Source organism: Dermacentor andersoni, chromosome 7 (assembly GCF_023375885.2).
Source record: "Dermacentor andersoni chromosome 7, qqDerAnde1_hic_scaffold, whole genome shotgun sequence".
Classification (NCBI taxonomy): Eukaryota; Metazoa; Arthropoda; class Arachnida; order Ixodida; family Ixodidae; genus Dermacentor; species Dermacentor andersoni.
The window spans coordinates 19,283,157-19,394,779 of NC_092820.1; the positions used below are offsets into that span (position 1 = coordinate 19,283,157).

The 111,623-nt window shown below is 45.3% G+C and overlaps 1 protein-coding gene across 1 annotated transcript; it reads right to left on the reverse strand.

The window, feature by feature from the left end:
* Positions 1–27,957: 27,957 nt before the first annotated feature.
* LOC126535531 (uncharacterized) lies at positions 27,958–101,046 on the reverse strand. The gene is made up of 5 exons (XM_050182344.3): positions 100,888–101,046; positions 86,847–87,073; positions 62,229–62,378; positions 40,832–40,992; positions 27,958–33,652 (listed from the first exon to the last, which is right to left on the reverse strand). The coding sequence occupies exons 2-5, from the start codon at positions 87,068–87,070 to the stop codon at positions 33,465–33,467; spliced, it is 723 nt and encodes a 240-aa protein (XP_050038301.1). The 5' UTR covers positions 87,071–87,073; positions 100,888–101,046; the 3' UTR covers positions 27,958–33,464.
* Between the last annotated feature and the right edge of the window lie 10,577 nt (positions 101,047–111,623).

The following is a 111,623-nucleotide window of genomic DNA, read 5'->3' on the forward strand; positions in this document are numbered from 1 at the left end:
CACCACGCACCACACCTGCGCAGTAGAGCAGTGAAGCCGCGCTGGATGCCGTAGCTACCGGCTGTGTCTGCTGTCGTCCGCCCTCAATACAACGATGCGGTAGTTGTGGCAGGAAAACACAGGAACGTGCACCGTGGCGTATAAGAACCGCATTGGGCATTGCAGAGGTAGGCCATTGCAACAGCTGCCACTCCAACAGAAATGGGGAAGGTGGGAAGACCACGCATTGTGCGCACGGCCGAAGAACTAGCCGAGTACGAGGAGAGACAGCCGAGACGGGACTACGGCAACGCGCCCCTGCCAAAGCGGAGAATGCGGCCGCTGACTTTGCCTACGAAGAACGTCAGCAAGAGCAGACGGCAGAGTCTCATCGTCGGCGTCGAGCGCAAGCTACCGATGAAGACCGCGCACTGGAGGCCGCTCGTAATCGTCAAGCTGGGTCGTTCGAGCAGGCGTCCAAGCGGCAGTAGCAGCTTCGCTGGCTTAGCCGCCACCATATGAATGGTGCGGCCCCAGTTTTTTTTTTTTTACTAACTACGAGGTCACTACTGTACCTCGTCAGGTCGTGGTATATTATGCCGTGATTGTGAAAGTTATGTGCAAAATTTAGGTGAACTTCAGCCTTTATGTTCGACTAACAGTTATGTGCGAGGTCGTAACGCATATATATGAAGCCTTATAGTAAAAGTACCGCGTGCACAATAAGTAGGGAGGTTGGTGGTTTGGGTCCCATAAGGAAAAAAAGTTTTGTCCACTTTTCTTCATGATTCCAAATTTCAGTTTAATATGGTATTTTCCACTAGGTCTTTCCTGGATTGATTGCGTTTTTGTTCCAGATAGTTGAACTAACATTTGTAAATGGCATGTTGTTTAGAAGTTTGGTGGCGCCATGCAACTGACCTATTTACTCGTTGCTCCGGGAAAAAGAAATTGTTACTAATGATGTTCTAGGTGCGTCATCATCTCACAAAATAGCACATTATTCTGATTTAAAAGCAAATGCTATTGCAGTCCTCATCCAGATATAAAGTGCTTATTTGCATCCAGCTGTGAAGCAGCAGCCCACTTGCTGAGGAAAAAGTACAGCTCTTCTTTTGAACTGGGCTGCATACTCTAAACTCTAATATGCACTTGCAGAGAGGACTGGTAAGGCAGCAGCCAGGACCGTTTTAACGGACATGAAGCAGCAAAACTGTGTCAGCTTCAAATCATTATTCTCCCTGAGGAACCATGCATGCTTTCGCATTATAACATGGGGATAAAGAAATAACGTAACTCGATAGCAAATCTGTATTACATTCAAATTCATGCTACCTTGTAGGGTGCACACCACGTTTTCGTTCTTTGAATGCGTGTTTGTGGCCTTGCCATGGGCTGCAAAATGTATTGGCATATTTTTGATCGAGAATGGCTAAACAGAGCACGCTTGCCTCAGGCTAAACCAAACGTTTCGACAAGGCGAGTTGTCTGGTCGAACAAAGGATGACTTAGGCTGCAGCCATTTGGCACCCTACACTCTTAAAAAAACTTTACACCCTTTGGGGTGTATTTTGTCCCACAACAATAATCGTGATGTGTCTTGCCAGCATTCCCATTCTTTAGCGCTGCGAGCACGGTACTTCCTAGTCACGAACGGCTTGCGTGTTATCACCTTAACACAGCATTTCCAACAGGAAAGTAGCGAGCTCCGAGTTCTCAAGAATGGAAACATAAGCAAGGCAGATGACGAATATTTTCGCGGGATAGGATAAGCCCCAAAGGGAATGTAAATTTTTAAGTGTAGTAAAAATGTTAGCAAGAGTTTCAGACGTCCTTAAGACGACTCGGGGCCTCTTGGTAAGCGCTGAAAACTTTTCCTTTTTTATTTTTACGCACAAGTGTTATACCCCTGTCTCACGGCAAATCTGATGTCATTTTCAAGCAATGACATTTGTTGCGATTAATGTCATTACACAGCGCGCTGTCACACGGCAAAAACTAGTCATTTGAATATTATGACAATGACGCTAGTATATAACAATATAATATATTTTATTAACTCTCTCAATGTTACATCAGCAACAAAGAAGAGAGGACGCAAGGCAAAAAGCTGCGTTGTTGCAGCTTGAGAGCCACCCTGCGCCCTCTGCCGGGGTGCATAGCCTAGCAGCTGATCACAACAGCAGTGAAAAAGCGCACTCACAAACCCAAAAGAAATACAGCCACAAAAATATCTGCATCTGGCATTTGCGTGAAGTTACGCCTCTACTATCACATGGACTTTATAGACAAAAACTACTCCACATATTCTATGCACAGGAAACTCATTTACAAACTGCCGAGATACAATGCAAGTAAACTGAAGGTACATGAAGCTATATGCATGTTCTAATCACGAACTATATCCATTCAAACATGGGAATAAGTATGGCTAATTTATGCCGTGAAGTCTCTTCAAGTATGATGTTGTTCTTTTGCAGAATATTGAGATAATGTGATAAATTATAGGTCAGTGACTGCTTACCGTATGTTGTGCGGCAGAAAGGCACACTCCATGGCATTTTGTTCCGTGTATTGTAGGATAGAATCGAACGAGCCAGGTTGAGACTTGATAAAAGGAACTCATTCTTAATGGAAACAGCGTTTTTATACATAGAGATCAACTTGAATGGGAATAACTCTGATATTGTCATGATATTAAAGCTTGCAAAGTAGGGGCCCGTATGAGTACACCACGGTACATTAGCTATTAATCTAATTGCTCGTTTTTGAGCAAGTAGAATTTTCATTAGTTCTGCTTGGTTGTTGTCCCCAAGACCATGAGACAATAAGTTACATGTGGCAATATAAATGCATTGAAAATTAATATTTTCATTTTAGGGTGAAGTGTGTGCCTCTGGTGAAATAGGATACCATTAATCCTGTTTATTTTAGCGCAGATATTCTCAATATCATCCCCATTCTCGTTCACCACCCTTCGGTGCCCCCACATACTGTTTGTTGAGGCGTGAACCCACTATGCACGTAAGAGCGTCACATGCGTCACAATATGTTTATCCCAATTAAGAGACTCGGTCAAAGCAACACCAAGACATTTCACAACTGGCACGACGTCAATTTTTTTTGTTTGCTAACCAAAGGTCGAGATTTGCCCGCACCGTTCTGTTTTTAGCTCGGAATAATATTGCTTTCGTCTTGGTAAAGTTTACTTTTAGGAAATTCTTAAAGGACCATTGACGCAGGAATTCTAAGAACTGATTGCCGAGTGCTAGTAGGTCAGTTTCTGTATTACTTGAGGCAAGCATTGTCAGGTCATCTGCATACGCTATTATGTGTACAGGAAGAGGAGCAGAAAATATATCATTAATGTAGATATTAAATAATAGCGGCGCCAGAATGCTGCCTTGGGGTACACCAGAGAGGATAGGTCGTGAGTTTGATATAGCGTGATTAAGGGAGACCATTTGTTTACAATATTTTAAATATGATTGAATTAAAGATAAGCTCGTTCCTCTAATGCCATAGTAAATGAGTTTATGTATCAGTAAATCATGATTAAGCAGGTCAAATGCTTTTGAAAAATCAACAAATATTCCGAGTACAAGGAGCTTTTCCTCAAACGCATTTATTATCTCTTTTTGCTTAATCAGTGCCATTTCAGTGGACCTTTGTTTTCTGAAACCGAGTTGACTGTCTAATAAAACTGAATGTTTAACTAGAAAACTATGCGTTCTCACGTAAATAATCTTTTCCAGACCTTTGGATAATATCGGAAGAATTGAAATAGGCCTGTAATTAGCCACATCCGAGGTAGCACCACCTTTGTGAATGACAGCCACTTTTGCTACCTGCATTTCGCTTGGAAAAACGCCAGATGCTAAAGCTAAGTTATAGATATGTATTAGCATTGGGGCTAGTTTGTCAACTACAAACTTGAAGGGTTTGACCTGAAAGCCATCTTTATCTTCAGCTCTGCTAGTAATAGTAAAAAAAAGACACGCAAAAGTAGTCTCAAACCCACTTTGGTGCAATAAATATTTTCCAGTATGCTAAATTTCACTGGAATATCTGATCGTCCCTTTCAAACCGTAGTGTTCGATTACTAAATTGTCGGCATTGCCACCGAAGCCGAGTCTAGCCAAGCCAAAGATAAGGCCAGCAACATGGCGAAAAGCACGATGGGCGTGTCCACTACACCTGCTAAAGTGGAACGGCAGTTGCATCTCATCGCCGTTCTGATGTGCATGCGGGCTAGTAAGATCCTCATTCTTGGCGCGTGCCAATGGAAAATACGCGCATGCTTTTACGTCAAGTCAGTCGAAGTGGCCGCGGCTGATGCAAACCAACACGACTGCTGCAGCCAAAGCTGAAGACAGCTGCCTAGTCACTGGACTGAGAGTAGGTTTCTGCAATTACGCACGTGATGGACTTCAATGTCGTTAAAGTAATAATTAGGTAATAACATTGGTCGAGTAATAGTTATATTTTGTTAAACAAAAAAGGAAGCATGTACTGTATGCAAAACACTGGTGCACTCGCGGTCTAGAGGATGCACATTCGGTTCCAAAACGAATGCGAATGAGTTTGGCGAACTCATTCGTTCGTAAATGTCTTTTTCGACGAATGTCATTATGTTTTACCGTGTGACAGCAAACAAATGGCATTATCAGCGAATGTCGTTTGTTATGGATGACATTGGATTTTGTGTTGACAGGGGTATTCAGTGCTGTTCAAATTTAGCGAAAACATATCGTGTACCTAGGCGCATTCAAGACCGCGTGCATTCGTGATATTCGAGAAACAAGAGATTAGCGCCACTGAGAATTGACACTATATCGTGCAACACGAAATCTTTACAAAAAGGGCTTTGTAAATACACTACCGACATACCTTGCACATGCCTTCTAGTGACAACACCAGAAAATAACGCACGCAAATTCTGAACATCTGCACCTGCCGCGATTGCCTCTTTATAATATCAAAATACATAGAAGCTGACTTATATAGATCTTGAAAACTTATTCGGGGAACCTAATACGCGAATAGATGTTGGAACTACAAACTCCATAACACTACAAATGTTCAAGAACTTATCCGCAGCAACTTACGTGGCGGGCTGCCAAGACGGGCTTTCTTTAAGGATGCGCAATTTCCGCACAAAAGGCACAGCGATAAATGACGGGAAGGTTTTTGTTTACAGTACTCAAGCAAAGAATGGGGGAAAGCATGTAGCAACAACACCTAGCTGTAAGGTTAACGCGTAGATTTACAGCACGTCAGAACAATCGTATATGCGTCCATTCCTTTCATCTAGATCTGCAGTTAGTCCTTCTTGCTTATTTTCGTTTCTATTCCCGAGAATCGTAGTGCGACTACGCTGCGCCAGCTGCTTGGCAGTCGTCGACTGCCAAGCGGCTGGCGGAGAGTTTGGAGAGGCTTCGCGCGCTCGCTCCTAGAGAACCATAAGTCGACGACACGACGTGCCATCATGAGGCAGAGCCAGTGAAGGCGGAGCTTAGCCCCGATCACTCGGCAAACGAGTTGAGGAGAATATGCATGACTACGGAGGAGGGTAACCTGTAATCGTCCGCAGCTCTCTTAATGTGATACGTTTCACACAAATTTTGGCGCGAATGATTAACTTTAGCTGTACCTTGCGCGTCTATAAGATTTGTCCGAACCGTTTCAGGGGCCCTTTAACATACAGGATATGAAATGTATTTCAATTCATCGAAGCGTCAGCGTGACTTAATGCTTTACCAGTGGTGCTGTACAGCAGCCAGAATTATCTTTGGCTTTTAAAGTGCTTAGCGAGGTTCAGTTTTCTTACTTTCACATACAAACAGTTGAACTCATAAACTGTTTCCGTTCCCGCGCGAATCTCCTGTAGTGTGCGGTACACTCAACGATACAATGAACGATGCATCGGCACGATGTAATGCTTCGCCATTAAAGCCATCCGAGCAGACACCTACCGTAAGGCACCGTAAATGCTACTCAACAATAGACCATATTCACACTATCAATCAGGTGACAGAGAAATGTGCGGAATATAACGAACCCTTATATATAGCTTTCATTGATTACGAAAAAGCGTTTGATTCTGTCGAAACCTCAGCAGTCATGGAGGCATTACGGAATCAGGGTGTAGACGAGCCGTATGTAAAAATCCTGAAAGATATCTATAGTGGCTCCACAGCCACCATAGTCCTCCATAAAGAAAGCAACAAAATCCCAATAAAGAAAGGCGTCAGACAGGCAGATACGATCTCTCCAATGCTATTCACAGCGTGTTTCCAGGAGGTATTCAGAGACCTGGACTGGGAAGAATTGTGGATAGAAGTTAATGGAGAATACCTTAGTAGCTTGCGATTCGCTGATGATATTGCCTTGCTTAGTAACTCAGGGGAACAATTGCAATGTATGCTCATTGACCTGGAGAGGCAAAGCAGAAGAGTGGGTCTAAAAATTAATCTGCAGAAAACTAAAGTAATGTTTAACAGTCTCAGAAGAGAACAGCAATTTACAATAGGCAGCGAGGCACTGGAAGTGGTAAGGGAGTACATCTATTTAGGGCAGTGTTAAGAATGGCTAGCTGCCGTGCAGGATTGCCACCCACTTACGACTATGAAGGCAACCTCCCGGCCCTGTTAAGAATGGCCAGCTGCAGTGCAAGATTGCCACCCGCTTACGACTATGAGGGCAACATACCGGGAGCTTCGCCGCCAACTTCTAGCCACAGCGTGACTAAATCGACTTTGTGACGGAATGAGTTCGGCGGGCCAACTATAATTCCCAAACTCGCCAACGCGCTACCCGGAACAGCTCCGAGTGCTACGGGGCCCCTCTGACGTCGGCTCCGGACATTGGAACGTGTGTGCCTTTGTGTGCGTAGGCCGTCCTGCGGGAGGCGGCTAGTTTGCGCCGAGGAAACGAACGTTCGCCGCCTTGTATGGCCGGAGGACCGAGTGTTTAAAAACTGCTGTTGTGCGGATGTTGGACACACTTCTCTTAAGCAGTCATGTTAGACTGATGTACTTTCTCAAACAGTCATGTTAGGCTGATATAAATATTGTAAATAAACCCATATTCCTCGTTCTCGATGAGAAGCAGTCCTCCCCTTCATCAACTTCCTCAGCGTGGATAAGTTGGACGACGGCATGGGCCAGCTACCTTCTAATTGATGTCGGACTCCAATCTTGACAACGGATCACGAGCGACGGGATTGAGCCCCCAATCCTGACAGCAGGTAGTGACGGCGGATCCGGATCATGAGACGGAAATAATCAGAAGAATAAAGTCGGCTGGGGTGCGTTTGGCAGGCATTCTCAGATCACGAAGAGCAGGTTGCCATTATCCCTCAAGAGAAAAGTGTATAACAGCTGTGTCTTACCAGTACTCACGTATGGGGCAGAAACCTGGAGGCTTACGAAAAGGGTTCTACTTAAATTGAGGACGACGCAACGAGGTATGGAAAGAAGAATGATAGGTGTAACGTTAAGGAATAAGAAAAGAGCAGACTGCGTGAGGGAACGAACGCGAGTTAATGACATCCTAGTTGAAATCAAGACAAAGAAATGGGCATGGGCAGGACGTGTAATGAGGAGGGAAGATAACCGATGGTCATTAAGGGTTACGAACTGGATTCCAAGGGAAGGGAAGCGTAGCAGGGGACGGAAGAAAGTGAGGTGGGCGGATGAGATGAAGTTTGCAGGGACAACATGGCCAAAATTAGTACATGACCGGGGTAGTTGGAGAAGTATGGGAGAGGCCTTTGCCCTGCAGTGGGCGTAACCAGACTGATGATGATGATAATGATGATGATGGTGATGATCAGACACCTGACTTCGAAACGTATCCCCCTGCGACTATCAGAATTTAACATGCTACCATCGCAAAAAAAAACGCAGCAAACTCACCTCGGACATGGCTTCCTCGCCACACATTCTGCAGATTCTGTGCTGCTAGCTTGGCTAGGGACAAACGGAGCACACAACGTTCTCCCTCGTAGTACCTATAGGCGAAGACAAATCTCAAGGTCCGAATGTCAATATATTTCCTTCTCGCAACCAGTGCTCCTCACGCATGCGCAGAAAGAGCGGTTAAATCCGGTTTTAATGTGCAGGTCACATAAAAACTGTTAACACAGTTGTGAGTGGCACTTCCTCCACTCCCAAATAAGCATGAGTGCACTTCGCTCGGATGCTCAGTCTTGGCTTGGCAGCCATTCAAAATGGAGCTCCAATTGAATGCTACCGCTAAGTGTGAAGTTCGTGCAGTTCTTAAATTTTTTTATGCAAAAGGCATTAAACCAGTTGAAATTAATCAGCGATTGACGGAGTGTATGGCCAGTCGTGCATGGATGTCAGGAACGTTTGCAAGTGGTGTAGAGAGTTTACTGCCGGTCGTACTGAAATTCACGACAAAAAAAGGAGCGGTAGGCCATCAGTTTCCGACAAGACAGTCGCGAAGGTTGAAGAAGTCGTGCATGAAGATCAGGGGGTCACTCTGGATACTCTCTGCACTTTGGTTCCTGAGGGTTCCAGAAGCACCATTCACAGGATTTTAGCGGGAACGTTACAATGGTGGGTACCGTGGCATTCCACTTTACACCTGAGACAAAACAGCCACGCGAGTGGTGGCATCCTTCTTTGCTTAAGCCGCGAAAATTCAAGCAAACACATTCAGTCGGTAAAGTGATCGCAACTGTGTTTTGGGAGTGGAAAGGAGCACTGTTGGTAGACTTCCTACTTGCTGGGATAGCAATCTGGGATGGCGCTGACGGGTACTGTGACACACAAAAAAATAACACAGAAGGGCAATTCAGAACGATACTGACATACTGAGAAACATATTGTTACAGAAGGATAAAAGAAGAGAGAGGAAGAAGATTGCGGGACTCTGGCTACTGCGCGCGTTGTTGGTGGTCAGCCATCTTAACTATTCTGACTCATTTTGTATATATATTGTAAATACACTCTTTCTATACTCCCAACATGTCCGTAACATATTGGTGGAGGTGCATGGTATAGAAATACGTATGGTCGCGACCCCACATTGCCATTTGACACCATATACTCCCATCTGTACCACCTGTTGCAACTGAGTACGCTCGTGAAGTCATCGATCGCGCTCTCATGGCAAGTCAAGTCGCCCGATCTGGTTTATTAGCCTCACAGCACATACAGAAACAGTGTTATGACAGGTGCCATCACGATGTTAACTTCGCGCCAGGTGCTTGGGTGCTCCTTTGGTTACCATGTCGTCGGGTTGGCCTCTCCCAGAAGCTTCTCTCTCGCTACACAGGTCCTTATGAAGTTCTACGTCAAGTTAACGACGTAAATTACGAGACTTTGCCGCTACAGTTTCATGCATCCTCAAGTCCGAGGCCTGCTGACGTCGTCCACGTTTCGCGGATGAAGCCATACTTCGCTCGCAATTCGTCGCCAACCATGCGCCGAGACAGCGCTTCACCAGCCGGTGGTTCTGTTACGGAAGGATAAAAGAAGAGAATGGAAGAAGAAGATCGCGGGACGCTGGCTGCTGCGTGTTGTTGGTGGCCAGCCATCTTAACTATGCTCTCATTTTTATATATATTGTAAATACAGCCGTTTTATACTCCCAACATCCCCGTAACAATACATACATCGATTCACATTGCTGAATGTAATTTCTAGTTGTGCAAAAAAAGTGCCTCTTTTTCATAAAGGAATGGTTGTCCTCGTTACTCTTTCATACAAGTGCTGCGTGCTTCAGAGATCAAGTATCATTTACAGTAAGCACATATTTACCAACTGCATTGTAAACTTTAGCTTGCACTGGACCTATTGTATACACTTGCAAAACACATTGACATTTTTATTTAATAATTTAATATTGTCTTAATGATAGAAATTACAGTTTCATTGCCTTAATTTTCTTTGCACTATGTGTTGCACTTGATTAACTTGAAATGATCTGGAGGAACCACTCACTTTTAAATTATTGGCACGAGATGCCTTCAAGACTTTTATTTCCCTCAATGATATTTATTTATTTATTTATTTATTTACTTAAAATACCTTACAGGCCCAAAGGGCATAAGATAAGGGGGTTTAGTTATTACAATGAAAGTACAAGCAAACTAGTAAGGAACAGGGTTACTAAGCAAGTGAATATCGAAACGTAATGCAACAAAGTAAATTGCAAAATATAAAACAAGGTTCCAATACAAGTGAACAAAAACAAAATGCAATACAACAAAATATGTTTGCGAAATAAACATTCAAAGAGCATTTGACTGCAAGTGAAGAAAATGCAACACATCACAAAATAAACAATATATGAACTTAAACAATTATTCCATGATGCAGTGATATAGCAAAAAATTCACCTCAAGCTTGTGACAAAAGTTATGTAGTATTAGGTATTATTGAGCACGTGCTGGTGGGTGAGTCGGTTATACATGATTACGAGTTAGGCGCCAAATAAAACGACGGACGAAGGAATACAACACGGGACAACCACGTAGGCGCACTAACAACTAGGCGTTTTATTTCTTGACACAGGAATAAATAGCTCCTGGCAAGAGTTAAACCAACACAAAAAACCGTGCCGTCATCTGCATCAAGCAACGAAAACACGATACAGAACAGCTTCCTAAGCGCCGCTCCCAAGATACGCCAGTTCCTTTGTAGATAGAGAAACTGAGGGTTCACTGATGCAAGCATCACCCCGCTTCTTGATCTCAAGCTCACCCAATGTGCCTTGTCAGTTTATCATCTGCTCTGCTCAAAACACAGGTTCTATCAAATTCTGGAGTGTACTTCTGAGCCTTACAATGAGCTCTAATGTGACATGAGAGCTTGTTTTCCATTGTATATCAATGTTCATACAATATGTCATTCAGAGATCTGCCCATTTGGCCACCATATGATGAACCACACGACAAGGCAACAGAATAAGCTACTTTCCTTACACAGCTAACATACCTCTGCCCATGTTTTTTTTGCGCACAGCTGTTTATTTTCATGCTGTCCTGCATTCACCTTGCCACACATCAAACCAAGAGAAGGCCCACATGCACAGCTTCACTGGTCATCCTTCTTCACAGAGTGGAAGGGCACTGATCTTTTTTTTCCCCTGGATGTCACACGATAGTTTGTTTAATATGCGTCCTGTGTGGCGCCTATGCCTTGCTACTGTTTCCCCTAGAAGAGAGATAGTGACGTAAAGAAGGAAAGGCCACTTCATTGCAGCGGTGATATGACGGGTGTGAGAAGCCCTCCATGTCCCACTATCATCCCAGCTTTTGTAGATTGAAGCGCTTCGCACACCACGACCGCCTTCTTATCATGTCCCTTTATCCCCTTATCCAGACTGAAAAATTTCGTCCAGTGCTACTTCTAGCTTGCGCACGCAACTTTTATGTCAAGATAGCCTAGGCGGCGCGTATTGAAAACCCCATTTTCTCTTTAGCGGCGCGATCACTTGTATCAAGTACAAGTGCTCCACATGTATAACGCATTATTTTCTAACAAACTGGTAGACATTCATGCCCTCCTTTTCAATGTTCTTTCTAACATGAATCTTTTTTTTTTGTTTTAGAACAGTATCAAACGTGGCTCCATAAATGAAAGCTATCCCCGATGAACTTTTAGTGACTGTACTTTGCGGTGATTTAAAGTGCTGGACAGAATGTATTTTGCATTATTCATCATTCAGTAATTTTGCCACACAATGTTTCACTCCTATATTCCCGTTTCACATGGTGAATTCGCGTTTGCAGAATCATACATGCAACAAACCATGTCAGCTGCGCGATTTTTCGAAACTCAGTGCGAATCCGCATTTCTGATAATCGCAAATGCTCAAACAGCAGCCAAAAATCAAGTATGCTCAATGTATGAGGGGCAGTGCTGAAGTTGAATGAACAAAGACATTGTACTCATTTTCCATTTCCCATCCTACGAGCAGTATACACTAACAATTTTTTTAAGTTTGTCCTGTTAATAATCGTATTATGTGTTACACAGCAGCTCCACTGGACTTTGCGATTGTCTACTGCAAGGTTGTCCCACACCAAGGCTTTCTTTCTTTTTTTGCAGGTTATCTGCATCCACTTTCTTGCGACACTGTCGTGAAAATGCATTCAAATAACAGAATACCGAGGATTGATGTGACCAAGCGCAGAGTCGTGTTTCGAAGGGGATTTTATTACTGGCAGCCAACTTCCGTTGCTTATCATGTGCTGAAGTGCATATTTCCGGCTCAAAGTGCTGCACAGGCGCCATGGGGGATCAAGTAAAGTGACCCCCTATCTTGAGTTTCTCCCCTGCCAATAATTTACTTGTAGCAGAGAGAGAGACACGATATCTTTTGTACAAGAAGGTGAACACGTTGCCTGCAATAGTATGGCTCTGGCCTGCTACTCCACCCATTCCATTTACTTACTGGCAAAGTGAAACTCATTGCTTTAGTTATAGCTACTGGGATAGTTCATATTGAAGACAGTGAGAAAGGTCGAAGAGTCAGCGGCAAGAGAGGCCCTCATAGCATTTCATATCAAGAAATGGGGAAATGTACGTAAGCGGTACATCACTTTCATTGTACGACAGGTAAATTGCTTTCCAGCATACTGTAGTGTAATGAACGATACCTATGTGCACCTCCAGCGTTATAACCAAAACAATAATTCCGAGGCTTAAAGCGCCAAAACCACTATATAGTTAAGAGGCACGCCATAGTGGCTGGCTCCAGATTACGTTTGACCACCTAGCTTTTTTTTTAATTCACTACAACGCCGGCAGCATATGGATATTTTTGCATTTTGCCTCTATCGAAATGCAGCCACCGTGCGTGGAATTCAATCCCACTGTCTCAAGCTTAGCAGCATCATGATGGATCAGTGTTCTAAAATAAGAAAAAAAAGACCTGCGCCGTGAAAGAAAATTCCGTTGGCAGTGGCACCTTGTTTGGATTAACTTTATTTTGTGTACACTTAGGCATGCATGTGCATGCACGCTTCTCGCTGTCTAATTTTTCCATCATACAGTGGTAAAGAAGCCAAATAACGGTAAAGATATTCACACAGCATCCAACACACAGGCTGCTCTGCCACAAGCACCACCTGCACAAAATATGTGTGCACAGCACCTTACACAGAACGTTTCGATTAGTTAGTCTCAAGTGTCCAATGTTAAAGGTCTAACACAGCTTTAAGAGTGTCCGGCACCTGATATATTTTCTTCCTTAAAGAGAATATTTAGTAATATCCCAGTGCTTGCTGTGTGCATCTTTCCGGTAGTTTTACAGGGTGTCTACCAACCGGGAAAATCGGGAATTCTCAGGGATTTTGAATAGTCTGGAAATACTCAGGGAAAACTCAGGGAAATTGTGCTTCTCTCGGGGAAAATTAGCTGTAATTTTATTGAAAAGGAATGAAAATCGCAGTAATGCTGGCTCGCGTAAAAGAGAGGGATCGTAATGAATCGTCTTCTGACGCCATGTCGTCGGCTGGAGGGGTTTACAGCCGGACGCCCGATGGCTCCACGGCACTATCACGTACCCAATAGAATCAACAGAGACATTTTAGCGTGTCGGCTATTCCGGCAAACCGGGGCGGTTTGGGCGGATTACCGGATGGTCGGGGGCGTAAACGCGAGCGGCCAGATTGGTGGCACCAGCTTGTGGTGAAAAGCTCAGCCAACTGAACACAGAGCCAATTACTATATATTCTTAGCTGGGGTGTAAGTTCTCGACAGCGGGGTAATTGTGAACACAAATACGCCGCTGCCGAAAATTTGCACCAGCAGCGAAGCAGAATAAAGTAGGTTACTGCAATTTTAGCTTTGTGTTTGCCCCTGATGGCAAAGACCGGTGCAACGCGCGGCTACCTAGACCAAGGAAGGAGGAAACAGACGCGCACAATGCGAACTAGCCCAAGCAACCACTTTAGTTACAAACGAACAGTTGCTATATTTTGGTGGAAACATCGCCGACCTGGTACATTCGATAGTCACGCTTATTAATATGATTAACAATATAAAAAATTTATTATCGCCCTTTAAGTAGCGGCGAGAGCATGCGAGCTGCGCTGTCACGCTCCGGCATATCTCCGGCTGCTCTCCCCTTCTGGTGGCGCCGCTGCGGTGGCCCGGAACACTAGGCGAGCTACGCCGTCTCCGCCGCATACGGCAGGCCGCACCTGTGCGCTTTCATCGAGCGGCCGTTAGGGTGCCTCGATGTCCTCCTCGCCCGCCGCTCCGTTCAGGGTGGAGACATTCTTTGACGGCGCCGGTGCCGCCAGAACCGGTTCGTTCTAGCCACCGCCGCCATGTTCATGCCCGCCGCGCGCGCTGCACGGTGCAGGTGCTATAGGACGTTGCTGCGACGAGTTCGCTGGGTGTTGTCGGCACAAAATGTCCGGCTGCTGCGTGCCGTTGTGCAGTAATCACTCAACTTGTTTGTGTCAGCCAATTCTTCCACACACCGTCAACGACTAGCTACGATGTCGATGGCGCACAGTACCTGATCGACCTGCTGTCGGCAGGTATGCAAGAAGAAGCGGCAGCCGATATTGAAGCTATCGACGACGCGGAGATCCCGTTTGTCGAAGAGCTAACATCAGCTGAGTGCGAGATTTTGTTTCATATCGGTGGGTTTCTTATCAAAGGGATCCTCAAACCTATTGACCACTGCGAGAAGTGCAAACCTGCATTGTTAGGCTCAAGCAGCAGTGAGCATGCGTACTTGACGTCCCTCAAGGAATACGTCTCTGAAGGCAGCAACTTTCATTACCCAAGCGATCCAGTCATGCTAGTTCTCAAATCTTGCGAGAAACATTTTAATGGTATCACCACCTGGACGGAAAGCGTTTTCACCATGAAATCTCCTTTGAAGGCTGTAACCGCATACTTGACAAATATGTTGCGGTGCGGCGTAACGGGCGCCTGTCAGGAACACAAAGAAACAGTGGAAAAGCTCTTTGTGTCAAACTACGCGCGACTGGGGCTGCGTGTGCACCTGCGTCAAGCCGCGGCAACGGGACTTGACGGGCATGCAAGCAAGACGTGTGCAGGAGTGAGCCTACAGTGAACACTGAAATTAAATTTTAATGCATATCGCCAGAATTAAAAAAACTTTCGTTTCATTTGTGTTACTCTTTTAATATAGTTTTCATTCATGTGTTCATTCTTACTTTGCTGTGCGTGCTGATTTTTCACCTTGTGTCTGTACAAGTTTTCAGCTTTTTTTTTCAACTTATCGAGCTGAGCAACAAGCTGACATTCTAATTTATTTTGTTCAAGTTAATTCAAGGCTTCTTTGTAGTTTCTGGTCGTTGGTCTGAGATCTACGAAAGACCTGTGACAATTGACGCCTCCTGACAGCTGACGTAATAAAAACCTGCATAGCGACACAAACGTCGTGACTGAAATCACGTATCTACTCGTCACTTATTGACCTCTTTTCTTTACCACCGGCATCTTCTTATGCAATAGGAATTTCCAGAGCTGCATACCAACATGCTCACAAGTAACACAGGTTCACGGCGTAACTGTTCGCGAAGAACAGAAATGCTGGCAGCATAGCAATTTTTGCATTCCTCTATGAACGCTTGTGTTAAACGCATCATTTCTCACTGTGAAACAAAGTTATTGCCGCGCAACTTAATTTCTGTATTTACAGTTCGTAAAAAAAACACGCCAGGCCGCTGCTCACTGGTTGCAACGCGTTTTACGAGGGTACTTCCAAACAACTGCTTTAAAACGACATTAAATAGAAACACGAAGTTGAGCTGGCATAAAAGAGGGGCCTTAGGGAATGCGCACATATTTTTTCGGTGCAATAATATTTCTTAATAGTAGAGAAATTCGTCATCGAAGTAATCGAACTAATAAAAAAAAAGCGCATTGCTTCCGTCAAACCGCTCATCCACAAGCGCGCCAAGAATGCGCCGCTCGCAGCGGGCAAGAACATGGCGGACGCCGTAGCAGACGACGCACTTGTCTCCACCCTGAACGGAGCGGCGGGCGAGGAGGACATCGAGGCACCCTAGCGGCCGTGCCTAGACGATCCCACACAGAATAGACTCCTGCAACGCCCGGAAGTGACGTCACTAAATGACAACGTCACATGCATGTGTATTTCCGGTTTTTCGAGGGCGCGTGGTTTGATTGCTTGTTCGCACGTTACATTCAGTACGCATCCCGTCAGCCGCGCTTGCGGGTCGTACTTTTCTGCTGCCGCTGGTCCCAAGGCCTGGTACTGCTGCACCCTGGCAAGCCTTTAACATGATCCTTTTATATGTGCGAAAGCTGCTTTGCAGGGTTATTTTATATTTGCTAACATTATTTATATCTATTCTAATAAGTATTTTGATGGTATTTTGATTGTGTTTGCTTGCCGATTTTGCTGTCCTTCTTCGCGACCGCTTGCTTTGTTCAACCCTAGCGCGGATTTCTTGGATTCAACATATATAGTGCTGACTAGAAGGTAGCCGCCTTTCGTTTGTGAAAAAGCTCAGATTTATTTTCTCGTAGTCTTTTTTTTCTTCTAGGTGTCATTTTAGATTGCACTGCTTGCAACATGACACGTGTTTTGGTTGCCGGCGACTAGATGGTGAAATACACGGACCAGTATTTCCCATCGCGTCGTAGTTTGTCAGTCAGTGTTGCCGCGCATAGAGGAGTAAGGATTGATCATTTGCTGTCAATGATTGCTGACAAGCTAGCTGGTTTTGATGTTGTTATTGTGCACGTTGGCACTAACAACACTTTTGACAGTGTCAGCGTGTGCATGGACAAGTATTGCCAGCTCGCTCAGGGGATCATTGAAAGAAATCCTATGGTGCATGTAGCTTTTTCTGCCATTCTTCCTCGGGGGCACAATCAGTACAGCTCATGGGAAGCTCAGTCCTCTTGGTTGCATGACCTTAATGATAACTACATAAAGATTAACACTGCCCTGATGCAGTACTGCCACGAGTACGGCTACACATTCCTGGGTGGTCTCGTGGACAACTGGTCTAGTTGCCTGAGCAGAGATGGCGTCCACCCGAGCCGCTTTGGTAACAAGGTGGTGGCAGTGCCAGGGGGCCTGCCCCCTGTTCATCCATCTGGAGAGAAGCCGCATCCAGCAGTCCTACAAGGAGACCCAGGCACCTTCATGGACCGGTTGGACTCGGCAGGACAGCATCCCTGCCATCTCCGAGGCCGACTTTCCCCCACTTGGTTTGCATATTTCTTCTCACGCAGCAAGCGGACCTTGCACAGCACCAGCTCCTGTCTGGAAAGTCAGCACTGCTCCCTTGCAGAGGCACGGCACCAACCAGCCTACCAGAACCCTTCAACGGTTATTTGATTTGACGTGGGCACAATTCAGCATCTAGAGCATCAACCCCAGCATCTCATCGTTCTTGACGACACCAGCTGGTGTCGACAATCCGTCAGGAACGCGTTTCTTGTGGTTGAAGCTTTAATGTGGGCAGGTTCACTTTGTATTATTCAATTTGAAAACCTGATCAATCTGCTTCTAAGTAGTAGCAAGTATTTCGGATATTCAACTGTGTTACAAAATTTGCTTGCCATCGTTCTGGTACTGCTTTAGCAACCAAAATCTGCACTGACATTGCCCCATTACCTTCCCATTGCCGCAAGTCTCTCGGCGAAGCCTGACCGCTACAGAGCACGTTCTCGGGTGGCGGATAGAGAAAACTCTTGTCATGAAGCTGCGCTAAGCAGCTTCGTGCAAAACAGGCACTTGTGCCCGCGGACCAACAGGCTAAGAAAATGCAAAACAGCAACACTCAGGTTGTCACAGTGACATGTTCATCTCAGAGTGCAAGTTGCAGATTCTGTTTAATCCTTTGTACTTCACCTGCGTTTTTTCCCCTCTCTTGTACAGGTCAACTAGATGTACCAGCTGCATGCATTCGCACTACCATCAAGTCATCAGGAGTGTCTGTACCTCTATCTAAATATTACACTATTGTTTAAGATGGAAAATCAGACTTGTATATTTTGCTGTAATGGTTCTTCCAATAAAAAACTAATTATACATATTTATTTTCTTGCAAAGCTGCCATTGTATATGTAACAGGCCAGTGCAGCATATAAGCTATAACTTTTTTACTTCTTTTTCCAGATGCATAACACTCACCTGCTATGAAACCAACTTGCAGTGCATAGTTCATACGAAACACAGAAGATGATTGTGCACCATCTTGAGTGCCTTGGCATTTTTATTTAAGAGTATTTTGTATCAGCTATACAGCACAACTTGACTTCTATGTTCAAGAACAAACTAGCCTACACACAACAGTTTCTTTTTGCACTAACTACCTTAAGCATGTGCCAATTAAGTCCTAGGCAAGTCTTTTTAAATACTCCTCCTTGATCAGGTGCTTGTCACTGTCAAAACTGAGGGAAGGTATAGCTTTGTCTGCAATTTTTATTGGCCATGAACACAAATGAACAGAGACGACAGCATTAAAAAAATCCATGCTAAAGGGCATCATCAAATTCATCATGTGAAAGTTACTACACACTTCTTTCTTTGGCATTTCAGAGTTGGTAGAGCACACTAAACATACACGTAGTGCAAAAATTTATTCGTTGATGGCACCACTAAACATCTTACCATGCTGCGGTGAAGCTATGCACTTGACCCAATCCATTTCCCCCATGCCTAACCGCATAGGTCATGTGCAGATTGTCACAGAATTCTGTTTTGAGGATTCTTTGCATATGCTAATGTTTCTGCAGCCATTGAGCGTAAGTAAATTAAGAAAACTAGACTAAAACATAGCACTGCTAACTGTCTAAGTATGCAATAGGTTGTAATGATTCTGACACCTATATGCATGTGTAATCTTGCACATGCTCATTTATCAAAGTGACATTCCTACACTTGTACCTCTCACAAACTTGTGACTTCATGCACACTGTGACGCAATCTTACACACTCAACCCACCCCCAACGTGGGTCAAGTACACCCATAAGGCTATAAAGCAGTGTGTGACTGTTGGTGGGATTGAATCCGTCTTCCAGCAAAGCGGCCCAATGTTCTAACCGTTAATCCATAATTGCACATATACTTCTCTTGTGCCAAAGTCACTCTTTGAAACATCTGGTGCGTGCAAAACGTGCCAGTTTCTCGCATTCTTCCCTCTTGACAGCTAGTATTTTGAGATGCTGTGTTAGACTGCACTGCCTTTGGAATCAGGCTACATTTTCTGCTAGATCCTTCAAAGTGGTTGAAGTTCACATATAATGCTATCACATTCAAAGTAATAAACTAACATTGTCCCAGTAAAATCCTATTAGTGGGTCCTTGCAGCTGTTTATATCATGCGTTAATGTGTCATGCTCATAATATGTCATGCTACTGTTCCACCTGTAAGCATGTCATGTTATCTCTTAATGTGTCAAGCACCTAGAAGTGACACCACTATGTTTTTTTTTTTAAATCCAACCTTCCACCTGTCTGCCAATCATGTATGTCGGCATTATGGGCACAGAAGAAATCAAGCTTACTCTACTGGAACACCAAGCTTAGCCTGCTCAAGCTTGGTGGAGCAATGTCTTGTTAATTCATCAATGTTTAAAAACTCCTTCATCAAAATGTGTTCCCACTAAATCAGGTGTCCCACTTTCAGAATGGATGGCAGGGTGCGAAGTGGAAGAATGGTAGTAGAACAGTCACGATACCACTTTGCTTGAGCAAAGTTTCAGTAGAGCTAAAACCGAGTTCAAGCAGGCCTAGTGCCTCAATTAATGCAGCTTTCACTGGGAAAGACATGACAAGGTACTGAGTGCAAGCAGAACAGAGAAATTAGTTGCTGCATCATGTATGAAATGATGCCACTGTGGGCAGGAGGAAGTGGCTTGATACAGAAGAAAACGGTTCAACGAAGGATTACTCGGTTGCATGGCGATGGAGCAAAAACAGCGGCCGAGTGCACCCGCGTCTAGGGCAAGCTGCCTCGGTGTTCTCCGGTTACGGATACTAGAACTGAACACGTTGCACCATCTGGGGCGGTATGCCCCATACTATGAAAGAACTCAGCCATCAGCAAGAGCATGGAGTTTCGTACTAAACTGAGTACAGGGACTTCCCTTGCACCACACATCGGCACACATTTCAGTGCGAACACCCAACGCGCGTAAATTTGATGTTAGTTTGCAGTGGCAGCGTTGTGGACTCATTGTTTAGGAGCAGCAATAACTATTCGTTACTACATAATAAGTGCAAATTTTCTCGGACGCAGTACCAAATCCCGCACTAGAAATGCTGTTTGCAAAACGCGCTACTTGTCCATCCAGACGCGGAACAGTTATAGCAAGCCGAAAGCAGACGCACTTGTTTAGATACAAACATTGTAAAACTCGTAACCGCATCGTAAAACTCACCGTCAGACCCATCATTGTTGAAAAGCATTAAGAAGCGACTCTCACGCTTGAAATTTAAACAACGCGCATAAGAGACGCGAACTCACGAACACTACGATTCGCTAGGACATAAGAGGATTGGATTGACTTGCAATGCTTGCCCGGATCTCTTTCGTAGCTGAACAATGTGGGTGTTACCGCTGGTTTCAGCATTTCCTGTGTTTATTATTACGCGCCGGTTCTCCTAGAAGCGGTGTCAAGCGAAAGTTCTGCGATATCGCTACCCGTTTTGCATATCCAATGCTCGGTCAGCTACGTACGATGCACAGCGCCAATGCGTATAATACATTACGTTCCCTCTAGGTCAGTCATTGTTCACGGCTCTTCAACGCACATGCCTGCTAAACGCTTTTCCTTTGAGAGAATCACCCCCAAGTCTTAGTGAAGAGTAAACGCGAACGTACAGGCTCAATTTACAGAAGCACAGTAAAACATCCAAAAAAACGCTGACTACGGCTGATGACTGCCGCTGCACGCTTCACAGGATGACTACCATTCATGCTGTAAGAGCACTCATCAATTCATTAAAAGAAACCTGCACAGCATTATCATTCATCTAAAAAACAGCCTATGCCTGTGAAGCTGCAAGCACTGTATGGAGTTTCATTGCCTCTCCACACATAATTAAACGCTTTAGTGCATGAAATTATATCAGACCATGCGATGTTATTAGAATTTATGAAGCTTCCCAGCCCTACACAAACGTTGAGGTAAAGCCCTTGACAGACGCGAACACATCGTGGAATCGAACGAATTACTCCACAGTGCGCTTGTGCTTAAGGTGAATGTAACCATTTGCTGCCGTTCCGCTCACGATTCAGACTCAAAGCGTGAAATTCGGTCATATCGTGCGACATAATTAGAAACTTGTCGAACTTCACGGAACTGCCCAAAGGTTGCGGTAAAGCCCTCGACAGACGCAAACAGATCGTGGAATCGAACGAATGACTCCACAGTGAGCTTGTGCTGAAGGTGAATGTAACCATTTTCTGCCGTTCCGCTCAAGATTCAGTCTCAAAGCGTGAAATTTGGTCATATCGTGCGACATAATTACAAACCTGTCGAACTTCACGGCACTGCCCAAAGTTTACGGTAAAGCCCTCGACAGACGAAAACAGATCGTGGAATCGAACGAATGACTCCACAGTGCGCTTGTGCTTGAGGTGAATGTAACCATTTGCTGCCGTTCCGCTCAAGATTCAGTCTCAAAGCGTGAAATTCGGTCATATCGTGCCACATAATTACAAGCTTGTCGAACTTGACGGCACTGTTCAAGCGTTGAGGTAAAGCCCTCGACAGGCGCTACACATCGTGGAATCGAACGAATGACTCCACAGTGCGCTTGTGCTTAAGGTGAATGTAACCATTTGCTGCCGTTCCGCTCAAGATTTAGTCTCAAAGCGTGAAATTCGGTCATATCGTGCGACATAATTACAAACTTGTCGAACTTCACGGCACTGCCCAAGCGTTGAGGTAAAGCCCTCGACAGGCGCAAACACATCGTGGAATCGAACGAATGACTCCACAGTGCGCTTGTGCTTGAGGTGAATGTAACCATTTGCTGCCGTTCCGCTCAAGATTCAGTCTCAAAGCGTGAAATTCGGTCATATCGTGCCACATAATTACAAGCTTGTCGAACTTGGCACTTCCCAAGCGCTGAGCTAAAGCCCTCGACAGACGTGGAATCGAACGAATGACTCCACAGTGAGCTTGTGCTGAAGGTGAATGTAACCATTTTCTGCCGTTCCGCTCAAGATTCAGTCTCAAAGCGTGAAATTTGGTCATATCGTGCGACATAATTACAAACCTGTCGAACTTCACGGCACTGCCCAAAGTTTACGGTAAAGCCCTCGACAGACGAAAACAGATCGTGGAATCGAACGAATGACTCCACAGTGCGTTTGTGCTGAAGGTGAATGTAACCATTTTCTGCCGTTCCGCTCAAGATTCAGTCTCAAAGCGTGAAATTCCGTCATATCGTGCGACAAAATTACAAACTTGTCGAACTTCACGGCACTGCCCAAGCGTTGAGCTAAAGCCCTCGACAGACGCTAACACATCGTGGAATCGAACGAATGACTCCACAGTGCGCTTGTGCTTAAGGTGAATGTAACCATTTGCTTCCGCTCAGCTCAAGATTCAATCCCAAAGCGTGAAATTCGGTCATATCGTGCCACACAATTACAAACTTGTCGAACTTCACCGCAGTGCCAAGCATTTCGGTAAAACCCGCGGCAGAAGTAGGGCTGCATGAAATAGCATGAACGCACAGGTGGTGCTTTTGCACGTGATGTGAAGTGAAAACATTTTGTGCCACTCTGCACAAGCTTTCATCTCAATGTGTCTTTTTCAGGCAGACCAGGTGATGTCGTTACAACTCCGTCAAGCTTAACAAGACTACACAAGCGTTGCCATAAATCTTGCAGCAGAAGTAGCTAAGGTATTAGTAAATTTTATTAATACATGGGCAATGCTGAGCGCCGACTGTGAATGCAAACATTCATTCTCTCATTGCACACATGTCTCTGCATAGCTGTTTGAAACAAAGGAAGTGCTGTGCAGCGAAATATTAGTTATATCAACATTTACACACGTCGCAGCAAAACTTAAGGATTCTACGGCTTGTGTGCTTAGTCAAAATACAAAAATAGTGAATCAACAAAAAGTCATTTTATTCATGAGATGAACGAAAACATTCCATGCCTTTTTGCACACAAATCACAGCATGTATAAAAAAACTGAAAATTTCAAGGAACTCCTAGTAGGTATGTGCCACTTTCAGATAATAATAGCATGTATGCCAAGATAGCATCAGCTGTCAAAATTAAGTATCTTTCAACTCCTTACACTCTGTCGCTCCCTTTGTGCAAAGCACTGTGAGCTCTCTGTGCTGCAGCCTTCTAGGCGCAGCGCTCCTATGTCACTTCGTCAGAGCCACTGTGGAGAAAAAAATAAGACATAACCAATTTTATACCCGAGCTTGCTGCCAGCCATCACTACCATCTGGGGGCCCCCAATGCTTGACATGATGTCAAACAAGCTTCACTTTTCAGCTGTCCCCTGCCTCCAAGCAGTCTTTTTGCTCCTTTCTTGCTTATAATATAAGCGGAGAAGTTATGCACACAGTACGTAAGCCACAACATTCAGCAATGATAAGTGACATTGTTCTCATTCACTGAAACCTAAGCTTTTTATTGTTGCAGTTTTAATATTGAATAGGCATGCTTGGATAGTGAAATTTTCTCATTGAATCGATAGCAATATTCAGGAAAAATTACCTATGAATATCGAATGAAATATTGAAATGAAGAATGCCGTGGAGTCTGTTAAGGAAAAAAAGACTTGCTGGCCTTTTTGGATGCGTGTAGTGCCTTTAACAACTAGATGTCAAGTCAACTAGGAAGCTTGTAAATGAGAAGCAAAGGAAAGCACAATCATATCTGGTGCACAATGACCATGACACAAATAAAAGAAAATGAACAGCATGTCCCAGACACATGTAGTAGAGTAGAGTATACAACTCAGTGAAGGAGCTAGGGGCAATACTGCAGCCCTGCATATCATATTGAAGGAATCCAAGCATATGGAGAGATTGACCAAACAATAAATTGCTTTGTCTAATTAGACAGAGCAAATGCAAAGTCTTCCTAAGGCACGACATGCTTACTCAACTATAGCATGTAAATGACCTCCTGCATATCTTTGTTTAGAAACTGGATCATGTGCGCAACAATCACAGTTATCCTGCACTATAACCATTCAACGATTTTTCATTCATATCAGTCTTCCTCCTTGTAGACTGCAAGAAGTGTTGTTGTCCCTTACAGTAGTCGAACAAAACAAATGTACTATTGGACAACTTCAAATAGTGAATTCTCAAATCGAATACGATTTGAATGACAAAGACTATTTGATTCATATTCGAAATTTTAAATATTTGCACACTCCTATTATGAAATTGTAAGATTGGCTTGTAATCACAATATATGTGGAAAATTTTCTATTTCAAGAAATGTGGGTTAGCCCCCGCATGCATCTCATTTCACAGCCAGTCAGCCATGGCTTAATTTCCTTGCGTTGCTGCTGTTCACTTTTTCTTTTATACATTGCCACATTTGCACTGATAATACTTGCAACTGGACATATCAATTTTATGTGCAGCATGACGTATAATATCCTATATATTAACAAAGAATAGATGATACTAGAAATTATCAGTTATCACATATAATATGCAAGACAGTTAACTGATAATCTATGAGTACCAAAATCGGTGCTAGAGGAAAGGAGGGCAGTAATGTGCAGCAGAGGACTGGGAGTTGTAATTCAAGATAGCATAATTCACTGGCATAGAAGGGAGTCAGATAATGCAAGGCAAGGATATAACTGAAGCTTTCAATCCTGAAGTAGACACATATTGGTTAATGAAGTTAATGATGGCCATGTATGCACTTTGAAAAACATAGGAGCTTGAATATAACAATTAAATGTACCCAGCAGCACAGACTGGATTGGTGCTACTGGCAGCACCTATTTCTTTGTCAGAGATGACAATTGGCCATGACCTCTGGTTTCAATCTCTTGTTTCACCCAGAAAACAAAAGATTTCCAATATTCAAGAAGGTGCTGATCTCGAAAGTCGATGCGGTCGGTGCATAAGGTGACTAGGACAGTTCATGGCCTTATCTCCTGTGTCCGACTTGAAGTTACTACCCTGGAATAAATATGCTAGATAGGTTACACAGAAGCTGGTGAATGCAAAGTGCCTAGGCAGAATGTTAACATCTAAGGAGATTCGAAGCCACGTCCTCAAATACCTTGTGCACTCGGTGCTCTTACATTTATGATGTCATCTGTTAAGCTAGACCTCCTTGCCCACCCACAAGCACTATGTGCTTATATAGTGTGGCAGCACATGTATGTGGATGCTTTTCTGCAGTTATCACTGTTAGTACAGTCGACTCTCGTTACGACGGACACTGATAATCCAACGAAAGATGTGTTTTACCCGAAGTCCGTAATATCCAAAATGCCCCACTTCCGAAACTTTGGTCGCGAAGTGTCACATTATTGCAAAGAGTGAGTGACGAACATCCAAACAAACAAAAGTCACAGTTTCACCCGAAAGGCGATCGAAGAATCGATTGCAATAGCAAATTGGTAGACAGCTATGTGAAGTAAGAATAGTAGTTTAATTGCCAGTGAATTGATCTTTGCGCTGTCTCTCGCTTCAAGGCAAACAAAATGTCGAAAGCACAGTGCATACAAAGCTACCAGCACTGTGCGCACTTTGTCCACATCACAGGTCGCCTTGAAGATAAGGCCCGTGCGGGCACTTACTTTGTCCACAGTGCAGATATCTTTCAAGATACGGCGCCCGCGCGGCTGTGCCAATAACAGCAGCCACCAGAGCAGCAGCAGCTCCCCCTCCCCCTGTGCCTCGCACGCGATACACGGCACGCTTTCAGGCCACTCTCCTCCCTCGCACGCGCAATATTGAGCTGCAATCGTCAGCAGACTCTTGCAAGCCAGTTGCCAGCCCGTGTCGGCATGGCAAAAGTTTGTTTTACACGCCCTATTTCGACAAAAATGACCTCTAATTTCGTCCATTGTAGCATGGTCCATTAAAAGCGAACTTTGCATTAATAAAATAGGTAGAGCAAACAAAGGTTTCAATATGGTCCGTTATATCTGAAAGTCTGTTGTACACAGGTCCGTTGTAACAAGCGTAGACCAATTTACATAGAGGCGCAGTTTCAGATGCACAATTCAGTACAAAACAGCTTGCCTGACAAGCCTCAAACTTCGTTACTTCTAATGCAGTAACATTAAGGGCCCCGTCCTGCAGAAAATCCGGCGTCAGGCATCCCGCGTCCAGCGTTGTACGTCGCTTCGGCAAAAAGAATTTCGAACCACGCATACCCAACCACACAGGCCCTCCATGTGCCGCAAGTGAAATTACTGAACTAATTGAATTTCTCAAGGTAAAATACGTAAAAAGATCGTATGACTTGCGCAACCTACAGGCATGATAGCATCGGACTAAAATTTGAACATACGAGGCAACATAATTCTGTTAGCGAGAAGTAAAAAAAAAAAAAAACCGCAAACCCTTTTTCAGCCTTTCTACCATTCATAGAGCGGTCATGGTCTCCCAGATTTGCGCATGCAAATATCAAAGGCTATAAATCAGCGCGCCCAGTTCCTTGCAACATCTCCAGATGACGCCTCCACCGTATCGTGGCCCACGCAAGAAAGCGTTTCTACCAGAAAGCTCGCCTTCATGCATAGCGTTCGCTGCCAGCATTTCTCGATAAACATAAGCTGCAGTTGCCAGGAAGCGCAAGAAGCAGTAGGAGATCTTTGAATGCTATCGCGTTCCACTCTTAAAGGCGAAGCTTAAGCATCCTCTAAATTTTTCCCTGCATAGCTGTCTTTCTCAAATTGCTCCCTAGCAATATTAGTTACCAGTTAGCCCCTGCAGACACTGTCCAAATTTCAAGCTGTCACAATAAGCTAGTACAAACACTTGAATGCAGTCTTTTATGGCTTACCAATACTCGACTCACTGCGAACATCCCACTTTCTCATTAGGTCATAGGGCAAACCAAATAAGCACTGAACTCCTCCTTCTGCTCACTGTACGATGGATTTTTCTCAGCGAAGCTGGGAGTTTTGCTTTTTGTGCAGTGAATGCAGGCATGCAGCAATGTACTTGATATCGAGCAGTCAGCAACACAGCCTGTGTGAGAGAGAGAGAAACAACTTTAGTTAGTCGCCTGCAGAACGACACTATGACTAAATGGCACCATGACGCAGGCCCTGAAGTCTTCTCAGCGGGTGGTCTCTACTCAACTCCAGCGCGTATTACTGCCGCGGTCAGTTGCCCCGAGGGGTAACGTTCCGTCGGTTTCGCTCGGCCTTTGTCTTTCAAGAGCCCCCGAGACCTGCTGTACAGCCCAGGTTTGGATTTCGTGGTCGCAGCCTGTGTTGGATTTCCGAAAGTTTGCTTTGAAGTGCAATAACAAATGATTACAAAATAAAAGTTGCCTTGCATATATCTCGCTCATATAGACAACCCCTTCCTTATGCATTTTTTTTTTTCTTTTTGTCAATAATCCATAACTTTTGTTTCTCACGTCACATTTTACCGGCCCCACATAGGAAGTCAGCTAGGAGTTTGTATGGCTGTGGTGGTAAAGGCTGACGGCAACATCCTGCAACGCAGCCCCAAAGCGGCCATGTGACCAAGGTGTTGGTGATGAGTCGATAACAACAGCATGCAAACAGCTTCACGGTCTTTGACGTATCACTTGCTTACATCGACATGCATATCTGCAAAGGGCATTTGGCATTCCAGAATGGAAACTTATTACTCCAGCTGGCAATACAGCTGTTAGTGATCTAGCTGTACTGAGAAGTGGCAACTATGGAATGAGCCTTCTGGTGGCAACACTATTGTCATATTGTACAACTGCCTTTATGGGCATCAGGATTGACCAGAGCAATGTCCAAGACACAAAGAGCTGGAGAAGAAAAAGAAAGCAATGAAAAAAACGAAAGCATGCTTTATTAGGCAGAATGAAACATTTAATGATGTTCCACACTCCCAGCTCACTAGACACATGGAGCTTTTCATTGAATGCAGTGGGTAGTCATCACTACCCATAAAACAAATTTCCGTTTGATCTTGCAGCACCCCTTTAATTTTCATAATGTGTGCAACATAACCCAAAAGAAAATGTATTTTCGACTCAATCTTCTTTCCACTTGTGCAATGCAAAAGCCACCACGCTGACAACTGCTTCAGTGCTTGAGGAATCGGTAAGCTCGATTGACAAGCACGTTATTGAGGAACTGCAGTCATTATCTGCTCAGTGTGACCAGTCCGCTTGAACACCGCCAGCCAATGTTGGTTTACGTAATGCGAAAAGAACCTTACTAATTAGTGACAAGATGTGCAGTGTTGGTACCATGAAATCATGCCAAAGCAAAAAAGTGTGACACAATTTCCACAAGAAACTACAACAAGAAGAGGTAAACTTGGCATGAGCAACTGTGAAAATGAAAACTGTGAGAAGAAAGAATGAAAAAGAACACATATGATACTAGTGACTAAATAAATGTTGCTGGCAGTAAAAGTAAATGTACGTATAAACTTGCCGAGATTCACACATGCAATGTGTCACAAAAGAGGGACTGCTAGACACTACACAGTTATTATCAATCACAACCTCCATGATTTGTGGAATGTATTGCTGCACTCAAACTGCAGTTGTAGATTACATATGCACACACAGCCAGCTTAATTCTCCAGGGGTCAAAATGCATTCTCTCGAAAATCTGTTGGATGGGCAAATTCAGTGTCATGTTGAGAAAGTGTCACTTGATCAAGGGCTGCAGTTCGAAGCGAGTGGTGGTTCCCACTGTGGAGACCATCAGAACAATGAGTGTTCTACAAAGTATGTTGTCTTAACAGTAGCACTTGTAAAAGGTAAAAAAATAAAACAGGAAAAGCAACTGAAGAACTTGGCACTTTTGTGCTAGCACAATTCCAATCAACAAAAAGAACTGTCTTGCACTTCCTATTGCTGAACTTCAGCAGTGGTTGCATTTTACAGTACTACACTGTCGTCCTTTATGAAAGGGAACATGCGAGCGCGTGACCTGCGCTCTGCAGCGGCTGCCTACAGCGCCCTCAACCGACAGCTAAAGAAAGCACGCCCGTTTTTGGCGTCATCTATTGGCAAACAAAATAAAGAGCCATGGCTGGCGGACAAACGCTGCTAGATTGCGCTTCCTCTCCGCTCGCGCAACGAGCGATGCCTGCAGCGCGTTGTCTGCTACCAACAAATCGAGCGTGGTATGTCAGCACGGTCATTATTTTGTTTGCAAATAGATGACGCCAAAAGGGGACGTTCTTTCTTTGATGGCCCTGTAGGCAGCAGCCGCAGAGTGCAGGCCACGCACTCGTGTGTTCCCTTTCATAAAGGACGACAGTGTACGTGTACTATTGCAGAAATGCATCCCAGGCATGCAATGGCATTGCCTGTTTCAGCAGTTTCTTTCAGCGCCAGTTGAGATGCATCTTTTATAATGAAAAAAAAAAGCAACATTAAGGACAAATAAGAACAATTTTGAGTGCTTTTTGTACCACCAAACTGCTACTGCCATTACCTCCGAATGACAGTGTTTTGCTGTGCACCACCTTGACATCAAAGTGGCATTCAGCAAAGCAAACTACGCTAGCTCAAAGTGACGCTAAAATTGCCCGTCCAGGTGTAACATTCCAGCTTAAGGCTTGTAGCACGCCAGCAGATATTGATATGCATACAGCTGACAAGCATTAAACATGAGAACCTGTCCATGTAATCTGTGAAATAGCCCTACATCGCATTCAACGTTTGAACAATGTGTTGGTGCATTTTGAACCAGCACACTGCTGATAATGTAGCCCTTCGACCCTTGATGGGCTGGTTGAAATTGTGTGCGCATGCTAAAGAGTCACCACAAAACAGCCGAGTCTTGAGAAAACTACTTGCGAACACCAGTAAAAAGTTTTCTTTACAAGCAAGGGCGCAAAATAACCATACAAATGCATTAGCATAGACACTATACATTCAAGTTGCTATGTACACAGGCGCAATAAAATGGAGGTATTATAATTCTCAAGTGCATTCCCTTCAATATGTGCTGCAACATTCATGATTACCACGCACATTAATGGTGAATCACAGACTTGAAATGCAATAGCCAAGCTTGGCTGATAGTTCATGCACCACTTTCATGCTAACCCCTAACTTCAGCTGACTGTTAATTAATAATATCCACATTGAACGATCTGCATGGCAAAACACTGGTACCGACGATTCCGAGTTGTGTGTGCCTGCTGATTAGTTTAGGGAGCACGTCACAACACGCTTGCACCACAAAGAACAGAAGCATGACTTTTAAGTGATGCTAAGTAATTACAGCCCCAAATTCAGAACAGTGATGTAGAAGAAGCACTTGGCAAAGTCACGTGACTGAGCAAAATTTGTGACAGGAAAATGGATCACATGCATCAAAGGTTGCACACCACAACAGCCATTATTATACATGGGTGTAAGACAAAGATGCTGCACTGTTGCTACCCCCAACATTCTCATAGTCATGTGCTCAAGGCATGTAAAGGATCTGTCCAAAGTCGCCACAAGCGTTCCTAGAGCACCTGTACAGGCACTACAGCATGACGAGAAAACTCCAGTGACAAAGGCAGGAGTGAATATTCTTTCAACAAAATCAGAACGCTAGCACGGCAGCAGTTGCACATACACGTCAAGAATAATGCTGATCACTAACTGCTAAGGTATACTACATTTGGTGTCACTACACACTACCAACCATTTCTGAAATACATAGATTTAAAGCTGTATATACCGAATCCTATACTGCACTCGATTTCTGGATTGTTATCTCGTCACTGCAATTTATTAGTGCTGGTGTTATAAAAAGCTGGTGTTATAAAAAAAGTGAAGGCCATTTAACTCAATATGGTTACTGTTTTGACACTGAAAAGAATGCCATCATTGGGTGGCACTGCCTTCACTCTGAATGGAGCTCTAAATGAAACAAGGTTTTGTAAAACTAAAGAGCACAGACTTTTACGCTAGTTTGTTACGCATAGCAGATCATGGTCAAGCACACACAAACATGAGGAGTAGACAACACAAGCGCTTACTTCCAACTGGAAGTAAGCGCTTGTGTTGTCTACTTCTCTCTTTGTTCTTGTTTGTGCGCGCTTGACCGTGATCTGCTTTGTAAAACTAGTACAATGGGACTTTGCTGTTGTTCTTTCTTTGCGTCATATTTGTAGCTACTTCAAATAAGTCTTCTTTTAGCATTGAGTGTAGTTAATTCTAGGCCAATAGATTAAAGCAGTTGCATATAGAACTGTTCCTTGTTGAATAGTCTGCCCCTATCAATGCACGGATGAACAGATCCTACTTTGTAAAACAGTGACTCTTCAACATCCAAGCACCTGCAGTTTCACGCCACAAAGCTTACAATGCAAAACCAATTCTGTTCCCACCCCCATTTCACAGTAAGCACAAGGATTTTAATGTGTTGAACATTGCTCCAGCAGTGCCATCGTCACTATGCTCTGCCAACATTACTTAATATTTATGAAGAGAATGCTAGAAGCAACAAGCAGATACAAATAAAAATCAAGTTAATTAGGCAGTCTTAATTGAACCGCAGGAAATATTCAAGGACATGGCAGAAAATGACTCTGCACCCCCCCAAGTGAATTAACATGAAAAAGAAAATGTGCTGATCGACATTCTCGATTCAGACATCTGGAAGTGGTATAATGCGAAGGATGCTTACAACAAACCGATAAAGCTGAGGTTACACATTGCAGGGTTTGTCACACGTCACTCAACACAGCATTCATTCCATGAGCTAAGAGGAGTCTTGGAAAGTATTAAACAGTGGAGACACCGGTCATTAGTGACACGCAGAGCCTAAACATTCACACATGCGTTTCCTGGGTGCAAGACAGGATGATAAGCCTTCAGTAGAGTAAACCACATTGTGGTTTAGATACCACTCCCTGTGGAAGGCAACACTAGTTTTGCTGCCCATCTCTCGGTACTACTCGACTATGCATACAAACATCACAGTTGCCTCAATGGCATGCCATTTCCCAGTGCAATTACCTGCACTTTTGTTCCAACTCTGAAAGGATTTTCTTAGCAGTATGTAAATCCTTCAAATTTCGATACCAGGACACTAGTATGCCCAGTGAGCAGCTCTTTTTGGTGTCTGAAGGAATTGGAGAGTGCAGGAGTGCGTTGCTGCTCTCCAAACATGTTGAGCAGCTATCCTTCTCTAACAATGACATTAAATAACGGCAGTTGTGATACAGCCAAGCAAAACCACAAAGCCTAATGTTCCTGTATGTTATTTGCTGTGCAATAAACTTACCTTCTTTTTTGTCCCTCTGGTTGGTGAAAAAAAATTGAATTTTCCCAAGAGCTATATGGTATTCATATTAAAAAAATATTCAATTCAATTCGCAGTTGGTTTTCATTATTTCAACTCACTGTGAAATTGATAATTTTATATTCACATACCCCTAGATTTTGTGCTTACAGCTGCCCTGTTTTCATTTAATTTTTAAAGATAAGGGTGCATTTCTCGCTGCACATCATTCAATAGAACACTTGGCACTGCTGTTTGCCTAGAGTGTTAGTTGCCGAGAGGCATTGAAACCAGTCTCTATCGTGGCAGAAACAATGAGAACATGTGCATACAATGATGCTTTCATTTTTTTTTTTCCACAAAAAGCAGGCAAGCCAAGTGTTCTGTTAAAGAACGTGAGAGCGCAAAATGACACCTTGTAGTGAAATGTTAGGGAAAACAAAACAGCAGTAATTGCAAAGCCGTTAGAATGAAAATGTAGGTTATCGTCTGTGCTCATCAGAAGTGCGAAAGCCAGAAATGCAAGAACAGTTCTCAACGAATGTACACAACAAACGCTTAGCAAGAGTTTACCTGCTTACGGCCATGATGGTCAAAGTGATGCTCATGTTATGTGCCATGCTTTGACAGTTGCCATGGCCGGCACACATTGGCAAATTGTGAGCAGTGTCAAAGCAACTTGCATAGCAAATGTGCCATGGCTAGTTACATTTTCCCTGCAGTTTTGCACCTCCTAATGCAAACTTCACGATAAAGCAGTGCAAGACTTGTCCACTCAAGTGCAACAGGACATCACGCACGAGACTTCAGGATAAGAATCATAGCTCGAGAAAACAAAAAAAATACGGTGCCAAATCCACAAAGCAACGGTATGAGATTTGTCAACTAAAGTGCATAAGCTTGTGGTGCACAAGACACCTGGACGAGAATCATGGCTAGAGCCATGCAAAAAATGAGGCTACAGCATAAGGGGGACCACCCTAACTGCTCTGTCGATCCTGTGCCACTCATCATGTCTACCCAACGTCTTGCACTCTGCACACTATGACACATCCCGGCTTTCAAGATGTTAATTGTGGGAGGTGTGCTTAGAATCCACGGGACTTCTGAGCAGCCACGAACTCGGGGTAGTCGATGAAGCCGTCGCGGTTGCGGTCGTCCATCTGGAGGATGGGGTCAATCATGGACTGCAGCTCGGCGTCAGTGAACAGTTTGGTGGTGCCGTGAGGTGTGGGCTGCTGCTGGCCCTGCTGGGCCAAGTGCTTGCTCTCCTCGACTGCGTGAGAAAGACAGCGCAAGAAACGAATGCTCACTGAACATCAAAACTGCGTCGGTGCATTTATGGCACACACCATCATTACATGAAGAGCAGCGTGCTACTTGGGAATTGAACACAGGGACAACAAAGCATGAAAGAAAAACAAGACATGAAAAGCGTATGATGTTAACTTAACAATCGCTTGAACTCCGTGGTGGAGCAAGCATGCCCGTTGCAAGATGTAGTCATGCACGTGACTGGCGGTGGACAGCCGGCCATTTTAAGACATTTTAGGTGGCAGTGCTCAGCCCCCAATCCCAGGCAAGCCAATGAACACGACTGTACCAGTACTTGGCAGGTGCCCCAAATTCTAATCCACCGAGCAAGAAGTCCCGCAGTCCAGAGGGGCTCAACAGAACCCCTCCATAGACATTTTCACTGACCAGGTTAAGTATTTGTTAAACCTATGCTTTCTCCTATGTTCTCCTCTCGAACTTGTCTCCTCAGCTCCTGCTTCCGAGCAGAAGAAACACCAAACTGTATTCATTCTATTACGAGTAGGGGCATGCGAATAGTGATTTTTGTGATCGAGTAGAATACGAATCAAATAGCGCCAGAAGTGAATCAAATCGAATACTGAATAGTTTTCTAATAATGAACAGCCGTCATCACAAGCAGTATAAAATGATGTGCACATTCTAGTATTCTTAAATTTAGCTATTTTCTGTCATTAAATAGTATGTTATGAAGTGTTGTTTATTAAAAGCACAAATGGAGCATTAGGAACAAACAAGTATAGCAGAACCTCATTGATATGTTCTCATTACGTACGTTTTCCCAGCACCAACGTTCACAATCGAAACAAAAAATGACCCAACCGAATTACGCTCATTTTTTAACAGTTCATACCGACCTAAAGAACATGATTTTTCGGCACCAACGTTCAGTATGTCGCCAAACCGCGACTGTATGATACGTTTTCCGGCTGCTAGGTCCCATGTAAACAAGAAAAGGTACGAGGCACGTGCGACTGAGAAGATTCTACAGCTACCCGCCGCAGCAGCTTCAACGCAATACTCACCTGCACGTCTTATGTGAAAACGCCGACACACACTCAGTTTCTCATTTTGGTATTAGCAAACCTTGTCCAGAGTCGTCGCATGTGGTGTTCACAGCTATCACTGCCAATCCTATTGCGAGAGGCATATTCACCTACCCGTTTCACAGCACTTGATGCCGTCAGAGGGATAGCACATGCTTTTTATAGGCGATAACCAAACGTGCCGCCGTTCCCTGCAGCAGGTGGCACAATGTGGGCATCACGTTTCGCTTCGGTGGCATCTGGTTTCGCCCGCCCGCTCAATTTCGCTTCAGTTTCCCGTCGCTCACTTAAAACGCCACACAATAGGAAAACAACAATATGTGTCTCGGGCTGCTGGAGCACCAAAAGCTCAACACGCATCCGTGTCTCGAGCTGCAGCGAAGCGCACAATGCTTCGCATTGCATAGATGTTGACAGTAGTTGAGGCTGTCAATTTTTTTAGTTACAGTAATCCCTCGTTCTAATGAAATCATTTTACTCGAAATATCGCTTTATTTGAAATTTCTTTTGGTCTCGACCCAAACACATGCATTTTAGATTGCATTACTTATTTCTTTATTGATTTATTTCCAATATTGTGAGCCCTGTCAGGCTGTTACAGGGCAGGAAGCGCAGGAAGAGCTTGACCCACTTAGAGTGAAGTGGCGAGTGGAGGCATTGCCGCTAACGAGCGGCAGCGACCCTTTTGTGCATGAAGTGTCAGATTAATATCACCGACGAAATAGTTTCATGCAGGCACAGAAGAGACGACAAAGTACCACACCCACGACCGATGACCGCCTGGTAACGGGTACCAAGCGAGTGCCGAGTGCTCCCGGCTGTTTACTGTGGAGCAAACGGAACCTGTCAAATTCCATAATGCAGTGCGCCCGAACTGTTAATCTCGAGTCACAATCGCATTGTTGGTGTCCCCCGTGATAGAATCCACATGAAAATAAAGTTTTCCTGATGCTTTGTGATGCCAGAAAACCGCAGTCTCTTGGATGCCAAAAAGTGTCCAAAAGACCGCAGGCAGACATGCGCCGTAGTATTCTATGAAGTGCACTCGATGAGCAAAGTTTCACCGCTCTAAAGAGCACTTCTGATGCTGAAATTTGTTAAAAAGCACAAAAGTGTCCCTCCGATTAGAAGTGCCGTGTTCGACGCGAGGAGGTACACTAACAAATCGGGAAGACGACTTTGGGGAAGCCAGTCTAGAAATTTGCTCGCCGCTCACCACAATCGGCCTGCATCGCAATAAAACACCGCCCCTAGCTTCATTGCACTTTTGACAGTGCAAATCGACTGAAAGCTTGCCGAAAACAAGAAAAATCAGAGCATCGCCAGCGGCGAGTCAGGCTGTCAACATGGCGAGTCAACGCAATCTGATGTTTCCCCGGCGATTTTCTCGAGCCGGTCGTGCTCGATTCGCGCCATAAGACTTTAGACAAATGGTCTAAATGTGTGGTAGGATCACCGACTTTTGTTCCTAGACATTTGTCAATGGCGCGGACGTGACAGTGCGTGAACACCGACACTCAAACCATAGAATTAGCACAGCGTCGACAACGGAGTGCCGAAAAACTCTTGTTTTTGCAAACTTCATGGCTGCACACCTCAGGAAAAAATTGCCCAGTGATCATGCAAAACTCCTACTGCAAAACTGTTCAGTTTTCATGATTGCGCTGCGTACCCACAATGAGCGGCGAATAGTTTTTTTTGAGCACAACAAACACAACCTCAAACTCGAGCCATGGCATTAGTGGAGCTTTCTAGCACAATACTCTCTTAGTCTTCCATGACCTCTGCACCGCCCCACTATAAAAGCGGCCCCCCAATACCTTCCCCACTTCATTCGCTCTCCAGTCAGCAAGCTGTTTGGATGCCAGTCACTCCTCTCACTCACCTTCATGTCAGCTCCTCACCTTCTTGCTGCCAGTTTCGACGTCGCTACTTCTCTAAAACTGCCCTCTTCTGGCCTAAAGCCCCTCCATCCACGTGCCACCGCCGCTTTCTTAAGTAGAGACAACCTTTGTTGTGTGCTGCCTTTTCCCCTCACACGAAATCCGGTTCCGGTATTTCCGGTTCCGGCATTTCCGATTTAAAAATTTCCGGTTCCAGCGTTTCCGCTTCCTGGAGTTGCGCTGCGGGAATTTCCGCTTTGACTGCTGTTAACGATGGTGAGACGCCCGCGCGTTCTTAGCAGAGCTGTGGCAGTGACCACAAGAAGAATGCAAAGGGGACAAGCTGTTGTATTCCGCTGAAGTAGTAGTTCGCGGTCGCTGTTTTCCGAATGCACGAAAAACGGCAGTGGTCTCCAAGCGCCCAGGCACTACATTCCACTGTACATTGTCGCTCGTGCCACAACCCGTCGCAGGTTGACGCAAAGCAGCGAACACGGGAAGATCGCTGGTTACAATAGGCGGTGGTTCTTGGATGGAATCCCATTCACAGTTTCAACTGCAGCTGGTACAATTAAACCATCTCCATCGATGAGAAAGTAAACAACGCTAAAAAACATAGCGTCACTTCCACTCGGAACAGGAAGCTGCAGCTACGTAAGTTCCACTTGACGCCGGAAGCTAAGGGGGTGAGTGGGAGAGGAGCGTGGAGGGGGAGGGCAGGTTGGCGGTACTTAACCTGGGGCAGAAACGTGTATGGAGGGGCTTTATTCTGGCCTGCCCTCCTGAGCACAATCTTCCACCAACAGGTGCCCTTCCGCAGTTCCTGCTTCTTGGTCTCCACAACTCCGATTGCCTTTCTTCCACTACACGTGAAGCCGATGCCAAGCCAGCCATTGCAACCGTTGCCATCACCAGCAAGCATTCACAAGGAAAGCAAGATGCCCCGACGATATTTTGAAGCTTTTGCCTTCTGCATCGCCCACTGCGTTCAGTACTTTGGCGCCAACAGCATGTGCGTTTGGAACCATGTTGCTGGCCATGTCATTGTTTGCTATTTGGAGTGCTTTGTTAGGAGTGCCTCGCGTGTGCTTTTGTGGCCTACAGTGATAAATGGCTCTGTCAGTCTCCAGGGGAAAGTGTCCGACCTAGGAGCAGAAAGTTCTGCTGATAAAAAAAGTGGAAAAAAGTGGCAGGCAGAGAACTGACATCATGAAGGAATTCGGTACACCGTCCTCTACTTTATCAACTGTATTGAAAAATAAGGAAGCTGTGCTGGATAACATCGAAAAGAGCTTCTCGGCGAAAAGAGGAATCTCGATTCAAATGGCTTAGAAAAGAGCTTCTCGGCAAAGAGAAAGAGGAATCACGATTCAAAATACCCCGAAGTGGAAGGTGCACTTCTACAGTGGCTGAAGAATGCCAGGAGTGCAAATCTCTCTGTACGTAGACCTGCACTTACTGCAAAAGCCGAAGCTCTTGCCCTCCAAATGGGCCATAAAGAAAACGACACGGCGTGACCTCAAAGTCGATCGTTGGCGAAAGTACAGCCGTGAACCGTGACACTGTAGACGTATGGCGCCAAAATCGGCTTCGAGCTCTACTTACAAAGTATGAAGACAAAGACACCTACTACCTAGATGAGGCTGCATTTTTCTACAATATGCTACCGAATAACACGTTCACTACTGCTGGCAAATCCTCATCCGGAGGAAAACTGTTCTCCGGATGCGGATTCTCTTTCTGTTTGCGCCAGACCCGCACGCAAGTTTCAGGAACTCCGAACGCCCGTGATGCGGCCCGATTTTAATTTTCCTTTTAAATGCGGCATCATGGTGGACTTGGCATCTCTTCGCAGTCGGCGGTTCCATGCTGATTGAATAAACACAGAAACTGGAAAGACAGGCAGTAGATTACACCAGCGCCTGGTTACACGTACAACATGGAGGTGTGCACATGGAGGAAGCTACGGCAACTAGGCTAGAAGTGCGTATGAGCTGGCCATTTTTCGAATGCCGATAGCGATATGGTAACACCAATTTCGGGTAAAAAAAATTAAATTATGGGGTTTTACGTGCCAAAACCACTTTCTGATTATGAGACACGCCGTTGTGGGGGACTCCGGAAATTTCGACCACCTGGGTTCCTTTAACGTGCACCTAAATCTAAGTACACGAGTGTTTTTGCATTTCGCCCCCATCGAAATGCGGCCACCCTAGCCAGGAGTCGATCCCGCAACCTCGTGCTCAGCCGCCCAACACCATAGCCACCGAGCAAACACGGCAGGTCCGATTTAGGGTCGTACTCGATTGTAACGCGCATGCAATTTTTGGACCCATTTTATCGGAAGAAAGGTGCGCATTAGAATCGAGTAAGTATGGTATTTCTTAATTATACGCCCGTGTGCATGCCATCGCCTGTCGCATCACAAGCGCCGATATGCCTGATAAGTGCACTGGCAGGCCTCTAGAGCATTTTCGGATGTGCATGTGGCAATTTTAACCCCTAAGGGCAGTAAAAGATACACATTCATTTTTTTTTTAACTGCCCGATTTTTGGATGTTTTCACAGCCCAGAGGTAGTTTGAAAAATCGGACGTTGACTGTACAACTGCCGAAGAGGATGCTTCAAATGGCCCGTGGGGTGAATGCGCAGTGGAAGGAGGACGAGAACAGAAAGGGCCGTCGCACTAAGGAATGAACAGGAAAGGAAGTGTGCCGCCATTTCTTTGAAGGAGCTTCAGCGCAAGAAAAACAGTGTTGGCTGACGCCGAGATGCAGGTGTCCCTCATCCAAACCAAAATAAACTCTTTAAAGCCGTGAAATGCAACACTGAGGGCTGAAAGTATGTCAGGACAGTTGAGGCTGACTTACTGGCTGTTGTGGGAGAATCTTCATTGTGACAAAGTTCGGCCCTCATACCAATGAGCCAGCTATCAGCTGATAAAAACAGCTCATCTTCGAACATATTTGATTCTGTAAGCATATTCTGTAAGAACATATTTAATTCTTATTCGTATTTGAGAATGTTCGACTTGATTTGCAGAAGGTAATACTATTTTTTCAAAGATATTTTATTCGCTGTGCATTTTACTAAACCCTCCCTTCTGTTCTTTTTTTGAATAAAATAAACACTACTCCTTGCTATTCAAACTGGATTTAGTCGTTTTTCATCTATAGAGAGTGACAGCATTGGGAGACATGGTGTGAGCCCGTCTTGACATAAAACGAAGTTGTGTGTCACTCAGGCAATTTTCCAAAGGCACAGGGAAAACCTGGAAAACTCTGGAAATTTGAAAATGTCAACTTGGTAGACACCCTGAGAATGTAAACTTGTGCGGGACAATAGCCGCTATGCAAACTTTCTTCACTTGTTGGTTTGTCCCACCAAGTGCACGGGCCAGTTTTATTGCACTCTCCCTTCCCCATGAAATCTAAAACTCCTCATCTTCATTCATTTAACCATTGTTTCTAAGGACTGGACCCACAAGTTGATCATAAGCACTCAAGTGTGTCCGTTCTACATGTGTCGTTGTCCAAGCAGTCTATCCACCTGTAATTAAGAACCAAAACCCAATTATCCATCCAATGACAGCTTACACAGCCTTGACAGCCTTTGAACAGTGCACAATCAGTGCGTATGGACTGAATCTTTCCTTGCACATGAATTGCACATTTATTTTTTATTCTGCTAGCGGTGCCACACTGTGGAGATATGCGGCGGAGAATAATAACCCATTGGCTTAATTACCATCACACAAGTAAATATGACACTCTCATGCAGAGAAATTTCTAGCATGCCCTTGCTAGGCTAGCAGTACTGTCATTCAGCACAAACACAGTGGCAGGGATGATAAGCTCCAGAAAAGGTGGCCAACCCGAACTGAAAACCACTATTTTCTCTTTTTCGTTTCCTTGCGGAGTGAAAATATAATGCTCCAAGGGAGGAAATTTGGGCAAGCTGGTATATATACCAGATATCTGTGTATATATACTGCTCTTCTCTAACATAAAAATCAGTTCGAAGTCCATGTTCTTTCTCCTCTGTACTTTTCCTAAAGCTATTCCTGCGCTGCACAGAACACCGCGACGGTATCATGTTCCAATCAGGTTCTGGTTTGCGCAAAAAATGTTTCTTTGTAAGGTTTTCGTTTCAGTTACAGTTCAACATCTTGCACAAGGGAAAGTAACCTGCAGAACTGTATAAACATCTCACCGTGCCAGTGAATGAGGGACTTGATAAGCTCGAGGCCATCCAGCTTGTTGTTGTCGTCATTGTCATGCAGCTTGAAGTAGTGGAACTGCAACTCCTCCTCGCTCATCTTGCTCATGTCCTGGTTGGGGCCCAGCATCTCGCTCAGGTGCTCCTGGATGTGGCTGCATGCATTACAGTTTCCGCGCTTCAAACACCCCGGCCAAGACAACTCGCTATAGTCAGCGCTCTGCGTCGAGAGGGCAGGTGGTGCCACCCTCTGGTGAGTGGGAACAGGGGCATTAGTGGCAAGCAAGGTTCCTCAAAGAATGCAAACTCTGCCAGTGATACCCATGTCAGACAGGAACATCAGCCAGAGCAAGCATCGCTTGGGGTTAGCATCATTTGTAAGCTGTTTTATTTTTGCTTATAGATTGTACCGTATGTGTAAGCCTCACCTTCTCATTGTCTAATCAGCAGCAGTGTATGAGCAATAAAAGACCAAACTCTCCGTTTCTCCCATGGCAACGTCAGTGATCTGGCCCATTGCCTGTGCTGTTATTTTTCCACTGGTGCGCGTGCATTTGATCATACGATTTGGTCCTATGAGCTCATTCAGCATGCGAATATATATGTATGTGTATATACAAACAGGCAAATTCACGAGCATACAGCCTAAAATAAACACACAAGTAGAAAGAGCTAACGCACTCTTGCATTAGCTCTAAAATAATGTAACCGTATCGAGAGTTGTAATAGTGCAATCGCAAAAGCGATAACAGGAAAATGGTTTGTATAGCGGTATTCTGGGTAACTTATTTTTCCTTGCATGGAAACAATGTTTGTATTGTGGAAAAGGAAAGAAATTAAAACTTGTACTATTTTTTTATTTCCTTTGCCAAGGTACACAAGAGCCAGCTCTTTCCTCGTGTCACTTGAGCTCGGCACAGGATGCCTTGGACCATGCAATGCATAACGTTCACGTGTTCGAAAGCACGACTTAGGCCCTTTAACAAGCAGACCTGAGCCTGGCCTGGGCCCGCGGCTTCAAGCCTAGGCCCGGACCAGACCCACCGAGAAACGCTTCGGACGGCCCGGCCCCATGCAGTACTCTAGCTCAGTGCATACACCCTATAATGTCTTACTGATCCACATTTACAGTCAGAATAGTTATGTTTACAGTAAAAAGAAAGAATGCATTTGCATGTGAATATTTCATATAAATTTTGCATTTGAAAAGTTGACATTCACCTTTCCCTACTAAAATGCTTCGCGAAAGCGGCCCAAGATACTTACCCATTTACTCGAATGTAACGCAACCGCTATTGTAATGCGATGGTCGACTTCTCCACCCGCAAAATAACAAAAATTAAAAAATAAAGGCGAAAATTTAACGCAATATGAATGGAAAGAGAAATGGTACCTTTATTCAAAGAATCAATTCGGAAATGACTACTCTTCAGTTATTACTGTTGTCCGAGAAGGAGACAGAGCTTTCCTTAGGCAATACTCTCAAGCAATCACTTTGGGAGCAATCACTTTCACTTCCTCGAAATTTCACGCAACTTGGCAACAAAAGTGCCCCCGACAAGTGTTTCGGGCACTCTGCCAAGCTCGTTATCAGTGCCAAGAGCGCTGTCAGTCATATACTTCGAGGGGTTCGATGCCAAAACGAGCCAAGTCTCACGAAAGCAACGCTATTTCCGAAAGTGATCGCCCGAGAATCAAGTCATCCATGCTGTAGAGCATGTTTGACATTAAGTACTTCTTAAAGGACTGCATTGGGGGCAGTACCAGGCCATTAAGGGGCCCTTCCGACCGGCCCTGCATTCACAAAGGGCACAAAGGGCCTCTGCATTGGGCGCACTATCCGAGATTCGTCAACTCAAACATGGAGCCGCCGAGGTGTTTAGCAACTCGAACCAAAAAAGAATTTGGCTTCAGTCGACTTGTCTATGGATTGAATCAAGAGGTAAAGGTACAGGATGCCAACTTAACATTAAAATCTGGGGAATTTAGAATATTTGTTTTAGGATCATAAATGTTGCTGTTATTCAAATGTCAGGCAAGGGTCGAGTTCAAGCAACGAAAATCATTTAAAAAAAGACGTGCTACAATAGAGTAAATACACTATTTAGAGTACACTCAAAGTCAAAAGACATTACAGAGGGGAATGGTCACAGAAAATATTTGCAGAAATAGAAAACAGAATGTGTTACAAACGTAAAACAAAATGTTGCTACACATCAAGCAAAATTATTGTAGAAAGAATCAGAATGACCAAAAAAAAAAGGAAAAAGAAAAGACAAGCTTAATAACTATACAGTCACCGACCGATTCTTTGGACTCCAAAAATTTGGACATGCTCGATTATTCGGTCTGCTACGCGGCACCACCATTCTCCCCATATACCATAATGTATAACAACTGCCGAAAGTTCGGACACCTTGCAACTTCTCGTCAAATTTTTCGGACACTCCTTGAGCCAAATCGATCGAGAGCATCATGCACCGACTCTGACCGGTGCATGGTTCGACTTGATGAACGCCATTTTTGTTTTGAACGGAGCCTCCTTGCTGCCCCACGAAGTGGCACTACTGCAAATCCCCGCTCATCATCATCGTTTCTGCCTGGTTCGTAGCTACAGCAGTTCCAGTTTCAGCTTAGTAAGCCATGTCAAGACAATCCAGCAGCTGATTTGTTCCTTTCTTCATGCACGACGCTGCCAGTAGGCCGCGCTTTTCGTTTGTGCGACTAATGTAGGCGTGACGGTGTGGTGATATTTGCTTTGTGTGCTGTGTTGAGGTTGCGGTGGTGCAACGCGGCATACAGAAACATCGCGTCGAGTGTCTAATGGCGCCGAAAGTGCCCACACAGACCGCGCTGGGGAATGCCGGCAAGCGGGTGCCCGGAGGCCTGGAATTTATCGCCTTCCGATGTGCTCCCTACTGACGGCGAAAATGTTCTGCCGATACCTGCGCAGTGGTTGCATCGCGATGCCGGACACCGTCTCATTTGACAGTTTCACAGGTGCTGATACTGCTGTACTGACATGCGCAGAACTCGACGACGGCAAGATCATTCATCGGGTTTCTGCTGCGTCGCCGGACGATGACTCCAAGTCGGAAGATAACGCTCCATGTGCTATGCTGCCGTCGCATGCGGAGCATGTACAAGCAGTGACTGTGCTTTCAGCCGCCTATAGTGACCGTACGACCCTCTCCGAGATTCAGGCTTATCTGAATGCGCGTAAACGGAACAGCGTGCGATGGCGCATTCACGATTTCTTCAAGCCTACTGCCGAGCCCGAATAAGTGTGTGGAAATAAAGGTTTTTTTTTTTTCTTAATCTGCTTTTTTGGACACCTGTTTATTCGGACATTTCCGCAGTCCCTGTGAGGTTCGAATAAATGGTCAACGACTCTACAATGTTTGGCTATGTAAACAGCACACACACACACACACACACACACACACACTAGTACATGTTACAAAAAGTAGTTTCCTTATCATACAATGTTAGCTAAAACTTTTATGAGTGGGTTGCAATTTTCAGTGGTGACTAGTGATGTGGAAAGATGATTACACTCATTGGGTACACGCAAATGAACATGAAAGTGTGTGGAGATATGAATGTGAATATTGTCACAGTCTGTAATGTGGGAAGAAGAGGACACTGATGGTGGCATTGGAGATGGCGAAGAAGAGTTTAGGTTTTTCACTGCTCTACGCTTGTTGGCTCCACCATTAAAAGCCATCTGTGAATAGACGTACACTTTTGCCTTCCCGTAACATCATTGGTGGAGGTGCAGGGTAATCACTTGCGCAAGACAGCTCCGCAGCGGACGTAAATTGGCTGCCATGTTGCCCGAAGGAGAGTCTAAAAGCCATCTGTGAATAGACGTATGCTTCTTCCTTCCCGTAACATCACCGGTGAAGGTGCGGGGTAATCACTTGCGCAAGACGGAGCTCCGCAGCGAATGTAACTTGGCCGCCATGTCATCCGAAGGAGAGTCTTCAACCATGGCTCCGTCGTTGCCAACCACAGTCATCCTGGCCCAGCCTCGTGACCCTGGCATGTTTTACAGGATTGACAATGTTGACGTCGATGACGGGTTGCAGAATTACAAACGGGTCAGCGCACACAACAGGTGGGATAACGTGCTTATGCTGGCTAATATGATATTCCACCTAAAGAGAACAGTAGGGGTCCGATTCGAGACACAAGAGATTACAATTTGGGACCAGTGCAAACAGAAGCTTAGAAATTTGTTCGGGAAGCCTGTCGGCCGCCAACGTGCTGCTAAGAAGGACCTTGCAACCCGTGCACAGACATCCATTGAATCTTACCGCATTTACACGATTGTAGGTCAACCCTTTTTTTTTTTTTTTCAAATTTGACAATCCAATGTTGGGGGGTCGACTTAGAATCGAAACAGAACCGTGAACCGCTAGTAACGGAAAGAGAAACAAGAAATCAGGAACACTACGGCGTGGTTACAACTTTGCACCTATGTTTCCATGGTTACGGTAGAAGCGTAGCGCATTAATTTACCATATTGCATACATTTTGATGTCAACACAGGCGATCCCCACTTTGAAAGTTGGCACTCCTAATTTGTGCCCATTGGCCACCATACCTAGAACGACAAACCTCCTACCATCGAGTTCGGAAACGTATTGAACAATGTGATACGATCGTGGCTATGTTAACGCCGTGAATTGAACCAAGGAATTCGCTAATACTCATTTTGCTTATTAGAGACCAACAAAACACTCCTTCAATGCGTGTAATGTACTCACGAGGTGAAAGAAATCGCATGCGACTGCTTTCGTCAGCCGCATGTCATTTGTTTTGGTATCCCGCAGTGCGGCAGTGGCCGCTTCCGGTTGCTTAGATGGTCGTCATCTCGCAGCAAATGTGTTCTTCTTGCTAATAAAGTTTCGCGCTCAACCCGCAGTGTATGGTTATTTAACAAGCTTGTGCAGAAGTGTTCTTTTTTTTTTTTAATGAAACATTTACTGTGCACACCGTGAGCACAAGGCTCTTGTGGGAGCATCGATCACTGAAGGAAGAGTCGCCGTTTGGGGGGTATTGGTAGTTGACAGAAGAGCTTCTCTTTGAGATACGATTTTTTTGGCGACCAAGCGATTCAGTCACTTCTGTTGTGCCGGTTGTGCTGCATCGTCGTGCCTGTCATGAGTGCACTGGGTGCAAAGAACTTTCGGCGTATTCAGAGCAGCATTCAAACGGGCTGCTGTCCTCCGTGCTGAGGAAACTGCACTGCAGGACGCAAGTTTTGAGTCAGTGAACGTGCAGTGCGGCAGTGGCAGCTTCAGCACGAGGAAATTTTCTCACGCGACTCCAAGCGCCGTGGTTTTCGCGGGGCCTAAGTTTGGATGCTTTCCGGGGCTGGAGACGAAGCTTGCAGCATATGCGACTGATCTACGCGATCAATCACTGTTGGTCACATGTGAAATGATCATGCAACAAGCATGCGTCTTCGCTTCAGAAGCAGGGATACCAAGGACTCAATTCAATGCTAACAGGGCCTGGGCATCTAAATTTATGAAGAGGGCTGGCTTCTCCCTACGTAGACGCACCAGCGTGTGCCAGAAGTTGCCGGCCGCATATGAGGAGAAGGAGAATGAGGCACTTCCCAAAACTTCAAGACTCCCAATGATATTTGCTTGGCCAGATTGGCAATGCTGACCAGACTCCCGTATACTTTGACATGGCCAGCAATATGACAGTGCGATGTGAATCTACTAACAACAGGCAATGAAAACCTGCGCTTTACTGTTATGTTGTCATGCTTGACGGATAACACCAAGCTTTGCCCATGCATTGTGTTCAAAAGGAAGACGATGCCTAAAGAAGTACTTCCTAAAGGCATTGTGGTACGGGCGAATGCGAAGGGCTTTATGACAAATGACATGGTAGTGGAGTGGTACCGTCTGGTGTGGCTCCTGAACCTGGGGGAATCCCTCAATGGAGACATCTCCAACCTGCTAGTGTAGGGCTAGGGGCCACCTCTCCGACAAAGTGAAAGCGGTGCTGCCCAAGGAGCGCACCGACATGCTCGTAATCCCCGGTGGCTTGACGGGGCAGCTTCAGCCTCTCGATGGGGGGTCCAACAAGCCTACTGCGCCGCAAATACAACGAGTGGATATTCAGAGAAAACCACAAACTTACACCAAGCGGGCGTGTGAGGAGGGCCTCCTTGGCTACTGCATACGGCTCTCTGCGTGGGTGGCGGTACCGCGCAATGTTGTGGTGCGGTCGTTCTCCAAATGTGGACTCACACTTGATGACGACGTGCTGTGGGACCGCAGCAGCTATGACGGCAGCAGCACCACAGAGGACGACTCCAGTGACGATGAGTAGTCTCTGTGGTATCCTGTGTTAACTTCTGGTTTCGGTTTTCGGTCATTTACGTCAGGGCGCCACTCAGCGCCAAACGCTGTAAGTTGCCTCCTGTAAGTTGCCTCCGCAGAAATAAACATTCATTCTTTGTCTGGTCCCGAACTGAAGCAGTCCGGCTCTTTCTTGCGGCACTGCGCGCCCCGGCCGTTTAGGCCTCATGCCGTAAACCTTTCGTCCGGCCGCCCCGTCGAAGCTACAACTGATGACGAGGTAAACCACTCACTTTACTTTTTATGTCCCCTTGCTTTTCTACTTCTGCTGCTCCCCTGCTTCCGGCATGCAAGATGCTACGTCCACTTCGACGTCATCCACCGCAACTCCCCCGCCTTTGTTCTCGGTGCCCAGCATGGCGTTCGCACCCCCCATGCCGCCTTTCCTTGCATTACCCCGTACTCCTTCGATACCGTGGCTCACATGGAAACGTTCTTTTTGCACGTTTCTTCAGGCGACCGGATGCGGAGCATTTCAAGACGAGAGGAAGAAAGCCATTTTACTGAGTAATTTAGGCTTTGAGGGGCAGCGTCTCTACTATGACATCGCGTCGCAAATGGACCAGACGGCCACTACGTTCGAAGACATTTTTCACATCTTCAACCAGCACTACGAAGAAAGCTCCAATCCCCTGGTGCACCGCATTATCTTCCGGGACAGGAAGCAACTACCTGGGGAAACCTTCCAGGACTTCGTCACCACGCTACAAAGGCTAGCGCTTGCTTGTGCGTTCAGTGCTTGGCACGACGAATCTCTTCGCGACCAAATCCTCCAAGGCGTCGCATCAACAAGAGTACGAGAACGGCTGCTATACGAAGGATCGTCCCTCACGCTCAAGAAAGCCGAGGAAATCGGACGAAGCGTGGAGCAAGTTGACAAGGAACTTCAAGTCTTCAGCAGCTCGTCTGTTCAGCACATCTCGACGCAACGCCAAGATGGTGTCGCCAGCCATCTCCTTCCTCGCCCGGGTGCGCAAGATGGCGGTCCCCGCCCCCCTTCTCCCTTGACCCGGCGCCTTCAAGACGGCGATCAACGGCGTGGCGGACAGTCGCATCCTCGAGCGGCCGGTCAACATGACGCCCGGCCCGAACTCTGCGAAGCCAGTCGAGAGTCCGCACCCCATTGTTACCGATGTGGTTCACCTCACCACATCGCATCCGATCCAGCCTGCCCGGCAAAGCACGTTACTTGCCGTGCGTGCGGAAAAGTGGAACATTACACTTTGGTTTGCCATTCGAGGAACCGATCGCAGCGACAGTCTCCTGCTCGAACGCATCTTGTTTCCGTTACCGCTGACACAGAATCAGCCACTACAGTCCCGTTTGTGCTTACAATTCAAGCACCGAATTTCCGTCCGGCAACAATTCGCGCCGAAGTCCTCATTGCAAATACTACACTCAAGTTGCTCGTGGACACAGGAGCTACGGTGTCACTGATGAACAGCTCCCTATACGAACAACATTTCAAGGTTTTTCCATTATCTCCTTCGAGTCTTCAACTCAAGAATTATTCGCAGCAAGAAATTCTGCATTCAGGACGTTTCTCAGTGCTCGTCAAGTATCGCAACAACGCTGCAGTAGTGACATTTCACGTCACGAACCAAGGCACTTCTCTTCTGGGTTTAGATGCCATTCAAGCTTTGGGCATTGACATTCAAGGGTCTTCGCTCACATGTCAGGTATCAGGACTTCCAACTGACCCAAGCGTTCAGCCTCCGTCTCTTCCGCACAACGCTCCAACAGAGTTCGCCCATCTGTTCTCAGGACAATTGGGACTTGTAAAGGGCTTCGTCCACGACATTCGTCTCCGACCTTCAGTGCAACCAGTCTCAGCAAAACTGCGTCCTCTACCTCTGGTTCTCCGGGAGCAAGTCTCCGCCGAGCTGCAACGCCTGGAATCAGCTGATGTCATCGAACGAGTCACTGCGTCCAAGTGGATTTCTCCGCTCGTCGTCATTCGAAAGAAGGACAATTCCATTCGACTTTACGTCAATCTTCGAGACCCCAACAATCAAACGAATTGTAAGCCTACTTCAAAACTGCGTCAATATCACGTTGTCACCTATTGCTATCGTTTTCTTTCATTGCTATTATTCCATGTTTTCGTTTTTTATATTCTTGTTGCTTGATTTTTAAGTGTTTATTTTTGCCTTGTTACTTTTGTGCTTATTTACTTGTTGTTGCTGTATATTACTTGCGGTATAACTGTTCTTCACTTCTCCTTGTATCTATTTTATATGTACTGATATTCTAATGCCCCTCCCCTCTATAATGCTTCTTGTAAGCCCTGAGGGTAATAATAAATAAATAAATAAATAAATAAATAAGGCTATCATCATCGACGCCTTTCCACTACCGAGAGCTGACGAACTGTTGCATCGACTCGCTGGTGCTAATGTCTTTAGTAAGTTGGACTTGCAGTCCGCTTATCGTCAGGTTTCATTATCCGAGAAAAGCCGCGAGCTTACCACTTTTATAACTCATGACGGTCTTTTCCGCTTCAAGCGTGTGTGTTTCGGTTTGGCATCTGCGCCATCCGCTTTCCAGCAGATCATGTCATCTATTTTAAAAGACTGTCCAGGCACCTTGTGCTACCTTGATGATGTGCTTGTATGGGGTCACACTCAACGTGACCACGACAGAAATTTGCAAGCAGTCCTGTCTAGGATAAGTAATGCAGGCATGCAGCTTAACCACAAGTGCGTATTCAGTGTCCCAGGATTAATACCCCTGTCAAGCGGGCAAGTTAAGTGCACTTACGGCGAGTGCACTCGGTTTTTAAGTGCACTTTCCCAAATCTTAACGTCGCAGCGGAGTGTACTCTCAGATGAGTGCACTCAAGTCGGAGTACGTTCACTGAACGCACTTTGCTGGCCGAGTGCGTAGCCTCGCCGTCAACGGTTTCAAGGAGTGCCTAGCCTCGCCACCAACGCTTTCAACGACACAAAATTTAATGCATAGAAAAAGGACACAAAAGTTCATTTCAGTTATTGAGCAGCTTTTAACAATATAATTTATGTTTAGCGAGAAGCGAAACAGCACAGTAAAGAAACGAATTTATCATGTACGCAACTAACGGCGCCGGAATGGTGCGGCACTGCGGCGCCGCCATGTTCATTCAGTTTGTGTTTATTTTGGTGGGAAAGCGTGCTGACCACGCCGGTTGTGCTTTGAGCCGTGTGCATGGCATTTTGCACTGTAGCTAAATATCGAACTCGCCGTCTTTGCTCATATATACTCGCTCATATTCTGTTCTAGCAGGATCATGAGCAGGATCAACTACCGCCTCGCCGCACGCCGCCATGTTGTTTTGGATTGGCTAGGCATTCGTCTTGGCCAGCATTGACTTGCAACACGCTTATAATAAAGACATCTTCGCTTTTTGTTGAGACAAATAGATGAAGTTTGTCTTTATATATAATTCTACTTAAAACAACCGCTTTTTAGCAGCTTTCTCTTGTTAATTTACATATTTAAAAACGCGCTCATAGTCTGTCGCCATTTTTTTTTTTTTACTGCGAGTGCACTCTGTTTTCCCGTTAAGAAGCGCGTTGCCTAAAGTGTGACTCAAGGTCCCGAAGTGCACTTCCCGTAAGTGCACTTAACTTGCCCGCTTGACAGGGGTATAACTTTCCTAGGACATAAAATTTCCGCAAACGGCATTTTGCCAATGGATAGTAAAATTCAGGCAATCAGGGAGGCACCACAGTCTAAGGACAAAAAGGCTCTACATTCATTTCTGGGCCTCGCGGGATATTACCGTATTTACACGATTGACCCCTTTTTTTAAATTTGAAAGTCTGAAGTTGGGGGGTCGACTTACAATCGAAACCGAAACATGGCCCCGCCAAAAAACGCGATACCAACGGGAGCTACAACGTAGTTAAAATTTTATGTTTGCTCTATGGCCCTACCCGTATCTTTTCGCTATCCCGCGTGTTTGTTCGCTTTCGGAAGAGTTTTTCAACATTTTTGAGAGTTTTACAGTGCATGCAAGTCATGGCTGGGGGGGGGGGGGGTGTCGATAGTTGATGGAAGCGCCGCTGTTCCCATTTGCGGCGGCACCCTCAGAACGGCGGCGCTTGCGGGGAGTATCGGTAGTTCATGGAAGAGCAGACGCCGCTCGCTGGTTTCTCTTTCTCTGTTTGAACGCATTGGTATTGGCATGGTATTGGTTTGACGCGTTCCACTTGACTGCCGGCTACGTGCTACTTCTATGCTTCCCCAGTCGTCATGAGTGCTCCAGCCTACTAATCATTCGGCACTCGTTCACAGCAGCGTTCAAGAGGGCTGCCATCCTTTACGCCGAAGAAACAAATCACTGCACAGCGGGCCGCAATTTCGATGTTTCTAAACGGGTGGTGCGAGAGTGGCGACTGCAGCGAAGCGAAATTTTCACCTGTGACGACAAGTGAGAAATTTCCCACGTGCCAAAGTCTGGAAGCTTTCCGGAGCTGTAGGCTAAGCTTGCGGCGTACGTCGCTGAAATGCGTGATCGGTCCCTGCCAGTGAAGTGCGACGTGGTCATGAAACAAGCCCGGACCTTCGCCTTAATTTTAAGATTCTGCTCCGCCGTGAGTACAACGAGTGGCTGGCGGCAGAAGACTGCGAAAATACGCCAACCGGACTTGTCAAAAGAGCCTCCCTGACGGCTGCGTGTGGTTGGGTGCATTTGGCGTGGGCTGCTGTTCTGCAGGATGTCCTGGTGCAGTCGTTTGCCAAATTTGAAATTTCGCTGGACCACGACGCGCTGTGGGACCGCAGCACTAGTGAAGACGAGTAGTCCAGTGACCATGTCAGCTACTAATAAATTTTCGTTATCGAATGCGCCCTCGGGTATGCTCTCTTATTTTTTTTTTTTTCGGTCACGCGATATGGGGGGGGTCGACTTACATTCGAGTCGACTTACAATCGTGTAAATACGGTATGCTAAATTTATCCCGCAGTATGCCGACGTAGCGGAACTGCTAAGGAATCTCATAAGGCAAGGACAAGCCTTTGTCTGGGATTGGGATACTGAATGCAGCTTTCAGGCTATTAAAGACGTACTTGCATCACGCCCGGTGGTACGCATGTTTCAACCGTGTCTGCCTATTGTTGCGACGGTTGATGCTTCTGACGTTGGCATATGAGCCGTCCTACAGCAAAAAAGCGGAAATGAGCTCTTTACAGTAGCTTTTGCTTCTTGTACGTTATCTTCCGCAGAACGACGGTACTCCGTAGGAGAACGGGAAGCATTGGCATGTCTGTTTGCGGGTGAACATTGGCATGTTTACTTGTGGGGTCGACAGTTCACTCTACGAACTGATCACCAAGCTCTAGTCGCATTGCTATCTTCAAAGGGTCCTGGACAGCGACCGTTAAGAATTTCAAGGTGGAATGCAAGATTGCTATATTACAATTTCTCCATTCAGTACTGTAAAGGTGACCAAAATGTCATTGCGGACGCATTGTCACGCCTACCTGTTCCTCCTGAATGTGAACCAGCACTAGATGAGGAAATAGTGTCTTTAGTTTCATCTTGTATTACAAAGGAGGAATTCCTAGCAGCCACACAGGCAGATCCAGTGTGCCAAGCATTAAAAGACAAAATAGTAAAAGGATGGAGAACTGCGGCGGACCTTCCGCCAGAATTACAGGCGTATGCTGCTTTACAGTCCGAATTGTCCTACATGGATAATCTGCTTCTCCAAGGTGAACGTATCGTTCCTCCTGCTTCCTTGCGTCAGACACTCCTGTCTATTGCTCATGAAGGTCACTTAGGCATCACGAAAACCAAGCTCAGATTGAGAGGCATCTACTGGTGGCCTCACATGGATAGGCAAGTTGAGGAACTTGTGGGAAACTGCTTTGTGTGCCAACAAGCAGATAAATCTGCCAAATCATCTTTTGCCCCATTACAACCTGTCGAATGGCCATTAAGACCATGGGAAAATTTAGCCATAGACATAACAGGCCCTCTTGATCGTGCTCCACAGTATGCTCGTTTTGCTTTGGTCATGGTTGACTATCATTCCAAGTGGCCCGAAGTTGCTTTTATGCCTTCCGTCACATTGGAAGCCATCATGCACACTCTCATGTCCATATTCAGTAGGGAAGGATTTCCTAATGCTATAGTGTCTGATAATGGACCACAGTTTGTTTCTGCACAGTTCGAAAACTGAAGGAAAGAGGCATTAAGCATTTCTTGTCCTCTCTTTACTACCCACAGGCTAATGGCCAGGTAGAAAGATTTAACCGTGTCCTTTAAAGAATTCATACAGATCACTATTTTGGAACAGCGAGACCTCAGACTTGCCGTCTTAGAATACTTGGCAATTTACAGGTTTACTCCACATATGACTACCGGTGTGTCTCCAGTTATGCTGCTCCATAGTCGACAACCACGAACTCGGCTGGACGTTGCAAACATGCCTCCAATTCATCCTGAATTTGCTTCTCCAAAGCTGCGCCAGGAAGTGCAGAGTAGAGTACGCAAAAAACAGGAAAATACTAAAAAGTATGTGGATCGTCGTCGCGCAACCAAATTTCCTCAGTTTCAGCCAGGCGATCTGGTTAGGGTACGTACTTCACGGAAATCTGGTCCTAAATACTCCGGTCCGTTCAAGATTTACCGCAAAGTAGGTCGAAGTACTTTCCAGCTTGAAAATGGCAAGCGTTGGAACGCGTCTAAATTGGTGAAGTACTCGGTACGTCAGGGTGAAACAAATGAAAGGAGTCATTTCAATGACGGGACATCCTTTGAGGATAGCTTTCCACCTTTTCTTCCAGTTCCTACCGGTACTCATTTACCTGCTGCAACCCCTTCTTTGCAACCACCTGTCTCACCACCACCACTGGGTTCACCCCGTGCAGAAAAGTCTCCTGAACGTCCGTGCAACACTCCTCCCCACGACACTGCCCTTGAAGGCACTCAGGTCTCTGACACACCTTCCAGTCCTGGTACGAGTAACACTTCTGCTGTTCCTCCTCTACAACCTGAACCAGTCCTCCGTAGGTCTACACGCCATAGACAACCTCCGGAACAATTTAAGGATTATGTTTCCAAGTAGCTTTTTGCCTTGGGTTACTGTCTACAGAGGTTTCAACCCTCCCATGCCGATTTGGCTGTTAACGCCAAAAGTATTTCCTTTCATGTTTGTTACGTAAATAGGACATAAGTAGTATCCTTCAAATGGGGGGATTTCTGGCAGCATAAAGGGTGCTATGCGCACGCTGTACTTACTGCTATACTGCAGACTTATCAGTGGATCCTAGTGGTAGGAACACTTTTCTTCATTTCTTAGCATCCCAGCAGAAGGGATACCATACATTTCTTGTATATTACGTTTCTTGCAGCATGAACATATAGTATGCACATTTTCACTACAGTAGTAGCCGCCATACTAATTTGTCTTTCATGCGAAAAAGTTTTTTAACATTAAAAGTCGTTAGCATTCTTACGGGGGGACTATGGAGTGTAAAGTGCTTTTACGCACAATGTCCAATCCACGACAGCCACAGAGACTGTCTCGAGTCGGGCTCAGGGCGAATGAGCCACCCATCAGTGCTGTCCCAGGGGGCACACAGATGTTTGTACTGTCTACTTTTGTACGTTGTGAATTTTTTTTTTTTTTTTTTCATGTGTGATCTGTGTGTGCAAGGCTGCATCTCATCGTCTTCCCAAGACGGGTACTGAAACTCTGCAGAACTGGAGTGCAATAGCTGGTATTCAGTTTTCATGTGCGTTTTTCTTAAATGGGGAAGCCAAAGATGTCATTTTTTATTGTGTAAGGATGTCATCACTAAACATGTGTGTTACAGTGCTAACATGTGTTCTTTGACTCATGACTTACTTTTGTTGCGAGGAGAACGAGTGGAGCATTTTTGCTTTCAAGGGAGAGGTGATGTGGTATCCTGTGTTAACTTCTGGTTTCGGTTTTGGATCGTTTACGTCAAGGCGCCACTCAGCGCCAAACGCTGTAAGTTGCCTCCGCAGAAATAAACATTCATTCTTTGTCTGGTCCCCGACTGAAGCAGTCCGGCTCTGTCTGGCGGCGCTGCGCGCCCCGGCCGTTTAGGCCTCATGCCGTAAACCTTTCGTCCGGCCACCCCGTCGAAGCTACAACAGTCTTCATCAACCACGTCAATAAATTTCTCTTGTGTGAAATGCGTTTGCACGTCCTTTGTTTCTTTTTTTTTCCTTTGAGGCGTGCGATTTAGGGGGGGGGGGTTGACCTACATTCGAGTCGATTTACAATCGTGTAAATACGGTACTTGGCGTACATCCAGGACGTCCTCGCTCTTTGCCGCAAGGTGGATAATAATATGGCAGAGGCAGACAAGGTCAACCACGTTTTAAAAGGCATCGCGGACGAAGCGTTTAACCTTCTTGTTTACAAGAATATAAAGACAGTCAACGAGATCATTAATGAATGTCGCCACTTTGAAGTCGCAAAAACCCGCCGCATAGTTCAACAGTTTACACGTCTACCCAATACCGCAGCTTCATCAACGTGCGAAGACATTTGTTTACCGCATGAGCCCACGTCCTCCGAGAATGTCGTATGTACCGTTCAACAAGAAATCGAAGCAGCATCTCCTGCCACGCCAGTGACGCAGTGCTTTGACGTTTCTTGGCCGCTCGTGTCTCTCATTCAATCGGTCATTTGCCAAGAACTTGCCACTGTGGGTCTTCCGTCCATCTGCTCCGCCAACCATCCTGACTTCGTCTGCTGCCTCTCCCCTTGTTCACCGGCACCAATTAAGTCCATGTCCGAGCTATCACAACCCGGCAAAATGGCACACGCATGATGATAGACCCATCTGCTTTTATTGTGAACATGTGGGCCACATCTCTCGCCACTGCCAAAGTACCTAGACAGCACATTCTCGACCAAGCTTTCCCGCCTACCGCCGCTCCCCACTGAATCCTCGCCCACCTGCACTCTCTACCGAGGTTGAACATGCACCTGACAATGCTCGAGCCACTGCGACTAGCCACTCGCCATCACCAAACAGTCGCCGCTCCCGTTCGCCCCAGCTGCATCACTTCCCGTCCCCAGCTTACCATTGCCGCTCTCCAACGGGAAACTAACTGGGGCAGCTCCTGGAGGTGACGCTGCTCTATCACCCCGGCCTGAAATTCCTCTGCTGACCCTGCCTACTGATCGGAACCTTCTGCACGTGGACGTGGATGGTTTACCCGTTACAGCACTCATCGACACTGGAGCGCAAATTTCCATCATGGTTGCGGAGCTTCGAATGCGCTTGAAGAAAGTACTTACTCTTGCTCCGACTCGACTGCTCCAGGTTGCCGACGGTGGAACTCCGGTTGTGCTTGGAATGTGTACTGCACGTGTGTGAGTGTCACCAGTTGCCACACATCCATTTTGTTTAGTGCGCTCGAACGTTGCACTCACGATGTGATCCCCGGACTCGACTTTTTGACTGCCCATTCTGCTCCGATTGACTGTTCAGCTGGTGTTGTACAACTTGACCTACCCCTTCCCATTGACCTTCCTGCTCAAGCTCCAACTCAGTTTTCTTCTGCAGATTTTATTTGCCTCCCGTCTCTAGCAGCAACCTGCATCACTGTTTTAGCCTGCCCACCTGTACCTGACAGAGACTACATCCTTACTCCCGCGGCTTCAGTCCTGCTTTCCCATAATGTGTCCTTGCCACACACCATTGTTTCTGTAGCGGACAATCAGACATGTCTTCCCATCCTAAATTTCGGACAGTGCCCTGAAGTACTTTCTCGAGATATGTCTCTTGCCATGTTATCACAGTCGCACGAGTGCCACATTTCTGCTCTATCTGTCGCGTCGTCTTCGACCATTGCTCACACTACGCCTTCTGCATCTGCCCCGCCTGACGAATTTGCAAAGATGATTGCATCGGACCTCTAAGCCTAACAACCAGCAGGATCCATAGCCTCCTCAAGTCGTACTAAGTCATTTTTTACCTGAACGATCGCCCTTTAGGTCAAACTACGGTCATGAAGCATCGTATAAATACCGGTGATGCAACACCTGTTCGCTGACGCCCCTACCAGGTGTTGCCCTCTGAGCGACAAGTTATCCTGAGCGAGGTTGACAAAGCGCTTGCCAAAGAGATTATTGAGCACTCTTCCAGCCCATGGGCTTCCTCTGTTGTTCTTGCGAAAAAGAAGGATAATAGCTGGCGATTCTGCATTGACTGTTGTCATTTAAACATGATCACCAAGAAAGATGTACAGTACAATCTCGTTATAACAAACTTCGGGGGACCGCCAAATTTAATTCGTTAATTTGAGTTATTGTAGTACTGAAAAGCCAATATTTTCATGTCGGTAATGTAACACAGTGAAAATTAGATACCTTTGCAGCAGACACTCGTGTTTGTACGTAAATAATAAACGAGAACACTATGCACAGTTTAACTACAATTCATTGCTTGAAGAAGCCTGTAATCATCTTCTGCGAGTAGACAGCAAGCGCTGCAGGACGAACGCCTCCACATTCTCGACCTTCCTCTAAACACATTGGGGACATCTTTACAGCGCCTGAGGAATGATCGCATCTTTTCTAGAAAAACTAAAACATCCGAGCTGGAAACAGTCTCTTCCTCTTCATGTGTTAATCCAGTGTCGGCATCATCTTCGTCACTACTGCAATCTTCTTGCTCACGCACTTTATTCACGATGTCTTCGATAGTGAGTTCCACAGATGTAGCCGCCGTGCTGTCGCTATCAATGTAATCACGAAAGGTCACCGCGGTTTCGACGGAGAGCTTTTTGGTAAGCTCATTCCACAGTTCTGGGTTGAGCTCCTCTGTGTCCTTGCAATCTTGTGGCATAGGTGAAGCCTTTAAAAGGCCTGCCTTTCGCAAGCAGTTGCTGATGGTGCTTATCTTCACGTTCCACCACGACCCTGTAAGCATTTCTGCAGGATGATGGATGCTTACCTGTGTGGGCAGCTTCAGTCGAATCTTGATCAGAAGGCGCTGCACAAGACTCTTCCGAAATTCGGCCTTCACACATCTGATGATGCCCTAATCCGAAGGTTGCAGAAAAGAAGTACAATTCGGGGGCATAAATTCAAGCCGCACATTGCTCAATCGCACGTTCACGATAAGTGCCGAGCAATTGTCAACGATGAGAATTTTTCTGTCTTTTTTCATCATTGTGTCGTCGAGCTGCAGCAGCCACTGAGTCTCGCGTCATACACGCTTTTTTGTTGGCTCTGCAGTCGCCAGGCAACGAGACGTTTTTCAAGCAGCGCGATTTAGCAGACTTGCCAACAACTAGCGGCTTGAGTTTTTCTGTGCCCGTGGAATTACAGCAGAACAGAACCGATACGTGGAGAGGCAATTTCTTTCCGCCCTTGCACCTATCACCTTTGAAGTTCATTGTTTTATCAGACAACAACTGATAAAAGAACGCTGTTTCATCGCCGCTGAAAATATCATCTGGAGAGAGACTCGATCTCTTGAAAGCGCTCGTTCCGCCAGGCAACTGCACTCTCGGCATCTGCTGCCTTTTCTTCGCCACAAGCAACCTGCCACACAATGCCATTCCTTTGTCAGAAGTGGTAAAGCCATCTGGCACTTGCATCAAAACCAGAGATGTCCAAGGCGGTCGCGAACTGTAGCCCCCTTCTCTTGAATAATCGGGCCTGACAAGGGCACATCGTTTTGTCTGGCACGGCGTCGTCAACGTACTGGTAGTTGCCAAGCCGCAAGCGTTTTCTTGAGGGAGCCAGCTGTGACTCTCGATGCAATTTCATGATCTTTTCCCGATCCTTGAGCATCGTTGCCATTGTTGACTGGGAATATCACGCGCCCTGCCCAGGTTGACTTGCTTTCTTCCAGCATTCAGCTGCGTCAAAATGTCCACTTTTTCTTTGAGCGAAAACTGGTGTCGCATCTTTTTAACGCAGGGACCAGGAGAACTCTTGTCAGCAAAGTGAACGCACAACACAATCACAGCACCGATAACTTCACAGCTCCTGCCGATCGCTATCAATGTGGTCACACTAGGCCTGCGCCGTAGTAGGAGAGTCCGAACATGACCATACGTGACCATCGGCTGATGCCAATGCTGCTGGGGCTGTACCTGCTGAAACGGGTTCCCCAGCACATGGCTGCGGATGATGATGATAGGTGTAAGCCTCAGGGATTTGGTACCAAAACTTCAACAGGACTTCGTAATAACGAAGCATCTTCGTGATTACGGGATTAAATTAGGTACGTTATACTGAAATATTCGGTAATCTGAAATTTGCAGTACTGAAAGTTTTTTGCATTGAAAATATAGGCATTTTGGCGGGGATTAAAAAAAATTTTTAAATCTGAAAAGTTTGTTAATGTGGTGTTCGTAGTAACGTAATTTTACTGTATATCCACTTTTCCACATTGATGATGCTCTGGACTGCCTCTACGGTGCCACTTATCGATAGACTTCGCTCTCGATATTGGCAAATTGCCGTGCATGAAATGGACCGTGAAAAGACCACATTCGTCACACCAGACGGCCTATATCAGTTCAGGGTAATGCCTTTTGGCTTGTGCAATGCCCCAGCGACTTTTGAACGGATGATGGACATGCTCTTGCGTGGCTTGAAATGGTCCATCTGTTTATGCTACTTGTATGATGTCATCGTATTCTCTTCAACATTTGTGACCCCACCTTGAAAGACTCATCTGTTCTTTCTGTTTTTCACACCGCTGGCTTGCACCTCAACTCATTCAAGTGCCACTTCGGTCACCGCCAAATAACCACGCTCGGACACCTCGTCGATTCGTCAGGCATTCGCCCCGACCCCGCTAAAGTTCATGCTGTGCAGAATTTCCCCGTACCAACTTGTGCCAAAGATGTTCGCAGCTTTGTTGGCCTTTGCTCGTACTTCCGCAGGTTTCTGGAAAATTTCGCCCATGTTGCCCGTCTCCTGACTGACCTCCTGGAGAAATATGTTCCTTTCTGCTGGGGCTCTGAACAAGCATCTGCTTTCTTGCGGCTCATCATGCTGCTCACCATGCCTCCTGTTCTGGCCCATTTTGACGCCTCCGCTTCGACAGAAATCCGCATTGATGCCAGTGGCTATGGCATCGGTGCAATTTTAGCTCAACGCCAATGTGGGCACAAACGCATTATCGTATATGCCAGCCGCCTCCTCTCCCCCTCCAGCCGAGTGCAATTACTTGATTACCGAGTGAAAGTGTCTACCCTTTATTTGGGCGGTGGGCAAGTTCCGACCCTACATATATGGTTGACTATTTACAGTTACAACCGATCACCACACTCTTTGTTGGCTTTCTTCCCTCAAGGATCCCACCAGACGTCTCGGTCGCTGGGCCCTACGGCTGCAGGAATATACATATACTGTGGTCTACAAGTCGGGTCGTCTACATCAGGACGCCGACTGCCTGTCTCATCATCCTGTCGATGTACCTAACGGTTTAGTGGATGTCGCACCGATCTGCGTTCTTTCGCTCTCTGCCTTGCAAGACATTGGCGCTGAACAACGACGCGATGAGTCGTTACGCCCCATTATCGAACGCCTGCTCTCTGATCCGTCTGACCCATCCCTTCACATGTTCGTACTAAAACGGCATTCTGTATCGCCGCAACATGCACCCCAACGGGCCCGAGCTCCTAACCGTCATTGCGTCTCAACTTCAACAGATTGTACTCCAGCAACTACACGGCATTCCCACCGCTGGACACCTTGTCGTCTCTCAGACCTATGACCGAATTCGGTGACAGTTTTTCTGGCCCTGTCTCAACCACTCCCCATCTGGCGCTATGTTGCCGCATGTGAATCATGTCAATGCCGGGAAAGACCAGCTGTGCATCGTGCTGGTCTGCTGCAGCCTTTGGATATACCAACCGACCCTTTCTTTCGCATTGACGTTGATCTTCTCGGACCATTCCCTATATCAAATGACAGAAATAGGTGGATTACCATCGCTACGGACTACACAACCCGCTATGCCACTACTAGAGCCGTACTAACCCACTGGGCTACAGACGTCACCGACTTCTTGTTTCACGATGTTATCTTATGCCTTGGTGCACCTCGTCAACTTCTCACCGATCGCGGAAGATACCTTCTTGCCAAAGTCATAAACAACTTACATCGATCATGTGCTACTAAACACAAGCTTACTGCTGCTTACCATCCTCAAACTAACGGTCTTAGCGATCACCTGAACCGCACATTAACTAACATGATAGCAATGTATGTTTCCTCCGATCATCACGACTGCGACACTGCTCTACCATTTGTCACGTTCACTTACAATTCCTTGCACCACGACACAGCCGGCTAGTCACCCTGCTATCTCCTCTTCCGTCGTGAGCCGACTTTGCCTTTCGAGACTCTCCTTTCGACCACACTCGACTCACCAACAGAGTACACTCGGGATGTCGTAGCCACAGCGACCCAAGCACGCCAGATTACCCGCATTCATCTTTCTGCTTCACAGTCACGCCAGAAGTGTCGTTACGACCAGCACCATCACAACCTGGAATACGAACCAGGTGCTCTTGTGCTAGTTTTGTCTCCAACTCAGCATGTTGGTCTTTCGGAGAAACTCCTCTCACGATACTACAGCCCTTACCGCATCCTCTGCCAGTAGACCCCTGTTACATATGAAGTGTCTCCACTGGATGCCACCGTGTCTTCACATCTCTCTGACATCCACATCAGCCATCTCAAACCGTACCTTTCTCGAACCAATGAGCCGCACCAATAAGGTGCTTTTTCTGCCGGGGGCGACGTCACAGTCTGTAATGTGGGAAGAAGAGGACACTGATGGTGGCCTTGGAGATGGCGAAGAAGAGTTTAGGTTTTTCGTTGTTCTACGCTTGTTGGCTCCGTTATGAAAAGCTGTCTGTAAATAGACATATGCTCCTTCTTTCCTGTAACAATATTCCCAAGAATGTGTGTGCAAACACGTGTTGTAAATAGTGACAGAGCATCTAAAACCAGCAGCATGCCTACAACTGCCACTGCACAACATGCAGTGAGAACAGAACTCACGCCCGGTCCTGGACATGCGCTTTCTCGCGCATCAAATTGCTGCCTGCTGGCGCCTGGGGGACCATGCCTGGCTGCTGGGAAACCATGCCTGGCTGCTGGGGGACCATGCCTGGCTGCTGGGGGACCATCCCTTGCTGCGGCGCCCCATAGCTGTGAGATACGAGAGAAATAAAAGAAGAAATAAAATGCATGTGTGTATAAACACGACACTATCAAAACACGTGACAATGTCTTGTGATGTGTCTAGTACTAGATGTTGTACTATTAAGGCTAAAAAACACCTCTATTACTCATTAGTACGCTCCCACATTCATTACTAGGGCTATTTCTTTTTTACCTACATTAGCTTCACAACTGTAGCTAGTGTAGGAAGTCGCCATTTCTTTCACTTGGTGTGGAAAAGTGTAGTTCCGCCCACCTACACGAAGCCATTTTTTTACAGCTGTAGTGTAGCATGAAAACTACTTTCTAGACTGTGGTTTTGATGAGTGTAGGCAGCAGATGACAAACAAGCAGGCTAGCGTTGCAAACACTTGGTGCCATTTTGTCTGCGACTGTTGGTGCTGATATAGCAACGATAGTGAATATTCGCTGCAAGAATGGTAGCAAAGTGCTGGCATGACCATGTGTGACAGAAGAAGGCTAGCTAATCTTCCAAGAAGATAAAATTATCTTACTCACAGATGGTGCGGGCTGTTTCAGACTCCACACTGTATTATACATACGCATTGAGAAGTTGTCTTCATGAACTGCGCATTCGTGATGTATTTCACCACAGTTTGTCTAAATTTTTTGATGAAAAGTTTCCTGCATCGTACGTACTATTCTTACTTGATGAAAGGAAACTCGTACATTGCGTTTAGTTTCAGGCAACGGCACATACACAGCCAGAAAGTGCGGAGTTGGACATTTTTCGTCTGCTGGTGCAGAAGACAACGTGCTGTCTGCTTCGATTGGCTATAGCCCAGCGAGCCAAGTGTAGCACACAACATCATAGCATTTGCCCGACACTAAACTCATCTACAGGAGCCTGCATGAAGTGTAGGTAAAAAAAAAATTGCCCCACTGTTTAGTACTTGTATGCAGTGCTATGAGAAAATAAAATATTGATGGCATTTGTTTGCTTCAAAAATTAGCCTTGTGCAAAATTGAAGGTAGATTGATGTCATATAGCACTGATCTCTAAGCGACATCAAATACAGTAAAACCCTGCTGATACGTTCCTTGTTCATCCATTTTCCCATGTAAAACGTCGCCAAATCCCAGTCCCTGCAGAAGGCTCATAGACCTTTATGAATTAAAATCCCCTTTGATATGTTGTCATTCCCCTTACCCTCCCACACAACATTGCAACATTTGCACATAATGTCATTTCATTTAATGTGCAGCCTTAAAGGCCCAAAGGCATTACATAAGGAGGCAAATACAGGCTAGTAGAACTGTTTGTGAAAGAAATACACAGGACAAAAAAATACAGGAATGGTGAGACAATACAGAATGGTGAATGTCTTCTTCAAGTGGCCTTGAAGAAGACAAGTCCACTAGTTGAAACGTTGGCTCCTGCTTTCACCTTGTTCTTGTTTTGCTCATCATTTTGAATTTACACTCCTGACTTCCCCCTGTTTTCCCAGGAATGGTGACTGTAATTCAAGCACATGTATATTTTCGTAAAGAAAAATACACATGCTTTATCTATATATCAAAATAAATATATATATATATCAATATAAAGAACCAGTCATCGTAAACACACCAGGCAGTATCTCACACATTGCAACATGTTCAAGTATTCATTCTTTCCTTGGGCAATCGAAATGTGGAATGTACTGAAAGGAAATTATCTAGTCAGATTCTGTGGATGGCTTTGTCACAGTATCGGTGCCAAATTTTGGTTGTGCATGAGAGTTGTTTAGTGCGTAGTTTGCAATATAATGCATAGGATGAATGTTTGGGCAAGTGTACATGTGTATTTGTATGCTACTAATGATTTGTGTCGTACCTATTGCAATAAACATAAACGTAACATTTCATTGAAATCCCTGTAACTGCAATAATGTCACGCAACTAAGAGTGTAATTGTGATGACCACTTGTTTCTTTTTGATTCTTGGGAAACAAAAAAAAAACTGTCTTGGGCTGAATAGCAGTGTTAGTGCTTTCTTTTCTTTTATTCTCATGCTCATTTTCACAAGCTACTTCCTGTATTGGTCTGTGCAAAAATCTGGTAGCGTTGTTAAATAAGAACGAAGAGATATAGCAACATGGTAATTGACAGTAACTATACAAGAGTCGCTCCAATAATATACATTATGCAAATTTACCTGGCAGTTTCTTCAAAAATTGGCTTCATCTGTGCACATGATGTTCATCAAAAAGTCTGGTGACTCGGAAATTGGTACCTGTGCGGCCTTGTCCCGCATGATAGCATAAGGGTTTGAGGCCATAAATGCCAGAACATCCGTGCATAGGCTACGACTCAAAGATGGAGTCCTCTGCCGCTGTTTGTTGAAGCTGCCGGTTTGTCTCAGGTTTTCATCATTTCTGATGATAGTCGACGTGTTTGCTCCACCGCCACACTTCCATGACTGATGTATATATTTGTGGCCTTCCTCTTGTTGCAATTTGCAGCTCCCAAGGCAAAGATCATGTTTTCCTTCTGCTCATTACAGAAATAGATGGTGACTGGGATGAAACAAAACACACCTTTAAACATTTGCATTGACGTTGCATTTCAGTGCCAGGAAGTGGCTTGTAAAAATGTGCATGAGAATGAAAAAGAAAAAACCCCATAGGCTCAGACTACAGGGGGGCTAAAGGGGCACGAGCCCCCTCCGGAGTTTTCTAGAGGGGGGGGGGGGGCAGAGGGCTCTGCCCCCCGGGCCCCTCTGCTACGTCGAAGTCTAGCCCCTCCCCCCCCCCTCGCATAAAGTGTGAATACCAGAGTTTTGTAACTCGCATCATCTGAAGTTTCTTTTGACTTGCCTTGACCTTTTCATTACAATTTTATTGTAATAATATCTTACTGCATTACTGTTGGTGCGGACGTGCACAGATTTTAATTCATACTTTCGTTTTATTTCTGAAAATCCTAACAATAGGAGGACAAGCACATTAGAAGCACCAGTGGTGGCTGCCTCGTCCGTATTTTCTCACTTCAACATTGTTTTAAATTTCCACTGTAAACATCATACACATACCAAATATATTTAAATATATGCACAGGTCAAAGTTTATTACATTTTGGATGAAAAGGGGTTAGCCAATTAACAATTATTTCTCATCATATGGATTGACTATGCCTAGAGAACGAATATGTTGCTGTATGTTCACCTGCTTCACTGTATGTTCACTTGCTTTGCAGCTTTTTTGACCCCCCCCCCCCCCCCAAAAAAAAAACCTGTAAACTACAGTGATGCCTTACGCACAGTCTTTTATCAATGGCACTGAAATGCAACGTCAATGCAGATGTTTAAAGGTGTGTTTTGTTTCATCCCAGTCACCATGTATTTCTCTAATGAGCAGAAGCAAAACATGATCTTTGCCTTGGGAGCTGCAAATTGCAACAAGAGGAAGGCCACAAATATATACATCAGTCATGGAAGTGTGGCGGTGGAGCAAACACGTCGACTATCATCAGAAATGATGAAAACCTGAGACAAACCGGCAGCTTCAACAAACAGCGGCGGAGGACTCCATCTTTGAGTCGTAGCATACGCACGGATGTTCTAGCATTTATGGCCTCAAACCCTCATGCTATCCTGCAGGACAAGGCCGCACAGGTACCAATTTCCGAGTCACCAGTATGAAGGATTCTAAACCACTCTGCCTTGCACCTGCACCATCTTAACCTGAACCAATGCTTGGAAAATCAGGACCTGCAGAATCTTCTAGATTTCTTGAATGTGGTCCTAACAAAAGCCGATGAGTCACCAGACTTTTTGATGAACATCATGTGCACAGATGAAGCCAATTTTTGAAGAAACTGCCAGGTAAATTTGCATAATGTATATTATTGGAGCGACTCTAATCCACATTGGGCAAAGTGCACTCGGCACCAGTACCAGTGGTGGTTCAATGTGTGGTCCGGAATTTACTCTGGTACTATAATTGGTCCCATCTTCTTCGATCAGACACTGACTGGACAGCATTATGTGGACAGAACTCATCCACCACTCCGGTAGATGAGTTTCTGAACGAAGTATCGCTGTCACGTCTTCCACTTCTGCGGTATCAGCAAGATGGCACACCAGCACACCGCAGCAGCTGAACACGAAAGTGCCTGGATGCGACTTTTCATGCGCAATAGATTGGAAGGCATGGGTCTACATGTAAATTGACTGGCTAGGTCACTTGACCTCACTCCATTCGATTTCTTTCTTTAAGGTTATGTGAAAAATCGTGCTTACATGATCGAGACGGACGTCAGATTACCTCAAGGCAAGGACAACGAACGTCTGCCCTAGAATTCCAGCGTCAGTCATCAAGAAAGCCACTGATGATGCGACAAAGCAGACTTAGTACTGCATAGCTGCAGAAGGAGACCAATTCAAACACATCTTCTAAACAGCCGCTGGTGTTCAACGGTGCTTACGAATCCATAGTTAATAAGGGCAAACTCAAACCTGATGTTTTTCTTTATTTGCCAAATTGCCAATTCATTTAGAAGTGGTATATTTACTTTCTTGAAAGCACCAGTTTTGCCTTTTCTCTACATGTGAGTCACTTGCCAGTCTCTTTACTTTGCTTTCATTTGTAGCCACGAACCTGTTTTAGCAGCACGTATATACTCGCATACAAAATAAAACCATCACTTCAATTTGGCTTAGCTCCGAAGCAAGCTTCTAGCACAAAATATAGCTGTGCGTGTACTCTTTCGATGCCGTGAAGGAGAGGTGAGATTTTGAAACATTCGATGCCTATTCCATTGCTTTTCGTGTTTTGTGTGTGGTCAGAGCAGCACTTTGGCCATGTTATCAAGGGGCTTTTGTTATCAATGTGATCAGTCGGCCTTAAGAGACTGATAATAAGTGTGACGTAGAAATTAAAGAAAGGAATAGCTGCGAAGCCACGAAATCTGCCATAGGTGCTCCTTCCATACCATTATCAAAGCGATGCACCGTGTTTTCGGGTTCACCACAGGCGATGCAGTTGCTTTCAATTAGTTTATTTGAGGATGCTGCTTCATGACGAGTGTTGAAGTGCAGTCATGTGGAATTTTTCATATTTCGCGAGGTTTCTTTGATAGTTGGAAATAATTGTATGCAATTATTACAGTGCTGAAAATGCCACAGTCAGATGCCATTTGGCAGTGCCTACAAATGCCTAGTTGACACTTTAATTGCTAATTGCAATTACCAAATTAAATCTTGCTAACGAAAGAATTACTAGCGGCCGATTGACCGTACCGGGAACAATATGCACTATGTTTTCCTCGAGAAACGCAACAGATTTTTTTTTAGTTTGGTGCATGATAGTTGGGGCACTTTGTATAATTCCATAACCAATAAGTAACCAAAATAAGGTCAAGCCAGATCCACTAGAAATTAGAATCAACAGCAGTCATGCACAGTAGCACTTATACTCGGACTCACAGCAAAAGAAAAAAAAAAAAGAAGAGCGAGATACAGAGGCTGCAGTTTTGCCGGAAAAGCGAAGCAGTATTAGTGACAGCAAAGTATATGAAAATTATACAAAGGAAGATTACACCACTGAGAGACGCCAGATTCTTGGTGGTGCGAGAGTACTCAGGCTGTGAAATTGAACTGTCTCCTATTATGAGGTCTTGTAAGTTCGCATACAAGGCCGTCACTTCAGTGAAAGATTCTTCGAGGTCACAGGAAGTTTCTCCAAGTCCGATATTATATATAGCTCTGGTGTGCCACAACGCATCGTCCTCGGCCCCTTACTCTTCTTAATCTACATTAACAACTTACCCACCCAGATTACTTACTGTATGCGCCTTTTTGCCGATGACTGCATAATCTACAGTCCTATTCACACGACTGACGATCACTTGGCACTTCAAGCAGATCTTAACCTTATCGCTAGCTGGTGTAACAAATGGCTCATGACACTAAACTTTACAAAGTGCAAGGTGATGTGCTTCAGCCGAAAATGTGTAAATTCTAAATTTTTTTATCACCTTAATAACACTTCGCTTTCCCACACTTCATCATACAAGTACCTTGGTGTTCTTCTTACAGAGAATCTTTCATGGGTCCCACACATCGCTTCTACATGCGCCAAAACATCACGTTCTCTTGGCTATCTACGACGCAACTTGCGAAATGCCCCGACAAACATTCAAAAGCTCACTTTCCAAACATTCATTTTGCCACAGTTAGAATTCGCCTCCCCAATTTGGTCCCCTCCTCAAAATTACCTAATATATTTGACGGGAAGGATACAAAATAGAGCAGCCTGGTTCATATCCCGTAACTACGGTATAAACTCAAGCATTACACAAATTAAAGTAGACCTTCTACTGCCGTCATTAGATATCCACCGCAACATCGCTCTTCAGTGCTTATTCCACAAATATATTTACACTAATAAACGAACCCAATTACAACTGCAAATACTTCTCTTTTTCACGTAGATTACATAATCAGTTCAGTTTCATGTGCATATACGGTAAAACAAATGCATTTAATTCATCTGCACTACCTCATTCCATTCATCTCTGGTATGACCTCCCTGATAACATAGCCTCCATATCTAATCCCGACATGTTCCGCTCTCAGTTACTGATGCTTTTCCCATTTAATACCGTTCACGAGCGGCCATCTAGCGTATTTGATCACAAATTTTTGCAGTGTTGTATATTATTTTCATAAACAGTATTTCTTTTGCTCTGTTAATGGTAACAAGTGTTCATGTGACTTCAGATAATGCTTTGGATTCCCTGTGCCTTCAAAATTGTATGACACGGCAATCTTTTTATAGCACTGTTCCTGTTGGAAATTTGTACTTTTTATCTTTACTGTCTAAAATGCCCCCCTTACTTTATGCCCTGCCATAGGGCCCACAAGGTTCTTTTGAATAACTGATCTATATATATATATATATATATGGGGTCGGAAAGCTGGTCCCCCCCCCGCACCTGCCAGGGAAAAATGAAAACTTTCCGCCTATGACCAACGCTGTCTTTCAACGCAAGACAGTTCCTTTGTTTCCCAATAATCAAAAAGGACCAAAAGGTGCTCATTACACTTACACTCTTAGTCGGGTCACATTATGGTAGTTTCAATAAAATGTCACTTTTGAGTGCATTGCAATAACTGTACAATCGTAGGTATTACTACTGTATAATTACTGTTGTTGAATAACTACTGTAATTCAAGCATATAACAATCCTGCAATATTCATAGCGAGAAATTGTGAATTTGTAATGTAATGGTTTTATTAAAAAAAGAAACAAGAAGATATGTTTACCATCTATAACATAACAATTCTGGAACAGGAACATCAACCATGCTAGACAAACTAGCTACACACTTCCAGCCACCACCTACATTTGCTTTTTACGTGCCATGGTATTGGTGGAAATTCGTGGTATTTCGGACAGTGGAATTTGAATGCCTCACAGTGGCTGCTTGTGGAATCGGCCACTCATTCTTTGCCCAATCTGATAATTCAGACTTTTAGACAACTGTAAATTGCTTAGAAGCTGAGCCGTCCATAGTGTACGTTTTAATATTTAAGTGCACAGCATGTTCACATAATGTTTCCCAGGTTTATGGATTTTTTTCGCAGTCCTATGGAAAATGTATTAGAGAGGTTCTACTATACTGTTTATTGCCAATCTTATTTACAGCAGAAGCTGATCCAGGGTGTCTACCAAGTTGACGTTTCCAAATTCCCTGAGTTTTCCAGGTTTTCCCCGAGTGGTCTCGTAAAATTCCCTGAGTGATAGATAACTTTGTTTTATTTCGAGACGGGCTGACACCATGTCACCCGATGCTGTCACTCTCTAGCAAGTATTTTAATAACAAAGAAAATCTACTCAAGCCAGTTTTAATAGTAAGGAGAAGTGTAAAGAAAACAGAAGGGAGGGGTTAGTGAAATGCATAGCAAATAAAATACCTTTGAAAAAAGATAAAATCCATTGTGAATCGACTTCTAAAATACATTCTAAAATACGAATAAAAAGGAGATGCATGTAGAAGCAAACATCTTTAATAAGAGCTATTTCTATCAATTGATAGCAAGCTCATTCATATGAGGTCAGAACTTTCTCACAAGTAATATTCTTTCTCACAACAGCTTTTAAGTAAACCTCAACTGTTCTCACATACTATCAGCCCACGCGCAGCGCCTCAGTGTTGCATTTCATTGCTTTAAAGAGTTTATTTTGTTTGCACGAGGGGCACCTGCACCTCGGCATCAGCCAACACTTAATTTTTTTGTGTGAGCTCAAGCTCCTTCAAAGAAGCAGTGGCCCGCTTCCTTTCCCATTCATTCTTCAATGCGTAGGTCCTTTCTGTTTTCGCCTTCCTTTTGCTGTGCGTTTGCCCCACAGGCCATTTGAAGCATCCTCTTGGTCAGTTGCACAGTCAATGTCCGATTTCTCGGACTCCCTAGGGGCCACAAAAAGGTAAAAAAAATGGGGCAGTTCGAAAAAATGAATGCATGTATTTTACTGCCCTTAATGGACCCCTCACCATGCCCCATAACAAATTTTGGTTAAACGATGGAAGTTGTTACATGTCTTCTAGGGAGCATTCTGCCGCAAAAAAAAAAAAATTCGAATCGGCTCATTAATAGCCGAGATAGAAATATTTTAGTACCGCCAACCCATGATTTCAGGAGGCGAGCTCCACTGCCAAGGAAGACACTCTCTCCACTCACCCCATCTAACCTCTGCAAGTGAAATTCCTTCCCTGTGTTCTCCAACACCAGACCTCGAGGATCGCGTGACACATACGATGCGGGCCCCGCCTTTTTTTTTTTTTTGTGACGCTGCGCACTTGCGCTGACGGTGTCACGCGCGAGCTGTTGCGATTGTCTCGTTTCGCGCAGCGCACGATTTTGCGCACTGTGTACGAGGACACCTGACTAACTGTGTAAGTCAGTGCTAGACAAATACTGAGGCAGACACAAGCGGATCACAGAGCATGATCCCGCGCTTTCAGTGTCTGTGCGGGCGATTGCACGACGTGGGAACAAGCAGATGAAACGGAAGTGCACCTCTCTTGCTGCGGTGTGAAGCTTGTCAGCTCAATATGGCCAGACCTGGTGAGGGGTCTTTTTGGACTCAAATCGCCACAGGCACATCCGAAGAAGCTCTGAATGCCTGCCAGTATACTTATTAGGCATATTGGTGCTCGCACTGTGACAGGAGATGGCGGGTGCACGCGTGTATAATTAAGGAATACATACCGTGTCCCGTGACAATTGCCCCTTTCCACAATTGTTATGCTTCACCGCGTAGCACTACTGTACTAAGGCAAAGTTGACTTTCGGGAACCGGCATTATGCAACGCGTCGTGCTTTACGAGCTTCGAAGACAATTACGAGGATGACAAAGGCGGAGTCGACGACATTGCTGATAGCGGCGAATTGTTTTAATGAAAAACACGGTGTCGAACAGCAAGAAGCTTGGTAGCGAACGCCGAAGCAGCTAGGCCTAGCGTTGCCGCGGCGGCGGCTACTGCTGCTAGCGGATCTGCGTGCGAGAGCGCCAGTTCGAAGCGGCGAGTTAATCAAAATGGCGGCGGTGGTGGCTTTCATGCGATTTCGGAGCTGCGGTCATGGCAAGAAGTCCGGGAAATGGGACGGCGAAGGGTTCTTGCGTCCGGAATTTCAGATGTTCTTATACACTGACTATGGGGTAGGTGATGGTGCCGCGAAGCTGTCCGAATTATCTGGTATCCGGAAAGCCGGTCGTTGATTGTACACTAGAAACTCCTCCAGCCGACGACACAGCGTCAAAGTAGATTCTTCACGATTCCTCTCTGTTACTCGAGCCAGCAATACCGCGACTTTCGTTCTCTTTCAAAAAAATTACACCCAATTTTCCCTGATACAAGCACAAGTTCCCCGAGTTTTCCCGGAGTATTTCCGGACTATTCAAAATCGATGAGAATTCCCGGTTGGTAAACACCCTGCTGATCCTACTGGCTTCCTTTCATCCTTTCCTTACCGAGGGCAAGCAAGACACGTTTTTGAAATTTGTACTGTTCCTACTGAGGACGAGCTGGGCCCAACTGAACTAAAACCTGCAAGTACAAGTTTGACTTCACCGCAGATAATTTAGTTCAGCTTCACTGTATGCACTTTTTCGACGTTGCACTAAAAGTGATGCGTCACAGCAGCTCTGTACTTGTACTGGCAATTAACTTTCCAGAATGACATCATCTTGTCCAGGCTCTGATTGAGAACTTCTGATCTCAACCTTACAAAAAAGAATGTAAATTCTCGGCTCCTTATGCTGCGGCTTGTTTTCAGTTACTTTCCCAAGTACAGCTGGCATCACCCTTGTGTACAGCGAGGGAACGGCGGCTTCAGCGAGCAACGTCCCACAGTAGTTGCTGGGTCCAAACATACCCAGCAGCTACCGTTAGACGTCGCTGACTGCCTCAGGAGTGTCCAGGAGGACACCCTTTTCGCGCTGTACAGAAGGGTAGCGCCGATTGAACATTGTGCCAATTGCTAAAAATCAAATGCCAACAAGGAGCTGCTTCACATGGTCAAGACGATCCTCAGGTGATGAGGAGAAGCACTCGAAAGGAAACCAGGACCTGGTGCAAAGACTGTGGCGTGGTGCAGCATTTGCTTTGAAGCGTACCAGACAGAGGCCCACATTTAGAATGGTCGAAGCCAAGTTATACAGGCGTTCTTCGAAGTGATAGTGTCACTCAATTTTAGTGCAAAGAAAAGATATGGGCTGATACCAAAATTTTCTAATAAAAATAGCAAGTATTGAATATTGTATAGTCAACCACAGATGCATATACATATTTAAAGCAGAAATATTTATTTCTACACATTAGGTACCGTGCCTGTACTCAATCATTAGTAAAAAAAGCCAGCTTATTACCTGGGACAAAGAATTAGTCTTAAACACAAAATTACTAATTTTCATTAAAAACTACACTAATAGCCTCTCAACACCTTCAGAACCAGGTTGCAAACAAGCTTTCCAAAAGTGAATGGCTGCTATGTCAATTATTAAGGAGGGTGTGTCTGTTCAGGCCCTGAAGAAAAATGTACAGTAAATTGCAAAGGCTTAAATATCAGTTAAAAAAAAAAAGGAAGTGCTATGCGTCCACACGAAGAGAGCACAATGAGAGAAGACAGTTGGACTAGTTGGTGACTGTTAGACTTGAGACATCATTAGCTAGCGTGAAAAAAACATAGGGTGACAGCAAGAGGCACCCAGGACACTCGAAGCGTGTCTCCTGCCGAGGCCCCAGGTCAGGAAACGAGACAGTAGTGGGGTTCGTGAACCCAACACGAACAATTCAAAACAATTCACATTGTCATATATGCACTAATATATAAAGTTGCAGCCAGCACATAGGAAATTAGGAAGGAAAAGTAAAACACTTGAAACAATACAGGTTACAAGGACATTTAAAATCAAACTGCATAAAAACAACACAACTTCTTCAACTTGGGTCAAAAAGTAATCTTTCTGAATATAGGAACGAATATTGCTCACTTGTGCAATATGCACTAAACCATAATAGGTACTGCATAGAACTACTATTTGACGGGCAAGTGATTGAGTGCCATAATTTGTACTTAGCTGAATCGAGGCAAGTGTGCTCATACTGTCTTGGTGAAGTGACGAAGAGCAATGCAGTGTCAAAACTGTGAGTTACAAGTTTAACTCTCTATTGTCGAACATGTGCTTGGCAGAACAGCTAACACAAGCACGACAGCAGCGAGAAAATTTGGCGATTGCCGAGAATCTGATCAGCAGATCAAGTGCGTCGGCTGCTATACATGACTCTTTGAAAGTTCCAGCGTAATTGCTGGTGCTCGCACACCTTCTGAAAGTACAACGCTTTTTGCGTCACGCATGCTATGCGATTACACAAGGTTCGGCGAGAACGTGCACAACAGACAGAATCAACGACATCATTCGAGTAAGTTCCCAATCATGCGGGCACATTTTGTGCTGAGTGACAACACTTCGCAATTATTAGCAAGTGAAAAGCAGTCACCAGTAAAAGACAAACAAAGTACACATGTCAATACAGAAGCCATAATGTACACTCCAACTAAGGTACAGGTGCAGCCACTGCTAGCGGGAACACTGGAGCCCATGGCATTGCTCCGTGGAGTGGCCCACCACCAGTGCCTCATGAAGTCTTGCAGTGCACACATAATCAAAGTGACTAGGTGAAAAGTTTGAAGAGTTGTCTGCTATGGCAAGTCGTCTGGCAAGACCTCAAGAGGTGCCAGTGGTGGCACTTCACGGAGTGCTGCCAACTTCCATGATCCCGCTAGCAGTGGCCCCACCTTTACATGGTACTGAATGAAGAGATGCCTTGATTAATATGATAATAAATCAAATCTGCCAGGCTGAGCTTGTAGTATTCATAAAAAATGCATCACATGAAAAGCAACAAGTTTCCATGGTTATCAGGACTTCCAAATAAAATTTTTATTGCTTTTTCTTTCATAGCAGTCAATTGATGTGTATTGGTTTCGTTACACCAGACCTATACTAAGTTGCAGTAAGTGAGATGCCGAGTGAACACGAGAAAGATACAACTGTCTTTTTCACAGTATGAAAGAAGATTGTTATGCAATTAATGATGCCTATGGTTTGAGCCATTTTCATTTTTAAGTTCACTGACATGATCAGTCCAGCCCATATCGCTATTAAAATGCATGCCCAGAAACTTGCAAAAATTAATGTGCATGTTTTCCAAATCAATAAAATATCACTTCCCTCATGAATCTCACAAGGGTATCAGGTGCAAACCACTCTCTCAGCTGTGGGCGCTTAACAAAGACAGTGATGTGTGCTTGCTGGTCAGCCATGTTCAAAGATGTGCTCATTTTAGCTAAGAGTGACCCAGACATTTAAGATTTACAGCATCTCTAACCATGGCATCAGCACACCATTCATACTGCTGTCACTTAAACTCGAAAACCTACACAGACTTCGACATTTAGGTTTTCGTAAGTAACGCAAGTCCCCTGCTTTTTTTCCTTTTATTAACTACACAGACTTGCATAATTGTCTGTCGCATAAGATTGTCATGATGGTTGTTCACAGTTTTTGTAAGATGTTAGAACAGGAATTTCTTTATCTTTGCTCAAACAATTTATTGACACCTTGTTTCAAGACTCACACGGTTAGGATACTGACACGTGTACTTCTTCATCTTTATCGGGCGACCACTTCTCACTGCCTAACAAATGTTATCGCACAACGCAGGACGCACCTGCATGTAAAAGAAGTTTGTGGAATGTTATCGATGGTTCCGTCCACTGTCTTTCACCACAACTTGTGTAATCTGATTGCATGTATGCGCGATGCAACTGGTGTAGAACCTTGTGGAAGACACGCGGGTCCCAGCGGTTACTCTGGAACATTCGACGACTGATCTATAAAAAAGCCGACGTGCTTGACCCGCTAATTAGATTTTCGACGATCGCCGACCGTGTTCGTAGCTATCGTTGTGATATAAGTGTAGCCTGTTTTTGTGGGCACAGGTTCGCCCAATAAAAGTTAGTTTTGTCTTTCACAGTATTGCTACTGTGTTCTTCAACGTCACCACCACGTGACATCTGGTGGAGGTGCTTTTCGTTCATGTACTGGACGCCCCCGACAAGCCATGATCCAAGCCCAGACCGCAAAGCAAACACCAACGTAGTCCCGGACCATTGAGCAAGCCGCCGTCTTCAACAGCTGCCCCCGGAGCACGGACTTCTATCTGAGAAGACCAAGAAGATTGTGGCCAAGGCAACTCCAATGGCAGCCCCAGCGTCCAACATCGTGCTGCAGCAGCCCAGGAAGCCTCCGACGTTCCGCGGTTCAACATTCGACGACCCGGAAACCTGGCTTGAGACGTATGAGAGGGTCGCTGCATTTAACAGCTGGAACAGCGACGACAAACTGCGACATGTCTTCTCCGCATTGGAAGACGCTGCCAGAACCTGGTTCGAGAATCGAGAAGCCACCTTAACAACGTGGGACCTGTTCCGAAGCGGCTTCTTGCAAACATTTACAAGCGTGGCGCGAAAAGAGCGAGCCCAAGTTCTACTAGAAACCAGAGCGCAGCTGCCAAATGAGACGATCGCGATCTTCACGGAGGATATGGCCCGTCTTTTCAGGCACGCCGACCCGGTAATATCGGAGGAGAAAAAAGTCCGCTTCCTGATGCGGGGCGTCAAGCAAGAACTTTTTGCCAGACTTATTCGTAAACCACCAAAGTAAAAAAATTAAATTGTAGGATTTTACGTGCCAAAACTACTTTCTGATTATGAGGCATGCCGTAGTGGAGGACTCTGAAATTTTATACCACCTGGGGATCTTTAACGTGCACCTAAATCTAAGTACACAGGTGTTCTCGCATTTCGCCCCCATCGAAATGCGGCTGCCGTGGCCGGGATTCGATCCCGCGACCTCGTGCTCAGCAGCCTAACACCATAGCCACTCAGCAACCACGGCGGGTGACCCACCAGTAGTGGCTAAGTTTTCTGCAGAGGCATCGACGATCGAGAAAACTCTGGAGATGCGCACCTGGCCATATAACCGCCAGGGGCTCACGCCGCAGTATGCCATCCAAGGACTGGGTTCCGACAACCTTCAAGAGACCATCAGGGCCATTGTGCGCGAAGAACTGCGCAAGGTCCTGCCTTCATCGCAGCCTCAAGTGGCCTCAATCACCGACATCGTGAAAGATGAGGTTCAGCGACCGCTTGGGGTTATTGAGGTGCAACCTCAATTACCGCAGCCCTAGCCAGAAGCGATGACCTACGCCGCCGTCGCACGCCGTCAAGGCCCCCCTCCGCGCCAGGGCCTTGTAACGCCGCAATTCCGTTGTCCGCCGCCGCAGCCGTCAGCACGCCCACCCGTCACCTAGCGCGCATACGCGAGGACGACGGACATTTCGCGAGCCTCCAACCACCGCCCGCTCTGCTATCACTGCGGTGAAGCCGGCCATGTGTACCGCCGATGCCCATACCGCGACTACTATGGTAGAGGGTTCGCCGTCAATGCGCCGCATCCACAGGCCCATGTGACATCGCCGATTACCTAGCCGCCACTCAATGCAACTCTCAACGACCGTGCCGTTCGCAGTCACCAGGCCTCTACCTGTCGCCGCAGCGCCATCCATACACTGGCCCAGCCCGGGGCCGGTCAGCGAGCCCATATCCGGAAAACTAAAAGCAGCAACCGATGGAGGTGCGGTAGTTGTTCGTCGAACTGACGAACATCCTCCGCCACCGACGAAGATGCCGAAGAAACTACCTCGACGACATAACGACACGCCGCCGTCCCGACGAAGTGTGAAAGCAAAGAATACGACGACGAAAGACGACGTCCCATACCAGCCACAGGTCAATGCGACACAGCCGTCATCCGACGCCAAGACCTAACTGTAACGCAAGACAAAGAACCACCGTCCTCGATGTGCTTCTCGACGGCCACGCAGTCACTGCCTTTGTCGACACAGGGGCCAATTACTCCGTCATGAGTGGACGCATCGTCGCCCAGTTGAAGAAGGTTAAGACTGCATGGGAAGGCCCTCAAATTCGGACTGCTGGAGGACACCTGATTACGCTGACTGGAATCTGCACAGCAAGAATTACCGTTCATGACCTGACTTACCCTGCCACCTTCGTTATCCTCCAACAATGTTCACGCGACGTCATTCTCGGCATGGACTTACCAAACGAACACGGCGCAGTCATCGACCAGAAGTGGAAGTCGATAACGCTGTCGGAAGATCAAGTGATACCGCCTGGGAGCTCTCGTAGTCACCATGCCTTAAGCGTGCTCGAAAGTCAGCATCCCGCCCCGCTCCAGCATTGTCATTTCCGTCGGCACCAAAACACCTGCCGACGTAGAAAGCGTCATCGAGGGTGACCAACGTCTACTGCTAGACCGTGAAATTTGCGTCGCAAGCAGGATCGCTCGACTCCACTGAGGGAAAACGGAGTGATGCTAACCAACTTCAGCGAAGAGTTCAAGCACATCAGCAAGGGCACGACAATCGCGTACATCGAGGAAATTGGCAATGCCTTTGTCCTCTCAGATTCTGCCGCATCTACCCCGCCGACCATAGTCCCCGAACCAGACTTCGACGTAAATCCAAGTCTCCCCATGAGCAAGCAGCAACAGCTCAGAAGTTTTCTCCGACGGGTCAAGGAGTGCTTTTCGACTTCATCGAAGATTCGACAAACACCAGTTGCAAAACATCGCATAATAACCGAAGAGTGCGCTCAACCACTCCGCCAGAGCCCTTACCGAGTTTCGACCCGAGAATGTGAAGCCATTAGGCAACAAGTCGACGAAATGCTCCGCGACGACATCATCTAGCTGTCAAAAAGCCCGTGGGCATCTCCTGTTGTCCTGGTGAAGAATAAGGAAGGAACCCTTCGTTTCTGCGTCGATTATCGTCGACTGAACAAGATCACGAAGACATATACCCCCTTCCACGGATAGACGATGCATTGGATCGGCTCTGCAACGCTAAATACTTTTCGTCGATAGACCTCAAGTCTGGCTACTGGCAAATAAAAGTCGACGAGACAGATCGCGAAAAGACTGCCTTCATCACGCCAGACGGCCTCTACGAGTTCAAGGTCATGCCATTTGGACTGTGTGCGGCGCCTGCAACGTTCCAGCGCGTCATGGACACGGTGCTAGCAGGATTGAAGTGGCAGACCTGTCTTGTTTACTTGGATGACGTGGTTGTCTTCGCCGGAAATTTCGACGATCACCTTAGGCGGCTTGCGACAGTACTAGAGGCCATCAAATCATCAGGGCTCACTCTGAAGCCATAAAAGTGCCGCTTCGCTTACAATGAGCTTCTGTTCCTAGGCCACATCATCAGTAAATCCGGAGTACGCCCCGACCCGCAGAAAACAGCTGCCATCACAAAGTTCCCGCAGCCCATCGACAAGAAGGCAGTGCGTAGATTCCTTGGCATGTATGCCTACTACAGGCGCTTTGTCAAGGACTTTTACCGCATCGCTGAGCCGCTAACGCATCTAACCAAATCTGATGTCGAGTTCAAGTGGCAAACGCCGCAGGCCGACGCATTCCAAGAACTAAAACGACGCATGCAGTCACCGCTGGTACTTGCACATTTCGACGAAGACGCCGATACCGAAATCCACACTGACGTCAGTAGCCTAGGCCTCGGTGCCGCCCTAGTCCAGAAGACTGACATGAACGGGTGATATGCTAGCCGGTCGCTGTCAAAAGCGGAAGGCAATTATTCTATGACTGAAAAGGAATGCCTCACCATCATTTGGGCTACAGCCAAATTCCACCCTTACCTATATGGCAGGCCATGCAAAGTCGTCAGCGACCATCACGCGTTGTGTTGGCTAGCTAACTTAAAGGACCCTTCAGGACGGCTGGCGAGGTGGGGCCTCAGACTGCAAGAATATGACGTCATAGTAGGCTACAAGTCCGGACGAAAACACTCAGACGCCGACTGCTTATCACGCGCCCCCATCGATCCCCGCTGGAATACGATGAGGATGACGACGCCTTCCTCGGAATAATAAGCGCCGAAGACTTCACTAAACAACAACGAGCAGACCCGGAGCTAAAAGGCCTCGTCGAGTATCTGGAAGGGAACACCGACGCAGTACCTAGGGCATTTGAGCGCGGATTATCTTCGTTCACATTACAAAACAATGTGCTCGTAAAGAACTTCTCACCAGTCCGCGCCAGCTACCTTCTTGTTGTTCCGTCAGCACTGCGTCCAGAAGTACTGTACGCCCTACATGACGATCCAATCGCTGGGCACCTCGGATTCTCCCGAACGCTGTCGAGGATACAGGAAAGGTATTACTGGCCGCGTCTGACCGCCGACGTCGCCCGTTACGTCAAGACATGCCGAGACAGTCAGCAACGCAAGACACCACCGACAAGGCCAGCAGGATTACTACAGCCAATCAAACCTCCTTGCCGACCATTTCAGCAGATCGGGATGGATTTGTTGGGACCGTTTCCGGCGTCAACATCCGGAAATAAGTGGATCGTCGTGGCAACGGACTATCCCACCCGCTTCGCTGAAACGAAAGCTCTACCGAAAGGCAGCGCAGCCGACGTGGCGAAATTTTTCGACGAGAACATTGTGCTGCGAAATGGTGCCCCAGAAGTCCTCGTCACTGACAGAGGAACAGCGTTTACAGCAGAGCTCACCCAAGCCATTCTGCAGTACAGCCATACAAGCCACAGGAGGACAACTGTCTACCACCCACAGACGAATGGTCTCACGGAGCGCCTGAACAAGACCCTCGCCGACATGCTAGCAATGTACGTCGACGTCGAGCACAAGACGTGGGACGCGGTCCTGCCGTGCGTAACCTTTGCTTACAACACGGCGGTGCAAGAAACAACACAGATCACGCCGTTTAAGCTGGTTTATGGCAGGAACCCGATGATGACGCTCGACGCCATGCTGCCGCACGTCACCGACGAAGAGACTCTTGACGTCGCGACCTTTCTCCAGCGCGCCGAAGAAGCCCGACAACTCGCCCGCCTACGGATCAAGAACCAGCAGCCTACTGACAGCCGACACTACAACCTCCGACGACGCTTCGTCGAGTACCAGCCCGGTGACCATGTTTGGGTTTGGACCCCTATACGCCGATGAGGACTGAGCGAGAAGCTCTTGCGTCGCTATTTCGGACCGTACAAGATCATCCAACATATTGGCGCACTGGACTATGAGGTTGTGCCAGACAGCATTTTGCTATCACAGCGGCGCCGCTCACGACCTGAAATAGTCCACATTGTGCGACTCAAGCCGTACTACCAGCGTTAATTAACTTTGGTACTTAGCATAACTGACCTTTGGACTTTGTTTCCTTTCGTTGTTTTGTTACTTTTGTTTAATAAGCGTCCTTTTGTGTTTCGCTCTCTTATATTTGTAGCATCGGGATGATGCTTCTTTAGAGGGGGGTAATGGCATGTATACTTCTTTATCTTTATCGGGCGACCACTTCTCACTGCCTAACAAATGTTATCACACAGCGCAGGATGCGCCTGCATGTAAAAGAAGTTTCTGGAATGTTATTGATGGTTCCGTCCACTGTCTTTCACCGCAACTTGTGTAATCTGATTGCATGTATGCACGACGCGAATAGTGTAGAACTTTGTGGAAGACACGCGGGTCCCAGCGGTTACTCTGGAACATTCGACGACTGATCTATAAAAATGCCGATGCGCTTGACCCGCTGATCAGACTTTTGACGATCGCCGACCGTGTTCGCCGCTATCGTTGTGCTATAAGTGTAGCCCGTTTCTGTGGGCACAGGTTCGCCCAATAAAAGTTCGTTTTGTCTTTCACAGTATTGCTACTGCGTTCTTCAATGTCACCACCACATGACAATATAAGCAACATAGTGCCCTTATGGAAAGGAACACGTGAGCGTGTCGTCTACAATCCACAGCCACTAATCATGCCACTACAAGGAAGTTGCGAAAAGCTTTACAAGTGCCATCGCAAATGAGAGGGGCTGGTTTAAGATTTTTTCATAGTGCCCTAGTTGCGGCTTGGTGTTCGTATTTGTTCTGGATGCCAACTGCTGGCTGCTGTAGCTGTTGACCCTTGCCTAGTTGCCTGCTGGTAGCACCATATGTAGACATGAAGCGCAGGCCACATGCTGGCACATGCCCTTTCATAAGAGCGCTCTGGATACAGTTGATCCCAAAATAAAATTTCATGGTTGAAAGCAAGCGCTGCATACCTGTCGTTCTTTCTGTGTCCGTGTCCATGTCGTGCTACCCTTCATCCCAACTGTTTAAGTGCTGTATCACAACAGTGTCACTTTAAATTGTGAGACTTATTTGTTACCTGCACACACAAGGGAGTTTTGAGAGTTCCTCACATGTGTTATGCCTATTGGGGGTGAGCTCCACCACTGGAAAAGCTGGCACCACTGTCGGTGTAATGTGACATGAAGGATCACGTGGAGAAAGCGGCCACATTGGCTGCTTCAGAAGCGCTAAGTGAACTGAAAACGAAAGTTTAAAGTTCGACCTGTGCCGCGGTTCTGATTATGGCGAGGCTTTTCCGCCTTGGGGGTCTGCTTCACAACATTTTAAAGCACTATAATAGGTAGTGGCTGCCTTTGGAGGCGTGCAGCACAGTAGGCTACTGCATGCTCGTTGCCCCAGTGCTGGACAAACGCAACGGAGCCCGGCATCAGCCTTATTCGCACGCAGCTGCAGGACAAGAAGCTGCGTGAAGCTTGGCTCGTGAAACTTAGAACCGGCAAACAGCCATTGGCTACAACTCGGGTGCGCAGCAAGCACAGTCGCGATGATTTCTGCTACGGCGCCGGGTCTGCGATGTTCGGTGAGTGGCAGAAAACGCGCACTGAGACGCTCGCTCGCGCCTGCTGCCCCTCTGTCATGACGCTTTGGTCTGTGAACTTGTTGATGCTATATACCAGCAACTTCATTGGAATGGAAAGGGAGCAGTAAGAAGCACATTAAAAGAGGCATGGCATATGGTCATGTTTGTGTTATGAATTAATACACTGGTTTACGAAAAAGAAGCAGCGGGAAATCGCACGAGGAGAAGACTGATAAACATACAGTGCGACGCAACTTCAGAAATAATATTGAAACGACCAAGAATTTAGAAAAAAGAATGAATCGTCGCGATGGCAGATCACAGTCGCCATAAGTGCAGAAGTCTCTAAAACAAAATTATTTTTTAACAGCTCTGATAGCATCCCCACAACAATGGTTGCTTGTGTACAGTCAAATGCTCATATTCTGCTGCCTAAAACTCACAGCACGGTGCGAAAACGTGCACGCAGCGAAAGCGAAACATTGTGCGCGGACATGCACGCAGAGGCGCAGTCGGTCGCTGCGAACCCGTGTGATTGCTGCATTGAGGCTTCATTCGGTTATGCTCCATCCGGTTATGCAGACAGCCTACTATAAGAAAATACTTCACATAGTTTGCTCTCAACGTTTTCCTACCTTTCACGCGAGAAGCCGGTTCGGGAGACTCCGTTACGACCGCGCACAGTCGCGTTCACTGTACCTATTTGGTAAAGAGATAGCGTCTGTAAATGATTCTGTGCTTTCAATTTGCCTAAGGTTATTATTTTGGCAGTTAGAAATTTCCCTTGTTTTGAGATTACTTACAGAAATGTCAAGGAGGGCTGCCGCGTGGTGTTTTTATTGAGCGCCGTAAGCCAAACCTATGAGGAGCGCGCCGCGCGATCCCTCATACTACGCAAGGGAAGCCCTTCCGACAGATGGCGACTCCGTAAGTCCTCGCCCCCAATACTTGGTGCAGTCAAAGCTGTTCCAGCAATCATTTTTTTCCACATTCAGCAGATGATTGGAACTCCTTGTCCTGTGCTACTGTACAGTTTATTATACTGTTGATGCTTTTTAATATAGCCTATGAACACCTTAAACATCCCCTGCTTGGGCTGCTCTAGTTGCTTGCAGTACAGTCGAACCTCATTATGATAAAAAGGGATGTAACGGATATAACGAAGTAAATAAAATTCCCATTGAATTCCCCATAGAGATCCATGTATTTAAAACCTCAACGAACTGAAATTTTCCTGCCAATGGGTATAACGAACTTGATTCGTCTCTGAAACCAAAAAATACACAACTGTTGCATGTCGATAACATCGCTTTCCGCGGGGTTTAGCACTCATTCACCGCGGCAGTTCAAAACTGCCGCATCCCCGTATCAAATATGTTGTTCAGCAACACTGGTCTTTTTCATCACAGCATGTAGCTACACTAGACTGTACTAGACAATGCTCGAGTGGGCTGAACTGCGCTTTCTCGCTTGAGGCGCCGTGTGTAGAAAAATTGTGCGGAGGTATTGTGAGGTATCATGAGCGAACTGGATTGGGGCGGAGATGTGCTTCGTGGCATATTCAGTGTACTTTCACGGCAGGCGCTGAGACCAATTTTGTGTGTATGCTCTTATAATGCTGCTTTATTTCAACTGCAAATCTATAATGACACCTTTTTACTGCATATACATATTTTAGGCATGAGTTATACAACATGACGTCTTCAATTTTGCTGTTGTTGTCAAGTGCGTCGTCTGCTAGCGAGCACGCATTCGTAGCGCGGATGCCCAGTTTTTCTCGCAGAAAGTCTGCAGTAAAATTTTTCATGGTTTTACTTGCTTTTGTGTGCCCGTGACTCTTGTCAGCTAGTACCAATTGTACTTATAGACAGGTCAACTGCTGTTTTTAACACCGTTTTCTAAAAGGAGCACATAATTTTTGCCACAGAAGCCGCCTACCTCCAACATGAAGCTACATAAGAAAATTTTATTAATAAAGTGAAAGCTCGTTAATTCGAACTCCAATAATTCGAATTTATGGATAATTCGAACTGTACTATTTGGTCCGGCCAAGCTCCACAGAAGTCTAGGTATAAAAAAGACCGTTAATTCGAACGCAAGAAGGTTTTGCCACGGATAATTCAAACTATGCTCGCCTGGCACACGGCCAGAGAAATGCGCCTACTGCCTACACAGAAGGCTGCGTCGCCTCCGGAACGGAGAGAACGGCAAGAGAAGGCAAAATCAGAAAAAATCTAACCGGCGCGGGGTCGGCCAGAAGCCAGCGGCGGCTGCCACCTTCCTGTTCTACATAACCTCAGAGACTTCTTGCCCGTTGCGAATCTCGGAGGCTTTGCAAATCTTGTGCAGCTGCTAATGTTGTGCGGCAGATGGCGTGGCAAGCACCAAAACACAGCGAATCAAGTGCACCGCAGCTGCGCTTGCAATCAAGAACCAACGAATCAGGGCCTTCGCCACCTTCACATGTTCAGCGTCTTTGTCTCGACAGTCTTCATCAGTTGGTGTTAAGCCTCGGCTAACGTTCGCTTCGGTGGACATTGGTGGTGTGGCACAGTTGGACGCAGAGCATCAACTTGAAGACTGCGTGTGCCCGCGGCACACGCCATCACTTTCTGACATGCCAAATTTCTGACATGCCCTACTGCTTCCAAATCGCAGTGTACTGTTGCTCTCCTTCACTTTCGTTAGCTCAAACTTTCGTTAATTCGAACTGAAGCGGCTTCCCCTTGCGGTTCGAATTAACTAGCTTTTACTGTATTGTGTCACTTTACGTGCGCTTCTTGTTGGTGCAATATTCATCAGGGACAATGATCAAAGAAAACAATATTGTAGTGAAATAAAGCAGGTTTATTAAATGCATAGCACGAAGAGGTGCTGATGACCAGTGCACTTCTAGGTATGATACATAGGTACACTTCTAGGTAAGGGTACATAGACATATATATATATATACTCGATATACAAGGTGTTCTAGCTAACTTTAGCCAGAGTTTAAAAATGTGTGAATGCCACTTAGCTAGACAGAACCAAGGTAATCTTGTTTGCCGTCGCCTTGGAGATACTCAAATTAGTTTTTCTCATTCTGCCTAATTAAATCATTAATCTTAATTAATTAACTTCTCGACTATTATAATTAGATGAAAAGAGAATGAGAAAATTGTACAGTGACTCGAAAAACTCTTGATACAGCTTTCTGTTGCTCAATACATGCTACATAAAAGCATTTTTCTGCCCGTGAGGAAAGCCCGCAAAATTACTATGCAACTGGCCGCTGAAGGCACTTGGCTGCACTCGCAGGAGCGGGCGAGGCTCGCGCGAGTGCAGTGGATCACGTGATGCGACGTCACACCTTCACACGTGCATGCCGACGGCTGAAGGTCAAACGCGCGCCAAGATTCATTTTGGGAGTTGTACCCCAAGGAGTAGAGCTTTCGCTCTAGAACTAGTGCATTCACTTTTCTTTCTCTATGGCATGCCGCGCACGCAGCCGGAACTGGGCCTGGCCTGAAGAGACCTCTGGGTGCTATCTCAGGGGTCACGCCAGGCCGTGCATTCACGTCTCCCTCTCCCTGCGATGCGTGGGCTAGCAGCTGGGTGCGGCCTCAAAGATCGCACTGGCATCGGTGCAATCTCGGAGGCCACAAGCTGGCCGAGCCAAGCCAGCATGGCGAAGTTCGCTTGGCTCATCAATCACACAGCGGAGCGCTGTGTTGTGTGCCACATGCTGCTCGACTTCAACGAGCCAAGTGGAAAGTGGACGCGAAAGATTATCACAACGAAACAGAAGGCAGCTATGTTGCATAAGGTGCTAAGCCATGTGCTGCACAGCTGTATTTTGTTCTTTTATTCAAATTTCATCGCATACAATGAATGGCCTTGTAGTGGTTCCGCTGGCTGCAAAGCCGTCCTCTTATTTTCATGTTTACAACTGCGCACTCCATTGCGGATATAGTGCAATGAACGGTAATAATGCATGTAATGAAGTAACATATATAACAAAGTAGTTTTGGCTGCCCCTTCAACTTCACTATAGTGAGGTTCGAGCGCATTTGTTATTAAATAAGCAAATAAATTAATTAAATTAAATTCACTATGTGTGTGCTTACCCTGGCTGCTGTGGCATACCAAACTGCTGCTGCTGCGGCACCTGCTGCTGTTGGTAGCCAACTTGCTGCGGCTGCGCCATCTGCATCTGCGGGACCTGCATCTGGGGCACTCCACCCTGCTGTGGGTGCATGCCAATCTGCTGATGCATCTGCGCATGCTGCTGCTGCATCTGGCCGCTACAACCCAGCGCCAGAGCCACAAGGAGGGTCCAACAACGCGACATCCTCTGCAGAGAGTTCGTGGAAAAGCAAAGATATTTGCTCACATACTCTGCAAGGGAAGGAGAGAGACAGCAAGGCCTCAGGAGAAAGACAAAAGAGGAGATGCACACTCTTGTAGAGCAAGGGTGCATTCATGTGTGCATTGCCACATTTTTCATTGTCGCAGCATTGTTTGTTTGCTGCACTACTGTCTCTTCTTCCATCTTTGCACCATTTTATAAACAGAATTTTGCAGAAAATGTTTCCAAAACGGTGCAAAAACAAGACAGCTGAGATATCACTACATGCAAGGCTGCCTATATTGCCAAGTTCCAAAGGTGCCTCTTTTAACAGTGTTCACAGCGGTTTTGTGTGAAAAAAATTCAGGCAGAATGCATCCTTTGAGGATGCTTATTGTCATTACTGCAATTAACATTCAAGTGGTGGTGCACATATAATTTGGTGGAAGAGAATTCATTATTGAGAGAATTGGCAAAGTCTTAATTTATTGGCATTCTTTTCTTATCGCATGAGTCGTTTTAAACGTTTATAGAGAGAAATGAAAAAGCCACCACCGAAATTTGTCATGTACGAGCGGTGCAACGTGGCTGGGTTCCTCTCTCGCGCTTCCTTCTGGAGACTGAGTCGTCTGGCAGAAAGCATGGGCCTCCAAGATTGCACTGGTGGTGGCACACCAGTGTATGCTCAGAATTAATCCCTCACTGCCCGACCCGTGGCCAAGCAGATACAGCGTCGGCTGCTGTACTCGGGGACCCAGGTTCAATACCGACCAGTACCAAAGCTTTTAGTCTTTCTTTCTATTAGAAAAACCGCCGGCGTAAAGAGGCCAGAAACACGATACAAACCACAAAGTGTGGGTAGTAGGCTAAGAATGCTAGCCACATTAAAAGTTACTGACTCTTTTTGAAAAGCAGTTTGCTCTAGAGAAACAAGATTCAATTCTGGCCAGCATGGGAGACATTCTACGTAGACAGCTGAGACAGCTTCGAGGCAATGTAATGGAACAGATTTCTAGCCGTCTGAACGATGTATGGAAGACGCTTCTGCGATGTGACGTCGCCTCACGTCGACAAGAAAAAGTTGAGAAAAGCATACATTATTTCTGTATTTTGTCTTTGTGCCTACAAACCTATGAAAAACACAATATAGCTTACATCAAGGGCATATGATAGCGTGTCGAAGTTTTATTGCACGCAGACAAGCTTCCTGTTGGCTTTCCAAGCATCCTGCTCAGCCACCACCTTGTTTGGACAGGAAAGTAGCCTGCATCGTTTTTGACTGCGATGCTGTCTTCATAAAGCAGCCTACTTTGACGTCTTCGTAAGAACTGGAAGAAGACTTCAGATGGCTGCTGTCCACATAGCCATCTTAAGCCTTGCCACCTACGGCCAGTATTGAAACAAAGCTCATGCTTCTGCGAGACCGTCTCACGAGGCCTAGGAGCAGCACACCAGAATGGACAAACACAAGCGTTCGAACGCACCACCGTTTGCATGACCGTACACACGGATGGCCAGACATCATGTCCAGGGATGCCGTGTCCAGCATGGAGGAAACATATTCACTCTATATCCAGTCGCGGTGATGTGGACTTACTAGATTTCTCATGCACCCATCGGCATGTTCTATAGATAGAAATTCGGCTAGCAGGCATTAGCGTATGAAAGGTGCAATATATGCCCTTGTGATTGTTCGCACTACTGCGTTGTTTCTTTGTCCCAAGAGCACGGGTGAGACCCCACAGGGTGCATACTTGAATCAATGTGCCGAAGTATGGGTGACGGTGAATACATTGGCAGCACACGAATGTTCGAAGCTGAATGTTTCGTAACAGTCCACACAGTAAGCGAGTGACTAGTGATAATACGTATTTGCTACAAGTTATTACAAAGTACAGAACATCGCCATAACAATCCTCATGTCTAGCAATAACAAACCTATCGCGACTGAGCACACCCGCGACCGATCAGACAATCAGGTAGTGAGAACTCGGGCAACCTTACTGACTCGGAAACGTGACAAGCTGCCGCTGAAAGGTATTTTCTAAAGAAAGAACGAAGAGCTAAACATACTGATACTGATTCAATTCATAAGCAGGAAGTTAGGATCACTCGGAATACATTTTTAGGCCCGCTTCTATTACAAGCACCATTTACGCTGCTCACGCCATTTGGACGAAGCGCAATGAGCTCTAAAAGCACTTGCATGTCTTTTGATGCTGTAGCCAAAGCTTCGCGTGTCATCCACCCAGTCACCATCTAGGATATCTGCCGAAACAAGTTTGCAGAGCCGTACCGGCGGCATGTACATCCATTGTAAACACAGAGCAAACGGAGGCATATGAGGCAAGCAATGGGCACGTTACCATGTGATAAAACAAGGCAGCGCCCACAGAATCGGCATGAAAAGGATCAAGAGAAAAAAAGGCAAGAGCTTTGAAGAATATGCAAGACCCTTCAAAGTGGCCAGGACGCAGTCGTCCAACTATCTGAAGTTTGCTGTTGCAACTGAGAGAAGAAGGGCCAATATGGTAGTACATAAATAACTTGGAGTCTTAGTGCACATTTTAACTCGAAATTTCAATTTGAAATCGCTGCCTCCAAGTCCCTCCAACCAACAGTGACTGGTATTCTGGCATGGAATGTGTGACATTGGGAAGTGCAGGGCCACATCTGTGTCACTTGCTCCTAAGCAGTCCAAAAAACACAGCATAGTGTGCTTTAACTTCATTGCAGTGAAAAAGAGACATTATTGTGCTTTGCTTCGAACACTGCAGCTTCTTTTGCACAAGGTATGATGCTTATGTTCAAAAGCTCTCCCAAGAATCCTGCAGAGCCCTCACATTCATGACAGACTTTCAACTACAGCTTTTGTCATCTGGTCTGAAACTAACATGCACTGAAACAGTAATATCCATGTCATGATCATTATAGTATGCCATAAACTTCTGCAATACTCTTTCAATGGTCTTCTCAGAACAGGCAACAAGTGATCATCTCATGCCTCGTGTACAGGTAGCAATAGTGGCCATCTACTTCCTCAATGATCACTCCTTGTCTATGCCCAGAGAAATATGAAAACTAGGCAATGTGAATACTGTAGAGCTGCTGTTGATACCACAGTGGAAGAACTGCCCGATGGATGCGATTTTCCTGACCATTCTGTTTGACATGGTTGTTGGATTTCTCCTGTTTCGTAAGTTGGATAACAAATGATGATGCTGCTGGTAATTTTGGTTGCCTTTCCATTTAACTCTAGCTGACAAATAGAAATTCCATTTAGCCTAAGTTTGCTAACATTGTGCCTTCAGGTGGTCAAACAACCAAATACAGTACCACTGTTCCATTTTATCAAGCAATTGTGCTTAAGTGGGTTTCGTTTGAGGTCACTGCACACTTTTTTTCCTCACGCAAGAAACAACGCTCGACGCAAAGACGACTCCTGTGACATGTCTGACCTTTACATTTGATGCAAAAACATACAGCTATGTCGAACACAAATGGTACCACTGGTAGGTGGCTAAAGATAAGAGACTGGATGAGAAGGCCTGCACTCACTGGTCGCCAGTTCCAAGTGTTTCTTTCCATTTTTCTTGTTTACTTGTTATAAGTGAGCAAAGCGTAATTGTAAGTCGCATTATGGGCGACCAAAGAGTTGCTATGAAGAGCCCTGACTGCTTCTCACGCCTCCTGGCAACTGGAGCGTATGTAACCCTAATGTTTCCTGGGAAGCAGTGGCTGCGAATGCTATGCACAAAGGTGGGCCTTCTGGTAGAAATGTGGCCTCTTGTGTGGGCCACGATGCGGCATAGGCGAGCACCATCTGCAGGTATTGCAAGGAACTAGGCACGCCACTCCGTGTCCTCCAAGACACTCACACGCCGGTGTGAATAAATGGCGGACACCATGGCTGGTCTATGAATGGTAAAAACACTAGAAAAGGGGTTTTTGCGTAACAGAATTATGTTTTCTTGTATAGTCAAATTACCATTCGACGCTATCATGTCTGTAGGTTGTGTGTAAGTCGTACTTTATAATGTTTCTACATATTTTAGCTTGAGAAATTTAATTAGTTCAGTAGCTTCCTTGCGCCACATGGAGGGCCTGGGTATGGGTGGTTCAAAAATCTTTTTGCTGAAATGACATTTGACACCGGATTTTCTGCGACACGGGGCCCTTAACGATATCGTGTTACAACTCAATGGCAAAAGGGGACACAAACATGGCCAGCCTCCGGACAAATATTGCCACATCTTAAAACTAGACTACTGAAAACAAGAAAGTGAGCAACGTTCTCATCAACCTTTGAGTGAAGGTAAAGTTGGCACTTTAGCTCGTCAACTATAGTGTCAATGGTTACATACATTTATGTTTGCCAATTGACTGTGTCTTTATGTCACTAGAAAGCACAAAGAATTTAATTCTACACCTGTCACTATGCCTTTTCCTTCCTCCTCATGTCAAAGAAATTTATTTTCTGTATATTCCTGGATACTGTGAGCTTGCGTACAATAAGACTGAACAGTTTGGCAAAAGCAGCACGAGATGGGCCCATATGTTTTTTTTTTACACTGAGCGTTACCCTGCTGGCTGTGGCCAGAGCTCCGTCAGTCAAGCAGCCCTTCTACTGACAAAATGGCAATGGCCAGCCCTACACAGGTGACCATTCACTATCCTTGTGTTCGAGACATCTTGCATGGTGATGCCTGTGTTGCTCACCTTGTTGTCCTCAACAGCCTCGTTTTTAAGATGCAGCAATATTAGACACTCCTGTACATGCTGAGTGCCATTGCATGCACTTCTTGAAACACCCGCTGCCATTTTCTTACAATGGAATATGAGGCATGCTGGTCATGCACCAGATTTCTTTGGACATCAATTAGTACTTCCACCTAGAGCGAAAATTTTTCTCTGCCATGCTATTATTGTTCAGTGGCCGCTCCACTGCTACCAGCTCGGGAAGCACGTGGCAGAGAACGAGGCCATCTCCAGTATGGTGTGGCCAAAACACAGGCGCTATCTTCTTTCACATTTCTTCTCAGATGCCATGCCCTGCCTCGGAAGCCTTCAATAAAATGGAGATAGTCTAACCGACCACTATTTCACCATAGCACAATTCAACTTCATTAGAAAAAGATTACAAATGCACATTAATTTAAAAATTATGCAGATTCCACGCACTGTGGGAATCAATGCAAGCGAAGATTTCTGTGCTGGTTGTTTTGATTGATGGTAGCGGCGATGTTGACAGCAAAAGCTTAATTTCTTCAACGTTTGGTCTAACACAAGAGTGGAGAGTTCATGTTACCTTGCATGCACCACTGCTGTTTGTCTGCGTAGTACACAGAACACACAGGGAGAGGCGTTGTTGAGTGCCATATTTGATAACCTCCGAGGGTTGAGCGTTGTAATTGCCTCACATGGCACATCGCATCGTGGCAGAAGTACTGAACTTGAATTGGATTATGGGCTGTATGTGCCAAAACCACAATTGGATTATGAGGCATGCCATAGTGGCAGACTGCGGATTAATTTTGACACCATGGTGTTCTTTAATGCGTCCCAAAATCTAAGTGCACGTGCATTTCCTATTTCACCCCCGTCAAAATGCGGCTGCCACAGTCGGGATCACATCCGCGACCTCTAGCAATGTCATAGCTGCAAATCTACCGCGATGGGCACAGAAGTGTTGATTTGACGATCGAATGCCTCCGTAGTGTCGCCTGGATCCTGCGGTGCGCTTTAATTAATGCAGCTCTGCTTCTGTGCGTCTTGCATAAGTTGTCTGCTTGACATATTTACATGTTATTTTTCTGAAATAGCAGGAACGTACCGTACCTTGAACTTAAGCTTATCCAGTTTCCCCGCAATCGATGTTGTATAGTAGTAGGGTTTTCCTTGCCTTCTCATGTCACCTCCCCCCCCCTTGTATGGGAACTGCCTCTTCCTCCTCTCTGCTCACTCCTGTCATGTATACACACTCTCTGAACCCCCCCCCCCCCCCCCTTGAGGCAGTGTGCCAGGCAGCAGAAACCACAGCATCAGCAGCAACAGCAGTGGGAAAGTCAAAGGAAGAGGCAAAGAAAGCTTCGCTTTCAAAAAGAACAATAAATGATTTCGGTTATGACACTTGGTCTTTAGCGATAGCAGTGCAATATGTGCTGCCTCCTGCGTAGCACACAGTGCCATCACTGCTGCTGCAGTGGTGCCACCTGATGGTGGGAAAATGGCCATCTACTGCAAAAGTTTACAATCCGGGGCATACTGCAATTAAGGCCCTGTGGTAGAACTGCTGCTGATGGCTATCTGACAGAATACATCTAAAAACTATACAGTTACCCAAGGTTTTACTCTAACAATAGAAATTATTAAGGCAAACCTTTATTGTATTACCCCATACTGGAACTTCAAAGGTCTACTAAAGGAAAATTTTAAGCCAGGTTAGATAGATTATGCTTCTGTTATAATGTTACCTCTCATGTGGAATCAGTACTGGCTGACTCACAGATGTGGGGATTATGGCAACTCGTTCATTTTGGCATGGGCAATTCAGATTGAGGAGCAGCAACAGAACTACCTTCAGTGGCAATTTACTAAGGAACAAACTCGTATATTGGTACACAGAAAACAATTACTTGATAGCTTATCAATCTAACCGGAGCTTAAAATTTTCCTTTAGTGGCTCTTTAAAAAGTATACCTATATTCTATGAATAAAATTACTTAAGAGTGATGCCTCTCCTGTCCTGTCGTTTCTCCTTATGGTTTCACATCTCTTCCACCATAATTATGTTGTTTCACTGTATTGTAATGGCTGTGCTGCATTTTTGAAACTGCGTTGATAATTAACACATACCATGTCGGTCGTGCATGCACACATTTGAGTAAAGTGCCTTTTAAGTCTAATGCTCTGACCCATCACCTCTTCTTTTAGTCATTTTTTTGTTTCTTATTGATTTTGGGTGAAACGCATCACCTAAGGCAACGTCAACAACCTGTCCAAAAAATTTTTCTTGATAAGCAATCCTAACATCAGCCCAGCAACCTCCCATTTCTTTACTGCAGCATTGTCTGCATTGCAATATAACAGCACTCCACAAGTATCAACCGTTTGGTCATGTGCCTCTGAACAATATGAAATTTGTGAAACAAGCGTCCTACATTTCTCTCCCAGGGAGTTCTGCTCAAGACCTGCTGTGGTGGCTATTGGTAGAGCTCTCCAACAGAGTAACAGAGCATTGGCCGAGGGAAAGAAAATGCAGTTGAGGTTGGCAGAGAAGTAGAAAATGACAGAAAATTTGCAGGCTTAATAAAATCAGACTGAGAGAAGCCTCGCCCTGCACCAGACATAGAACAGGCTGACAAATTAATGATGAATGGGTTTTAAAACCCTTTCAGTGTAATTGACGTACCAGCACGTTTCCGTACTGTCCCGCCATGTCACTGACGTACCCGTACGTTCTCCACTAGCTCCTCTCAGATACAAAGAGTGCATTTTTCGTTAACCATGTAATTTTTTTTTCCTTCTACACCACCAAAAAAGCACTTTGTTCATTTTACAATATCTGGAAAAAAGGAAAACCTAACACTGAAAGGGCTAATGTGCCAGTGCAACACTGGGGCTACGACAGACACAGCAGTGAAAAACTCCAAACTTACGGCAATTATCTGTGAGAGAGAGAGATTGATTTGAAGTAATAGCCTACAAGTCTGCATAAGAGGAGAGGGGTATGAGGAATGGTCATGAGGACAGACAGAAGGCTTGTGTCCAAAGGGCCCGTTGATGGCCTTGAGTCTAGATCAGCTTTAATAAATGTTCTAAGAGAGCCTTGATGGCTTGCTTTCTTGATATTATGTCTCGCCAAGGGCCCAGTAATGTCTTCACTCAACAGCCTGTCACATTAATTGGTCCTAATAAAGAGGTCAGTGCCTGCAGTTCAAAGTAAAAAAAGTAATATTTAGGAAAGAAAACAAGCCTGTGCTCGACTTGGTCGAGTGTATTGCACATATTACAAGCTGGCAAGTCTGCACATCATATGAGATGTAAAATATTGTCTAAGCATGTAGTTTTAAAGGGAAACACTAAATCAGTTTTGACTGATCAAATATTCTCATTAATCTTGTGGCATTATTAGAAAAAGAAATAAAAATCAAAGTTCAATATTTTTAAATATTGCGTCAGAACTTCAGAATCAATATGTTAGTTATAAGAGTTGGGGTCGGGCATGAAATAGATGGTAGCTGACCCATGCCATCGTCCGACTCATCCACGCTAAGAACGTTGTTGAAGGGAGGGACTTCTCATAGAGAATAGGAATATGGGATTTATTTACAATATCTACATGAAGGGTGGAGAACGTTACATTTCATCAGTATGACTGAAAGAGAATGCAACGCGAAGAGCCGACAACTGTTACTTAAAAACACTCTGTCCTCCATAGATCTCTAGGTGAGAGAAAACTGCCATTCAAGCTTCGTCCAATGAGAGTCACCGCAGTCGACCCGCCCTTGAGGGGGAGGGTTCGCACACTCACTTCCGCACTTTGGTTTCACTGAACACACCGAGGCGAGAGGGTTCTTGTAGACAGGAGTCTTGACCCGAGCAAGGCACCTCTTGATCCCAGAGCTGACCCCGCAGTCAGTGGCTGCTGCGTCTGTTCATTCACTGCGACGACTTCTGGTGCCCGTGAGATCGCATTGCAAAACACCGTGTTCCAGGAGTTCTCTTGCTCCAAGCAAACCGTGAAGGCAACAGCAAATCAACTAACAATACTCGGCCCGCCGAACATGGCTAGTCATGCCGGCGCCGTTGGGCTGTTGAGGCAGCGCATTGTTATCTTTACAAAGTGAGTCGTCACAGCAGGCTGGGAAGGGTTTGGAGGTCGCTTCTCTGAAGATCGCTAGCCCCTGCAGGCCGATCGTAACAGTATAATATCATGGATCTCAAAGTATATTTTAACATTTAGGCCAATCATGGCTCCATGAAGTTTTTAAAACTTGCCACTTTCACTTGCTAGCTCTTTTAGAATGACACACTCCATTTTTTCTGATAAGAAATCAACTAGACCTGAGCAGATTCTATCAAAACCCACGTCAGGGAAAGCTGGTGCAGAAACTTCAGGTTAGTGTCACCCCCATCTTCCATTTTTGCTTCTATGCTGTCACCAAACAAACCCTGTGTGCTTAGAGGAGTAAGAGTGTGTGTGCGTGTGTATATGTGTGTGCGTGTGTGGTAAGGAGGGTAGTTTACTAACCACAGCTCAAATAAATTCTCCCTCAACTGTCCCACTAATGTGCACCAAAGGCTCAACACCTAAGTGTTGCTTACATTCTGCTCCAACTGAAATGCAGGCCCTGTGGCTGGGAGTCAAGTACGCAACCTGAAGTTTGGCAACAGAATGCTATAACCACTGAAACACCATGGCGAGACCCTTCTATTGAAAAGGGTTGATTATTAGCCAAGGAGCTGTGGATGTTTTACTTTATATTTTGTGCCCAGGCCACCATCTCTGATGTCAGAGTGGCATCATACATTTATTTTCAGGCCATTCTCGAGCATCTAGAATGAGAAGGAAACCTTCAAATCAGAGTGCTTTTTGCAGGCAGTCTCAAGTCACGAGCAGCTCGCCAATATCCTTGAAAAGAAGAGTATGCAATTGGTGCATTACAGCAGTACCAGCTTACAGGACCCAAAACCTGTAGAATAAAAAAAATCTGAGAAGATACCAAGGGCCACACAGCAAGTGATGGAACAAAAAATTATTGCCACAATTGAAAGACAGGAAAACAGCTGTATGGATTAGGGTGGCAACACAGACAGCTGATGTGAGATTAGGAAAGTGGTGTTGGCCATGTATTTCACTGGGCAAATAATTAGAGCTCTATTAAAGTAACGCAACTAGTATGAAGGGAACAAACGCAGCCAATGATGGCAGAGAACAGGGTAATGAGGCTACAAAGTTTGCAGCCATGGGGTGAAGTCAGCAACGCATGACTCGAAAAAAATTAGATCACTGGGAGAGCCTATAATTCATATTGCAGCACTTAGTTTCAGATTACAATTTAACCCTCTGTTGATAAACAATTAACTAGCTCCTAGAATATGTAGAAATTCATGATGCCATGAGAGTTACTGCAGAAATTTTAATGTGCATATTTATTCTTTTATTTGTGCCTCCTTCTTGCCCAGCTAAGCTTGCATTCGCTATGAGATAGACACAGAATACCCAAGTGGGTTCTATCAATCTAGTCTAATTTGAAATAACTTGTTCTTGAGCGAATTGCTTGATACTTGGTGAAGCCATTGTAGAGCAATTAAAATAAGCACAAAGTACAGAGGACTGCAAACCATGTGTGCTACACTCAGACCCAATTTATTGGAGTCCTCCAACTGAGCAAACAAGACTTACAGAATAGTGTGCAAGGGCCCACAGATTAAGCACAGCAAAGAAAAAAAATCTTACTTCCAAATTGGCAGATAGATGTGTCACTGATGCGACTATTTTCTGGTATGAAGTGCCTCCAAAAGCTTGCATACAGTGGTTTCTTTGTTTCTGTCCAAAATCTTGGAAACTAAGGTTCCCACTTAAGTGGCGGGAATGCCCTTCAGCGTTTTGGAGCAGCCATTCAAGCAGGTTTAAGCCTTCCATGAAAGCGCACGCAAAAAATCGAAATATAGTTTGGTGCTCTCTTTAGTTCACATAATCATTTACTCATTAAAAACTAGGAGCAAAATAAGCGATTCACCGCAGCAAGCTACGATGGCAGCGGCAATCGTACATTATCAGCAACATGCAATCGGTGGCACTGTGCAAAACCACGCAAGTAACATTAAAGGGACAATATATAATGAAACACTTTTCAGTTTTATGGTATTAAGTAATTATTAGAACAGCAAATGAAGTTCACAGTGCTCAATAAATTTTGGCCGCAATACCAGCGCTAGCTTGACGTCACGAATTTCAAAGTACTCTTCTGTATTTGGGCCGTTGTGGGCCTGTAAAAGCTTTTGAACTTGGCTAAGTAGTCTTCTGCGGTTGGAATGGAGTTAAACTCCACTGAAGAACAGCTACCAAGGCCTGAGCAGTTGCGTGTTGTTAAGGTGAGCTGGGGCGGGCAATCAAAGACGGGGTCGCCACTTGTCGTTCGTCCTAATGCCTCTTCTGGCTTACGAAGCCTGTTTTCATGGTAAGAAGGTTATATACCAGTGCAGCTGAAATTAGTCTTCTTTTATTTTCCCATTAAGAAAGGGGTCGACCCCTTCGAAGGGGTGATATTCTGCACATTTAAACTTTGTTTTATGAACAATATCAGGGCAGTGTAAGCACGTGATTTTCTTTATTCCGCCACAGATGTGCACTCGCAGGAAAGATGTATTGGGCAAGACTACTTGCCCATTCGCGTTCAACTTTTTTACCACGAGCTGTAGCAAAGGCGCATGCATTACCAAAGACATAGCTGACAAAGAGCATGAACCGTGGTCTAGTACCCGATTACTGTGCATTTGGTTGTAATGCCGAATGTTACATTCAAATGACTCAAATTCTGTTCAAAAAAGGAAGTTATACAGTGAAACTAATAAGGTTGCAAGCAAGCAATGCAAATAAGTATTGTAATAATACTGCACTTAGTAGCTTCACAACACAGACTCCATTTTGATCTATCGCACTTATTCTTTATTCTCTTTTTTCCCCCTGCCTTTTATGTTGTTTCAACTTCTTCTATTTGGAGGCCATCATAGGATTGCTTCAAGTATGGTAGACACTGACCACCTTTTTGTCTGCAAAGCACCATCGAGGGTCAGCCCTCGATGCGTAAAACTACTGCGTTGATCGTGCCATCGCAAAGCTAGCATGGCCACCCAACTCATTGTAGCCTCATGCACGCCTAACGGTTGACGTGTAAAAATGGCAATCAATTAAATTCTGTCACCTGTGACAGTGCCAGTCTTGTTGGCTTTAACGCCCTGAAAAAATGCGGCCAATGAACGCAATGGAGCCAGTTTGTTTTGTATTAGGTGTCAGCTTCCCAATTTTCACCCTGCCATAACTACACTGTGGTGCAACAGTGGTGCAATTTAAGTGAAAAAGACACTTTTGGAGCAGCGTGGAGCAACAAATTCCTGTCGGCGCAGATTGGCACAATTGGGGCAGGATTCCCACCAATGCACTTAAAAACCAAGCAATGTGTTGGGAAGATGGACACTGACTTTATTCTTGTTTAAAAGTTTGTGCTCCTGTGCTTTGTCATTACTGCAACGTCCAGTTTGATCTGTATAGGCTTTCCCATGTGAGTGTTATCAAGCAAACCTTGCTAGTCACACATTTTACGTATGACCTGGTGTGCTTCTTCTGGCATCCATGCTTTCTGTTTTTGCATAAAATATGTGGGCCAGAGGCCAGCAAGTTTATGTGGTGCTGAAGAAATTCCTGGCACGCCACCTCAACCGAAGCGAAGAAACCACTGCATGCAAACTTTTGAAGGTTTTGCACATCAGAAAAAGAGGCACAGATTGCATCAGTGATACGTCTACCCACCAATTTGGCAATGAGATTCGGTTTTTAGATTCTTTTTCTTGGCTGTGCTGAACTTGTTTACAAGCGCATTATTGTGCATGTTTTTTTCCGATTGGCTGGGGCACTCCAATAAATGAGCTGCGAGTGCGACACTCGTGGTGTCCTTTTAGACCGGCATGATGTTTGTGTTGGTTGAGTATACGCATGTGCTTCTGCAGGATCACAGGAAACCTGTTGCATGCAGTGGTCCAACATTGAGCAATTTTGCCAATGAATTAAGTGATTGACGTATTGGATCACTTTAAACTATGTCACAATGACAATTATCTCAATTACTTCGGTTCCTTCAGCATTTAATTTATCCCAAATCTATCAACAGAGCTAACGCCTGGTTCTCCATTTCTACAAAGTCTCTGGTAAGCCGTTGTTTGAACCATCTCTCCTGAGCTAGATGTTGCAAAAATGGTGTCTCCTGGAAAGCCATTTAAAACGCTTTATAACGCCCACAAATTAATGCATCAAATGTGGTGGGAAAACATCTCAGATGGGTACATTGTTAATAAAACACAGCCACAATTAGAAAATTTGACAATTTAATATTACGTTTGGGAAAGTTAGCATTGTGATATCGATTGCGTACTCAGAAAAAGCTTAACACGCGTGGGATAGTTATATTACGTCTAAGGATGATCTAAACTGGGAAGACCAATTTTTGAAAAAATATGTGCGGAAAGCCATTGCCTAAATTCGACGTTTAGAGGAGAGGGACATACCGACCAACACAAAATAGCTTAATTGCCTGTACAATAAGCTGTCTATGATAAGATACAACGGAAAAGAGTATGCAATCTTGTATGTATCATGCACTCCTGCTTGGGCTTGCAAAAGGAAGTCGGCAGTATTCCTAAATAACTACTAAAGAAGTATATCAAGATCAGCAAAACATAAGAACACACGGCAGGGATTCAAAGCTTCATCTACTTCGGACACTACCGAGATCGGCGTTCGGCCGGAGTGAGTTAGTGTGGTCACACTGCGACGAGAACTAAAACGAAGGAAATCGCGCCAGCCTAGAAGTTCCACGTGAAAAATGACGGGGCTCCACTTTGGAAATAATTGAAGGCATGCGACGTGTGTACTGCAGGAAACTGATGGGCCGACCCTTAGCGGGTAGCGTATCCAGCTGGCGAGGGTCACTTGGGCCACGTGTACATACGAGCGGTCCGAGAAAAAGAGGACGATGGAGGAAGACAACGAAGATGAAAATCCCGCGGCGGTGCTGCAGGCGCGTTGAATGGGCGCTCACCTGTGACGTCTTTTGAAACGGTTTCGACACGTGCCAGCAGCTGCTCAGAACTTCAGATAGCGCGCTGACGCCGGGAACTCGAGCTCCTCGATCCGATGACAGCCGGCACAGCGGGGTCAGACACACACTCGTCACACGCACACGCCGCACACTGCTCCATTTCTGCTTGTTATTTTTATTTTAAATCAGTCTCTGATTCTACCTGCGGCCGCACCACAGGTGTAGCGCCCCTTACCATACCAACACAGTTCAATGCCTTAGTTACACCCGAAAGTGGCAAATAATCAGACCCTATCATTTTATTTTATTTCATCACCATCAAAATTTCAAATGTGCCAGACACGATGGTAGATATGGCCGTAGAAATGGAGTGAAAGTGTAAATGAAAATGTTGTATTACAAAAGGCCGCCGTTCCTGCGACCCGGTCGACGGAGTGGAAAGTGGGGGTAAGCGTTATAGTGCCCTGGTCGTTCGAACGCTTAGGGCCCGAAAGCGTTAGGTTCACCCAAATAGACGCTAAATAATGGTTTGGCTTGGCTCCGTATATTATTTTTAAATAGGTGGCGCTAAAGCGATGAACACGAATCGGTGCTTCCGTTCTGCCCGTGCGGTATGGTGCGGTCTTCGCTTGTGTCCGTGGCTGTGGAGAAGTGATTGTAGCTGTTTGATGTCGTTAAATGTGAGAGCTTGTGGCGAAGTCATTGAGTATGGCCGTAGTAGTTCTGCCCATGTAGTGTTTTGCGGACTTCACCTGTGCCTGTGACTGATCGTGTTGCCCAATAGCTTTGTGGAAAGCGACGTGGTTTGTGTGGATGTCATCGCAGCGTTTGCCAGCTCCTGGGTGGCCCCTCTGCCAGTTATTGATGGCGTTGCGCAGAAGCTTTGTGGAAGTTGATGTACCTTGTGTGGATTTCGTTGGCGCTTATGACTGCCTTAATTATAGGTGGTCACACTGCCTTTTGAAGCGCGTCCGAGCGCGAGAAACTTCACCGAATTTTTTGTAAACAACGTGGACGTCTCGAAATGTTAACTAGAAATCAACCAGCAGCAACCAAGTCTGTATTTTGTGGTTTTTCGAGCTTATGCTCATGCGAGCAGCAGAAGGACAAAAGATCCGTTACATAATGTCAGTTCCATAAAATTAGCTTTGCCGCAATACAGTCATGTTATGCGGTGAAGCATACGTAATGTATTGCGGTAAAGTATATGAAAAAGTAGGCAGGGACCACTGCGTTATTATGATCATGGCCGTGCGCGAACAAGGAAGAATCACAGTCGAAGCGCATGGCACAAACCTTGCCAATGCTTCAATTGGAAAAAGAAAGAAAACGAATTGGAGTGGGTGATGCCAAAAACAAAGCCTTGACTTTTGTATTATCAAAGCAGTTCCGAGAATAGTCAATCATATTCCAAGCTCCTGCATTATTTATGATTGTTTAAAGTATATGCATATATTGTGCACCAGCCTTAGCACCAATTCTAATGTACTTTAATGATGTAAGTTTAATAACACGTGGCAAATATATAATTTGTGCTGTATGGTTGTGCTGTTTATAAACTGCTGCTTTCATGTGGTAATGTGTACATCAATGGCTGGAAGAGTTGATGCATCCTCCTTATAGAACTCATTGAAACCACCTGTCAAGCCATCATTGTTCTTGCGGTTGTACAGCATATTTCACAAACATTGGGATAGTTATATAGAACGAGTAGCTGATCTTAACATATCCACATGCATGCACAGGAGTGCGGGAGTCGACCATCTATCTCTCTAACTCAGGTTGAATGTGCATACTTGAGTAACATGTAACACTTGTTGGGTGTCAGGTTTCTTTTATTGTTAGCCTAGTTTGTGTTTTTTCTCCCATTTGTAGGTTTTAGTGTGTGTTGCTGTGTATGTATATAATTGCTTCCAGAGTGGCCTTCTTGTTGCTAATAAATTTAGAGAAGGCAGCGTTCTTCATTTTGTGCATCAGACAGCAAGTGAGCATGTTTCAAAGGATGTTGGATTTTGTTGCCATAAGCAACAAAAAGGCATAAGCATATAGACTGCTTGCTGGAGGTACTCTTTATAGCATTAAGGATATTATCATGCTGATAACTCTGTGCACAATAACTATAAAGATCACATCATGTCTGACATGTCTTCTTGCCACCATGAAATCTTGTCAGATGCACAACACGGGACATACACCACAGATCTTGGCCAGCCATTCTCATTTGTCGTCTCGACCTCCTACCACTGAGCAGACTGGTCCAAGAGACAAAACATGCAACTTTTATCTGATTAAATGTAGTGCATGTTGCACAAAATTAGATGTCAGGTGTTATTGTTGACACAGATACATATCTGTGAGCCTCATAAACTAATGTCAAAAGAAAGAGAGTAATACCCATGAAATGCACTCTTGGTAGCATGGCAGGACCATTCTCTTGCAGAGTTAAATAACAACCATGCAGCAGTATCATGATATCAAGCTGAACAATAATTCACTCCAAGAATAGGTTTCTTCATGCAACATTGCACTGATAGTCTTGAAATACAATACCCATTGCTAACAGAAGGCCTTCCAAATTATGCATGACAGGAGGGCATATTTTAGGAAGCAAGAATGAAAACGGAGCCGGTTAACTATGAAAGTTGTGAATGCAACTCTGCAGAAGTTAGAAAAATGAACCAAATGGAATAGTTTAAAAGTAAGGGGTTTTGAGACAAAAGGCCGTTTTATTCCATGCCAGAAAAGCAAGCATAGGTTGAAATGCTTTCCACATACATACCTTCAAGGTGCATGTACAGGGTCTGTCCTGAGAGTAGTGTCAGTAAGGCGATTAAAAATCATTTATTGAATTTGTTGTTACAAAAAGTTTAAAAATCTTCAAAATACTCTCCTTTTGCGTCAATACATCGGCTCCAGCGAGACTTGCAGCTCTCGAATGCGTTGCGGTAGTCCTCCTCCAGAATGGCCTTTAATGCTGTGGTGCTAGCTGCTTTGATCACGTCCGCTGTCCCAAAATGATTGCCTTTCAGGGGTGTTTTGAGGCATGGAAACAAAAAAGTCGAGGGGGAGCCAAGCCCGGGCTGTACGGGGGCTGGGGGATCGTTGGCACCCCTTCTTTAACCAGGTAGTCGGTGACGATGAAGGCACTGTGGGCCAGCACATTATCGTGGTGCAAGTTCCAGTTGTGTGCAATGTGTGCAGTTGTGTGCAATTAAATGTTGCCTTGATTGGCTAGGCAACAAGAAAACTTACCCGTTTATTTCACAAATTCTAAATTGAAACATGTTTTTATTACCTCCATGTAGCTCATTGATATATACGTGTGTGCGTGTGTGTGTTCTGAGGCTGCCTTTTACAGGAATAGTAAAGATTGGTTTGGCAAGTTGGCACCTGTACCTTGAGGTTGTAGTTCATTCTCAATGAGATACAAGGAGGTAATAACATATGTTTCAATCGAGAATTTGTGAAATAAATGGGTAAGTTTTTTTGTTGACAAGCCTGGCCAATCAAGGCAAGTTTTAATTGTTGATATGCTTGCGGTATGGGAATAAGCAGCTACAATAAAATTTACAGGTTGGTTTTGTATGGCTTCAACTAAATATGAGAGTTGTGTTTTTTGTCGGTGTATCCCGGATTGATGAAGCATACTCCAGTTTTGATCTTGCAAGCATATTATACAGTATAAGTTTAAGGGAAGCAGGAGTCCAAGAAAACTTGCAGCACAAAAAGCCATGTGTTCAGTTATTAGCATTAGTCAAAAAGTTGATATGCATTTACACTGAAAGATCACTAGCAAAAAATCTGATAGGGCGACCTAATAAAAATTATATCAGTTTTTTTCTATTGCATTATGAAACGATACAACTGATACACTGATAAAATTACTTTTAGTTCTATTCTGGACGTATTTGTGCTATTCTGCTTGTACCAGTCTACTAGTGTATTCCTTTTATTAGTGTAATAATGTATTCATATTAGTTTGCCAGATCTATAGTCTATCAGTATCTATATGTGTTGTATAGGTGTAATGTGCTTCAAGGAGAAGCAAGCTTCCTCATTTGCCCAAAAAATGAGTCAGAAATAATGCATTTATATTATCACAAAAGACAATACATACAAATCAAATATGAAGCCCAGGATTCAGAAAGGAAAGATTGTTGGAACAACTACACACCATGCAACAGCTTAAAAAGAATAAAAATGTGATCACATTTAAAAGAGAAGAGATGTTTACATTGGTTCACAACAAAGTTTAGCCTCTTTAAACAGGAGGTTATTGGCAGTCAAGCCACCGAATTGGTTCACACGTACACCACGAAGATTATCAGACTTCACAATCTGGAAAGCTAGTGAATGGAAGTGGTGGGTTCTTCATTATTCATTACCATGCCTTCATGGCTTTTTGCCAGATAAGTATGTCAGACATTCCAGTTTGCTTGTGGAGGGTGTCTATATACTTCTACTGGACACCGTCACTTCAGATGACCATAATGAGATCATCTGATCTTCTCTCGGAGTTTGTTGTGAGAGCACAGTCTTTGCATGGATTGGGTGCAATGACATACAATGTATACCAAATCCTACATCTTCTTAAAAGTGCGGCTAAACTAGGACCTCATTGGTCGCATTCTTCATTTGTATTTGAAGGCGGAAATGAACTTCTTGTGAAATTGGTACGCAGAGCTAATGATGTTCCTTTACAAATGTTGGAATGTTATGTACTTGCTCGAAAGTTACAGGCAGGTAAAGCTAGTTTAAATCTTTCACCAGAAGCAGTGAGTTTTTTTGGTGTACAGGAGAGGAGAGCTGGTCAGCAGACAGTTTTGTTAGGCACTGGAAAGCTGTTCTTGAACATGGATGAAAGTGCAAAACAGGCTGTAGTCCACAACCGTGGCGGTGACTCAACAAGTGTCACTGAATATTACCGAATGGTCATCAACCAACAAACATTCCACTCTCTCCAGTACACTTGAACTATAAAGACTAAAAACAGTGCATTTGTCAGCTTCTCAGGTGCGTTTTCTCTCATTTGTAGAATTCTTACTGGAGCGAATTCTTCTATAATTCTGAAATGCAAGAAACTATTTCCTGTTGAAATTCTCCATGCAAAGCACCTTTCAGTCTGCGTCAGAAGAGAGGAGTCACTAGTTTACGTAACACCCAGCGAAGTTATGCGCCTTTATGTGTTTATAGAAATAGACAACTATATTTTTGAATGAAAAATATGAAACCATTATGAAAGAGACTAATTCCCGTGCTCAAGACATGACAACGATGAACAGTATGTCTTCAGCCATGGTACATGAATGTCTGGTAATAACAGGTTATAGCTTTAAAAAACAACAGTTGGTAACAGTGCACCACGCTTTATGGCATTCTGTAATAATCAGCTTTTTGATGTTTGAATATATTACACAAGCCAGAGCCATCAAAATTCTAGAGTGTTTATTTTTTCTTGCGATAGCTTCTTGTTTTCCTAATGAACCAGCTAGCCCAATTTGCCACTCTTCATTATTGTACTCTTGTTGATTAAGTGCTTGGGGAATTGCATGGTCTGCATGTTGGCAGTAGTGATGCAGCTGCTGATGAACAGTTGCAGTAGCCAAAACATGACAATATTTTACAGGACTTATGCACAGTTTCGGGTCGGTGTCCTTACATGTAGCGAAGGGCTCTACTTAACCACGTGACTGCCTTGAGTGGGTGATCACAGTGAACAAACAGTGCTTCACTAGCAGATGGTGAAGAGGTAAAGCTTCTCAGTCTGTATGCAGAGGCATAGAAAGCAGCTGAATGTTAAGTGAGCAGTTATGCTACTTGATACAACAGCATCATTTTCACACCATGCATCTGTCTTCCTCACTTTATTTTCTCCTTTGACTCAATGTAGCTGGTGCAAGTTTATCCGTTAACTGTGGCGGCATGACTAAGACACTATCTTTTTTCTGAATGAAACAAGCAAACTCTGAAATTTTATTTTAACAGTGTATTACGGTTTGAATCAAAGACTCCAAACACTATATATGAAGCCTGTTCTGATAGTCTTCTTTGCTGTCGCGTGCTGAAAGCTACACAGGTTAAAATACTTTTACACATTTCAACGTGCGGTGGTTGAACTAGCACCCAGTGAAGAATTGTGTCTTCTGATTTTGCAATATGTGCACTGATGTTTAGCTGTTTTTGTTCATGAATATGTGGTTTTAAAAATGGTAAATCCATGTTCTTACTTGAATAAATTCTCAGATCTGTACTCACTTTTGCTTAAATAATATTGCTGTATTGTCATGTTCTGATATATTGCTGTAGATCTTGTACCAATAGCGATGCTTGTCCTGTTTCCTTGCTTCCTGTCAGTGTGCCATGCCAGTTTGTTCTTTTTGCACAAGCTCACTTGTGTTCTGTCACATATCACAATACTTTTGGGATGAATGCAAAAGTGCATAGTCTAAAGAAAATAGCTTCATATGAAGTTGTAATATGATAAAAGCATGTGCCAATTAGACCTGGCGTTCTATCCAGCATCTGTGAGCACAAATGGGCATGGTGAAGTTGGTACTTCAGTCTGTGTTCTTCCTCTTATGTGCTTGTTTAAATGTGGCTAAAGTTGCTTGCTTATTCTTTAGATAATGGAGTGTAAAATAAACCGTAGTCATGTTGGTAGTCACGTTGCTTGTGTCTTGTCCTTGTTCCTTTGTGGATGGATGCATTAGTGTTGTCATAATTTTCAAATCAAGTATGCACCAACTAGCCCAGAAAGTAGCTTTAATGAAATCACGCTGGTAGTGTCTAATTTATGGCATTCACAAACTCAGCCTGACACGTTAGACCTACAGTTAGTATCCACAGTCTTGAAAGTGCTTTGTTTTGCTTTTCTAAATAAACTTTAGTACAACAGTAGGAAGATACCTATGAAGAAAGGAGTCAGACAAGTAGACACAATCTCTGCAATGCTATTCACTGCGTGCTTGGAAGAAGTATTCAAGCTATTAAACTGGGGAGGTTTAGGAGTAGGGATCGACGGCGAACACCTCAGCAACATTCGGTTTGCCGATGACATTGTTCTATTCAGCAACACTGCGGACGAGTTACAACAAATGATTGAGGACCTCAACAGGGAGAGTGTAAGAGTGGGGCCGAAGATTAATATGCAGAAGACAAAGATAAGGATAAATAACCGGGCAAAGGAACAAGAGTTCCAGATCGCTAGTCAGCCTCTAGAGTCTGTGAAGGTGTACGTCTACCCAGGTCAACTAATCACAGGAAACCCTGACCATGAGAAGGAAATTCACAGAAGAATAAAAACGGGCTGGATCGCATACGGCAGACATTGTGAGCTCCTGACTGGGAGCTTACCATTATCATTGAAAAGGAAAGTATACAATCAGTGCATTTTATGGGTGCTGACATATGGCGCAGAGATTTGGAGACTGACAAAGAAGCTTGAGAACAAGTTAAGGACCGTGCAAAGAGTGATGGAACGAAGAATGCTAAGTATAACTTTAGGAGACAGAAAGAAAGCAGTTTGGACAAGAGAGCAAACGGGTATATAGATGATATTCTAATAGACATTAAGAGAAAAAAATGGAGCTGGGCAGGTCATGTAATGCGCAGATTAGATAACAGTTGGACCATTAGGGTGACAGAATGGGTACCAAGAGAAGGGAAGTGCAGTAGAGGATGGCAGCAGTCTAGATGGTGCGCCAAAATTAGGAAATTTGCGGGTGCTAGTTGGAATCGGTTGGCGCAGGACAGAGGTAACTAGAGATCGAAGGGAGAGGCTTTCGTCCTGCAGTGGACATAAATATGATGATGATGACGATGATGATGATGACAGTAATCCTGTTTTGGATATGCATTAAATGTTGCACATCCGTCTCGCAAAATTTGTAAATGTAATTTTGTATTAAAAGAACTGGAGCACACCTGCTACAAAGATGGACTGATACCTTTTTCATGCAACTTCCCCAATGTAGTTTCACAGGCTAAGTAACGCTGCTGTGCTTTGAAAACGTGTGCTTTAATTTATGTTGAAACATGTTTAGGATAATATATCTGCATACAAGCTGTAAAAAGTTTTGATAATTGCACAGTTTACACCCTTCATTTTTATTTGATACTCTAATATCCCAACTGTGTTTGTTAATCTGTTCACGTGGCAGGCAATGCATTCAGGGTTGTATATTCAGTTCATTTTAAAAACGTCTCTTCAGGCGTGTGGGCACCGGCATGTGTGCTATTTCTAACATGCTTTATCAGTGCCTCAATCAGATTCCTGTATGTCATATGATGATCTCTATCTGGGTTTAAAAGACTGATACATCATGCTATTTGGTCTTGTAGGCAGCACAGTGAGATCTATCTGCTGCCTGCCAGTCTGGTAAAGAGTTCTATGGGTCAGGTAGGAATATATATCACTCTTAGAAGGACCCATACAACCTATACATATTCCTAAGAGACTTGTAGAAATTTCTATTAGATTTTTTTGCTAGGGTACTGATATTAGGTTTTAAACTAGTGATGGCACTCCGAAGAGACATTAGTGGAGACATTGCCCCACTGGGCACGTGCAGCAGCTAAGCCCAGTGGGGGGGGGGGGGGGGGGGATATGGACTGGGCGCCGGCTTGCGAGAGCAAGGATGACGTGGCATTGCGGCGGCGCTCTCTCCCCTCACGCAACACCTGGCGCACTAGAGTGATGGCAGATGTACCCTTTCACCCGATCTGCTCCGTAGAGGCACGCTCGCAATGTGGTCACAACCAATGGGATTTGAGGTTCCATTTCGCTGAGACGACAGACGCTGGCTTTTTTACTCAGTGGGCCATTTGTTTAGTCTGTTTGAACAGAAACGGACCTGCCAGAGTTTGGTTGTTTCACGACAAAACACAGAGTCATCAACAGAAAGTTTAGTTTTCTACGTTAAGTTCTTTGCGAGATCTAAAATGAGAAAAATCAAGGGCCTAAACACTCAGCATTGTGGCATGCCAGAAGTGACAAAAGACAGATTTGTGAATTGGAGTTGTTAACATACAAATTGTGTTTAGTCATGAAGAAAGCATTCAGTGAATTTTAGTAATTGCATGTGGATCAATATTAAGTTAGCTTATTCAGGAGAAGGAGGCAGTGGCACAAAGTAGCAGAATTTAAAACGCTAGAAGCATCCATTCAACGCAAGAACTAAGTTCAATGGAGGAGATCAAGTTAGTGAACATGACGATATAGTTGTGTTTTTCATGCGAGACAAGGTCTTATGGCAACCATGTTGACATTTGTTGTAGAAGTTTTGTGACACAATTTAGGATTATTATGGAGATTGAAATAAATGATGTTACAGGGAGGCTTGGCGATTGAGGCCAGCAATTGTTCCACCCAAGTGTCTCTCATAATATTACTGTGGCAGATCACCACGTGCATTCTGTTCTAGAAGCTGAAAAGGTAATGCTAAGCTGTGTAATGCATCTGTCGAATGCCGACAACAGTATGATGCTGATGCGGTGACAACAATGGCATGACAATTCTAGAGTCATCACGATTGAGGCATAACGACTTTGGGATGATGAGTGCATGCATGGCAATGACTGCGTATCTACCACACAGCGTGAAGGCGGCAGCATCCAACGGCGTGATATTACAACTAATTTGAAATGACAATGCAATGATGGCGACAGATTGAAGACTGTGAATGGTGAACAATGATGCGTCCACTTGGCAACTAAAGAAAAACATATGAGGACAGCTAAGCATGTCTTATCTGAGTTGTGATTGTGAAAGCATTAATGCCCAATTGAACGCCACTGAGCAGTCCGAGTTTTACGCTGCAAGTGATGCACCCTAGAGCTACATTGGGCCCGAGATAGCAAGCAGCAGCAGCCTGCGGTGCCAACACCGCATGCCACCGACATGCTGCATGACCAGAGACGAGGAAACAGCAGTGACCACCAAGGCCGGCAGGCACGCGCAGCAGCTAAGCCCAGTGGAGGGGGGGGAGATATGGACCGGGCGGCGGCTTGCGAGAGCAGCGATGACGTGGCATCGCGGCGATGCTCTCTCCCCTCATGCAACACCTGGTGCACTATAGCGACAGCAGGTGTACCCTTTCACCTGCTCTGTTTCGTCGAGGCGCGCTCGTGACGTGGTCGCAGCCAATGGGATTTGAGGCGCTGTTTCGCTGAGACGACAGACGCCGGCTTTTTTGCTCAATGGGCCATTTGACGCTTTCGCATAAATAATCGCTATACAGAATAATGACGACGTGGTTATGTTGAGCTCGCGTTCACACTTCATCTGCACGGACCGCCCTACCTGTGTACTTTTGGTACTGGGGCCAATTCTGTACCATGCAATACACTCAGCCATGGAGCACCCGCAACAGTGATGCGATAGGCAAAAAACGCTGTGCTTTAAACATGCACCCATAGAGTGCCCCAATATTGCAACCAGCCAATCCGCGCATAGTGAAGCATCCGCATGGCCGCGTTTGCCACGTGGCCGTGCTATGCGAGTGTGTGGCTGATATATTAATTGAGTAAGCGAAAGACTGGTTCCGAATGCATTTACTAACCAATTTGAGTCCACGGCACTTTTATGTGCTGCTTTGAATAACTGCGTGTGGTACCGCGGTTCCCACAGTTGCCCAATGCATGTGGCGCATACTTTAGCAGCAGCGCTCGGCGTGTTTCGACTAAAGCAATTTTATTTCAATTCTGCTCGCCACTCATGGCGGCTGTAGCTGCTTATA

Coding starts and splice junctions, on each gene's coding strand:
- LOC126535531 (XM_050182344.3), bottom strand. CDS start 87,070: ATGTCGCGTTGTTGGACCCTCCTTGTGGCTCTGGCGCTGGGTTGTAGC. Junction 62,379..86,846: donor GGTATGCCACAGCAGCCAGG/GTAAGCACACAC, acceptor CGTATCTCACAG/CTATGGGGCGCCGCAGCAAG. Junction 40,993..62,228: donor GCGCATGTCCAGGACCGGGC/GTGAGTTCTGTT, acceptor TAATGCATGCAG/CCACATCCAGGAGCACCTGA.